Below are 144,179 nucleotides of genomic sequence, written 5' to 3'. Positions count from 1 at the left end.
CTCATACTTTTGTTCTGTTCATCTCACAATTTGTGGTTTTCTGGCAAATCAGTGAGAACTGAATTCACTAAATAATGATAACCCCTTAAGTTTCAGTCTTCCTATCTTTCAGGAAACACATGGTAACACAAAACACTTTATTTTAGCAACTTTCTAGGATTGTACAAGCAATATTTAAAATGTGGCCCTGGTTTGGGGCCTTTGCCCAATACATTTTGGCTTTTTCCAGATTTCTTGTGCTGCAAAGTTGAGAGATTTAGTTGAGTGTCAATGGATTTTACAAGGATCTGAGAGCTTCAGGAGAGGAGACGTTTAGTGATACTTATGCTAAGTTCTTTGCATTGTTAGTAGCACAACAGGCAGTATACTTGCTTTTGATGCAGAAGGCTTTGGGTTCTACTCCCATAGTATGCAGATGGATCGCTGATACTGTACTGTGTTGTACTTTAAAGAGAGTGGATGCTGCAGTCCTGTGAATGTCCTCCTTTGGTGGAGTTACTCCAAAACTATGAACCTGTCATCAATTTACTATTAATTCCCCATTGCAAAATTACTAGTTTATCATTTTTTAATGTAGCATAGGCAATTTATTCTTCAAGGGCAACAGGCACTTTATTTGTAGATGAAACAATGAAATATAAAGTTGTTTGCTAGCAGCAACCTCTTCATTAGTTACAGATCCTTTCAATGTGGAATTATTTAGATGACTTACTTCTGCAGAGACTTTGCATATATACTGATATAGGTGGATTGTAATGACAGAAGATTGAGTGGCCTTTTCTGCTTGAAATCTTCTGAAATGGGTAGTTTTTTCATTATTGGTTCATACATTTTGTGTCATTGCTTATTGGAATACTGTTCCAAACTACACATTTAAAACACATTCTAACAAGTGGTGCTGTATTATACAAGGAATATAATTTAATACAATCAGGTTAATATAACCAGGAAGGTGAATCAAAGAACGCAAACATGTATGCTTGCTTACAGGATGCAAGAGATCAAAGTAGGGAAAGAGACCAGTCACCAATGGAGTCCCCCAGAGTTCGGTGCTGAGACTTTCTCTGTTTGGCATATACATCTCAAAAGTAAAAGGAAATGTCAAAGGGCTTTGGCCAACTAAGTCTGAGATGACTGCAAACTAGGAGCAGTTATTGAATCCCCAAATGACTTAACCATCATGCAGGAAGGTTTGTCCCAAAACAATAACTGGTGCCAGAATCGTGAATTGAAATTAAATTCCAAGAAATACATTATCATATCCTTTGAGAAGTCATCTAATCCAGGGAACTGCCAAATTGACAATGCCCCCTGAGAACTGACCCAGTTGTTTGGCATTTGGGAACTTGGTGTGTACAGTACCCTACCATTTAACCAACATGTGCCCAGAGTCATAAGAAAGTCTTTCTATATTGCACAGCTTATAAACAAATTGTGACTAGTTCTAGAGATGTTATTGTCCCCCTTTACAAAGCCCTCAGTAGGTCAATCATTTTGTATAATGCCCACTTTGGCATGTATCTGTCCAGACCCATGCAACAAGTGTAATACCCACAGAGATACCTTGCTAAAGGGATACAAGTCCTAAACAATAGGTCTTGCATGGACCACATGAAAGATTTATCACTATACTCAGTATCCTACAGAGTGCTTAGAGGTGATGTGTCTGGCACACAAGGTATCCTCCAACCTAATACAGATGGACCTACTGAACATCAGCAAGTCAAATGGCATCAGAAATACTCAGTCCAGGTATCTAAACTGAATGTTGTGGAGAGGTGGATATATATCATAGAGGCTACCACTGTTCCATTCAAGTAAAACAAAACTCATCCCTGTCCATATTCAAATGCAGCTTGGATCTAAGGATGGGTAATAGAAAATGTACTCCAGGATTGTCCCTCGTGCCACCAATGTATAGAGGCAGTTCCTAAATGCTGCATCCCTTACATGGGTCCCATGAAATTATCTATGGTATGATCACATTTAATCTCACTAGGGCTAATATACAATTATCAGCCATGGGATAGGTAAAACCAATCAGAAAATGTTAATTCAAGCACCAAAAGGGAAATTGGTTAAGCTTAAAATGTCGTCCAGGTGAAGCTATGTTGTGCTAGTAAATAGTTTAAAAAAATTGACCTTTTTAGATCAGTAAGTGCCCCCTCCCCAGTCTTCAACAGCTTCCGGCACCTCTGTTAACATACTGCATTGGGCAGGCTCTGTGACAGAACAACTGCTGGAGGCAGAGTCAGTATCCACATGCCAGCAGAGCTGCAGCATCCTCTGGTGTTAATTGGGATTCCCTTCACAAGCTCGAAGTTTCAAAACTTTGAATTGAAAATGGTCAAGACCATAAGATTCATGTTTTGAAACTTCAAACGTTTTGAATGGGGATCGACATACAGAGCAGAACAGGAAATTTATTGTTTTCCTTACTGTAGTGTGATCTCAAAGTTGGTATATTTATTTAACAAGGGACGTGGGGATGCAGAGGTGCTTGGCCCCCTGCAAAAAGTTTTCTTTCTTTTTTTTTTAATTACAGTTTCAAAGTTTCATAACTTTGATCTTATGGTCTCAACCATTTGCACTTCGAAGTTTTGAAACTTTGAGTTGTAAAGTAGCTCCGTTAGTTCATGTGGCTCTGCCAAATCTGACTATAGCAGCACTACTTCAACTGCTCCATCAGTGAATGAGGTGTTTACACCCAGATGTGGTAGGCTGTGGTAGGCCATGGGGTCATGGTCCTGTACATAGCTGTGAACACAATTTATCCTGCTGACATCACTCACATTCAGGTAGCAAATCCATTTCAAACAGGGGATGTGGAAGTGGCAGTGCAACTCCTGCAAGAGGCATTTCTCATGGTTGGGAGTGATTACACTGAACATACACCTCTACCATGCATGGCTCACACATGTCCAACATGCCAGGACATATGCTATTACAGAGCTTGATGGTGTTTGTGCAGGCACACACACAAATTTCACCAAAAGTCCCCATACCAATACACACACATGCAAGCTAAGCAAACAGTAATGTTGATTGTGATACATCTCCTGTTATTGGCCCTGAGAAATTTTCTACGTTAATGAATATTGTGTTTCCTACTCAGAAACACACTCTCACTACTTTGGTGTCAGCCTTGGCGTCCTGCCTCCCCCCACCCTGTGCAAATGATAATGACGTGATGACTGTGCCATGCCCTTTGTTCATTTTTTTTTTTTGACTTAGGGTTACACATATGTCTGATGCATAGAGTGGATAACTAAGTGAGTCTTTCTCACAATGTTTTTGTACATGCTCATTTTGGAATGATTATTTCAGATAATATTGTAAGTCATGCATTTAAACCAGTGATATTGCATTCCTGCTTATTGAATTTGTGAAACTGTTGATATCATTGTCCTGTTGACTGGTTTATAATACAATAGGAAACTGACTTGATGCAGGTTATTGTGTACAATGCATAGCTATTCATTGCATATATCAGTTATATCAGCCAAAATGCTATTGTTGGATACCTCACGCCTCACACAGGTTCTGCTTCAGTACATTTATGACTAACAATTTACAGGTATATGAGTTACTTTTATCTCCTAACACATTTGTTTTCATACCATAGGTTCCACACTTACCTTGACATTGCTGCTGGTATGACTCATGTGTTTTGGGGCTGTCTAAGTCTGATGCTATCAGTAAATAGCCATTACAAAGGGAAGTTAAGTTTGTGGAAGTTGGCTGGCAAAGGGCGCCAATTTTACTATTTGTATGTGCTTATGTTGTTATGTGCATTCCTTAGCTGGCGAGTGTGTGTGTGCTATCTTTTGCCTCTTAGGTGGTGAGTGTGTGTGCTATCCATTGCTTCTTAGCTATGGTGAGGGCATATTGTGCATGCCTACATCTGCCAGCTCCCTCTGCAGCTGGAGATTTCCCTTCAGAATCCTTGTCTGTAGGTGCTCAAGGTGCTGGCCCTACCTGGGGTCCAGGAATGTGTTGTCCTGGCCATTGCTGTCCCTGTGCAGCTGTTTCCTCAAGATGATATTGTGCAATATGGCACAAACTGTGAAAATTTCTGTGCAGGTGCATTGGTCATACTGTTGGGCACCTCCAATATGTCCAGATAGTAGAAATGTGACCATCATTCCAAACATATGCTCTATGATGTTTCTAGTTTGAGTGTGGGCATCAGTGTATCCTTCTTCAGTGGGTTTTGTGCATTTCAGATTAGTGTCATGCACCATGGTTTCAGTGCATAGCCTGCATCACCCAGTAGATGGCCTTGTGGAACGTCATCCCTATCAAACCTTGTATAAAGCTGAGAGGTGTGCTATACATAAGTCATGGTAACTGCTTGGGTTACCTGCACAGACATTGAGGATGATCCTTCAGGCATTATAGACAACCTGGCAGTTGATTGAGTGGAACCATTTCTTGTTCATGTATTTCATTCCATGTTTACCAGGTGGGGCTTTTATTTATATGCGAGTGCAGTCTATGGGTCCCAAAATTTCAGGGAAGTGTGCTACAGCATAAAATACCTACCTTGTTCTTGATCTGTCCTCTGGGGTGTAGGGGAAATAGATGTACACCCTAGCATGTTCTAGCATAGCATAAATAATAAAAAACCAAGATTGAAGACAAACCACACTGGCAACTGTTCAAGTTGATTAGCGCTTTCGTTTACTGGCAAATTGTAAACTTCTTCAGATAAAACAGCCAACATATTACATTCTTTAAATAGTGTAATACATTATGATGTCATAATTATATAATTCAATTATTCAATAAAACACTTAATTTTTAAAGAAAGGAATACACATATAGAACCAAATAACTAAATGTTAACTACATATTGTTAAAAATTAATGCCCTTTATAAAATATAATGCATGTATATACATCAATACATGTACATAATACTACCAACTACCTGCAAAGTGCTTTTAATTTCAACAAACTTTTAATTGAAATCATTTCATTCAGCCCTGGTGGTGTATTTGCATCAAGCTTAAGCTGCCACAAAATTTCTTTCTCTTCCAGTTTTAGGCTAGATGGACCTCTCTCGGTGTTATAAACACAGTCAATAATCACAAACTGAAAGTTGTGACCAGGGTTATGTGTAACATGTCTAGCCAAAGCATTAAGGGATTCTGTTTATTAATAGCATAAATATGTTCACTAATCACGATTCTTGAAGCTTCTATCTGTTTTGCCCACATAAAATGATGTACAAAGGGCACAGATTCCCAAATAAATCACCCCTTTAGAATTGCAATTGAATTTATTATTGATATAAATCCTATGCTTCCTTATTTGGATGGAACCAGCAATTTTAATGTATTTACACCAAGAACAAGATTCGCATTTATACATACCACAATGGGGTTTATAAGTGGAATTACCCCCTTGTTCCAAAATCTCTTTCAGGTTCAAACCCTGTCTATAAGTAAATCTAGGTTCTGGTGCAACAATTTTGTTAATTTCAACATCATTAAGTAAGAAACACCAATTTTTCTCAAAAATGTGTTTCAGACTTCCTACCCCTTGAAAGAAAGTAGTAATGAAATTGGAAAGTAAACATTCGGGCCTTTTCTCCTGATTATATACTGGACCTGAATTATTTACTTCTAACCCTAGGTGTTCATTAAGACCTAATTCAACACTAGGGTTAGGTTTATTAGCAGATAAAAGAGGGAAAAAGTCACCATTAAATCTTTTCCTAGTGACTTCATCTATCAAACTATTCAATAATTTCTCCGAGTATTCTCTTTTCCTAAACATCCCTTTCAAAATTTCACATTCTTCATAGAATGACTTTTTCCCTCTTTTATCTGCTAATAAACCTAACCCTAGTGTTGAATTAGGTCTTAATGAACACCTAGGGTTAGAAGTAAATAATTCAGGTCCAGTATATAATCAGGAGAAAAGGCCCGAATGTTTACTTTCCAATTTCATTACTACTTTCTTTCAAGGGGTAGGAAGTCTGAAACACATTTTTGAGAAAAATTGGTGTTTCTTACTTAATGATGTTGAAATTAACAAAATTGTTGCACCAGAACCTAGATTTACTTATAGACGGGGTTTGAACCTGAAAGAGATTTTGGAACAAGGGGGTAATTCCACTTATAAACCCCACTGTGGTATGTATAAATGCGAATCTTGTTCTTGGTGTAAATACATTAAAATTGCTGGTTCCATCCAAATAAGGAAGCATAGGATTTATATCAATAATAAATTCAATTGCAATTTTAAAGGGATGATTTATTTGGGAATCTGTGCCCTTTGTACATCATTTTATGTGGGCAAAACAGATAGAAGCTTCAAGAATCGTATTCGTGAACATATTTATGCTATTAATAAACAGAATCCCCTTAATGCTTTGGCTAGACATGTTACACATAACCCTGGTCACAACTTTCAGTTTGTGATTATTGACTGTGTTTATAACACCGAGAGGGGAGTCCATCTAGCCTAAAACTGGAGAGAAAATTTTGTGGCAGCTTAAGCTTGATGCAAATACACCACCAGGGCTGAATGAAATGATTTCAATTAAAAGTTTGTTGAAATTAAAAGCACTTTGCAGGTAGTTGGTAGTATTATGTACATGTATTCATGTATATACATGCATTATATTTTATAAAGGGCATTAATTTTAACAATATGTAGTTAACATTTAGTTATTTGGTTCTATATGTGTATTCCTTTCTTTAAAAATTAAGTGTTTTATTGAATAATTGAATTATATAATTATGACATCATAATGTATTACACTATTTAAAGAATGTAATATGTTGGCTGTTTTATCTGAAGAAGTTTACAATTTGCCAGTAAACGAAAGCGCTAATCAACTTGAACAGTTGCCAGTGTGGTTTGTCTTCAATCTTGGTTTTTTATTAGTTGCTGATTCATTTTTTCTTTGTGGAGTTGTTTTTCATGGAAGGCATTTCCAGCACTGTTTCGCAGCTGTTATTTGATGATTCCTCAGCCTCAGAACCGCTACCTGCTTTGAATGACATGACATCTCCTAGTGTGCTTTTGGAGAGAACACAACTAACTAACAGCCCTAACAGTCAGGGTAGGCTCAAGGAAGGTATGAGCAATAACTTGGGAATTGTGACCAACATGACCAATATTGTTAATTCAAGCTCTGGAACTTCTAATGAGCCATCTGGAATGGGCAAGCTTACTGCCCTTTTGGAGCTGCTAACACAACGCGTTGACCGGTTATCGCATCAAGTTGCGACGAGCTTGGGCTATAGTGGCGTCAGCCCTGGCTCTCTGCAAGCACCGGGCAGTTCTTTGCGAGCGTCTAATGGAGCTCCATAGAATGTGACTCAATCGGGCCGTTTAACTACAACATTGCAAAATTTTAGTGATGCGGCCCGTTTACAGCAAGGGAATGCTGTTTCCTTTTCTTCTTCCAGTCGTGTCAACAAAAAAGGAACAACAAAAGACAATTCGGGGAACCCTGTACAAGTTAATACAACAGGTTTAAATATGGGCAACAATAACTTGGACAACTTGGACGACGAGAACTCGATGCGTCCTAATTCATCCCACCCGGTAGTAAGTACTATTCATGCTTTACCAAACTTGGACGATTGGTTAAAAGAACCTGACAATTTTGTTAATGCACAGCAGAATTCTTCTAATAATGGAAGAAATGAATGTGCTGTCTCGGACATTGATACTGGGGACATTTCTAGCAAGTTAAAAGTCTATGATGCAAAGTTATTTAAATATAAAAAGTTACAAATTGAAGTTCAATATTTAACTGAATGTTCTAAAAGGAAACAGGTACCTAAGGGGCTCCGACAATGGAAGTTTCCTATGGGTGTTATTATTAACTCTGCATTTTATAAAACTTTGACTTGTTTATTTGATAAGCATAGTATTGAATATATGGAGTGCCTGATTATTTATTATAATGAACAAATAGAGCTTTTGAAAAAGGAACTTGCAGAAATTGATAACCTTATAAGGAATGATCCTAATTTTCCCAGGTACAGATTTGACTTTTTAAGAATATTTTCCAGTATGGAAAATGTATTGGGGAAAATACAGGAAAATAAAAGAAAGAAACTTAAAAGAGATTATGAGGTTTATGAGAAGGGTTCACCCTACCCACCACCTCCACCAGTGGGGAACAATAGGTTAAAAATAAATACTAACGTGAACAATGTTGCATTTTGTGACAACGCAAATGAGGGTATTAGTAATAATTTAAATCAGAATGTTAACCCTACCCCAGCTATTAGGAGAAGCGAACGTATTGCTAGTAAATCTAGAAAACCATCTTTTAACAATCAAAATGATGACGCTGACTTCTTTGAGGGGGAGGGGGATTTTCAAATACCCTCGGGGACCATTCAGAAACAACAGCCTTATCAGAACAGGAATCAGGGACAGTGGAAGAAGAGGAAGAACAACAGGAGGAAACGTTAGGCCCTGAATTGTGTTTAGGTACTAACAATTTTCCTTCTGTTTTGTTTAATTCCACAGGGGATTTTAAAATCTTTAACTACTCTTCTTCTTTTTTACCTGAATTAGGTTTAATTGATATTTTGGCTAAAGGTTTGACATTTGTTCCTTCAACCCATTTTAAGGTGGAAAAAGCTTTGGTAGATTTAAAAATCTTTACAAGGAAGTTAAATCTAAACTCATTATTCAACAACCAGCATTCTGTAAATTCTGGTACAGAATTGAGGATACCAAGTGTATTTAACCCCATTTTGCATCCTACCTTGGCCTTGTTTGAAAAAGTTTGTGAGAATGACATCAGGAATTTAGCGGAAGCCCCTATGAAGCCCAAGGATATTAATTTAACTAGGGCAGAAAGGGATATTCTTGAAAGTTTGAAATTTACAGATGTCAGAATCATGAAACCGGACAAGGGAGGGGGTTTGGTTTTCATGGATAGAGATGACTACATCAGCAGTATGAATGAACTGCTCGAAACTTATTCCTACTTAGAAGTATCTCTGAATGAGATGAATGGGGCAATCCGTAAAGTTTCTGGTTTTGTTAGGGACTTATTTATAGATGGCCGCATTGACATGGATACCTTTAGATACTTGGATATTTCCTTTCCTTTAACCCCATGCTTGTTTGGATTACCCAAAATCCACAAAAATATTGAAAAGCCACCCTTTCGTCCTATCATTGATGGCCGTCAATCAATTACTTTTGGTTGTGCCAAATTCATTGACATCAAGTTGCAAAAGATTTTGAAAAGTGAACATCAAGTGTGTAAGGATTCATGGGCTTTTTTGAAAGCCATAAATGAGATACCCTTTGATAGTCAAAACAATTTCCTTACTATAGATGTCTGTGATTTGTACACATCCATACCCCATGATATTGGGTGTGATTGGGTTAGGAACTTTCTTATATACAAACAAGTTGAATATGAGGAAAGACAACATTATATACCTGCTGGATGTTGTATTGAAAAACAATTACTTCCTTTTTAATAAAAAGATTTATTTACAGAAGTCAGGGGTGGCGATGGGTTCACCGTGTGGGGCCACCTTTGCCAACATTGAAATGGCCTTTTGGGAGAACAAATTTCTATTCACCGACCCTGTTTACATCCAAAATGCTATCTGGTATACCAGATACCTGGATGATATTTTTATCTTATGGAGAGGTGATAGGACTTCAGTGGAATCTCTGCTTGAATCTGTAGTGAGTAAGACCGATTTTTTAAAGTTTACCTGGGAGTTTAGTTGTGATAACATTTCATTCCTGGATGTTTCTTTAAGGAAGGATCTGACTTCTAAGTATATTAAGTCTAGAATATTTAGAAAATCAACATATTCTAATTCCTTCCTTCATTTTTCAAGTTGCCACCCCTATCACCAAAAGAGGGGTATAGTGAAGGGGCAACTTGTAAGGGCATCCAGGATGACTAGCTTGGATTCTGATTTCTATGAAGAATGTGAAATTTTGAAAGGGATGTTTAGGAAAAGAGAATACCCGGAGAAATTATTGAATAGTTTGATAGATGAAGTCACTAGGAAAAGATTTAATGGTGACTTTTTCCCTCTTTTATCTGCTAATAAACCTAACCCTAGTGTTGAATTAGGTCTTAATGAACACCTAGGGTTAGAAGTAAATAATTCAGGTCCAGTATATAATCAGGAGAAAAGGCCCGAATGTTTACTTTCCAATTTCATTACTACTTTCTTTCAAGGGGTAGGAAGTCTGAAACACATTTTTGAGAAAAATTGGTGTTTCTTACTTAATGATGTTGAAATTAACAAAATTGTTGCACCAGTACCTAGATTTACTTATAGATGGGGTTTGAACCTGAAAGAGATTTTGGAACAAGGGGGTAATTCCACTTATAAACCCCATTGTGGTATGTATAAATGCGAATCTTGTTCTTGGTGTAAATACATTAAAATTGCTGGTTCCATCCAAATAAGGAAGCATAGGATTTATATCAATAATAAATTCAATTGCAATTCTAAAGGGGTGATTTATTTGGGAATCTGTGCCCTTTGTACATCATTTTATGTGGGCAAAACAGATAGAAGCTTCAAGAATCGTATTCGTGAACATATTTATGCTATTAATAAACAGAATCCCCTTAATGCTTTGGCTAGACATGTTACACATAACCCTGGTCACAACTTTCAGTTTGTGATTATTGACTGTGTTTATAACACCGAGAGGGGAGGTCCATCTAGCCTAAAACTGGAAGAGAAAGAAATTTTGTGGCAGCTTAAGCTTGATGCAAATACACCACCAGGGCTGAATGAAATGATTTAAATTAAAAGTTTGTTGAAATTAAAAGCACTTTGCAGGTAGTTGGTAGTATTATGTACATGTATTCATGTATATACATGCATTATATTTTATAAAGGGCATTAATTTTTAACAATATGTATTTAACATTTAGTTATTTGGTTCTATATGTGTATTCCTTTCTTTAAAAATTAAGTGTTTTATTGAATAATTGAATTATATAATTATGACATCATAATGTATTACACTATTTAAAGAATGTAATATGTTGGCTGTTTTATCTGAAGAAGTTTACAATTTGCCAGTAAACGAAAGCGCTAATCAACTTGAACAGTTGCCAGTGTGGTTTGTCTTCAATCTTGGTTTTTTATTAGTTGCTGATTCATTTTTTCTTTGTCTAGCATAGCATAAAGGCATTGGTTCAATATTCTGGAGGCTGAAGTCTGTGACACCCCTAGTATATCCCCTGTGAGTCTTTGGAATGTACCAGTAACTAATATCCTTAATGCTACACCTACCTTAGTATCCAATGGTCCATATTTTCCTCAATTTCCACTGGGTTTGAGGTGTGGTGGGAGAGGTTGCAGAGTTCCTGAATTGCTTCCTATCTAGTCTGTATCACTCAAATATTTCAATATCATGCAGTCCACATTATGTTAAACATGGTCTGAACATCAACACCCTTTTCTACTTTGCTAAGGTCTATCAGCAGCAGCATAGATTTGACACATACACATGCAAGAGAGCAGTGGCAGCCCCTAATGTGTTTTTTTCTAAGTGTGATGGTGCTTGTAGTCCAGTAGGTTTTGGACTTCATGGCAAAGAGCTACACCAAGTATACACAATTACTTTATAGCTTCCTGAATGGCTCCGCCATCTTGGACTGGTTAATTAGCATGTAGGTCAGCTAGTTATAATTTCATTAGCATACTCTGCAGTTTCCCTTTATTTTGCAGCTCTGCTCATAGTAGCCATTTAATGAATGCAAAATAGCAAAACAGCACTCTATCGTATGCACATTGCACTGAAACATGCACACAATAGCAGTACAAATTGTAGCCATTCATGAATCTGGGCTCTTACATATTTCCGCTGCTAGAGTGCAGAAATGTCATGCATTTTCTCCTCATTTAAGTAATGTTTTATATCATCTAGAATAAGCCAACATATGCATAGCACTTTCATAGTTTTCAGACCTCTGGATCTATTTGTGTCATTTAAAACTTAATGAACTTTGTTCGGTGTGAATATTATTGCAAGAGTCAATTGCAGTTTTGCCTTTTTTTCCATAGTTTTGTACACTGATTTTGTTACTTTCTTGAACTATTCTGAAATATTCATAATTTAAAAAAAATTAAACTGCAGCTGTGTCATCTTCTACATTAAATTTAACATAATAGTATATCTACATCACATAAACATGTAATCTACCCAGAAAAAACTCAGATATAAGTGACAAGTCTTGCAAAATATAATTATGGTGTAATCTACACAGTGTAGTCTTCTTTACTTTCAGTTACTGACTTAAAAATATTGAAGCATACAACATGAAATAATAACACAAATTGTAGGTTTACACCAGGAATATTCCAGCTACTGACTGTAAAGTTTTTCTCTTGTGGGGAATAAAGGAAATACTAGAAGGGATGTGAGTTGGAGGCATGTCTAACCTGATGTCAAACTGAGTGTAGAATTGTTATTGGACTTACGTACTAGTCATGCCCCCGGATTCATGAAGCTTGGCTCAAGGTCGGTGTAAGGCCTGCGCCGGCCGTGCGGCGTATATATGGTGTAGTAGCGCCATATGCATATTAATGAAGGTGCGCTGCCACCACATCCACGTGCATAGGACACGTGCGCGAGTGCATGGGGCGTTACTAAGCTGCGCCCGATGGCGTGTCAATGTCGGCTGTCGATGAGCAACCTAAACTGCTGAATATTATAGTCCGCCTGCAATAGTAATCGCACCTATCAGTGTCCGTGGATAATGAAACGTATGCAAAGCATGCAAGACAGTTCCCGGCCACAAAAAATGGAGAACCAAACAGAAATGCACGCAACACAATATGAGTTTCCGTCCATGGAACAAATGATATTTAAAATCGTGTGTCCGTAATGTACTGCACTGTAAGTAGGTATACCCAGTGGAAGTGAAGTGCATCATGTCATTGCGCCGCCAATACACACATCTAGCCCCATGGGCAGGGTCACCAGCAGTCCCACAGTGGTAGTGATAGTACACAGCTGGGCAGTTGTGGCTATAAAACAACCGTAAAGAAACCTGACAGTCCAAATTGTATACCAAACACACACAAACATATGTATATTAAAATGTGTTATACACATGAACAGGAATGTAACCGGCACATACACATAGGATGCTATATGCGGAACTGGGATATCCAAAAGCAGAACCCATGCATGCAAATGCAATACGCAACAACCCCTGTATAGCACAAACCTGCACCCATGTCCAAATGTCCACCAAATCCAGCTACCAGCCTTGCACATCCGTACACCTACACATAGCGAGTATTCCCCATATGTAGTAGGAAGTATCATCCTAGGCAGTGTCAGGATTGCAAATATGTATCCCACATTTGTAAACATCCCATCACAGTTACGTAAATCCAAATGCCTGCGCGTTCATGTTTCGGCCAAATGTGTGTACATCCCACTTGGGATAAGTAACCTGTTGAAACCTCAGAGTTGTTTACACGCCACGGTGTCTAGTACTGTACATATCTAGACAAAACATGTATGTGTAGTCACAGTACTGTTCAGTTTGTAGACAGACATGCAAAACATACTACGCAGGATGGAACAGCTGTCCACCATGCAGGTCTCCCCACTAGGGTTGCCACCCGTTCAGATGCCCAAGGTGGGACATCCGTTGTAGAAATGTGAGAATTTGCAGGATAAAACATACCCCCGGCCAGTGCAAAGGACAGAATTACACTTGTATGCCAAGATACAAGCTTATTTCATAGCATTTGAATAGCTTATGCTATCCCAAATAATAGTTATGAGTTCCAGATACAAAATACCTGTATCATGCAACTAGTAAAGAAAATAAGAAATATACTGTTGTCGTAAAATCACAGGACATTTGCCATGTCTTAGGTTTCATCGCAGGACACAACTGTCAAAAGTGGGACTTCCCCTCGCAAAGAGGAACAGGTGGTAACCCTACTCCCCACTGAATTATCGACAGTATATATTCAACTCAATCACATACCGACACCACCTCTCAACCTATTACAGCAACAAAATCTGGACAAAGCCTAAAAGGATGAGTGGACAAATAGGGACAGATGTAATTACTGCTCTCACAAACTTCAAAAGTTCACAGAACAATAGTATGTACATTAGCATGAAATGTTGTGAAGGATGTGGGATAGTCCCCGAGTATTACAGAGGTCCGTACATTTATACTGTAACAAACCTTCACATATGTTGACTGTACTACTGCATACCCATAGTTAATTCATAGTTAAGTCATGTGAAAAATAATAATCCTCGTATGAATGAATACAGGAAATAGTCAAATGTGAATGGGAACACCACTCACCAGGGATTATGTATTGTAACCACCCCCACCCATATTATGTATCGCCAACATTAAAAGCTGCTGATAGGTGCCCAAACACCTGTGTCTGTAAACACAGATAAAATATTTAAAATGGACAAACCCTGTCCATGTGCTTTGTCTGACATTTGAACATGGTCAGGGCAGTTCCGTTCACCAGGTGGACAAGCCTAAACCCAGATCACCACATGAACACCCTGACAATTAAAGACCTGTATGTGTCAGGACTATAAGCCTTGGGGTTCTGAATATCCCTGCAGTGATTAAATATGCAGCTTGGGTCCAGAGCAGTAGGGAATAGGGAATGTGTAACATGTAGTACCTCATTTTTCTCAGCAGGAAAATGGATGCCTGTGTCGTAAGTGAAGCGGTGAGGCATATGTTAATGTAGCTATGTACTATGGGTATGCATATAAATGAGTCAGAACACCAAAAGTATAGTGGTTACAGCATCCGGCCAATGTGAATGCAGTCCCGGTTCAACTACGACTACAGCACATATAATGTGAAAGTGTAATGACTGCGTCTGTGCTGTACAGACAGCTAAATATGTAAAGGTGAACGTGTGTTTCGCATACGTCCGTTAACCGGATTACAGATAATTTACTGGTACTGTCATAAGTAATAAAGCCCACGTAAGCACAAAGACTTAGTAAACATATGTAACCCTCAATAAGGATATGCATGTACACCTGCGCGTAACCCACAATAAGGAAATGCAAGTGCGCCTGTGCGTGTGTGATCCGCTCACAGCATAGTAAATGAATGCTGTTTCCCCCACGTTAGATATACATGGCTCAAACCTGTTAACCCCGTAAAGTATGAAACCGGACAAAGGCATGCAAACTACCGGTACAAATAGGGACAAACCCCAGATATGTGCCAGAACAAACATGGAAAGTGGATAGAATAACGGGTGTGTCAGTAGCATGGATTCCCTGAAGGGTATGCAGTCGTAACCTGAACTGCTTGCCAGTATTTCCCACCGTAAGTCTCAAATGAAATGCCACTACATTGCCAGATAGACACAAGGTTATGAAAAACACACCGAAGATAAAGAGGCAACCAGCTGTACACTCTGCGACAATCTGTACATTGGAAAGGTATGATATGGATATAGATGTATGTGTATACACATAATGCACAGACGTAAACCAAAGCAAGTTATGAAATGAGGATTGTACATGTATATATGTATACACAACAGACATATGTCCCATAGATATGACATATGTACATAAATAGGCCACGTTATAGCTAATATGGGTAGACAAACAGACATGCACGAAAGGTGACTAAACCGCTGCCTTCCAAACCATTGGCCAGAAAGTGACAGTCCAGAAAATTCTACACTTTAAACATGCATATAGGTGTCCATTGCAGGACCCCAAAAATTTATCCATACGTAGTGTCAACCAACATTGACGCAAAATAAGTGACCTCAGCAAATACGATATGGCTGTACATGCAACAGTAGCAGGTGCAAGGGTGATGACACATGTGTTGATAGAATGTATGACGTACAAACTGATATCCGGAGAGTGGGGAGTGCATATAAGTGTCTCCACACTTCAGTACCACTCACATTAAACATGTGTAATGGGTACTGTAGAGGGTTGTCAGGTATGGGAATCATGGGTATGCAGAAATGGGCCTAGGTGTTGTTTGGCAGAGATTTCGTAGGCCCGCCCCGTGGGAGTGATGTGGGTATAGCACACACCTATATTCTCAATAATGGGGCAAACCATCCACTGGATATTGCGTAAACCATTTTGGGAATATGTAGGGCCCTATATCAGTGTCATGTAGGCGATTATCATGGATGGACATGCATACGACCAAGATGGTAACCATAACTGGCAAACTGTCAGAATAAGACAGCTGCACTAAGGCATAGTGCATGAAATACAAATAGGGACTATATTAGATATACCCCAGACAAAGTCAGAACGTTGTGAGAATACTGGCATAGCCAGGAATATGAATGTTATGAGTGTTACTAATCATGTAATGGAAATGTCAGTCACTATTATCTAACTGCACAGTTCATAATGCCTTGCCAGCAATTTACCAGAAAGGCACATTACTATGACAAATGTAACAAGGGCAAAGGTCAAACATCAGGGTGTTTACCCATAATGTATACAGGTTAGGGGTATGAAGGTAACCTGTCCAAAATACATGTACAGAACTAGTGATACTAGGTGGACAGGTGAGAAGAAAGACATCAGGACAAATGAGAAAACATGTTCAAGTCATACGCATGTACTCTGACAAATGTGAATGACAACGTATACCCTGTGAATGTCAATATGGAAGGTTAATAGACACAAAAGTAATGTGTCCCTCAGGGTGTCATGCAGTGTCACTGTAACAATGTCTAGTCCCCCATACTCGTACTTGAGCTCTGTCACTGACGGAAAGCGCAAATACCGGCACACACATACGGTACATGATAGACTAATTAGTGTGGATAAGCAGCTGTTGGCCTGTGTGAGGAATACAACTCTCTGGGTGAGTGTGTCCTGCAATATAAATGTAATGGCATGTGGCCTGTGATGCCGCCATACAGTGTGTGTATTGGTGTCAGAAAGTTGATATCTTGTATCAGACACATACTCCGCAACTGTACAGATTTACGCAGAATGTGCAGAGTTCTGCCTCATATGTTTGATGTGTTCCACGTAACATCAGTACCATTCTGGCACATTCCTGATAACTGAAGTCATGAAATAATGACAAACATGTGATTAAGACACTAAATCCGTCAGAAAAGCCATACTAATGCAAAACCTATTATTGTGTCAACTATCTACGTTTGTAAGAGCAACATGTCAATACTGCCCCTATGTGTCCCACTATCAGATAAGGCCTTGTCCAGAAGTCTGCTCTAGGAGGTGGAGTGGTATGATCAGAAACAGATACATGTGTGAGGAAACAGCATTATCGACTGCAAGATAACGCAGAAGGTATGAAATGCGCTGCAGTAGGATGTACAGTACTGTCCGCAGGTATGTGCTGACATGTCAAATGACACAGCAGTCTACATGAAGTACCTATAGGGATGTCACCTTTAGAAATGATGATAGTGGGACATACCCACAGCCATGCACACAGCACAAATAGACATACACACAGCAAAACTAGGCCATGATACATGAAGCCTCCGGCGTGTATGAGTACAGTGAGAGTACAGCAAGGATAGATGTCTGCCAAGATATACAGCAAATGCCTGTAAGGGCATGTAACACCACCAGTAACACAGACGTTGCATGGACAATGTTGGGATTTGCAACATACCCCATTGGTATGTGAAAGTAATGCAAATATGCGACACATGAAACAGTCAGCTGTCCATGCAAGAGCAGAGTTATAGGCAGAAAATAGATTTTATATATATATATATATATATATATATATATATATATATAGAGAGAGAGAGAGAGATACAGACATACACACACAGACACACACACGTGGCAGGGCTGGGAATTGAACTTACACATTACTACCCTATCGCACTACAGCATGATGCATTTACAGAATGCGCTATCGAGATTACTAGACACAGCAGACCCACAGGCATTCTACTAGGTGCGTGTCAACATCCGCAAAGACAAAGACGTCAGCAGGATATATCCGTGGTGCGAACCGTATAAAAGCATAACCTGAGTCCCAGGCGGACGGGAGCATGCACACACACACACACCCACTTGGCAGGCCTGGGAATTGAGCTTACACCTAACTACCCTATCACACTACAGCATGACGCATTTACAGAACGAGCTACCGAGATTACTGAACACAGCACTCCCAGAGGCATACTTCTAGGTGGGTGACATCATCCGCAAAGGCAAAGACGCCGATAGGGAATGTATGTGTTGTGAGGCATGTAAAAGCATTACTGTGTCCCCAGGCAGCTGGAAACACACACACACACACACACACACTTGGCAGGGCCGGGAGTTGAACATACAACTAACTACCTTATCACACTACAGCATGACGCATTTACAGAACTCGCTACCGAGATTACTGAACACTGCACTCCCAGAGGCATACTTCTAGGTGGGTGACATCATCCGCAAAGGCAAAGACGCCGATAGGGAATGTATGTGTTGTGAGGCATGTAAAAGCATTACTGTGTCCCCAGGCAGCTGGAAACACACACACACACACACACTTGGCAGGGGCGGGAGTTGAACATACACCTAACAACCTTATCACACTACAGCATTACGCATTTACAAAACGCGCTACTGAGATTACTGAATACAGTACTCCCAGAGGCATACTTCTAGGTGGGTGACATCATCCGCAAAGGCAAAGACGCCGATAGGGAATGTATGTGTTGTGAGGCATGTAAAAGCATTACTGTGTCCCCAGGCAGCTGGAAACACACACACACACACACACACACACACACACACACACACACTTGGCAGGGCCAGGAGTTGAACATACACCTAATTACTTTATCACACTACAGCATGACGCATTTACAGAATGCGCTACCAAGATTACTGAGCACAGCACTCCCAGAGGCATACTTCTAGGTGGGTGACATCATCCGCAAAGGCAAAGACGCCGATAGGGAATGTATGTGTTGTGAGGCATGTAAAAGCATTACTGTGTCCCCAGGCAGCTGTAAACACACACACACACACACACACACACACACACACACACACACACACTTGGCAGGGCCGGGAGTTAAACATACACCTAACTACCTTATCACACTACAGCATTACGCATTTACAGAATGCTCTACCGAGATTACTGAACACAGCACTCCCAGAAGCATACATCTAGGTGGGTGACATCATCCACAAAGGCAAAGACGCTGATAGGGAATGTATGTGTTGTGAGGCATGTAAAAGCATTACTGTGTCCCCAGGCAGCTGGAAACACACACACACACACACACACACACACACACACACACACACACACACACTTGGCAGGGCCGGGAGTTGAACATACACCTAACTACCTTATCACACTACAGCATTATGCATTTACAGAACGCACTACCGAGATTACTGAACACAGCACTCCCAGAGGCATACTTCTAGGTGGGTGACATCATCCGCAAAGGCAAAGACACCGATAGGGAATGTATGTGTTGTGAGGCATGTAAAAGCATTACTGTGTCCCCAGGCAGCTGGAAACACACACACACACACACACACACACACACACACACACACACACACACACACACACACACACTTGGCAGGGCCGGGAGTTGAACATACACCTAACTACCTTATCACACTACAGCATTACACATTTACAGAACGCGCTACCAAGATTACTGAACACAGCACTCCCAGAGGCATACTTCTAGGTGGGTGACATCATCCGCAAAGGCAAAGACGCCGATAGGGAATGTATGTGTTGTGAGGCATGTAAAAGCATTACTGTGTCCCCAGGCAGCTGGAAACACACACACACACACACACTTGGCAGGGCCGGGAGTTGAACATACACCTAACTATCTTATCACACTACAGCATTACGCATTTACAGAACACGCTACCGAGATTACTGAACACAGCACTCCCAGAGGCATACTTCTAGGTGGGTGACATCATCCGCAAAGGCAAAGATGCCGATAGGGAATGTTTAGAGAGTGAGCAGTCTGAAAGCATATTACTGTCCCAAGGTAGACGTAGACAAACACAGCAGTGCTGTCATTGGGCCAACTAAATATCTACGGAGCACTACAACACTAAATAGATATGATATGCGCCACAGACAGTACAGCCTTCAAGACAGCAACCAGTGTGTTCAATGTAGGCATCCATCGTGACATCGAAAATGGACATCTGTTGCCTGGATGACCACCATGGCTATACAGGATATCAATGAGCATGCCCACATGCTCAGTATCACACGTATGTTTGGAATGTACTGTGTGTCCATCTACACAACGGCGTGCTGGGCATGCTCACACACTTAGCAGTTGCAAAGGGCCGTCTAGCATGCGCACGGAGTCTAATCACAGAAGGGCGCAGTGTGGAATGTACTGTGTGTCCATCTACACAACGGCATACTGGGCATGCTCACACACTTAGCAGTTGCAAAGGGCCATCCTGCATGCACACGGAGTCTAATCATGGAAGGGCGCAGTGTGGAATGTACTGTGTGTCCATCTACACAACGGCGTACTGGGCATGCTCACACACTTAATTGTTGCAAAGGGCCATCTTGCATGCAGATGGAGTGTAAACACGGAAGGTCTCAGATTGGACTGTACCATGTGTCCATCTACACAACTGTGTACATGGACTGTACTGTGTGTCCATCTACACAACAGCATACTGGGCATGCTCACACACTTAGCTGTTGCAAAGGCCTGTCGTGCATGCAGATGGAGTGTATACACAGAAGGGCACAGTACAGAAGGGCACAGGAAGGTATAACTGTCCTCACGCACAGGGCGGTCACACATGCAGCGACCTGTACACACAGCTGCCATCACAGCTGTCACAGGTGCAGGTCACACGTACACACTGCAGTGTACACTGTAGCTGTCAAGTCAGCACCATGTCGTCGGTGCAGCACTACACAGCCTTACAGTACCACAACACCATGTGACACATGACCACTGGGCTGTACAGAGGTGTACACCAGCTGTGCAGAGTACACATGTACCAACAGGGATCCAACAGGTGTTATGCATTGCAATGATACCAGTATACATGCACAGGTCGGCTCATGACATACCACGGCCCTTACACAGCTGTGACACCTGACTGTTGCTGTACACCAATGAACACACATCTGGATAGGTCATAAATGTGATTGTGTAGATGTGTGCATGGACTGCACACACAACACATACATACATAGCCTGTGATGTACCTCGTGCATAACAGTGGCCTAATCAATGCTACACACGCAAATGGAAGGTGGGCCCATGTCTGTTGAATGCCCACACTACAGGGGGTAGCAATGTTGACCGGGACACATACCCTTGTACTGATCGCCTGTGACACCAGTGATATCATACCACAGTCCATGTGTTATGTATGTCAACACACATGTCCAACAATAGCAATGCATACAAACATGGCAACAGGAGACACATGTGACATCTGTACTGTGCATGCAGCAACCATGCATGTGCAGTGGCCGATGTCCGTGCCATAGTTGCACCAACCTATAACATGCAGTCGCAATGCAGACCCCTCATTGACACCTGTATACGGTGACATACAAACAGCACATATGGAGGGATGTGTGTACATAACGTGGTGTACCACCTGTGTAGATGTATGTGTGCAGGGGTGGCTCACAGTTGTGTCACACACCATCCTATCATGCCATGTGCAAACAGTACGCTATGTCGCTGTTACGTGACAGTGCTGACATAATGCATACACAGCGGTCAGGTGTTACCAACTATATGTCACATGGCACCTGTAACACCTACAACCTCCCGTGTGCATATAGCAGCACATTTGCCAGATATAGCGTTGGTACACATAATGCAATCAATACCGCTGCATGGCTATCAAACGTGTCATCATATGGCAGGTGTATAATTCCCAGTACTGCCATGTGTGTCTGAATGTGTGACCATAGATGCCACATATCACAGGGAATATGTCCCAGTTGTTACACATCCTTGTACACTGTTGTAGAGATCTGTACATACGTCAGTGTGGGAAGCATGACGTCGGCCGGTGTGGTGCATCACACACGTCAGCTGTCCGTATACACATGTGTGGTCACCACAGTGTGTGTGTGTCTGTATGTATGTGTGGTGCTTGGTGTGAGGGTGTATGCTAATATATGGTGAGAAATGATCACTAACCCCACGTGGTGACTAACCCGTAATGGTGATGCATTGCACTACCCTGTTGATGCCATAGGTCCCAGCCATACTGGCTACCTGTGCATGTCTCATCTCTGTGACACGTCGTGTGGGTGCATAGTACTGTGAGGGTGATGACCACATAGGCAAGGGTCCCCACCTGCACACTATGGGGTGTGCGTTATAGTGGTGTACACCCTGTGAATGTGGCCATGTTCCTGTACTGTTACAGGGTCCTACTGCTGCACAGTGTGGCCTCCAGCTACCAAGTGTCACCTCACAACATCATTGGCCAGACCGCTGTGTACAACCCCTGCACCATGTCACCATACCTGTAATGTGTCCTGCTATGTATGTCACGTCTCTGTCCAGTGTAGCCTGTGGCACTGACCACATGCATCAGGTGCAGTATATGTGCGGACATCTGTGTCATGTTGGTGTTTCCAACAGTCAGGTTGAGGGTACTGGTAGCATGCTGATATTGCCAGACGTGCCTGTGAGCAATCCACAGTTACACGTGGGGGACTGCAAACACTGCTACCTGTAGGCACATGCAAGTACACCATAGGAGGGAACCAGGGTATCACAACCAACATGGTGCTACAGATGTAACCGAGACACATACCGTGAACACATCACAATGCATGCTGCACCTGCACTACATAGTATGACCGGTGGATGCCGACAGTACACAACCTATGTCACATACACATCTCTCAGTATACACACACAACCACTGCAACATACACATCCCTCACTATGCATACACAGGTAATATCACATACACATCTCAGTATTCACACACAACCACTGCAACATACACATCCCTCACTATGCATACACAGGTAATATTACATACACCTCTCACTATGCTGTTCACCCTGTGCATCAGAATATTTGTGCATAACCCTGCACCAATGGTGTGGATGACAGGGATGCAGCACAGGCTTCATCATATGCACAGGGTGATATGTTTGCCAGGGGCATAGGCTGCCCCAGTGGATAACATCATGTGTGTGTGTAAGGGCCAGTGAGTTGACTGGACATGTCTGTGCAGAATGCATGTGGATATTGTGGAGCCCTACAGTTGTGTTTGCTGTGTGCGTGTATGTGTGTACACAGTTCTGCCATTTGTGAGGCCTACATGGGGTATAATTGACAGCCCCAGATTGTACAGAGCAGGTTGTACAGCTCACTGTGTCCGTCCACGGCCACGTGACCTGTGCCTGCCTGGGGTTGCACGGGCACTACCAGGTGGAGGTACAGAGTGGCTACTGTCCGACGACACATGTCCGCTGGAACCGTGTCCCCACTGAGAACGTCCAGGGCCACGTCCACATGGCCTGCTGTGTCCTGGTGTTGACAGCGCAGCACCAGCTGCACTGCTACTGCTACCGGCACTATGGGAGCAGGCATGTGAGGTGGCACGCTCACATCGACCTACACTAGGTGGTGTTGCCAGCCTACGTCCACGTGGCCTACGCCTCACTCCTACCAGATGTTCCAGCACAGACAGCTCCCGCTCACGGATTGCCATGCCTCGGTCAAGGATTCCGACCATTTCACCTAATCGCCTATCCAGAACATTAGCAATCTGCTGTTGAGCATTTGCCAATGCCTGGATGTTGTCATTTAGGGTATGGATAGCAGCCCTCTGCAGCCTCTGCCCTTCTCTGTTCTGCCATTCAGCATGTGCCTGTGCCGCCATTACAGTCTGGAACATGTGTCTGGTGATACCAGCTGCTGCACTCTGTCCTGCAGGTGCATGTCTGCCAGAGGTCCTGCTATGAGCAGCACCAGCCACATGCCTGTGTGGCACATCTGCAGTCATTACACTGACACCATGGTGTGTAGACACACCTTCTGTAGCCACCACACGTTCCTGTTCCACGCTAACAGACGCTGACTGTCCTTCCTCTATGGCCACTGGTGATGCGGTATGTGTTGGCAGCAGAACTGTGTGCGGGAAGAGGGGACATAGCTGGGATGGTAACCATTGGCACAGATTCAGCCCCTGACAACCCTGCCTGTACCTCATGCATATGTTCATCACCGCTAGTATCTGTGGGGACACTAACATCAGATGGACCGCAGGAGGGTAACGCACCTACATCACCTGTGAATGCAAAGAAATACTGTAAAGTACAATAGACACAGACACACACACACACACACACACACACACACACACACACACACACACACACACACACACACACACACACACACACACACACACACACACACACACACACACACACAGACACACACACACACAAACACAGACACACACACAAACACAGACACACACACACAAACACACACACACACACACACCATGCATGTGATTTGTCAGATGGCATGCAGCATGCCTGCGATACAGCAGAGGGCATGCAGCTCAGACATTAATAGTGTTAGTAAGCATACCTCCCTGGGGTGCACACTACAGCAAGTAGGTGTCATATCAGTAGCCATGCAGTTCACACAATCATGGTAGTATGCATGCATCCCCGTGATACACCATGTGGCCCAGACAAGGATAACAGTACACATGGCTGATGTGACCTTGACATGTAATCTGCTGACATGTGCATTAACATGCATACATGTCTGACACAATGGTGTCCTGACACATGTACAGCATCATAATGGGCGTCACATTGCAGTGTTGTGTGTATGCCCTACAGATAGAATGCATGTTTAGCAAATGTGCATGAGCATGGGAGGGTAGTGTGAGCCGTCTACATTGCTATACAGTGTGAAGTACAGACACTGTGCCATTGCATGGCATCATGAGGCATCTATGTTGCTGTAGAATGCATAATATGTACACATTGCATAGCCTTAACTGCAACACAGTCGTGATGTTCAACAGATCGTATATGGTAGACTTCAGTGACACCTCCAGTAGCTGTGCACAGGCTTTTAGGTTGTCCAGTGTACCACATCAACTGTATAAGTGGTCAACTAAGGCTATAATTGGACCATGTGTGGACAATGTGCAACAGGGTGTATACACATCCCAAGTACTGTGTGGCTACATGTCTCTGGCCATCCCCCATGGCCATGTGTGCAATTGTGTGTGATGGGCATCTATCTCACATGTCTGTGTTGTCCCATATGACATACACCCATAGATGTCAGATATGTCACAATCCACAGGGTTATGCAGACAATGGGTTGTATGTTTGGTATGTGGGGTATAGGTCATGCGATAGTGTGACAATATTGCAGACAGAACACTACATGTCTGGGACATGTTAGGTGGCACATCACAATGTGTGCACCCAATGCAGGGGCATATGACACAATGGTGACACCTGTGGGCTGCCCATTACACAGCTCACTGTGTGGTACTGTGTGCGTACCACACATGTTGTTCCAATGCATACTACATATGCCTCCAGTGTAGAACACCTCCACTGTTGTATGCACAGCTGACCACACATGTCACAATGACAAGTACTGTGGTTTCAAGTTGGTGTATCATTACGTTTGTATATATTGCACATGGGTGGCCTGTGTGAATGATGGGTGGTGCGACCTGCATATCGTGACTGGAACAAACATCAGGTGTGCAAGTGTTAACTGGCCACATGGCAAATAGATCTACACTGTAACATGCCTGATACTGATGACAGTCTCACCTGCAATGGACTCATGTCTGTGCACGCCAGAGGTGCCTGTATAGAGGTGACACACCAGTATGAACATTATCCATGACTGTATGACAGCCACAGGTTGCACTGTGCATGTGAACACATTCACCTGTGTAATAGCATATAGTATGCACATGTGTGCATACACAACATAGCATACTGTAGTATGCAGCATGTGTGTCCACATACCTTGCATATGTTGTTACTTCACATAATGTACAGTGACACATGCAACTACATGGGATATAATAGCCATATGTGCAGTACTGACTTACCAGGCAACTCCAGGCTCATTGGTTGGGAGACACCCACCTCCACGATGGCAGCTAGTGTTTCTGGATGCTGTTCCCTCGGTGTCCCCAGACTGTCCAGTAGCTCCTCGGTGTGTGTGAGTAGGGGCTGGGTTGGTGGCCCACCACCTGTTCCACCTTGTTCCCTGGCTATTGCAGTGGCATGCTGTTTTGCATGTTGTATCAAGTCCATGCAGTGTCTGCGCACCTGCTGGTAGGTGTGGCTATGGCCACCCACATCGTTCACCCTCCTGCGTAGATCCTGCCACAGGTCATCCCACTGCTGGGCATGCTGTGGCACATGGCTGAACAACAAGTCATAGTTGTCATGGAGCTGTGGGATGAGGACATCATCCTCCTGGCGGGTGTTTGCTGGGAGGCTTGTACGGGGCATTATCTGTAAGACATAATGATGGTGACAGGTCACAGTTTCAGAGATGTACAGAGATACTGCTGCACATACATTTCTATGACATCTACTACATCTGCACAGTTATCTTTGCAAAGCATCATGACACTGACATGACTGACGTGTTTGTGTCACACATGTCACACCCATTATGCATTGGATATCATCACCATATATGTGTGTCACCTCATTACAGTGTTCATACTCCATGTAAATGCTGTCTTGCTGTGGGCATGTCTATTTGCCTGCACTTGTGTTCTTACCTATCTGCACATGCCTGGATGTGTCCACGGTACTACTGTTGACCTGGATGCTGTGTATATGTCACATATCAACACAGACACAGCTGTAATGGACTTGAGCAGTGACAATACACACATACGCATGGACACCTGTACATGCATGTGTTTTGCCATATACATCTACACAGCACTGTACAACTGTTCACCATCCTGCCATGGATCGCCTGTATTGCACATGTGATAGACATGGGACAATGGCTAGTCAGACGACATTCGCAGGGATGGTTATCAACCATAGCATGTGCGGGCATGGTTTCCAAGCTGTACAAGACAGCCATTGTGCCACCGCAAGGTGCATCAGTGCCACATTACTGATCCAGTCAGTTGATAGTACATCTACCATGTGGACATCTCACCATGTATGACTGGGATGATATGTGCAGCTTTGATGGACAGGGTTGCATGGTATGGCGGGAGTATGTCACATATATGGCACAGGGATCTGTCCAGCCTGTGGCGATCCTAGTATTAGGATGGTGGCTGTCCATGACATATGTCTTATAGATCAGGATATGGACATGTAGCATGTCCATCATCATGGTGTAGCAAATGTCCTTTGGCAAGGTAGACAGCATGCTGCATAGTGGAGGTGAGGATTGTGAAGGTTGGTATCGCACATCCATGCATAGCCATTACCCCTTAAAGGTGGTATGTGATCCAATATTGGTCACCACAGTGCTGTATATGCCTGTCCAGTGATCTCCGTGCTCATGGATGGCACCCTGACATGAAATGGGTACCTCATATGACTACCTAAGGGGCCTGGAGACATCACCATGTCAGGGGGTGCACTGCACAGCACCATCCCTTACACAGTGTCCATAATGTTGACCACAGCCTAGGTAGTAGTTTATGGGTACAGGGATGTTCACCTAGTGGTGACACTGCTGGTATCATCCATCAGACTGTGCACATATGTCACACACACCCACACAGCCCATTCTGTATGTTGTTCACAACACTGACACAGCTATACTGATAGGTCATGGCCATTCACAGCCTTACATACACAGATGCCTAACATTTGTCTGTGTGGTATGGGCTACAATGAGGGTGGGGTACAACACATTAACCCTGTTCTACTGTAGCTGGCACTGGTGTGCTGTGCACATGTCACTCTTGCACCTTTTGTAGTTGTGAGTCTGTCAACAGGCCACTGGTGGAACACTCCTGTGACATGCAAAGGTATTTGTAATCAAATATCCGTGCTGTCTTGTACATCTGTACTGCTAACATCTACAGTGCTAATGGTTCATGGACATGCACACCATACTCAGCAGGGTTATAGTGCGGTGCCACCCTAATTGACTGTCATCACCACTTGTGGGTTGATATTATCCAACACCCTATCTGTATTGTATGGTCATGCTAGGCACTTGTTCAGAACTTGTGAGCATGTCATGAGCTACTGATTACTATAGCACCCATTCCACACCATTTCCCACAGGTACACTGGCTGTCCTACACTTCCCAGCTTGCTTATGGTACAACAGCTATTGTACACACGTAACGCACATATCCTGTGGGACATGGTTGTATATACAGGCATGTCCAACTGTCACGTACCAGTGCTACTGCCTGTCTATATGAGGGATATGTCATACATGTGGCAATAGAGCAATTGTCTCATGTACACATTCAATGCTCACCTCCCAACATACGGCACTACAGCCTGTGGGGGATGCACTTCTGCAGCCGTGCTGGGGGCATAGCTCGCAGGTGTACCTCATTATGAGGAACATACCTCATATGGGGTTCTAAAAGGTGCATGTTCCTCAAGGTTCCACATTGGAAGGGTCTGTCACACATTCATTGTTGTAAATTGTTTACCTGCTAGCCATGGCTAAATAGATGGGAATCATATTAATTCATTAGAATATCTTTTTATACGTAAAACCAGCCTATTTTAGCCATCATATGCCCTTCCTAGTTGAAGCTGTTAGTAAGCCAGTTGTAAGTGTTCCACATTTTGCCCATTTGTCACACAGTATGAGGGCTAATGTTCCTCAGTTTGGGGACAGGAGGTTGACAGCTATGGCTGGGGGTAATGCTGTCACCAACCCTGACTGCACCTGACAGTCATTTGGGGATGTGTAACATTCGCAACACACCCCACCCATCACATAGTCTCACATGATCTACACCACTGGCCACACCTACGAGGACAACTTGTGCAGTATGTCTCCATACTCACTGTAGGCACCAGAGGTAGCCCCATCATGGAAGACAACATCACCAGCTTATAGCCCACAGACTCATGTGTGCCCATCACATACAGCCAATAGTGAGTTATAACATTCACAACACACCAGTCATAGATGACTCTGTAGGGAGTCACACTGCAGTTCCACACAGCAGGCTACACAAGGCGTTAGTCGCTTACATCTTGCTGTCGGGTAACTGCTTCTGCAACATAACCTATGCACCCATGCCACACCTCACCAGGTACGATATGACTGTCATTCTCCATGTTAGTGTGACTGCCCTGTGATGCCACTTCACAGACTATGTGTGCAGGGACATGCAATAGCTCACCAGTCTTATAGCCCTGAGGGTGTGGGGCAAGCCCTGGGGAACATTTTGCGTTCGTCCGGACACAATACCACTGTACAATGACTAACTGTGTCACTTCAACAGTTGCCTATGCTCCTATTGTCATTCCACAGGCATCTGGTATCTGTCCGCTATGACTGACCTGGTCAAACACAATGCTGTGCACAAATGACTTGCACCTGTCAGCCCTGGGAGTACAGCTCACATGTAAGGCACTTGCTGCTTCTATACTGCCTGTCTTGCACAGTTTCCAATAACTGTCACCAGCAGGGCGGTAACTGGCAGGCACAACATGTGACACAATGCTTGCATCTTCCTCTGTGGCGCATGCAGGCAAGGCACACCTTATAATGCACCACTCAAACATCTCTGCAGTGACTGGGACCTGCCTCTAGGCTCTGCAGAGCACACCTACAATGACAGGTTATAGACAGACCATACCTTTCAGGCACATACCTGGACCGGCACACCCACAGCTGAGGGGTTCCCATATCCCACTATGTTTTGCACACATCCTGGCAAGTTACTTAGCACAATGCATCAGAGGTGCTCCACGTGCAACTAACTTTGTCTGGGATCGCTATACACATTGTAACAAGCGACAGAGTCAACATTATACCCCATGGGTAACATACCTTCTATGTTGGTATAGTGGACAGTGGGCCTCAGACAGCTACTACTGATGTGTGACTGACACTACCCCACACTTCACTGGGATAGCCACTCATGTACTGACACATCCATGAGTCATACCCTCTGCTCTGCTGGGTCAACCCATACACACCACCTCCAAGACCTACATTACCCTTGGCATGAACACTACCACCATGTGACTGGTGTTACACACCTGGGGTTATTCCCTCATTGGTGGATTCTGAACATATGCTAATTGACCTTGTTAGCCACATCCCGGCAACACACCCATCACAGCATACACAGTACATGAGTACTACAACACCTACTACAGACGTCTGCTGACAGTGGTTGTTAACATCATGACACCCGTGCAGATGGACAATGCACATACAAATGCTGACACATACCCCAGTGCACTTCATTAGCATGTACACAACTGCATGGATCATGCTATTCCACACAGAGCCATGATGGTACACACCAGATAACAGATGCCACTCTGGTGGTCATGTTCCATGGACATATGATGTACAACAACAGGTGTAGGCTGTTGCACAGTGGTGTACATTCCCATGTGTGGGATGGCTCACTGGTCAGCTGTGGTGGGGCCACAGGGTCCCTCATCACATACTCCAAGACTAGCTACGTAAACATGACTGCCACACATTCCGGGGTGTACCACCAGGCATTATGGTGGTATATCAGTAGTCGATGGCAACACCCACATCTGCTGTCACATACAACAGTCACTCAGGGGCATTGCAGACCCAGGTGTTGTTGCCAACATGCTGGAGGATGGATTCAATGCTGACATTACACCCTCTCACTCACTACAGGGCTGCAATCCATACATGAACATTGTGGTGTCCCTGTGGTCACACCTACACAGTACTGACCTACACTCTATATGTCCTGGGACACTGGCCCCATGTCACCTTCCAACGTCCCAGGCTGTGATGTCCACCAACCTCTGAATTACATGTCTCCCCACTAGGCCACCATATTCAGTAATAGCCTTGTTTCAGACATTGTAGCCCCTGAATGGCACACAGCAGCATTTATCACACTACACACAGGTGGCACCACATTGCACGAGTGGGACTATAGTCCTACACACCTGACTGGACTGTTCTGCATGGCTATGGGGCACATCATCAAGGACGTCATTCACAGAGACATTGTTGTGCTCCCATCCTTTGCTGCCACCCAGGTTGGGCTTGTTAGGGCCAGAGCATGGCCCCTACACATGGTGGACTCCTTTCATACAGTTACCAGGGCAGTTGCTGATGGTACAGGAGTCCACACATCCTACATTGTCCTCTCATTGCCTTTCAGCACCATTTCCCATTCTGGTATTGACAACATACACATCCACCTGCACATCGTACCCTGTGTCTCAGGATGTTATGCTATGTGGCTCATGGACAGGACACACAGTGAGGCCAGCATATCATAGTACCTACTACATGTCAGGTACATTTGGCATACCACGGTCCTCAGTCATAGGGCCCCTCATGTTCAGTATATGCTTCCCTGCGGAACAGGCTAGCACATGGGACTTTCCCTGCCTAGCTTTCAAACCCCTGCATACCAAGCACCATGATTGCTCCACCAGCTGATACTGACTCCAACCATACGGGTGTCGCTGTGACAGATACATAATATGACTATCATGGCATCAAGCTGCATGACACAAGGTGCATGCACATCACCTTTGCATTACACCATTCACTCACTGACTATCACATGGATGGTAGTCCCCTACATACATATCACATTGTACATGTTTGCAGTACACACATATGTCGCACCCACTCCTGTGATTACCGTATTGCCACTGTGGCGTGGATATCCTTCTATGTGGCCACACCTATCTGTACTGGGTGTGTAGCTGGTACATAGGCACCCATTGTACCTCTGAACTCAAGACATCTACACACATTCAGGGGTACACCACCCCATTTAGGGTGTACCTTACACAACAGCTACAACTTTACATGCCACAACATTAACATGCCATGATGTTTACTGAGCTATGACAGTTTAAATATGCGGCTGCACTACGGACACCACATGTGTACACATTTGCATACTACATACTCAGGGGTGACCTCTGCTGATCAGACAGGGCCCATGTCCACAACATTATTAATGGATATACTCCTCATACGCGACATAAGCAGAGGCCACTGTGAGCAACATGCTCATGGATATGTGCACACACGCCACAATGAGTGGGATGTGCTTGTGGGTTACATTCCCAAACCGGACACTCACCATGCTTTGGAACATAAGTCCTATGTACATCACGCAGGGACACTCAGTAGCACTGTTCATGTGATACCTCCCTTGGTGGTTTGGAGACACATGTAGGCCTAGGATCACTGCAGTGGCTGTACTGTGCAGAGGTGCAGGTGACACCTGGCTCTGCTGTTCACAGGACACTACCCTAGAGAGGTATCACTAGTGTGAACACTGTAGTTGTGCTTACACATGGACTTGCCAGACTGCATAGTACCTCACTATGCACCTGTGAAGCTATTACATGTCCTTTGTGCATGGTTACTTGGTAGCCCTTCCATTTAGATTAGCTATCATGCTATTACTATGTCCCATACCTACAGGCCATATGTCTCCTGTTATTGTACATACCAATAGATGATACCTGTGGTATGCATGATATGCCTGTTATGCTGTGTAGAATATCTGTCATATCTACCTATAATACTATACATTACACATATTTCACATAGTATCCCATAATGCAAAGCATACTTGCACAGTGGGACCACCTTACATATGTCATTAACGTTATATGCCCATACACATGCGTGCTGTGACAGTATATCAACATATACTATCCCCTGCTATGGCACGTCCTTGTTGGACATACCCTACCACTGACGGCGGGTTGTATGGAATTGTTCTGTTTAACGCCCTCATGTAGCATCTCTTGTGGTGTCTGTGCTGTGTACCATGTGTCCCACTGCTGGACGCACAGTTTCTACAAGCGTTAGTATGCTCAGCAAGACATCAGTACATAAATACCTTTGCCCACTTTATGCATTGCGGACACGTTTAATTAATGCAAACCAGGCTATACATACAGTAAAACTAATTAATACAGATCATGCTATACATAACCTTACATATCGGGCATTCTACATACCTTGTTGTCCTTAAGGCATTTCGTTTCTATCTCTCTCACAGTGTTTCAACTGGTATTTGGTATGAGCATACAGTTTGAATGTCTGGCAAGTCATCCTTATATACGTCGATACCTGTAACATGTGGATTCATCCAGCCAATTGGTGTTCCTGAGTGACTAATTACATGCATATCAGCTGTGCAGCTACTCCATTTGCCAATTATACGGCAACAGTGGGGTATAATTGGATTCTCCACTTAGGCGTTACCTATTTGCTTTACCTTCGGGGAGACGGTCTGTATTGTGTTTTGTTATGTGTAACTGCAACTGCTATGCATGGAGACAAGTATAGTTTGGATTCATGTCCCCCATGGATTGTGTGTGACAGGTAGAGTATTTGGTTCAACATGTGGGTGTACCTGTCATCCCAACGTGTGATAATGGAGTATTGCAAACAAAACCTGTAACATGGCTGTTTGTTCCATTATACAACGCCTGCAATTTTGCATGACGCCTTTAATTCTGTCTCTCACATGGTATGTTGAGGGTTCTGCAGATGTAATTGACTGACTGGATGTTTGTGCTGCTATTACAGTCTGTATTGCTTTAGTTTCTAGTGTCGGCGATGTTGGTGGGTGTACGTAGCATATACAGGTTTGTGGGCCTTGCATTTCTACATAATCCGTATATATGTGTGTGGGCTCAATCCCTAATTAGAGAGCTAACAATTAGTAGACTTATGTTACGGGATTGTACGTTGGGCCATTGATAATTGGTTTCTATATCGTCTGCAGGTGAGCTTGCTACTTGTATACCTCCGTAATTGCAGCGATATATCAAGGGATATGTGTAAGTGACAGCTATCCCTTGTATTTGTGTCCCAGATATTTGCAGTCATTGTGGTTGTGTTGTTAAAAGAGCCTGTTTGCCATGGGTTGCCACCTTTTCATATGGTCATTGTTGGACACCTGCAGGACACACAGTGGTGTTTACAGGCCAACACGTAGCCACGGTCAGTACACAGGTTAGCACATACTTTTATCATCACTACATACCTATTGTTGTGTGACTTTGGCTACTTATATTGCATGTAACATTTACGTTTCTTACATACAGGCATAACTATTACATATGACTGTTACATTATATATGGGACATATTTATGTCCTACCATCTCGGACATTTGCCCTTTGTACTGTTTTATGTCTGGACACACCTGCCCAGGGTGGGGCTGTCCCTCCTACTGTGGGACAGGTAGTAGCCGTATGCCTACGGCTAGCTATACCCACACCTACCGTACTGATCTGCCTCTGACTTGCCACTAACAAACACATGTTGCGGACACACACACACATTACAGTCACACAGAGACACACACGGCACCCTCAACGCACACTTACACAGACTACGGCACTCACAGACACAGTTGAACACAGTACCTACGTGGACTGCGACACCGGCAGCAGTGACTAACTGTCCCTTCATATCATCATACTATTACTCGCGGATGTACTGTTCCGGTACTGTGTTCTATCGGTCTTTCAGCCTCGTGGTTACGCATGTCGGTATGTTACACATTCCATGGTTGGCGGTATCCTATTTATTTGTACCTCCAAGGTGTTATGAATGTTGTTGAACTATCTATTATATTTGCAGATATCGCTGAATCCATCTATATCACCATATATCCCTCTATTGCCCTTTCTATCTGTATTATATATATGCATATGTGTACATATATATATATATATATATATATATATATATATATATATATATATATATATATATATATATATATATATATATATATATATATATATATATATATATATCTGGCGGGGAACGTGACAGGCACACAGCACCACCATATGCTGTAAGGCTCATGTACTGTTCAGGTGTTGGCATTCCGTGATCCACTGGCTGTTGTGTTTACAATGTTTGAGGGCTGCCTATGTAGGAGTCACACATTGGGCCACCTATACATTACAATTTACAGGTGGTCATGTTTGTGTGCCATCCATTTTACTGTGTGTGCAGGTGGAGAGGTGTTAGTCCATAGGGGCCTACACTGTCAGAGTATGTGCTATACGTTCCCTCTTTGCCAAGGCATAGGCATATTGGGCACGCCTCCGTCTGCCTACTGGGGCTGGCACAGTGTGTTCATGGTCTGAATCCCTCTGTGCCTGTAATGGCCTTGGCAATTGCGGTGGGCTATGAGGGCCTTCACCATTTTGTCCCTGCTGCAGCTGCTTCCACAGGATCATATTATGTAGCATGGCACATACTATGATGATGTGGGCACACGTGCCTGGAGAGTACTGCAAGGCTCCACCAGATGTATCCAAGCACCAGAACCATGATTTCAGCATCCCGAACACATGCTCTATGATGATTCTGGTTTGTGCGTGTGCCTCATTATGGCATTCTTGCATGGCTGTGTGTGCATTTCTGATGGGAGTCATCATCCACGGCTCCAGTGCATAGCCAGCATCCCCCACGAGATGGCCATGTGGGATGTCCCTCCTGACAAATACCTGATACAGCTGTGAGGCATGCCAGATATGGGAGTCATGGTAGCTTCCAGGGCTGCCAGCACACACATCCATGATAATGCCCTGGGCATTGCACATGACCTGGCAGTTGATGGAGTGGAATCCTTTGCGGTTTATGTAGTGCCTACCCTGCTCACCGGGTGGTGACTTGATTTGTATGTGCGTGCAGTCTATCGCACCCAGTACCTCTGGGTATTGTGCCACACGGTGGAAGTGGTGCATATTGCTGGCCAACTCCTCCTGAGTTCTGGGAAAGTATATCTGCTCATTGGCATGTGGTAACATGGCATCCAGGAACTGGTGTAGTACCCTGGATGCTGATGCCTGTGAGATACCCATTATATCTCCAGTTGGCCTTTGAAAGGTACCTGTGGCCAGTATTCGCAGGCTTACACATACCTTCGTGTCCACTGGGATGGGTTCCCCTCTGTTGTTTCTGGTTCTCAGGCATGGCCGGCACAGCTCCACTGTTTGCTGTAAGATGCCCCTGTCCACCCTGTAATGCTCTACTATCTCCATGTAGTCCCTGGTAGGTTACTTTTGGTCTGAGCACTCTCCTTCTCCTCCGAGGCCTGCGGTGGTTGTTGGCATCATCCTCCACAACACCGTCAGTCTCTAACACATGCTGATGAATCACAGCTATGGCAGCTCCCAACATGTACATTTTAAAGTTTCCCATGTGTTTACACCTATGGTGCGGTGTTTGTAAATACACAGGTGTGTGTTGGGTGCTTTCACACTTTATACTATTGTGCTGTGAACACCGATGATGTCATAGGGCGTGTATGTACGATCATAGCTACAGGTTATCCTATGTGTTTTACTGCCGGAACTACTATTGTGATGCCTTTGGTGTTGAATTACATTTGCCTGCCGTGGATTACCTCTTGACCTTCCCTTTACATTTCTGCACGTTGCACTTACCATTTTCTGGCATGCATCCTGCAGCCTACTTTCATTTGTACTTTCCTGGACCCGGCGTATCTTGCATTGTGTGCTACTGCCGGTCTGCTGTTGGTTTGCTTTGCTCTGCTGTGTCAGGTCTCCTATCTTTGCAATCCAATTTCTCCCCTCCTTTCTTTGCATTCCAATGCCTCCCCTATCTTGTTTTGCAGGTTTCTGCAAGCAGACTTGTCAGCTGTCGTCGATTGGCCTTCGTGGGTTGATTGGTGTTGATTGCTTATTAGTACTCCAATTACCCTACTTCCGCATGTCCTTCTTTTCTTCCCCTGACCTTCCTGTTTCTGCTATTGTTTGCGGCGCGTGCGTCCGATTACTGGGTTTTGGGCACGTTTTCATCCTCGTACACATGCGCTTTTGGGCACCATGTGTGCTTTCAGCTAAACGATTCCTCCCCACCCCTGTCCTGCAGCTTTGCTTAGCAACAGACATGCCAGATTTGCAATGCTCCAATGTGCTTACTGCTACGGTGCACACCCCTCTGCTGATGTCATGTATCTCCTCTGAGCCACTCCTCGGTGTTATACTGCTGCGCCGTATGGTACAACCTTCATCCGGCGGGACATTTGCGATTCAGTATTATCTGCCTCATTTGCATGGCATTGACTACTAATTCATAGTTACCGCACCGAACACTATCGCAGGCCCTTAGCAACCCTTGCACCTTGGTTGTGGTGTTCCATGCCTACCATTGTGTATTATGCTGTAAACCTGATTTCTATTACGTTGCGATTTTATGACATTTTTATATTATTTCTTTATGTTACAGCTTCCGCACATGCCCTGCGGTTGTGCTGTGCGTTACTGTGGACATGACATTAAATGTTGTTATTTATGTGTTGTGCATCTTTTCTTATGCCATTGGCTGTGTATTTCACCATTGGCATATGTTAACGTTGTGATACCTGGGTCTGGCCCTCTTCCATAGCTCTGATGTTCTGTTTGGGAAAATGTAAACCGTGTTTTTTGGTTTACATTTCCGTGGGCTTACGCTATGCCTGCACCACTTCATGAATCGCTATATGCCTTCATTTGCATGGTGCGACACTGCACATGGGGTGATTAGCATACCTACGCCGGGGGCTGAGCAGTTCTGGCATACGCCGGTAGTGCACGTGGAATTGGATCGTACTTGAATCGCTCGGCGGCCATTTTTGGCATTATACCGCCTACGCTATGCCTGCACCTGGCGCAAGCTTCATGAATCCCGGGGATGGTTTTTCCTTAATTAAAATAATTTTCAAGCACAAGGATGTTCAAAAGTGTACATCATACCAAAGTACCTTGAGCCAAAGACTGATGATCAACTTTATAACCATAAAATTACCTATTCATGTTTAAAGTGCCTGTGCAATTTTTATACACACTCTTTGCTCCAAGCATATATCAACACATTAAACTAACATAATCATATTTAAAAGTGCCCGTGATTCAAAACGTGCTTTTAAAAGTTAGTTAAAACTCAGTGCAATATTATATGCATAACATAATGCAGTTAAACATAAGCAATGTTTTTCATCCCTTGAAGTCTTCTAGAAACTCCATGTTTTACTTCCTCTGTTCTATTTCAGTGGTGAGTTTCTTTTACTGCTTGAACTTTATAACCATGGCAACAGACCTGCGGTGATTCATTCTGGACACTAAGGTCACAGAAGTGCTAAGATGTGAATTGATCTGTTGGTGATAAGTTGGGTCATACTGCCAGAGAAATCAAAATATATATAGTGAGAGGGGCCTGCTAATGCCCATCAGATACTTTTCTTCTGGATAAGTCTGACCTGTTCAAAAGAGCTTCATATACCATGAGGGGGTAGTGATGTGGTGTCTCTATGCAGGCTCTCTAAATCCTTAGTAGTTGAACTAGTTGCAAGGAGCTGTAGCCAAAACATTGTTATTGTTATTGTTTGTCATGGTGACAATCCAAAGACCTACAGGTAGAAAGCAATGGTAAAAAAGCCGTCAAGTTTAAACAAATACACTTTCTATACAATACTAGGAGGTGAGGTTTCCAAATTTAACTGCTATGTGCTGACAGATTTGGAAGATAGAAGTTGCAGTAGGCACTGCAGTAAAGGTGAGGTATGGAAGCATTACAGGAGTTTTAATATCTCACACAGTGAAAACTCTTGCTTGGCTATTTTTTTTCTTGCAAAATTAGAAAAGAAGGCAGTGCTGCAGTTAGTGGAATTATGCGTCTCAGTATTCATGGAAAAATCAATGCAATGTTTCTGAAGAATAGATTTTGTAATCCACAAAATGAAGCAGCTTTTCAGGCAAAGCAATAATGCCCTGAGCAGGGCAAGCTTAGAAAATTGTGAAAAAAACCACAGATGGCTCAGCACACCTCAGTTCACTTTATTCCACAGAAACACAGCACATTAACGCTCCACCATACGTTTTCATTTTAAAAATCACTTCCTCAGATGTGGGCTGTTCAAACTACTAGTGCTTTTACACCATTCACTTAATTACATTGATTAGGTTAATGAATTAATTGAAAGGTTAATTTAGTTTAAAACCAAAAACCTTTCTTGTTGCATCTCTCTGTGTTGCCACAATTAAAACACATTTAATGTTACAATGTTTGATGAATAAATATGTAGAAATAAAAATATGTTTTAAATAAAAATCCTTAAAACACTTGACTACAAAGAATAAATTATAAAGTTAAAATACTATTAGAAACACATTTAGTAGGACTCAATGGTTAAAATTACCAACTTGAATGTTGTATCTTTCGGCTTTTCCCGGTTAGGGGTTGCCACAGCGGAACTCCGATCCGCTAATGATTGGGAGTAGATTTTTACGTACCGAGTTGCCAGCCCTGACGCACAAACTTCAACAAAGGTACGCCCATTTACGCGTCTCCACGCAGAAGATGCTTTAGCTGAGAATTGAACAGGACAACGTCTTACTGTGAGGCGACAACGCTACCGCAGCACCACCACAGCAGTTTTTGCTTTAAATGAACTTGATTCTCCATCTAGTGGATGAATCATGAAATTACAGGTATTATAAAAATTGCATTGTAAACCAAAGGCAAATTGTATAGCCTCACTCAGTTAAAAAAATATTAAAAACAGAAAAATAAGTTCAATACCTTTGATAAATGAGTGTAACACTTGTGTTCATAACATATTACAAACCCAACATTTTAATAAAAATACAAATACAAAAAAGCTTAAAGACCTACTGTAACTATTGGAAAACATAGGTAAAAACGTGATAAAATTCACATAAACTGCAAATGCATATCACAGTTTTGCTGCTCTCAGTTTTAATAATGGGGCTATGAAGATATGAGAGATATTTGAAGAATAAATTTTTTTTTATACCTAAGCTTCTGATTCTGGTGGAGTTGTATACATTCCTATTGATGGCATGATCAACTTGCTGTTACTGTATGGATATTGGATAGCTCATGGAAGGTTTCAGTAGGTTTTTATGTACTTCATGTGTTTTACACATGCACTATATGTGCACTAGATGTGATTGTGTTTTGTGGATTGACTCTGAGGGAGGCATGTAACAACAAACACCAGAATGTCTTCTTGGGAGAACTTTAATAATATGAGTTTCAGGACCACTGCTTTGTTGCAGAAGATACCTGTACCTGCAGAGTGACACCTGTGGTCATATTCATTTCAAAGGATGTATTGTTTTGCCAGTACTGTGTCTTGTCTACCCTCTTGATCATGATTTTTATGGGCAGGATATAAAGGTACAGCCATATTTGGGTACTGCATTATTTAAGAATGCAAAGGTTGCAGCTTTGTCATTTGAAGATGATGCTTTCCTTTTGCTCTCAAACAACTGAAGTCTTTATTATGCAGTGAAATGGTTTGCTGTTAACTCTGAAGTGGAAGAGATAAAAATGAGGGCTCTCTCTTGAAATGTCAGGACTGGGATGGCCAAATCCTGGAGCACAGAAAAACAGAACAAAAATACAGAAAAGCAATTGTCAGACATCGCTGTTCTCCTTTAATCCCTCGGCATTGGGAGCAAATCCGCATACCCCCCCACGTATATATGACAACTTCAAAACTGCCATACTTCAAAGAATAGTGAAAATGTATAAGAAATGATCATTTCAGACTTAGTATATTTAAGTCCAGATTTTCAGTCATTCAGTCTTAGATTTTCGGACTTGGCAATCCAAGGTCCAACATTTCAAATGGTTACCAAAAATAAGTGCTTCCATAATGAGTATGATGGTTCTAGCCAGCAAAAACAAGTAAGTATAACTGAGCACTTCTTATTGTTTTTCTATAACATTACTCACAGCTGCATTATTAGTTAACTAAACCTATTTGGCTTGTAAAGGGAAGATCTTTCAGTATTGTGACTTTCTTTGAAGAGGTAACAGCAGCACTTTGAAGAAGGACTGATGCTGTTTGTTTTAACTTTGTTAAGACAGTTGACAATATTTTACATAAGGTAATGACTGACAGGCTAAAAAATAAAAGCACTAAATGTAAATGTATACATAATTCAGTTTATAAAACACCAGCTAAGTGATAGGATGCAACAAGCCAAGGTTAGAGTCATATCTATCTGTATGGTTGTTACCAGTAGTGTCCCGTTTGGCTCTGTACTGGAGTCATTTATTTTTGGACTATTCTTCTCAGGTATAACAGTTGGAAATCCTTTCCACAAAAGCAAACATGCTACTGACTACCAACTGCATAGCATAATTCAGTCAATAAAAGATGTTATAGTTCTTTCAAGATGGTCTACAAACTCTAACTTAGTGTAGTGGAAATTACCTAATCTTTTATGTCAGTAAACGTAGAATCAAGAGACTTAGCAAAAAGAAAAAAAAGAAAGAAAACGTAAACCATGATTGCAAAATAAATGGTCAAATCTTCTAAAAATGATCCTATCATTAAAGCTCAGGAGACAATAATATATATGAATTAAACTTTGACCAGTGTGTACTGACCAAAGTATATTACATAGCCCATGAAATTCTAAACAGTACATGTGCTTCCAGGGACATCATTGTACTAATTTATGACTTGCTGAGCTGACCATTATTGAGACTCCAGGAACTGTTTTCTATTCGTTATTAAGAAGAATCCTATGGTCTATAAGTCCAACTTGGTTCTAATTGAAAGTCTATAGATGGAGCATTATACTAAGGGAGCTAATACTAGATCAGGGAGCCAATTACTAAAAATTAATAACAACTACAACATTAAAAAGTGATAGCTACATTACATAATGCCTTACAAGATTATGAAATAAGCTTTGCCTTTCAGTCAAAATAATCAGTTATTATCTTTCAAACATAAACCTGATACATATATGCAAAGAAGCAAATATCAATATGGCAGCTTTAGTAGTAAGTTTTTTTGAGGTAAGTAGATCAAAGTTTGACAAAATCTATGAATCTATTAGCTATTATAGCAGCTATAACAATAACATGTTTTATTTTTCCCTTTCATGCTCCTAGCTGATCAACAGCAGCTCAGTGTTTGGGGAAGAGCATTTTCTCCCATGGTAGACAGAGCAGCTTTAGAGCAGGTCCAGCAATACTACATACACACATTTATACATACATAAACACATACATACATACATACACACATATATACATTCATACATAAATGTATACATGCATGCATTCATATCTACATACATACATATGTACATTCATACATACATACATGCATACATACATACATAAATACATACTAGGAGAATTTCCTTCTTCGTGAAAGTTAGCAAGCACTCACAAATTATGCAAACAGAACAGTTAGGCAGATGAATACAAGGTCTACAAACTTTCACAATGAGAAGGCTATGTGGGGTAAAGGATGATCAGTTTCAGCATGGCACACTGAGAGAGCTGATGTTTATTGGCTTGGGACTTGGTGGGGATATAACTATTAGAGCTGAAGGATAACATGGTTAGTGAGCAATCTGCCACAGACAATGAAATATTTCCTGCTTTCAACTTTTTACATCTTGATTTTCCTTACCCACAGCACTGAACTCCAATCCAGTCCTTCTGCACCAGTCAGAACTGTATCTACCATTCTTCATTATGTCTGATAGCACTGCTCTTTGAAATGGGGAAAGGTTTGCAAAATAATCGTTATGTCTCTAGTAGCAGTTATCAAATGCCTATCCTGTAGTACTGTTAAATGAGCAAAAAAAATGTAAGGTGACCAGACAGTAGAGAAGCTTAGGTCTTTGAAGAGTGGTTGTGTCATGTTGTGTCATGCACTGACTTCCAAAATTTGATGCAAATATTAATATCAAGATATCAAGTAGTAAAATTTATTTTTCCATGTCTTCTTTTCCAAGTCTGTATGAAGCTATCCATACTAACATTTGGCCCAATGGGCAAACTACAGACTGTGTAACCATTACTGGCCATCGGGTCATCTTTCAACTACAGATGCTGTCATCTTTCTTGTAATTATTGTCACCTGCCATCAGATCTAGGATTAGTTCTGCCATCAGCAATTGTTGTAGAAAGTAGTTTATCAGAGTTAACAAGCAAGCAGCATTTTGCATGAACAGATCACTGAGTAATGGTCTTCTTGAAGTGATTAAAGAAAATTTTTCAGACTGACTGAATTCTGTCTCAATGTAAGTAGGGTTTGCAGTGTCTGATAATGCTGCAAATATTGTGAAAGCCCCAGGATCCACATTTGGTGAACTTAATTTTTGTTACACAGTCTGTACTTATTTTATTGATTCAAAATCAGTTCTTACAGCAGATGCAAATAAAGAACAGCGTTACTCTTCAAAAGATGAGTCACAAACTTCCTTCTAAGTGGAATTCTGCAAAATACAACATGAACCATTTTTGTGACATGAGTTTGAGAGATTTAATTATTAGCCCCAGTCATTGTCACCTGTGGCAGAGAATGACTAGAGTTCTTTCACCCTCAGAGGTTGCTACATCAGCAGTGAGAAGTAACATTAATGACTTTCTGACTATCTCAGTGAAACAAGTCCATCTGGAACACCTAGGGTCATACTTTGACGCAAAACTGTACTGCAGCATTAGCAGACAGACTTTTGAATACATTCAAAGATTGTGATGATATTTGATCTGTCTACAGAACTAAGTTTTGTGTCAGTGGTGCAACAGGTAACCCATTTGCTTTTGTGCTGGAAAATTAGAAGGCTGTGGGTTCTACTCCCACCTCAGGTGCATGGATTAACTTCCAGTGCTAACAAAGCAGTACTGCAGTCCTAAATGTGCCATCCTTCAGATGAGATATTAAACCAAGATCCCATCTGCTTGAGTTGGTGGTAGCTCAGGTGGATGTAAAAGACCCCATGGCACCTATTGAAAAGATGAGGGGACGTTCTCTGATGGCCTGAACAAATTTCCAGTATTAGTAGTATAAATAATCAGGTTTCCAATGAAAAGATGCCACAAGCCAAGTGCGACTAACCCAGTAAACAAAGGAAAAATAAGATTGAATTTTATAGAGAAATTCACATGATATCTTCCCACCATATGACTTAAAGAACATAACTTTAGTTTTAAAAAAGCGAGACATCAGAAAGTTGCTGCATGTATACTACAAAACTCTGCAATCCTGTGCAACACATTTTTCATTTATTTTTGCAGGAGCATAATATCACAGCAATGGGAGGCATTCTCTATAACATTTTGCTGTTTTTTGTTGCTGTAGATACTGCTGAGTAATCTACCACTTCTTGTAGGTCCATAGGTAAGTACCAGGCTAGTTGCCCTCATCAGCCATTTTAAGACCAACCAACTGCCCTTTTTGTGCTAGAAATAACCTATCCCATTTGGTTATAGATTAGCCTTACCTATCCTATGGTTGATAATTATATATTACCCCTAATGAAAATAATCAGGATCATACCATAGATAATTTGAGGGGGACACATGCACGGGATAAAGCATTTAGGAGCTGCATCTCTCCATTAGTAGTACGGGGACACTCCTGAAGTAAATTTCTGTTTCTCATCCATAGATCTAAGTTGTGTTTGAAAATAGAAAGGGATGAACTTTGTTTTATGTGAAAGCGGAGTCTATTACACAACAGTGGTATCCTCTGCAAAATATACATGTCCCTTCAAACTATTCAGTTGATGTTGCAGAACAGGTTTAGATCCCTAGATCAAGTATTTCTGATGATATTTGACTTGCTGATACATTTCTCTCTCTGCAATCCCACACTACAACTGCTGTTTCTACAGTGTATGACTATCACTGTTACAAACCTTTCTGGAATGTGATGACACAACTTATGGTTAATGTGTCAGCTGGAAATTTTCAGGAGACACTTGATATGCTTCTGGAAGTTCCTGCAACAAAATTAGCTAAATATTACATGACAGATGCTGACACACCATACATGTCCCTGCATTTTATAAGATACTGCTGTACTAAACTAAAAGCAATGTGACCATCCTTGTCCCTGATTTATGCACTGCATCTGCTGCCCACTTCAGAGGCCAGTGGTGCCTTTTTCCAGGGGAGACCAGAGGTGGTATTCATCCTAACTAGGCGTAAATTTGTCCAGGGGATCAAGGAACACCCCCTACTTGTCATTGTTGTGAGTGGGACCCATTTTGGAAGAGCACCTCCTGTTTTGTATTCCAGAGGCAAAGGCAGCCCAGAGAAACAGTGAGGCAGATGGAGAGAGAAAGAGATGATGGAGTAGTGAAAGAAATGAAGGAGAAAGCAAATATTGAGACCAAAGAATGTGTGCAGGATTCTGAGAAAATGTTTCAATGAAATCTTTTTGATGGCAATGACTCAGCAAATGATGGATGTATAATTACAACCCTCCATTTGGAAGGGTTGCAGGATGGTGGTGCAGAGTGAGCCAGAAAATGAAGGAGATGTTTTCTAGGGAGACATTATAGAGAAAATATAAAAAGAGGATATAATGCAGAAAAAGTAAAAGAAGGCAAAAGTGGTGTAGCAGAAAAGAAGGTAGAATAAAATAAAATGATAGTACTTGGTAAGGATTCAAAGTAAAGAAGACAAAGAAATGGGCAGGTATGAAGTGTGGAACAATTGAATAGAACGTGAGGTAAGAGCATTTGTTCTTATTAACAAAGAGACATTTAGTGACATTGTATTTGAGACTGTTTTTTTCAATGGGAAATTTTCTTGGAGAATATGAAAATAGAAAAACTGTTACCCATGGAATTTTTGTGTGATAAAAGCATTTAACAAGGAAACAAAAACGAAGATTCATGTACAATTTTGAACAGAAGTAGAAAGACTTTGAAAGGACATTTGAAATCTTTATGTAAAGAAGAACTTGAAATTGCAAAGGTTTATGACCTAAAGGGTTTATGGACTGGTGGCTGGGATTGTAATATTCTGTTAAAAATAACAAGAGAAAAACATTATACATATGCCGAGCATGATAAATGTTGAGGTGAGTGGGGGACAGCCCAAAACATGTTATTTTATTTTTATTTTTTTTCTGGAAAAGAAGGACATTTGATAAGTAAATGTGATAAAAGTAAATGTAATATCTGAGGGGAAATGGGACATGATTCAAAATATGTGAACTGAAATGTTTTAGTTGTAACAAACTTGGACATGTATACATGGGTTGCAAAGATGAAAATAAGAGTAAGGAAAAAGAAAGAGAAGAAAATAAGCAAAAAGTAGAAATAGAAGAAAAACTGGATGAAAAAATAATAAAGAGGATGTAGCAGAATTTCCTGTAATAAGTGATAAAGAAAATATAAACCAGGAGGTAGTAAAAGGGGAAAAATATAATTTTAAGGGTAAAAGCAGAAAAATTAAATTGAAAGGGATAAGTACAAAAGAAAAAAATGAAAGAAATGGATGAAAAAGAATGCATGAAGCTAAAGATCAGGGTCAGTATAATGGTTATGGTGTTTGACTCACAAACACATGGTACAGCGTTTGATTCTCACCTTTGAAAAGGAAACTGGTTAGGTATACAATGGTCTAGTAAAAAAGCTAGCCCTGTAATTAGGAAATTAGTGTATATTCATTAATTAAACTGAATTAATGTATAAGGAGAGTCTGTTTATTTTAAAGTTCAATACTATGTCCCCTATAGGACTAAATCTTGAATGCAATTGGAAGATGCTGATCGAGATTAATTGTTCTTAATTCAATTATTGATGTATAGTTTAGTATTTAAGTAGGTGTGTAGTTTGATGTTTTTATGTACTTCTTAAAGGCTTTGCCGAGGGGCTGGAAGTGTAATTAATGTTGTTGTCGATCTGCTGGTCCTGGCTGTTGTATTTTTTTAATTTTAGCTCTTTCGAGTGCGGTTGTTTATTTTGGTGTTTTCTATGGCCAGTGATCCATCTCTTGACATACCTAGAGTTTTTAGAGAGGACTTTAATGATGCTTCACAATGCACCCTGGATAAATATGAGGTCTAGAATTGCACTTTTTAATTGTACGAATGTACGTAGTAATGGAGTAAATGATGTTTCTAATTCTGATGCCTATATGGACAAACTGGAACAATACGTAGAACCGGGCAAGATAACCCATTTTTATTAGTGGGTGAACATGTACATTCTTTCTATCTGGTGAGTCTGGTGTTCTTTTTTCAAACTTGAACATTTGTTACATACAGAGACTGCCACCTATTTTAACATCTTAGGTTTACAACGTTATTTGGATTTGGACATTTCCCGAGAGGATTGAGAGCTTTCATGTCTCCTTCTACTCCTTTTAATATGTTGGATGAAACTGAAAAAAAAAATTTCTAAAAGGTGGCTTGCTACTGATCATTGTTGCCCTATGAAGTGTATAGCAATTGTATTTAGAACTTGATCAATTAAAAACAAACTAAAATCAAGGCTGACATTAAGTGCACGTATCAAGATCTTTCTAAACTTGTTAGTACTAGTAATTTAGATACACAAATTGCTTGTATGAATGACAAACTTAAAAACTATGAAAAGAAACTGAACATAAAACTATTAAACTCAAAGAGATCTGAGAGATTATGAAGGAGGAAGGGCATTCCTATGGCATAAGAAAGAGCGCCATCATCCTAAAGGTGGTCATACCACCTTAAATAAATATTCTAATTCATCCAAACGTGTGTCATTTGCGTCTGATGTATCTACAACTTCAGTTGGAGTGGAAGGTAATGGACACCATTTTCCTGCTTTGCCTGCTTCTCAGGATCCTGCTAGATTAAATAGAGAATTTCAAACAGAAGGCAGAAATGTGGAACATGTCATGAATGATGGGAAATGTAATCATTTTCAAATGGACCCGGCTTCACACAGGGATAATGCAAGGCAATATAAAAAAAATCCAAGTGGTACTGATTTATTTTCTTCTGATTCTGTTGTAGTTAATGTTTGAGTCTATGTTCTTACTGAAAGTCAAAGTAAAGTACTTAATTATGGACTCAAATTTATTCCAACAGTATTACCCCATCTACATGAATTGAAGTGTGATGTGTTTAGGCTATACCGTAAAATACATCTGGCACATTTTTTTGAATATAATAATAGCAACTGTGTTGAATTAAATGTTGATTCAGATATAAGTTCAGATGATAGATTTTTCTAATGCAATTTGGATGGCTATAATGGGCTCTATATCACATCATCACATGCATAAGTGTTTGAACGATGTAATATCAAACCAGGAAGTTCGAAATGCAAGAAGTCCGAATACAGAACAGTGATTTTTTTCCCAGGGAAAAAAAAAACTCTGTTCCAGTAAAAAAAAAAAAAAAAAAACACGTACACTTTAAACTTATACTAATGAGGGGGGATTCACCCCCACACCCCCCAATGTGAGGATCTTCGTCGCCCACACCCCTCCTACTTAAATATACAAACTCCGAGATCACACCATAGTGGAGGAAATAGCAAAGCTGTGAAAATGGCCCACCGATTTTTTTTCCCTGGGAAAAAAAATCAGTGTTCCACGGCTTCACTATTTTCACATTTCAGACATATGGGTTTGATATTACAATGTTCAAACACCTGTGCATTCGACGTCATAATTTATACCTATTATAATGATATAGTGAATGATAATGATTTTAAAGCTTATAGTTTGTTTAATACAGAAAATATTACCTATAAGAGTGAGTTTCTTCCTCCTTATAGGCATGATGGTATAAAAAAACTACGCAAATGTTGAATTATGCTGTGGAACATGAATTTGATCGATTTATGACAAATAGAAATTATATTGATTATAATCTTACTTTCTAAGAATGGTGTGAGTTACAAGTGCTAGCAAAAAATAAGAATATTGTCATAAAACTCTCTGACAAGGGAGGTAAAGTTGTTATTATGCATGTCCAACAAAATTATGCAAAGTGTATGAGCCATTTAAATGACAATGAGGTGTATAATATTAGTAATTTGAGAGAATATAAGCAAGCAATGTGTAATTTTAAAGTTCTGTTACATAAGGGCTATCACTTGGGGCATTTCACCAAAATGGATCTAGTAAGAACGTTTAATTGCAATAATAGTTATTTGGCAGTGTTTTATTCCCTTCCAAAAATCCATAAAGACATAATAAATCCCTCAGGCAGACGAATTGTATCGGCCAATGAATATTTTCTCTCTAATCTTGGCTTTTTGTTTCATGAAATATTATTAACTTATGTAGTAAAATTGCCTTGATATATTAGAGATCGCATGGATTTTTTAGGTAAATTATCTGATTTTGAGTGGTACGAAGATATATATTTCATAACAATAGATGTATGTAGTCTATATACTAATGTTAAACATAAATATGGATTGGAAGCAGTTCAATACTTTATAGGTGATAATCCCAAAGGTAGTTATATATTAGAATTGGTGGCTTTTTGCTTAGAATATAATTATTTTACATTTAATAATACAATCTTTCATCAATATCAGGGCATAGCCATGTGGGCATCATTTGCCCCCATGTATGCCAATCTTGTTATGGGCTTGTAAGAGTTGGTACATTTGTATCATGGAGAAGTTTTCATTAGACATGTAATTAGATATTACAGGTTTATTGATGATCTCATTTTTATTTGTAAGGGAGGCTTAACCCAAGTAAATTTGTTTGTAGAATGGTTACATCAAAACAGATTTGTTTTTTTTTTTTGTTTTAATGGTCTGCAGGTTGGTAGGGCTATTACTTTTTTAGATATAGCACTTACTATTAGTAATAATAGGCTAAACATGGCAGTTCATAGGAAATTTGCACTAGTTGCTATCCACCCCATACTATTTCCTCACTTCCTTATGGTGAATGTCTTAGAATTAGGAGATTGTGCAATAATACATTTGATTTTAATAAGGAAATTGATAGATTGTACTATATCTTTAATTCTAGGGGTATAATAGTGAAATTGTATGGACTGCTGTTGAAAAAGTTATTGAAGGTTATGAAGAGACTTCTATTAGCCATGGTCATTTTTTTATAATCATGAGACATTAAATATATATAGGTATAATAAAAATGTTAAAAGAAAAATATATTTTGTCTCTGCTTATGGAATATTTAGCCCTATACTTGTTGACTTGGTGAAATATCATTGGCAATATCTGTTTAAATATGATGATTTAGTTAAAAAGTTATGCCCATTTATAGGCATATCACATAAAAGAGGTAGAAATATTAGGGATATTTTAGTACATAATCATTTTATGTTTCCTATTATTAATTCTGTTTCTGAAATTAATATACCTTTGGGTACCTGTTCTTGTGGTCACTGTAATATTTGTACATATATTACTAGAACATTTGATGTTATTAATGGACATGCATTTTATCCATATGAAATAGTTAACTGTGAAACAGAAGGTGTTATTGTTCAGTCATCTGAATGTTGGAAAAGTGAAGTTTCGGGGGTGAAGCCAAGATGGCCAACTGATAGCAGTTTTTCAGAGCTCCATGAAACTAATATAAAAAACAGGAAATAACTTATTTTATTTTAACAAAAATACTTAGAATTGATAGATGAAAGTATAAACTATATTATTAGTAACTTTGGTGAACTTAAGATAGTTTTTTCCTGTCAAATTATAAAGGAGAATATATCATTTGTGGTGATGAGCACTTCAAAGACTTCTCATTTTGACATGGCTTTAAAAAAAGAAATATAGCTTGTGACATCTGCTCTATAAGAACTCTCAGTAAAAATGGATGATTTTAAGGAGAATTTACAAAACCTCAAGGAAAATTGTCAGAAACATACAGATTCTCTCAAGGAACTTATACAGCAGCATCAATCCAGAATAACACACTTAGAAACATCCCTGAATGATCTTGATGAAAGATTGAAGGAAGAAGAAAGCCAGAAATATTTTCTCATCAAACAAAACATTTGGCTTCTCAATATAGTGGATGACCTGGAAAACAGGGAGAGAAGGTCAAATATAAGGATTTTTGGCGTCCCTGAGAGAGTTGAAGGAGAAAATCTCATTTCTTTCCTGAATACCTGGATACCAGAGATTTTAGATTTAAAGGAGGGTCTGTCCTTTGGTATTGAAAGAGCTCATAGAGCTTTAGGAAAGCCAGTGTCAACATCCCCCTCTACTCCTCCCAGATCAATAGTCATAAAGTTTCTATCTTATTTGGACAAGGAGTTGGTCCGAAAATATGCCTAGAGGAAAAGTCCATTCAAATTTTATCAAAACCCAATTAAGTTTGATAATGACTATTCTACCACAGTTTGGGAACAGAGGAAAAAAGCTTGACCATTAATAAAACTGTTAAAGCAGAATAACATCAAAACTCAGCTTGTCTTTCCTGCCAGAATAAAAATTCTATATTAGAATGAAATTAGATCATTTAATGCCCTAGAGGAAGCCACTGCCTTTATTAAAAACAATAACAGTATTTCCTTACCTGAAAATATGGAATGGGCATCTGCATCTCTGAAAAGAGTTACTGATAAATCATCTTGGACTGATGTTAAAAAGAAAAAAAAACAAAAAAGTGAGTCAAAGATTGCTGTTCCCACTAAATCTCTCAAAGCATCCACTGCAACTGGACTTTAATTTGTTTTATACTTGCTAAATCTTCAAGTAAGGTATGTCATGACAATATTTTTCTTATTGCTTTTCTTTCTCTTTTTACTTTTTCATTTCTATACTTTTTTGTTCACATACAAATTAAATAACTGTTTATGCTTTTAGTATATTAGTATAATATTACTGGTTTATTGAGTGATATAACTGAACAGTAAGCTATCTTTGCTTTTATGACCTTAAGATAACATGCTTTATTTCAAATAATATATAGCCCTTTGCCCTGCTAAATGTTCTTTTGGGTTATTACACAGGCATAGTCACTGCTTAGATTATTTATAAAAACTGTTTTGGATACATGGGATAACAGGGCATATCTATGATTTAGTATATATTAACTAGTTTTTTTAATATAAGAGATATCCAAATACACTAAACACCAAAAGGCAACCACGGACTTGACAAAATTCCAGTATAAATATGTTAAAGTAAAAACAATGTAAACGTTTATTCTGCAAGCGCTTTCACATTTGCTTCCTCAGACCGTAAAACTTTTTCAAAGCACAAACACTTGTTTAAATAGTGGTCATGTGGTAAAAAATCAATTATTCAATTAACGTGACTTAAAAACACAGCATTATTTAAATGCATTTCCTAATATGTATATAGCATATAATATATGAATAACTTACATAGAATTTAAAATATTTATATCCAAACATTGCATTATTGTTATTCTGTTCATATTCAGCATATCGTTCCAGTGCAGCTGTGTTAAAAAGTTCTAGCTTCTTTCAAGCACACAATTGAAAAGCGAACTGCTACCTTAGCCCTTAGCACTAGAACTAATGCACATCAGTATCTAGCTGATAAAACCCATTCCAACAACTTTAACCAAAAATCAACCATGGTTAGTACAGCGAACAAGAAGGATCATACACAAATCATATACCATGCTTTAAGCACAATACAACTAAAACATCCATACAGCTAATGTGCATACAATCACCGGATGCATCCATACACAGATGTGAATGTAATATTTTACATAACAAATAAAATAAAACTAAAACGAAGAATTACTAAACTCTATACATCTAACTAATTATTCTAAATACTTAAATCTTGAAGTCGCTAAACAAATAATAATGAACTAGAATAACCATGTTATTGTCATAACACACTCATAAACTAACATCATATTATACCTTAACATATAATCAGATACTGTAAGGGATAGAAATACCAGGTATTAATATTCGCCTAATATAATTGAAGCTACTGAAAATTAGACATCCAAATATCTAGAAACGCTACACAATGGTCAAAATATATATTACGTATATAGAGCAAACAATTGATTAATGAAAAGTCTAATTTGTTAGATAAATATGAATTTAAAATGAAAATATGAACTATACACAAATTAACTGATGTATAGCATTGCTATAAAGGATTGATAATTCTTTGTATGACAAACAATACAGTCCATAATGGTGAGAACAAATAATATATGCCTATACATCATGTTTTAACTTGAAATATGCCTGTTGTTTCATGACTAAAATTATTCAGTGGCTAAATTATAAATATAGCCCCAATAATAAGTTGTTTTCATTAGTTATAGCGAATTGATCTTTTTCGAAGGATGGGCTTGATAGATGCTTTTTCGTTAAGGCCCTTACCTTTATCTGCCCTCAGTCTAAAAATCCAAGTTAGCTCTTTGTTTTCTGTAATATTTCTTGTATTGCCTTCTCTAATAGTTGGTTGATTTATATCAATCACCATGAATTTGAAAGAATGCTCAGTGCCACATGAGTGTACATGTTTCGCAAGGGCATTATTTAAATAGTTGATTCTAATAGCATACAAATGCTCTCTTATCCTCTCACGAAATGCCCTGTCAGTTTTTCCTATGTAGTGTGATGAGCAGTACTGACATATAACTAAGTACACTACGTGCATTGTATTACAACTGGCTGATACCTTAAAATGATAAATTTTGCCTGTATCAGGATGTACAAACCTGTTTGTTTCTTTGATATGCGCACAATAATTGCATTTTTGACATGCAGATGTCCCTAAATGACCTTCCTTCCTTAATGTATCTCCTTGATAACATAAAAGTCTTTTGAGATTAGGTTTATTTTTAAACTGATATCTGGGGTTTTCCCCTACTATATTTTTGAGATGTATATCTGTAGTTAGGATACGCCAGTGGTGTTGTATTATTCTCATAATATCTTGATTATCTTTAGTGTAATACAGGGGTATTTTCAGAGTGGATATTGCACTTTCTTTGTTACTTTGCTCAATTCTGGTGTCAGAATAATAAGGAGCAGCTCTGTTATATCTCAACAAATCCATATCCTGCAATCCTTGTTCTACTTCATGTGGGTGGTACCCATGCTTAATTAACTTATTTTTAAAGACATCTATTTCTTTTTTATACCCATCATGTGTGGCATTGAGGCGTGATATCCTCATGCCTTGTCCTTTAATGATATTCCTCAGGATTCATGAAGCTTGCGCCAGGCGCAGGCATAGCGTAGGCAGTATAACGCCAAATATGGCCGTCGAGCGATTCAGGTACGATCCAATTCCACGTGCACTACCGGCGTACACCAGAACTGCACAGCCCCCGGCTTAGGTATGCTAATCACCCGATGTGCAGTGTCGCACCATGCAAATGAAGGCATATAGCGATTCATGAAGTAGTGCAGGCGTAGCATAATCCCACGGAAATGTAAACCAAAAAACACGGTTTACATTTTCCCAAACAGAACATCGGAGCTATGGAAGAGGGCCAGACCCAGGTATCACAACGTTAACATATGCCAATGGCGAAATACACAGCCAATGGCATAAGAAAAGATGCACAACACGTAAATAACAACATTTAATGTCATGTCCACAGTAACGCACAGCACAACCGCAGGGTATGTGTGCGGAAGCTGTAACATAAAGAAATAATATAAAAATGTCATAAAATCGCAACGTAATAGAAATCAGGTTTACAGCATGATACAAAATGGTAGGCATGGAACACCACAACCAAGGTGCAAGGGTTGCTAAGGGCCTGCGATAGTGTTTGGCACGGTAACTATGAATTAGTAGTCAATGCCATGCAAATGAGGCAGATAATACTAAATCGCAAATGTCCCGCCGGATGAAGGTTGTACCATACGGCGCAGCGGTATAACACCGAGGAGTGGCTTAGAGGAGATACATGACATCAGCAGAGGGGTGTGCCACCATAGCAGTAAGCACATTGGAGCAATGCAAATCTGGCCTGTCCATTGCTAAGCAAAGCTGCAGGACAGGGGTGGGGAGGAAGGTATAGAATCGTTTAGCTGAGAGCACACATGGTGCCCAAAAGAGCATGTGTACGGGGATGAAAACGTACCCGAAACCCAGTAATCGGACGCACGCGCCACAAACAATAGCAGAAACAGGAAGGTCAGGGGAAGAAAAGAAGGAAATGCGGAAGTAGGGTAATTGGAGTACTAATGAGCAATCAACACCAATCAACCCACGAAGGCCAATCGACGGCAGCTGACAAGTCTGCTTGCAGAAACCTGCAAAACAGGATAGGGGAGGCATTGGAATGCAAAGAAAGGAGGCGAGGTATTGGATTGCAAAGATAGGAGACCTGACACAGCAGAGCAAAGCAAACCGACAGCAGACTGGCAGTAGCACACATAACGCAAGATACGCCAGGTCCAGGAAAGTACAAATGAAAGTAGGCTGCAGGATGCATGCCAGAAAATGGTAGGTGCAATGTGCAGAAATGTAAAGGGAAGGTCAAGAGGTAATCCACGGCAGGCAAATGTAATTCAACACCAAAGGCACCACAATAGTAGTTCCGCAGTAAAACACATAAGATACCCTGTAGCTACGATCGTACATACACACCCTATGACATCATCGGTGTTCACAGCACAATAGTATAAAGTGTGAAAGCACCCAACACACACCTGTGTATTTCCAAACACTGCACCATAGGTGTAAACACACGGGGAACTTTTAAAATGTACATGTTGGGAGCTGCCATAGCTGTGATTCATCAGCATGTGTTAGAGACTGACGGTGTTGTGGAGGATGATGCCGACAACCACCGCAGGCCTCGGAGGAGAAGGAGAATGTTCAGACCAAGGGTAACCTACCAGGGGCTACATGACCTGGAGATAGTCGAGCATTACAGGGTGGACAGGGACATCTTACAGCAAATAGTGGAGCTGTGCCGGCCACACCTGAGAACCAGAAACAACAGAGGGGAACCCGTCCCAGTGGACACGAAGGTATGTGTAAGTCTGCGAATACTGGCCACAGGTACCTTTCAAAGGCCAACTGGAGATATAATGGGTATCTCACAGGCATCAGCATCCAGGGTACTACACCAGTTCCTGGATGCCATGTTACCACATGCCAATGAGCAGTTATACTTCCCCAGAACTCAGGAGGAGTTGGCCAGCAATATGCGCCACTTCCACCGTGTGGCACACTACCCGGAGGTACTGGGTGCGATAGACTGCACGCACATACAAATCAAGTCACCACCCAGTGAGCATGGTAGGTGCTACATAAACCGCAAGGGATTCCACTCCATCAACTGCCAGGTTGTGTGCAATGCCCAGGGCATTATCATGGATGTGTGTGCTGGCAGCCCTGGAAGCTACCATGACTCCCATATCTGGCATGCCTCACAGCTGTATCAGGTATTTGTCATGGGGGACATCCCACATGGCCATCTTGTGGGGGATGCTGGCTATGCACTGGAGCCATGGATGATGACTCCCATCAGAAATGCACACACACCCATGCAAGAACGCCATAATGAGGCACACGCACAAACCAGAATCATCATAGAGTGTGTGTTCGGGATGCTGAAATCACGGTTCTGGTGCTTGGATACATCTGGTGGAGCCTTGCAGTACTCTCCAGGCATGTGTGCCCACATCATCATAGTATGTGCCATGCTACATAATATGATCCTGCGGAAGCAGCTGCAGCAGGGACAAAATGGTGAAGGCCCTCATAGTCCACCGCAATTGCCAAGGCCATTACAGGCACAGAGGGATTTAGACCATGAACACACTGTGCCAGCCCCAGTAGGCAGACAGAGGCGTGCCCAATATGCCTATGCCTTGGCAAAGAGGGAACGTATAGCACATACTCTGACAGTGTAGGCCCCTACAGACTGACACCTCTCCACCTGCACACACAGTAAAATGGATGGCACACAAACATGACCACCTGGAAATTGTAATGTATAGGTGGCCCAATGTGTGACTCCTACATAGGCAGCCCTCAAACATTGTAAACACAACAGCTAGTGGAACACGGAATGCCAACACCTGAACAGTACATGAGCCTTACAGCATATGGTGGTGCTGCGTGCCTGTCACGTTCCCGCCAGATATATATATATATATATATATATATATATATATATATATATATATATATCTATATATATATATATATATATATATATATATATATATATATATATATATATATATATATATATATATATATAGATATATATATATATGTACACATATGCATATATATAATACAGATAGTAAGGGCAATAGAGTGATATATGGTGATATAGATGGATTCAGCGATATCTGCAAATATAATAGATAGTTCAACAACATTCATAACACCTTGGAGGTACAAATAAATAGGATACCGCCAACCATGGAATGTGTAACATACCGACATGCGTAACCACGAGGCTGAAAGACCGATAGAACACAGTACCGGAACAGTACAGCCGCGAGTAATAGTATGATGATATGAAGGGACAGTTAGTCACCGCTGCCGGTGTTGCGGTCCACGTAGGTACTGTGTTCAACTGTGTCTGTGAGTGCCGTAGTCTGTGTAAGTGTGCATTGAGGGTGCCGTGCACGTCTCTGTGTGACTGTAATGTGTGTGTGTGTGTCCGCAAAATGTGTTTGTTAGTGCCAAGTCAGAGGCAGATCAGTACGGTAGGTGTGGGTATAGCTAGCTGTAGGCATACGGTTACTACCTGTCCCACAGTAGGAGGGACAGCCCCACCCTGGGCAGGTGTGTCCTGACATAAAACAGTACAAAGGGCAAATGTCCAAGATGGTAGGACATTAATATGTCCCATATATAATGTAACAGTCATATTTAATAGTTATGCCTGTATGTAAGAAATGTAAATGTTACATGCAATATGATAAGTAGCCCAAATCACACAACAATAGGTATGTATTGAGGATAAAAGTATGTGCTAACCTGTGTAATGACCGTGGCTATGTGTTGGCCTGTAAACACCGCTGTGTGTCCCGCAAGTGTCCAACAATGACCATATGAAAAGGTGGCAACAAATGGCAAACAGGCTCTTTTACCAACACAACCACAATGACTGCAAATATCTGGGACAGAAATACAAGGGATAGCTGCCACTAAAACATATCCCTTGATATATCGCTGCAATTACGGAGGTATACAAGTAGCAAGCTCACCTGCAGACGATATAGAAACCAATTATCAACGGCCCAACGTACAATCCCGTAACATAAGTCTACTAATTGTTAGCTCTCTAATTAGGGACGGAGCCCACACACATATATACGGATTATGTAGAAATGCAAGGCCCACAAACCTGTATATGCTACGTACACCCACCGACATCCCCCACACTAGAAACTAAAGCAATACGGACTGTAATAGCAGCACAAACATCCAGTCAGTCAATTACATCTGCAGAACGCTCAACATACCGTGTGAGAGACACAATTAAAGGTGTCATGCAAAATTGCAGGCGTTGTATAATGGAACAAACAGCCATGTTACAGGTTTTGTTTGCAATACTCTGTTATCAGACGATGGGATGACAGGTACACCCACATGTTGAACCAAATACTCTACCTGTCACACACAATCCACGGGGGACATGAATCCAAAGTATACTTGTCTCCATGCATAGCAGTTGCAATTACACATAACAAAACACAATACAGACCGTCTCCCCGAAGGTAGGGCAAATAGGCAACGCCCAAGTGGAGAATCCAATTATACCCCACTGTTGCTGCGTAATTGGCGAATGGAGTAGCTGCACAGCTGATATGCAAGTAATTAGTCACTCAGGAACACCAATTGGCGGGATGAATCCACATGTTACAGGTATCAACGTATATAAGGATGACTTGCCAGACATTCAAACCGTATGCTCATACCAAATACCAGTTGAAACACTGTGAGAGAGATAGAAACGAAACACCGTAACGATAACAAGGTATGTAGAACGCCCGATATGTAAGGTTATGTATAGCATGATCTGTATTAATTAGTTTTACTGTAGGTATAGCCTGGTTTGCATTAATTAAACGTGTCTGCAATGCATAAAGTGGGGAAAGGTATTTATGTAGTGATGTCTTGCTGAGCATACTAACGCTTGTAGAAACTGTGCGTCCAGTAGTGGGACACAAGGTACACAGCACAGACACCACAAGGGATGCTACATGAGGGCGTTAAACAGAACAATTCCATACAACCCGCCATCAGTGGTAAGGAATGTCCAACAAGGACGTGCCATAGCAGGGGATAGTATATGTTGATATACTGTCACAGCACGCATGTGTATGGGCATATAACGTTAATGACATATCTATGGTGGTCCCGCTGTGCAAGTATGCTTTGCATTATGGGATACTATGTGAAATATGTGTAATGTATAGTATTATAGGTAGATATGACAGATATTCTACACAGCATAACAGGCATATCATGCATACCCCAGGTATCGTCAATTGGTATGTACAATAACAGGATACATATGGCTTGTAGGCATGGGACATTGTAATAGCATGATAGCTAATCTAAATGGAAGGGCTACCAAGTAACCATGCACAAAGGACATGTAATAGCTTCACAGGTGCATAGTGGGGTACTATGCAGTCTGGCAAGTCCATGTGTAAGCACAACTACAGTGTTCACACTAGTGACACCTCTCTAGGGTAGTGTCCTGTGAACAGCAGAGCCATGTGTCACCTGCACCTCTGCACAGTACAGCCACTGCAGTGATCCCAGGCGTACATGTGTCTCCCAACCACCAAGGGAGGTATCACATGAACAGTGCTACCGAGTGTCCCTGCGTGATGTACATAGGACTTATGTTCCAAAGCATGGTGAGTGTCCAGTTTGGGAATGTAACCCACAAGCACATCCCACTCATTGTGGCGTGTGTGCACATATCCATTAGCATGTTGCTCACAGTGGCCTCTGCTTATGTCGCGTATGAGGAGTATATTCATGAATAATGTTGTGGATGTGGGCCCTGTCTGATCAGCAGAGGTCACCCCTGAGTATGTAGTATGCAAATGTGTACAGATGTGGTGTCCGTAGTGCAGCCGCATATTTAAACTGTCGGAGCTCAGTAAATGTCATGGCGTGTTAATGTTGTGGCATGTAAAGCTGTAGCTGTTATGTAAGATACACCCTAAATGGGGTGGTGTACCCTTGAATGTGTGTAGATGTCTTGAGTTCAGAGGTACAATGGGTGCCTATGTACCAGCTACACACCCAGTACAGATAGATGTGGCCACGTAGAAGGATATCCACGCCACAGTGGCAATACGGTAACCACAGGAGTGGGTGCGACATATGTGTGTACTGCAAACATGTACAATGTGATATGTATGTAGGGGACTACCATCCATGTGATAGTCAGTGAGTGAATGGTGTAATGCAAAGGTGATGTGCATGCACCTTGTGTCATGCAGCTTGATGCCATGATAGTCATATTATGTATCTGTCACAGCGACACCCATATGGATGGAGTCAGTATCAGCTGGTGGAGCAATCATGGCACTTTGTATGCAGGGGTTTGAAAGCTAGGCAGGGAAAGTCCCCTGTGCTAGCCTGTTCCGCAGGGAAGCATATACTGAACATGAGGGGCCCTATGACTGAGGACTGTGGTATGCCAAATGTACCTGCCATGTACTATGGTATGCTGGCTTCACTGTGTGCCCTGTCCATGAGCCACATAGCATAACATCCTGAGACACAGGGTACGATGTGCAGGTGGACGTGTATGTTGTCAATACCAGAATGGGGAATGGTGCTGAAAGGCAATGAGAGGACAATGTAGGATGTGTGGACTCCCGTACCATCAGCAACTGCCCTGGTAACTGTATGAAAGGAGTCCACCATGTGTAGGGGCCATGCTCTGGCCCTAACAAGCCCAACCCAGGTGGCAGCAAAGGACGGGAGCCCAACAATGTCTCTGTGAATGACGTCCTTGATGATGTGCCCCATAGCCATGCAGAACAGTCCAGTCAGGTGTGTAGGACTATAGTCCCACTTGTGCATTGTGGTGCCACCTGTGTGTAGTGTGATAAATGCTGCTGTGTGCCATTCAGGGGCTACAATGTCTGAAACAAGGCTGTTACTGAATATGGTGGCCTAGTGGGGAGACATGTGATTCAGAGGTTGGTGGACATCACAGCCTGGGACGTTGGAAGGTGACATGGGGCCAGTGTCCCAGGACATATAGAGTGTAGGTCAGTACTGTGTAGGTGTGACCACAGGGACACCACAATGTTCATGTATGGATTGTGGCCCTGTAGTGAGTGAGAGGGTGTAATGTTAGCATTGAATCCATCCTCCAGCATGTTGCCAACATCACCTGGGTCTGTAATGTTCCTGAGTGACTGTTGTATGTGACAGCAGATGTGGGTGTTGCCATCGACTACTGACATACCACCATAATGCCTGGTGGTACACCCGGAATGTGTGGCAGTCATGTTTATGTAGCTAGTCTTGGAGTATGTGATGAGGGACCCTGTGGCCCCACCACTGACCAGTGAGCCACCCACACATGGGAATGTACACCACTGTGCAACAGCCTACACCTATTGTTGTACATCATATGTCCATGGAACATGACCACCAGAGTGGCGTCTGTTATCCGGTGTGTACCATCATGGCTCTGTGTGGAATAGCATGATCCATGCAGTTGTGTACATGCTAATGAAGTGCACTGGGGTATGTGTCAGCATTTGTATGTGCATTGTCCATCCGCACGGTTGTCATGACGTTAACAACCGCTGTCAGCAGACGTCTGTAGTAGGTGTTGTAGTACTCATGTACTGTGTATGCTGTGATGGGTGTGGTGCCGGGATGTGGCTAACAAGGTTGATTAGCATATGTTCGGAATCCACCAATGAGAGGATAACCCCAGGTGTAACACCAGTCACATGGTGGTAGTGTTCATGCCAAGGTTAATGTAGGTCTTGGAGGTGGTGTGTATGGGTTGATCCAGCAGAAAGGAGGTTATGACTCATGGATGTGTCGGTACATGAGTGGCTATCCTAGTGAAGTGTGGGGTAGTGTGAGTCACACATCAGTAGTAGCTGTCTGAGGCCTACTGTCCAATATACCAACAAAGAAGGTATGTTAACCGTGGGGTATGATGTTGACTCTGTAGCTTGTTACAATGTGTATAGTGGTCCTGGACACAGTTAGTTGCACATGGAGCACCTCTGATGCATTGTGCTAAGTAACTTGCCAGGATGTGTGCAAAACATAGTGGGATATGGGAACCCCTCAGCTGTGGGTGTGCTGGTCCAGGTATGTGTCTGAAAGGTATGGTCTGTCTATAACCTGTCATCGCAGGTGTGCTCTGCAGAGCCTAGAGGCAGGTTCCAGTCACTGCAGAGATGTTTGAGTAGTGCATTATAAGGTGTGCCTTGCCTGCGTGCATCACAGAGGAAGATGCAAGCATTGTGTCACATGACCCCATGTCGTGCCTGCCAGTTCCCATCCTGCCGGTGACAGTTATTGGAAACTGTGCAAGACAGGCAGTATAGAAGCAGAAAGAGCCTTACATGTGTGCTGTACTCCCAGGGCTGACAGGTGCAAGTCATCTGTGCCACAGCATTGTGTTTGACCAGGTCAGTCAAAGCGGACAGATAACAGATGCCGGTGGAATGACTATAGGAGCATAGGCAACTGTTGAAGTGACACAGTCGGTCATTGTACAGTGGTATCATGTCCAGACTAATGCATAATGCTCCCAAGGGCTTGGCCCACACCCTCAGGGTTATAAGACTGGTGAGCTATTGCATGTCCCTGCACACGTAGTCTGTGAAGTGGCATCACAGGGCAGTCACACTAACATGGAGAATGACAGTCACATCGTACCTGGTGAGGTGTGGCATGGGTGCATAGGTTATGTTGCAGAAGTAATTACCCGACAGCAAGATGTAAGCCTGCTGTGTGAACTGCAGTGTGACTCCCTACAGAGTCATCTATGACTGGTGTGTTGTGAATGTTATAACTCCCTATTGGCTGTATGTGATGGGCACACATGAGTCTGTGGGCTATAAGCTGGTGATGTCCATGATGGGGACTACCTCTGGTGCCTATAGTGAGTATGGAGACGTACTGCACAAGTGGTCCTCGTAGGTGTGGCCAGTGGTGTAGATCATGTGAGATTATGTGATGGGTGGGGTGTGTTGCGAATGTTACACATCCCCAAATGACTGTCAGGTGCAGTCAGGGTTGGTGACAGCATTACCCCCAGCCATAGCTGTCAACCTCCTGTCCTCAAAATGAGGAACATTAGCCCTCATGCTGTGTGACAAATGGGCAAAACGTGGAACACTTACAACTGGCTTACTAACAGCTTCAACTAGGAAGGGCATATGATGGCCAAAATAGGCTGGTTTTACGTATAAAAAAGATATTCTAATGAATTAATATGATTCCCATTTATTTAGCCATGGCTAGCAGGTAAACAATTCCCAACAATGAATGTGTGTCAGACCCTTTCAATGTGGAACCTTGAGGAATATGCACCTTTTAGAACCCCAAATGAGGCACGTTCCTTGTAATGAGGTACACTTGAGAGCTATGTCCCCAGCACGGCTGCAGAAGTGCATCCCCCACAGGCTGTAGTGTCGTATGTTGGGAGGTGAGCATTGAATGTGTACATGAGACAATTGCTCTATTGCCACATGTACGACATATCCCTCATATAGACAGGCAGTAGCACTGGTACATGACAGTTGGACATGCCTGTATATACAACCATGTCCCACAGGATATGTGCGTTACATGTGCACAACAGCTGTTGTACCATAAGCAAGCTGGGAAGTGTAGGACAGCCAGTGTACCTGTGGGAAATGGTGTGGAATGGGTGCTATAGTAATCAGTAGCTCATGACATGCTCACAAGTTCTGAACAAGTGCCTAGCATGACCATACAATGCAGATAGGGTGCTGGATAATATCAACCCACAAGTGGTGATGACAGTCATTTTGGGCGGGCACCGCGCTATAACCCTGCTGAGTATGGTGTGCATGTCCATGAACCATTAGCACTGTAGATGTTAGCAGTACAGATGTACAAGACAGCACGGATATTTGATTACAAATACCTTTGCATGTCACAGGAGTGTTCCACCAGTGGCCTGTTGACAGACTCACAACTACAAAAGGTGCAAGAGTGGCATGTGCACATCACACCAGTGCCAGCTACAGTAGAACAGGGTTAATGTGTTGTACCCCACCCTCATTGTAGCCCATACCACACAGACAAATGTTAGGCATCTGTGTATGTAAGGCTGTGAATGGCCATGACTTATCGGTATAGCTGTGTCAGTGTTGTGAACAACATACAGAATGGGCTGTGTAGGTGAGGTGTGTGACATATGTGCACAGTCTGATGAATGATACCAGCATTATCACCGCTAGTTGAACATCCCTGTACCCATAAACTACTACCTAGGCTGTTGTCAACATTATGGACACTGTGTAAGGGATGGTGCTGTGCAGTGCACCCCCTGATTTGGTGACATCTCCAGGCCCCTTAGGTAGTCATATGAGGTACCCATGTCATGTCAGGGTGCCATCCATGAGCACGGAGATCACTGGACAGGCATATACAGCACTGTGGTGACCAATATTGGATCACATACCACCTTTGAGGGGTAATGGCTATGCATGGATGTGCGATACCAGCCTTCACAATCCTCACCTCCACTATGCAGCATGCTGTCTACCTTGCAGAAAGACATTTGCTACACCATGATGATGGACATGCTACATGTCCATATCCTGATCTATAAGACATATGTCATGGACAGCCACCGTCCTAATACTAGGATCGCCACAGGCTGGACAGATCCCTGTGCCATATATGTGACATACTCCCGCCATACCATGCAACCCTGTCCATCAAAGCTGCACATGTCATCCCAGTCATACATGGTGTGATGGCTGCATGGTAGATGTACTATCAACTGACTGGATCAGTAATGTGGCACTGATGCACCTTGCGGTGGCATAATGGTTGTCTGTTACAGCTTGGAAACAATGCCTGCACATGCTATGGTTGATAACCATCCCTGCGAATGTCGTCTGACTAGCCATTGTCCCATGTCTATCACATGTGCAATACAGGCGATCCATGGCAGGATGTTGAAAAGTTGTACAGTGCTGTGTAGATGTATATGGCAAAACACATGCATGTACAGGTGTCCATGTGTATGTGTGCATTGTCACTCCTCAAGTCCATTACGGCTGTGTCTGTGTTGATATGTGACATATACACAGCATCCTGGTCAACAGCAGTACCGTGGACACATCCAGGCATGTGCAGATAGGTAAGAACACAAGTGCAGGCAAATAGACATGCCCACAGCAAGACAGCATTTACATGGAGTATGAACACTGTAATGAGGTGACACACATATATGGTGATGATATCCAATGCATAATGGGTGTGACATATGTGTGACACAAACACGTCAGTCGTGTCAGTGTCATGATGCTTTGCAAAGATAACTGTGCAGATGTAGTAGATGTCATAGAAATGTATGTGCAGCAGTATCTCTGTACATCTCTGAAACTGTGACCTGTCACCATCATTATGTCTTACAGATAATGCCCCGTACACGCCTCCCAGCATACACCCGCCAGGTGGATGATGTCCTCATCCCACAGCTCTATGACAACTATGACTTGTTGTTCAGCCATGTGCCACAGCATGCCCAGCAGCGGGATGACCTGTGGCAGGATCTACACAGGAGGGTGAACAATGTGGGTGGCCATAACCGCACCTACCAGCAGGTGCGCAGACACTGCACGGACTTGATACGACATGCAAAACAGCGTGCCACTGCAATCGCCAGGGAACAAGGTGGAACAGGTGGTGGGCCACCAACCCAGCCCCCACTCACACACACACCGAGGAGCTACTGGCCAGTCTGGGGACACCCAGGGAACAGCATCCAGAAACACTAGCTGCCATCTTGGAGGTGGGTGTCTCCTAACCAAGGAGCCTGGAATTGCCTGGTAAGTCAGTACTGCACATATGGCTATTATAACCCATGTAGTTGCATGTGTCACTGTACATTATATAAAGTAACAACATATGCAAGGTATGTGGACACACATGCTGCATACTACAGTATGCTACGTTGTGTATGCACACATGTGCATACTATATGCTATTACGCAGGTGAATGTGTTCACATGCACAGTGCAACCTGTGGCTGTCATACAGTCATGGATAATGTTCATACTGGTGTGTCACCCATATACAGGTACCTCTGGTGTGCCGCACAGACATGAGTCCGTTGCAGGTGAGACTGTCATCAGTATCAGGCATGTTACAGTGTAGATCTATTTGCCATGTGGCCAGTTAACACTTGCACACCTGATGTTTGTTCCAGTCACAATATGCAGGTCGCACCACCCTTCATTCACACAGGCCACCCATGTGCAATATATAGAAACGTAATGATACACAGACTTGAAACCACAGTACTTGTCATTGCAACATGTGTGGTCAGCTGTGCATACAATGGTGGAGTGTTCTACAATGGAGGCATATGTAGTATGCATTGGAACAACATGTGTGGTACGCACACAGTACCACACAGTGAGCTGTGATATGGGCAGCCCACAGGTGTCACCATTGTGTCATATGCCCCTGCATTGGGTGCACACATTGTGATGTGCCACCTGACATGTCCCAGACATGTAGAGTTCTGTCTGCAATATTGTCACACTATCGCATGACCTATACCCCACATACCAAACATACAACCCGTTGTCTGCATAGCCCTGTGGATTGTGACATATCTGACATCTATGGGTGTATGTCATATGGGACAACACAGACATGTGAGATAGATGGCCATCACACACAATTGGCCAACACATGTGCACACATGGCCATGGGGGAAGGCCAGAGACATGTAGCCACACAGTACATGGGATGTGTATACACCCTGTTGCACATTGTCCACACATGGTCCAATTATAGCCTTAGTTGACCGACCGATTATACAGTTGATGTGGTACACTGGACAACCTAAAAGCCTGTGCACAGCTACTGGAGGTGTCACTGAAGTCTACCATATACGATCTGTTGAACATCACAACTGTGTTGCAGTTATGGCTATGCAATGTGTACATATTATGCATTCTACAGCAACATAGATGCCTCATGATGCCATGCAATGGCACAGTGTCTGTACTTCACACTGTATAGCAATGTAGATGGCTCACACTACCCTCCCATGCTCATGCACATTTGCTAAACATGCATTCTATCTGTAGGGCATACACACAACACTGCAATGTGAAGCCCATTATGATGCTGTACATGTGTCAGGACACCATTGTGTCAGACATGTATGCATGTTAATGCACATGTCAGCAGATTACATGTCAAGGTCACGTCAGCCATGTGTACTGTTATCCTGTTCTGGGCCACATGGTGTATCATGGGGATGCATGCATACTACCATGATTGTGTGAACTGCATGGCTACTGATATGACACCTGCTTGCTGTAGTGTGCACCCCAGGGAGGTATGCTTACTAACACTATTAATGTCTGAGCTGCATGCCCTCTGCTGTATCGCAGGCATGCTGCATGCCATCTGACAAGTCACATGCATGGTGTGTCTGTGTGTGTCTGTGTTTGTGTGTGTGTGTCTGTGTGTGTGTGTCTGTGTGTGTGTGTGTGTGTGTGTGTGTGTGTGTGTGTGTGTGTGTGTGTGTGTGTGTGTGTGTGTGTGTATCTGTGTGTGTGTGTCTGTGTTTGTGTGTGGGTCTGTGTGTGTCTGTATTTGTGTGTGTGTGTTTGTGTGTCTGTGTGTGTCTGTGTTTCTGTGTCTGTGTGTGTGTGTGTCTGTGTGTGTCTGTGTGTGTGTGTGTGTGTGTCTGTGTGTGTCTGTGTGTGTGTCTGTGTTTGTGTGTGTGTGTCTGTGTGTGTGTGTCTGTGTGTGTGTGTGTGTGTGTTTCTGTGTCTGTGTGTTTCTGTCTCTGTGTGTGTCTGTGTTTGTGTGTCTGTGTTTCTGTGTTTGTGTGTGTGTGTGTGTGTGTGTGTGTGTGTGTGTGTGTGTGTGTGTGTGTGTCTGTGTTTGTGTGTGTGCCTTTGTGTGAGTCTGTGTGTGTGTGTGTGTGTGTGTGTGTGTGTGTGTGTGTGTGTGTGTGTCTGTGTTTGTGTGTGTGTTTGTGTGTGTGTGTTTGTGTGTGTCTGTGTGTGTCTGTGTGTGTGTCTGTGTGTGTGTCTGTGTCTATTGTACTTTACAGTATTTCTTTGCATTAACAGGTGATGTAGGTGCGTTACCCTCCTGCGGTCCATCTGATGTTAGTGTCCCCACAGATACTAGCGGTGATGAACATATGCATGAGGTACAGGCAGGGTTGTCAGGGGCTGAATCTGTGCCAATGGTTACCATCCCAGCTATGTCCCCCTCTTCCCCGCACACAGTTCTGCTGCCAACACATACCGCATCACCAGTGGACATAGAGGAAGGACAGTCAGCGTCTGTTAGCGTGGAACAGGAACGTGTGGTGGCTACAGAAGGTGTGTCTACACACCATGGTGTCAGTGTAATGACTGCAGATGTGCCACACAGGCATGTGGCTGGTGCTGCTCGTAGGAGGACCTCTGGCAGACATGCACCTGCAGGACACAGCCCAGCAGCTGGTATCACCAGACGCATGTTCCAGACTGTAATGGCGGCACAGGCACATGCTGAATGGCAGAATAGAGAAGGGCAGAGGCTGCAGAGGGCTGCTATCTATACCCTAAATGACAACATCCAGGCATTGGTAAATGCTCAACAGCAGATTGCTAATGTTCTGGATAGGCGATTAGGTGAAATGGTCGGAATCCTTGCCCGAGGCATGGCAATTCGCGAGCGGGAGCTGTCTGTGCTGGAACATCTGGTAGGAGTGAGGCGTAGGCCACGTGGATGTAGGCCAGCAACACCACCTAGTGTAGGTCGACGTGAGCTTGTCACCTCACATGCCCGCTCCCATAGCGCCGGTAGCAGTAGCAGTGCAGCTGGTGCTGCACTGTCAACACCAGGACACAGCAGGCCACATGGACGTGGCCCTGGACATTCTCAGTGGGGACACGGTTCCAGCGGACATGTGTCATCGGACAATAGCCACTCTGTACCTCCTCCTGGTAGTGCCCGTGCAACCCCAGGCAGGCACAGGTCACATGGCCGTGGACGGACACAGTGAGCTGTACAACCTGCTCTGTACAATCTGGGGCTGTCAATTATACCCTGTGTAGGCCTCACAAATGGCAGAACTGTGTACACACATACACGCACACAGCAAACACAACTGTAGGGCTCCACAACATCCACATGCATTCTGAACAGACATGGCCAATCAACTCACCGGACCTTACACACACACATGATGTTATCCATTGGTGCAGCCTATGCCCCTGGCAAACATATCATCCTGCGCATATGATGAAGCCTGTGCCACATCCCTGTCATCCACACCATCGGTGCAGGGTTATGCACAAATATTCTGATGCACAGGGTGAACAGCATAGTGAGAGGTGTATGTAATATTACCTGTGTATGCATAGTGAGGGATGTGTATGTTGCAGTGGTTGTGTGTGAATACTGAGAGATGTGTATGTGACATAGGTTGTGTACTGTCGACATGCACCGGTCATACCATGTAGTGCAGGTGCAGCATGCATTGTGATGTGTTCACGGTATGTGTCTCGGTTACATCTGCAGCACCATGTTGGTTGTGATACCCTGGTTCCCTCCTATGGTGTACTTGCATGTGCCTACAGGTAGCAGTGTTTGCAGTCCCCCACGTGTAACTGTGGATTGGTCACAGGCACGTCTGGCAATATCAGCATGCTACAGGTACCCTCAACCTGACTGTTGGAAACACCAACATGACACAGATGTCTGCACATATACTGCACCTGATGCATGTGGTCAGTGCCACAGGCTACACTGGACAGAGACGTGACATACATAGCAGGACACATTACAGGTATGGTGACATGGTGCAGGGGTTGTGCACAGCGGTCTGGCCAATGATGTTGTGAGGTGACACTTGGTAGCTGGAGGCCACACTGTGAAGCAGTAGGACCCTGTAACAGTACGGGAACATGGCCACATTCACGGGGTGTACACCACTATAACGCACACCCCATAGTGTGCAGGTGGGGACCCTTGCCTATGTGGTCATCACCCTCACAGTACTATGCACCCACACCACGTGTCACAGAGAGGGAACATGCACAGGTAGCCAGTATGGCTGGGACCTATGGCATCAACAGGGTAGTGCAATGCATCACCATTACGGGTTAGTCACCATGTGGGGTTAGTGATCATTTCTCACCGTATATTAGCATACACCCTCACACCAAGCACCACATACATACAGACACACACACACTGTGGTGACCACACATGTGTATACGAACAGCCGACGTTTGTGATGCACCACACCGGCTGACGTCATGCTTCCCACACTGATGTATGTACAGATCTCTACAACGGTGTACAAGGATGTGTAACAACTGGGACATATTCCCTGCGATATGTGGCATCTATGGTCACACATTCAGACACACATGGCAGTACTGGGAATTATACACCTACCATATGATGACACGTTTGATAGCCATGCAGCGGTATTGATTGCATTATGTGTACCAACGCTATATCTGGCAATGTACTGCTATATGCACACGGGAGGTTGTAGGTGTTACAGGTGCCATGTGACATATAGTTGGTAACACCTGACCGCTGTGTATGCATTATGTCAGCACTGTCACGTAACAGCAACATAGCGTACTGTTTGCACATGGCATGATAGGATGGTGTGTGACACAACTGTGAGCCACCCCCTGCACACATACATCTACACAGGTGGTACACCACATTATGTACACACATCCCTCCATATGTGCTGTTTGTATGTCACCGTATACAGGTGTCAATGATGGGTCTGCATTGCGACTGCATGTCGTAGGTTGGTGCAACTATGGTACGGACATCGGCCACTGCACATGCATGGTTGCTGCATGCACAGTACAGATGTCACATGTGTCTCCTGTTGCCATATTTGTATGCATTGCTATTGTTGGACATGTGTGTTGACATACATAACACATGGACTGTGGTATGATATCACTGGTGTCACAGGCGACCAGTACAAGGGTATGTGTCCCAGTCAACATTGCTACCCCCTGTAGTGTGAGCATTCAACAGACATGGGCCCACCTTCCATTCATGTGTGTAGCATTGATTAGGCCAGTGTTATGCACGAGGTACATCACAGGCTATGTATGTATGTGTTGTTTGTGCAGTCCATGCACACATCCACACAATCACATGTATGACATATCCAGATGTGTGTTCATTGGTGTACAGCAACAGTCAGGTGTCACAGCTGTGTAAGGGCCGTGGTATGTCTTGAGCTGACCTGTTCATGTATACTGGTATCATTGCAATGCATAACACCTGTTGGATCCCTGTTGGTACATGTGTACTCTGCACAGCTGGTGTACACCTCTGTACAGCCCAGTGGTCATGTGTCACATGGTGTTGTGGAACTGTAAGGCTGTGTAGTGCTGCACCGACGACATGGTGCTGACTTGACAGCTACAGTGTACACTGCAGTGTGTACATGTGTGACCAGCACCTGTGACAGCTGTGATGGCAGCTGTGTGTGTACAGGTCACTGCATGTGTGACTGCCCTGTGCGTGAGGACAATTATACCTTACTGTGCCCTTCTGTACTGTTCCCTTCTGTGTGTACACTCCATCTGCATGCATGACAGGCCTTTGCAACAGCTAAGTGTGTGAGCATGCCCAGTATGCTGTTGTGTAGATGGACACACAGTACAGTCCATGTACACAGTTGTGTAGATGGACACATGGTACAGTCCAATCTGAGACCTTCTGTGTTTACACTCCATCTGCATGCAAGACGGCCCTTTGCAACAGCTAAGTGTGTGAGCATGCCCAGTATGCTGTTGTGTAGATGGACACACAGTACAGTCCATGTATGCAGTTGTGTAGATGGACACACGGTACATTCCACACTGCTCCCTTCCGTGATTAGACTCTGTGTGCATACAAGATGGCCCTTTGCAACTGCTAAGTGTGTGAGCATGCCCAGTACGCCGTTGTGTAGATGGACACACAGTACATTCCACACTGCGCCCCTCCGTGATTAGACTCCATGTGCATGCAAGATGGCCCTTTGCAACTGCTAAGTGTGTGAGCATGCCCAGTACGCCGTTGTGTAGATGGACACACAGTACATTCCACACTGCGCCCTTCCGTGATTAGACTCCGTGTGCATGCAAGATGGCCCTTTGCAACTGCTAAGTGTGTGAGCATGCCCAGTACGCCGTTGTGTAGATGGACACACAGTACATTCCACACTGCGCCCTTCTGTGATTAGACTCCGTGTGCATGCAAGATGGCCCTTTGCAACTGCTACCGTGTGCATGCAAGATGGCCCTTTGCAACTGCTAAGTCTGTGAGCATGCCCAGTACACCGTTGTGTAGATGGACACACAGTACATTCCACACTGCACCCTACCGTGATTAGACTCCGTGTGCATGCAAGATGGCCCTTTGCAACTGCTAAGTGTGTGAGCATGCCTAGTACGCCGTTGTGTAGATGGACACACAGTACATTCCACACTGCGCCCTTCCGTGATTAGACTCCGTGTGCATGCAAGATGGCCCTTTGCAACTGCTAAGTGTGTGAGCATGCCCAATACGCCTTTGTGTAGATGGACACACAGTACATTCCACACTGCTCCCTTCCGTGATTAGACTCCGTGTGCATGCAAGATGGCCCTTTGCAACTGCTAAGTGTGTGAGGATGCCCAGTACGCCATTGTGTAGATGGACACACAGTACATTCCAAACAGGCATGTGATACTAAGTGTGTGGGCATGGCCATTGACATCCTGTATAGCCATGGTGGTCATCCAGGCAACAGATGTCCATTTTCAATGTCACGATGGATGCCTACATTGAACACACTGGTTGCTGTCTCAAAGGGTGTACTGTCTGTGGTGCATCCCGTATCTGTTTAGTGTTGCAGTGCTCCATAGATATTTAGTTGGCCCGATGACAGCACTGCCATGTTTGTCTATGTCTACCTTGGGACAGTAATATGCTTTTAGACTGCTCACTCTCTAAACATTCCCCATCGGCATCTTTGCCTTTGTGGATGATGTCACCCACCTAGAAGTATGCCTCTGGGAGTGCTGTGTTCAGTAATCTTGGTAGCGCGTTCTGTAAATGCATAATGCTGTAGTGTGATAAGGTAGTTAGGTGTATGTTCAACTCCCGGCCCTGCCAAGTGTGTGTGTGTGTGTGTGTGTGTGTGTGTGTGTGTGTGTGTGTGTGTGTGTGTGTGTGTGTGTGTGTGTGTATGTGTGTGTGTGTGTTTGTGTGTGTGTGTGTGTGTGTGTGTGTTTCCAGCTGCCTGGGGACACAGTAATGCTTTTAGATGCCTCACAACACATACATTCCCTATTGGCATCTTTGCCTTTGCGGATGATGTCACCCACCTAGAAGTATGCCTCTGGGAGTGCTGTGTTCAGTAATCTCGGTAGCGAGTTCTGTAAATGCATAATGCTGTAGTGTGATAAGGTAGTTAGGTGTATGTTCAACTCCCGGCCCTGCCAAGTGTGTGTGTGTGTGTGTGTGTGTGTGTGTGTGTGTGTGTGTGTGTGTGTGTGTGTGTTTCCAGCTGCCAGGGGACACAGTAATGCTTTTAGATGCCTCACAACACATACATTCCCTATCGGCGTCTTTGCCTTTGCGGAAGATGTCACCCACCTAGAAGTATGCCTCTGGGAGTGCTGTGTTCAGTAATCTCGGTAGTAAATTCTGTAAATGCGTAATGCTGTAGTGTGATAAGGTAGTTAGGTGTATGTTCAACTCCCAGCCCTGCCAAGTGTGTGTGTGTGTGTGTGTGTGTGTATATATATATATATATATATATATATATATATATATATATATATATATATTTTTGTAATATGTATGTGGATATTAGCACTATTGCATGTGCTGCATTATCTGTACATGTTCACCTTGGATGTATCTGAATCTGCTATGGCTCTGTGATAGTGCACATACTGTGTGCTGTAGTGATCCTGGGTTATAGTTGTGTAGTGACCAGTTATTTTGTTGCTGGGTATTACAAGGGACATTGAAAACAATGATAGTACAGCACCTTTAAACGGTCATGTGCACATCTCAGCAGCAGTCAGCAGTGGTTATTACTTTGGAGGATGAGTATGGCTCATATAACTATGTATTAAATGACAATACTATGCAAATCAGGTTAACATTACTGACACCCGTTTATCCACAGGTTGTGATACAGATCCCAAGAATGTATGTTTATACATTGCCAGGTGCAGGACTGGAATATGGTTGAATGCATGGAGGGGTGTCCATGGCCAGGAATGGCGATCTGTACAGCCTGGCAGGTACAGTCTGTGACTGTCCCACAACCTCCAGTATATGGCTGACACATGCTGAAACAGTGTACATGCAGAGACGCACATAAAACAAACAGCTAGGGATAACACATACACACACACATTGCATCAACATTGGGCCATGCAAAACCTGTTGTCCCTCACACACACACAAATGCATACATGTTGATTGGCTGGTTCAATGACAGGCTCTGGAAAATAAACTACATACCCTGTGCATATGATGACACCTGTGCACCTCTTGTAATGTGTAACATTGATGCAGGTACAGACTAACATGGTGCTGATGCACAGGGTGGCTTCATAGCACTGTAATAATATTACAATGTTGTTAACACAAAGTGTGATTTCCTTCTAGGTGTATGAAAGCAGGTATGATACATTACAGCTATGATCATCAATGTAGTATAGTGTACAGCACTGTTAATTCTGAAGATGTATTATCCATCCATGTGCCATTTGACTGACGTGTGTAGTATTGGCAGCATGTGTTTCTGAGTGTGCAGTACATGTGTGATGTGTGTAGTACAGATTTTCATGTATTTATATGTGAACATGGTGAAGGTGCACTGTCTGCATGTACATGTATAGTGGACACATTGGAATGGTGACATGCCCTGTATTACACACTGTTAACACTTCATAGTTTCTATTGGTGGCCAGTATGCATTATACTACGCATATTGTTGTACTTGTCTACACATGTGTGATTGCTATGGTTTTACACGGTGCTCTGGGTGATACTGTTACTATCTGTGATTGTTTTGCATTATGGTAGTAGACACGACCTCAACAGTCTGAATAACCAATTGTTATATGATATCTTCACAACTGACCCACACATGTAGTACACACAGTAGCATGTGGATCCTACATGTACTATACTATACCAGTACGCACTGGTATTGACTGCCACACATTGCTGGGACCATTACTGTTTGACATATAGCCATGTTAGTTACAAGCAAAGACAATAGGGATATTCCTGTCCACATCTGGGAATTCATACTGTGGCCTAGAATGCATTCTGCACATGACACAGTTATTCTACACAAGGGTATCATACAGACAGATACGTGTTATCCAACCCATGCTGTAAACCTATAAGGCTAAAAAGATTCAGTTATCCACATTTACTACACATACTTTACCAACAGTAACACATAGGTATTACACCCCAATATGTATAATGGGTAACAATGTGTACATATAGATAAGTGCTATGTCATTTGTCATTTGATATTTGCATTTACAATGGTATTTTGAAGTACATCACTGTATCACATATGCAATGAGAGTTATGCATGCATATCCTCCAAGGTGGTTGTACAACTATGATGAATGTCCATTATTGACATACTTTGCTGTGTTTGAACTGTTCTGCAGTAATACACATACATGAACAGTCACTCACACTATGTATATATACTGTCATGTGTGTGTGTGTGTGTGTGTGTGTGTGTGTGTGTGTGTGTGTGTGTGTGTGTGTGTGTGACACAGATGACCTAGGCCACAGACAATTCTGGTACATGTAGTTGACAAGTGCTTTAATGCTCCACCAGATGTGTCCAGGCACCAGAAATGTGACTTGAGCGACACAAACACATGCTAGAGTAAAGTTTCTGTATGTGTGTGTGCCTCATTATGGCATTCCTGTTCATGTGTATGTGCATTTCTGATGGGTGTCATCAGCCACAGTTGAACTGCACATCCAGCATCCCCCACTAGGTGACCATGAGGGTTGTCCCCATTGCCAAATGTTTTGTACAGCTGTGTCAGATGCCACATATCGGAAGTATTGCAGCTTCCAGGGCATCCAGCACACACATTCATTATTATGGGCTGGCCATCACACACAAACTGCCACTTCATGGAGGGGAAGCCCTTGTGGATGATGTAGGCCCTACCACACTCACTGGCTGGTGCTTTGATGCATATGTGCGTGCAGTGTATTGCACACAGTACTTAGGGTATTCCACTATTGTGTTGAAAAGACACATATTGCTGCCCAATACCTTACGGGAATTGGGGATATATACATCATCAGTGACATGTGCTGACATGGCATTCATGAACTGGTGCAGTACCCTAGATGCTGATGTTTGTAAAATCCACATCATATCACCAGTTGATCTCTGGGAGGTACATGTTGCTGGTATCCTTAGGGAAACACATACCTTGGTTTCCACTGGGATAGGTTTACCTCTGATGGTTCTGTGTGTGAGACATGGCCTGCACAGCTCCACAATCTTCTGCAGGAGGTCTCTGTCCACTCTATAGTGCTCTACTATCTCCAGCTCATGTAGCCCCTGGTAGGTTACCCTGTGCCTGCACACTCCTCTCTGTCTACTCACTGTGTGTTGCTGAGCAGCATTCACATTGGCACAACCCTCCACATGTTGCATATGTTGATATATAATAGCAATGGCAGCCCCTAACATTATGTTGTCTCAGTTAAGCTTTTACAGTTTTCACTTCTCTTAGTATACTACAGTGTTGCAGTGTGTCTGAGGAAAACATGGTGGAATGCTGTTTGTAGAGTTGTACCTGCTGTGCTGTGCTGGCCTACTGTACTGGCTGTGTAATATACTCAGTCTGATTGTTTTCACCTGCTAGCTGTGGTAGTTCTCCTTGGTTAACTTACTGCTATTTGTTTACCTTCCTTTTCACTGTTTGTGTCCACAGTGAGCGGCGCCGCGCATAGGAGCACAGTGAAGTGCACATCCGCTTCCACGTGCGCACACAGGCTTATACATGCATACAAACACTTACACTGGCTTACACAACATTACACGGGCTTCAACAATCTTACAGTAGCTTACTCATTCTTCAACCCGCGCACACAGGCAGACACACATGCACACATGCTTACTAGGCCTTACAGGCTTGCACGGGTGCAAGCACACTTCACCAGGTTTGCAAGGAACTTCAGTGATATCCATGGCGTACACCGTCAGTTTACTGACTTTACCTAGGATAAATTATAACATGCCTCTTCCACTGATGAGTCACTGACAGCAAACATGTGACACACTGCTCCAATAAGATTACAGTGTTTTATACATACACACTCATGATGTCACCTATCTTCTACGCTGATAGTCCCCTTAACCTACTCTTACACTGTAGAGGCTTGGCCCCTATGGCATGACAAATTGTGCTTCATTATCCTCAGCCTCAATTGCATAGGATTGCCTACTAATGCTTGGTTACATCTCTGAGAGTGCGCTTCCACACATAGCAACCACTACTCAGTAGCCATGTTGTCTTCAGCTTGCCATTCACCTGCATGATGAACTAACTTTTAACTGATATTACAATTTGTATGTATATTTTACATATTTGTCTTGTTTTGTATGCACAGCGCGTACTCGGCGCTGCCACGCTTAAACACCGGAGATCGGGGAGGACAACTAGAGTTTTATTAATTTCCAATGGAAAAACATGCCACTGGCCTTATATTTGGCCATTGACATGCTTCTTCAACTAAATCCATCCTTTATTTGCAGATGACATTGCTCCGTTTAGCTACTTGCAGAACGTTACTCGGTTAACATCCGTGTACATTTCTGCACATAACTCTACTCTTGCACGGACAGCTTACTGTTTCATGTATCGCATATTTTACATAATTTGCATAGCTTTCACCTACAAATGGGGTAATTTGCATATCCTAACATTGTCCGTTAACGTTGTTTAAGGGGCTGTGTTACGCCCTACAGGATATTGCTGAATAGCTCAGCAGACATCTTGCCTTGCTCTACTCTTACTCTACTCGTACACACCGACCAAAGCTTCATGAATCCTGGCCTAAGCTTTGCTGTGTACTAATATGTCTATTTGTGGAGTAAGCATGGCTGTAGGTATGTTTTGACCTGCTACGTCTGTCATTTCTACAGAGCAGCTCCCACTTTCATCATTTGTAGAGGTGACAGCCCTATAGCAACTATATGTACAGCTGTGAAATTTGACAAGTCCACACATACCTGCGGTCAATACTAAACTGACTACTTCAGCACTTTTCATACCTTCAGATTTGTCTTGTAGTGGTATAGTCGATAATACTGTTTCCTATAACATGTATCTGTTTCTGATACAAGATATGTCATTTTATTACACCACTACACACAATATATGATGAAATCACAGGCCAGATGCCATTACATTCCTTTTGTAGGACACACACGCCCAGAGTGTTGTGTTCCTCGCAGAAGCCAACAGGTGCTAATCAAAACATATTCTGCTATCATCTACTTTATGTGTTCGCCGGTATTTGCGCTTTCCGTCAGTGGCAGAACTCACATGCGAGTGTGGGAGACTGAACACTGTATCGGGGACACTGCATAGCACCCTGAGGGACACATTTATGTTGTTTCTATTAACCTTCCACATTGACTATCACAAGGCATAAGTATTCATCCAAATTTATCGTGGTACATGCTTTTGACTTATACATGTTTTGTCATTTGTCATCATGTCTTTCTTCACACCTGTCCACCTAATCTCACTAGTTCTGTACGTTTATTTAGGTCAGGGTTACCTTCATACCTCTCAACTGTACACATTTTGGGTAAATGTCCCGAAAGTAGACTTCTGATTTTGTTCCTTTTTCAATAATATTGTTCCTTTCTGGTAATATAGTGGCAAGTCATTAGGGACTGTGGGGTTAGCCAATAATGACAGACATTTGTAGTTTACAATTAATAACCCTCAAAACATTCATACTAATGAATGATCCATTATTCTATCAATGTTCTGACTTTGTAAGAGGAATATTTGAAATATTCCCTATTTGTACTTATTTTAAAATGCCTTTGTCCAGATGTCTTATTCTGATTGAGAGGTATGGTTACCATCTTAATCGTACGCATGTACGTCCATGATAATCGCTTACACGACACTAATATAACTCCCTACGTCTTCCCCCAATAGTTTACACAATATCCAGTAGATGGGTTCTTCATTTTTGGAAGTTAGAGGCGTCTGCTATACCCACATAGGAATATTAATCACTCCCATGGGGTGGACCTCATAAATCTGTGCCAACCAACACCTAGGCACCTAGGCCCATTATTTTATACCCATGATTCCCAGACCTGACACCCCTCCACAGTAGTCATAACACATATTTAATGTGAGCGATAATAGAGTATGATGACACTTCTAAGCACTATCCACTCTCCGCATGTCGGGACATATGTCATACATTCTGTCAACCCATGTGTTATTACACTTGCACAAGCTACTGTTGCATGTACAGCTATATTGTAGTTGCGGATGACATGTCTTTGAAGCAATCATTACAGGACAGTGCGTGTATAGATTCACAATTTTTGGGGTCCTGCAAAGGACACCTATATCCATGTTTAAAGAGTAGGACTTGCAGATCTAGCACACTGATACTTTCTGGACAATAGTTTTGAGAGCAGCAGTGTATTTACCTTAATTGCATGTCTGTATGTCGATCCATACTAGCTATGGTGTAACCTATTTATGTACATGTGTTATATGTACGAGGACATTTGTTTATATGTTTGTTAGGTATATATCAATTAATGTTGTATGTGTTTGTATATATATATATATATATATATATATATATATATATATATATATATATATATATATATATATATATATATGTCTGTACATTCTTTATTTCATATATTTATTTAGTTTAAGTCTGTGGATATATATCTATACACAAATGTATATATCCATATACGGACATTACGTGTAGAAACCAGCATTCATTTGCTATGCTGTGAGCAGATTACACACGCACAGGCGCACTTGCATTTCCTTATTGTGGGTTACACGCAGGCGCACATGCATATCCTTATTGTGGGTTACATATGTTTACTAAGTCTTTGTGCTTACGTGGGCTTTATTACTTGTGATAGTACCAGTAAAATATCTGTAATCCGGTTAACGGACATATGCGAAACACACGTTCACCTTTACATATTTAAATGTCTGTACAGCACAGACGCATTCATTACACTTTAACATTATATGTGCTGTAGTTGTAGTTGAACCAGGACTGCATTCACGTTGGCCGGATGCTGTAACCACTATACTTTTGATGTTCTGACTCATTTATATGCATACCCATAGTACATAGCTACATTAACATATGCCTCACCGCTTCACGTACGATACAGGCATCCATTCTCCTGCTGGGAAAAATGCAGTACTACATATTATACATTCCCTATTCCCTACTGCTCTGGACCCAAGCTGCATATTTAATCACTGCAGGGATATTCAGAACCCCCAAGGCTTATAGTCCTGACACATACAAGTCTTTAATTGTCATGGTGTTCATGTGGTGATCTGGGTTTAGGCTTGTCCGCCTGGTGAACGGAACTGCCCTGACCATGTTCAAATGTCAGACAAAGCACATGGACAGAGTTTGTCCATTTTAAACATTTTATCTCTGTTTACAGACACAGGTGTTTGGGCACCTGTCAGCAGCTTATAATGTTGGCAATACATAATATGAGTGGGGGTAGTTACAATACATAATCCACGGTGAGTGGTGTTCCCATTCACATTATTTTACCTGTGTTTACAGACACAGGTGTTTGGGCACCTGTCAGCAGCTTATAATGTTGGCAATACATAATATAGGTGGGGGTGGTTACAGTACATAATCCACGGTGAGAGGTGTTCCCATTCACATTTGACTATTTCCTGTATTCATTCGTACGAGGATTATTATTTTGGACATGAATTAACTATGAATTAACTACAGGTATGCAGTAGTACAGTAAACATATGTGAAGGTTTGTTACAGTAAAAATGTACGGACCTCTGTAATACTCAGGGACTACCCCACATCCTTCACAACATTTCATGCTAATGTACATACTATTATTCTTTGAACTTTCGAAGTTTGTGAGAGCAGTATTTACATCTGTCCCTATTTGTCCACCCATCATTTTAGGCTTTGTCCAGATTTTGTTGCTGTAATAGGTTGAGAGGTGGTGTTGGTATGTGATTGTGTTGAATATATACTGTCGATAATTCAGTGGGGAGTAGGGTTACCACCTCTTCCTCTTTGCGAGGGGAAGTCCCACTTTGGACAGTTGTGTCCTGCGACGAAACCTAACACATGGCAAATGTCCTGTGATTTTCAGACAAAGGTATATTTCTTATTTTCTTTAATAGTTGCATGATACAGGTATTTTGTATCTGAAACACATAACTATTATTTGGGATAGCATAAGCAATTTAAATGCTATGAAATAAGCTTTTATCTTGGCAAACAAGTGTAATTCTGTCCTTTGCACTGGCCGGGGGTATGTTTTATCCTCCAAATTCTCACATTTCTACAAAAGATGTCCCACCTTGGGCATCTGCACAGGTGGCAACCCTAGTGGGGAGACCTGCATGGTGGACAGGTGTTCCATCCTGCGTAGTATGTTTTGCATGTCTGTCTAGAAACTGAACAGTAACGTGACTACACATACATGTTTTGTCCAGATGTGTACAGTACTAGACACCGTGGCGTGTAAACAACTCTGATGTTTCAACAGGTTACTTATCCCACACGGGATGTACACACATTTTGCCAGAACATGAACGCACGGGCATTTGGATTTACGTAACTGTGATGGGATGTTTACAAATGTGGGATACATATTTGCAATCCTGACACTGCCTAGGATGATGCTTCCTACTACATATGGGGAATACTCGCTATGTGTAGGTGTACGGCTGCGCAAGGTTGGTAGCTGGATTTGGTGGACATTCGGACATGGGTGCGGGTTATGTGCTATACAGGGGTTGTTGCGTATTGCATTTGCATGCATGGGTTCTGCATTTGGATGTCCCGGTTCCGCATATAGCATCCTATGTGCATGTGCCGGTTACGTTCCTGTTCATGTGTATAGCACATTTTAATATTCATATGTTTGTGTGAGTTTGGTATACAATTTGGACTGTCAGGTTTCTTTACGGTTGTTATATGGCCACAACTGCCCAGCTGTGTACTATCACTACCACTGTGGGACTGCTGGTGACCCTGCCCATGGGGCTAGACGTGTGTATTGGCAGCGCGCTGACATGATGCGCTTCACTTCCACTGGGTATAACTACTTACAGTGCAGTACATTACGGACACATGATTTTAAATATCATTTGTTCCATGGACGGAAACTCATATCGTGTTGCGTGCATTTCTGTTTGGTTCTCAATTTTGTGTGGTCAGGAACTGTCTTGCATGCTTTGCATACGTTTCATTATCCACGGACACTGATAGGTGCGATTACTATTGCAGGCAGACTATAATATTCAGCAGTTTAGGTTGCTCATCGACAGCCGATATTGACACACCTCCGGGCGCAGCTTAGTAACGCCCCATGCACTCATGCACGTGTCCTATGCATGTGGATGTGGTGGCAGCGCACCTTCATTAATATGCATATGGCGCTACTACACCATATATATGCCGCACGGCTAGTGCAGGCCTTACACCGGCCTTGCGCCGAGCTTCATGAATCCGGGGGATTGTCAAAAATGTTTTGAGGGTGCATACTGCATCTGTGTAAGAACGTATTTTTATAGCATTTCTTTCTATATACCCCTGTATTTATTGATGTACACATTACTCTTTCAACAAAAACATCCAAAAACTCAATTTGATGGATTGAGTTGTTGGATGTAAACTTTAGACAAGTTGTCATGTTATTCATCTTATGTATGCAGTCATGTAAGCTGCATTCATTACCTTTCCAAAGAATGAAGATATTGTCCACAAAATGACGATAGAACACAACATGTGTCTTAAACCAGGGTTTCGCAGAGTTCTTCTTCTTCCAGAGTGCTAAAAACATGTTGGCGTAGCTATTGGCACAAGAAGTGCCCATAGCTATGCCATCATGTTGTATATAAACAACCTTCTCAAATACAAATATGTTGTTTTCAAGTATAGTTTCAAGGAATAAACAAATAAGGTCAATCCTAGATATACAATATTCACTATGTTTCATAAGGTATTTCTTAATATAGTCAATACCTAGGTCATTAGGGATCATTGTAAATAATGACTGTACATCCAAGGTTACAAATATCATGTCCATTGTCATTAGATTAGTGCTATTATAGGTATATAAATCCATCAAAAAATGTTTTGTGTCTCTGAGTATAGCCTCATTGTTGTTTAAAATAAGTTTTAGCTGTTTTTCCACATACAAAAAAATGGCTCCGTACTCCAACCCCTTCCTGAGACAATAGGTCTCATGGGAGGGTGGTAGGCATTTTTGTGTATTTTTGGTATGCCTTGTATTAACAGTATGGTGGGATTTTCAACCTTCAGAAACTCAGCTAGATCATTAGTAATAACATTTTCCTTTAATAAGTCATTTATGGTTTTGGATATGGTAGATTTAATCCTGTCCATCTCACTTTTATTAATGATTGTTGTGTATCATTAAGCATATCTATCATTATCTTGCTATAATCAGACCTATCCATGATGACTAGTGGACCTCCTTTGTCCGTTGGTCTGAATACAATTTCAGTGTCATTTCATAAACTTTGTAGAGCTTTCCTTTCATTATAATTTAAATTATTTTTATATTTATTATGTGTATGCTTCCCTTCATCAAACAGTGCATATATGCATTCTTCAACCAAATTGTAAAAAGCTTCTACAAGTGAATGGTTGTTGGGTTGTTTAGGAGTTAATTAAGGACAAATATGTATTATGCAATATTTCTAAAAATCTATGTTAACATCTTTTGGGAATGACACACACTCACTATGTGCTAACACCCAATTCTCATGAAGTTTTTATTTAGTGGGAGTTTGTCATGATAAGATTTATTCATAGGGCAAGTAAATACAAATGCTAAATGATCCTTTGATTTGTTCTGCCATTTTGAAGTTTTTATTTGAACTAATACAGATGACATGCTTAGATATTTTGGGTAATCATTTAGATTGTTAATAAAGCTAATGTTTCCTTAGTCTATTAAGCACTAAATTCAGATTATATATATCCTAATATGTCTCTTGCTTCCTTAGTGAATAATTACTGTATAACTATTTAATGTTTCTAATAATAGTGTATGTAACTCATCTCTAAAACCTAACTGGAATTAATATTTGATTAGTTGTTTATCACTACTATTTTTCTCTTAATTTATAATATATTCTCCATTTTTTACTTTGTTTTCATGGGCTGAAACCAACAAACGTTGATGGTTGGGATAGGTAGTCTAGCAGATTTAGTTTTGTTTGCTAGACTAGGAATGTATTCCATTCCATGTATAGGCTGTATTAAAGTTTATATCAGAGTGAAATATGTTAATTTTTTGTTATTTAACTGTTTTTCTAGTTTTGAAATGCCTGACACAATTGTTTTAATTTTATTTTTCATGGGAAAAGTTATTTGGATTGAGATAAATATAAATACAACAATTGATGTTCTATTGTCTATTCAGAAAGTGTATTACGTATACAGGATTCTATTAATACAAGTTCCTTTATTATTTACCTTTAAAGAATTCTGATATGGATTTAACTTTGATATCCTTAAATACTAATGGCTTAAACAACCCATATAAGAGAGCCAACCTACTAAGGTATCTTAAATTAAACAAGGCTCAAGTAGTTTTTCTCCAAGAGACACACTTTAAAATTAGTGACACATGTATGTGGGACCCTAAGGAATACACAATACTGTATTTATTTATTTATTTATTTATTTATTTATTTTACATTTATTTTACATTTGTTGACTGGGCTAGTCTAACTGGATATATGTCCATTTTCAGTAGAGGCCCGGGGAGAAAAGCTCCAAACTAACCACAGTAAAAACAAAGGTTAAAGATTACATTAAAAATAAACTAACAAAATAGTAAGTAACTAGGTAGTAGTTTACAATAAAATAGTAAATAGTTATATCAAATACATTGTATTGTATATAAAATGACAAAGAACAGAAATTAGGACATGATCTTCAGAGGAGTAAAATACTTAAATGTTACAGTAGTTTTACAGTTCACTCTTTCATTCATGCTAAACAATATTGTCTAGTTTTGAGTAGAAACTGGGAAGTGGTAGAACAGGGGTGAAATTCTAGTCAAGGTTACTGCAAGGGCATAACCAGTGTGTTCTAATGAATAATTTTAGTTTTTGTTTGAAGAGGGATAGGGAAGGAAGTAATGTAAGTTCACTAGGTAGAAGGTTCCAGTTTTTGCCAGCTGTGTTTGAACATTTCTCAATTGTCTTATAAAAATAAGACCAGAGGAGTAACAATTCTATGGAAAAAGACTTTCTTAAATTCCCAAATCATTTAGAAACATGTAGATAATGATGGACTCATGGCCTTAGCTTAATAACAGAATTTGGCCCCTGGTTAATTTATACTGGTTCCCGGGTATGGGGGTTGGACTTGCTAAGAAACACAGACTTTATTATAACTACTTCTAAAGATAATATTATACTAGGAGGTGATTTCAATTGTACCACAGATATTACAGAAACTACCAATAGGAAATCTCCTAGACTATCGTCCTCAGCCAAACAGTTAAAAAATGGACAGAAATGTTTAAATTAAAAGGTACCTTTAATGTTTTGGGACCAAATTCTTTACTATTCTCACACCAGTACTATAGATATGGTACCCAAACTAGAATAGATAAAATTTATATCTCACAAGATCTTTATTCTAAAATCTTGAATTTTTCAATACAACCTTGTCCCTTTTCAGATCATAATTCCCTGTTAACAATACACTTGGAATTCAGTCAATTAGTTATTACTTCAAGGATTCCTTCATATATCACAAAAATTAAAGACTTTAAATCTTGGATAACTTCTGAACTTCAGCTTTTCTTAGAGATTAATTATAAACCTGAAGCAAACACAATTATGGTTTGGGATTCTCCTAAGGCCTATCTATATGGGAAAACCATTAGCTGGTACAAAAATAAAATTAAAGAATGGGACTCAGAGTTACAGCAACTCCAAAATCAAATATTATCTCTTAAACCTAATAAAAACATAATTGATACAGATAATAAGAAGAAAATAGAAGAAGCAGATGAGAAATACAATGACATATTATCCCATAAAGCTAATTTAGTTATGGAAAAACTGAAATTAAATACTTATGCTACATCTCCTAAGCGTCTTCATAACCTATGAAAGTTAAGATACAATCAAAAATTAATAACATTGATAGTACCATTCATGAAGGGATAAGGAAAAAAGTCTCGGACATCGGGGACATTCTGGAGGCTTTTAATTATCATTATGCAGAGCATCATAAATATAAAATAAGTGCAAATGAATGTGAGAAGTTAGAGAATATAGTTCTCAACATAACAAGAATTTCTGAGGAACTTAAGTTAGAGCTACAAAAACCTATTTCTCAAAAGGAAATTATAGATGGGATTAATGGAAGTAAGTCTAATAAAGCACCTGGAATAGATGGCTTAATTATCAAAATTTATAGATTGCTCCCTTCTTCTATAATCTCTCATACATAAAACCTTTCTTGAAGTTCAAACATTAGCAAATATTCCTCCTTCTTGGAGGTATTCTCTAAATTCCCCTATATTAAAAAAGAATAAGGACCCTAATCATTGCAACTCATGTAGATCAATTTCTTTGTTGAATAATGATTATAAACTATTTATGTCAATTATGGTCAATAGACTGAAAATACCCATATCTAAAATAATTAATGAAGACCAAACTGGTTTTATACATAACAGGCATACTCAGGATAATATTAAAAGAGTATTAACTCTGACAGATTACCTCAATAGAGGAAACCATGAAGCACTGATCATAGGTTTAGATATTCAAAAGGCCTTTGACTCCTTGAATTGGGGATATTTATTTAAAGTCTTACAGTTATTTGATTTTTCCCCCTTTTTATAACAATGTTGTTGTTTGTCTTTTTGTCTTTTCCCAGTTAGGGGTCCCACAGTGGAACTCCAGTCCACTAATGATTGGCAGTAGATTTTTATGGTGCCGAGTGGTCAGCCCGATGCCCAACCTTCAGCAAAGGTACGCCCATTCACGCATGTATTTCGGAGGTCACTCGACCGCTGGGGAGGACATGCAGACTCCACACAGAAGGCACTCCAGCCAAGAATTGAACAGGAGAACCTCTTGTTGTGAGCAGGGGTATAGCTAGGATTTTCAAATTTGTACTCATAGCTCTCAAACTGATACCCCCCCCAGCCAAGCTACGGCCACTCTCGTAATTCACAGTTTGCTCTTTTAGTGTCAATGAAGAGGCATTCGCTGTAATGCCTCTTCAGTAATATATTATAAATTCACTCAAACTCGGTTCCTTGAATTGAAAATTAACCTGAAATGTCAGTTCTTTGAAAAATGCAGCATGGTAGTTGGGGTAGAGAATTTATGCTTTTGTTTTCTGTAACTAAGGTACAGGTTTTGAGCTTGAGTAAATTACTAACCAACTGCTACCCATAACTAGGATGTTTCATTCACACACACACCCCTACCTACCTCTTAGTGCAAGAAATATAGACAAAGCCTAAAATAAACAGGCACAGATATTAAATAATGCTCTCGTGAACTTAGAAAGTTGCTAGAACAGGATTTGTGCTAGTATGAGAAAGTTGCTAGTATAACAGGATTTGTGCTAGTATGAATTTTTCTAAAGGACATGAAGTCTGAAACTCAAATGTCTGTCATTATTTAGCAAAGTTAGCCTTCAATGATTTTCTAGAAAATCACAAAATTTATGAGGAACAGACAAAAAATATGGGGCAAAAATTTGGACATTCTGCAAAATTTGGACAGTTGAGAGGTATGCTACCTACCTACCTAACACACACACACACACACACACACACACACACACACACACACACACACACACACACACACACACACACACACCTACCTCTCAACCTCTTAGAGCAACAAACCCATAAATAAAACTGAGGCAAAGGCCCAAAAATAAGGACATTTTTTTAAATATTGGTCTTATAAACTTAGAAAGATAATAGAATAGTAGTAGGTCTTGCATTAGTACGAATTTTCTGAAAGGTATGAAATCTGAAACTCAAATGTCTGCCATTATTTTCTAACTTCAGTCTTTAACAATTTTCCACTAATTTGCCAGAAAACCGCAATTTTATGAAAAAACGGACCAAAAATGTGATGCAAAAATATAAAATTGCCAGTCAATACAGCTGAGAACCTGTCAAAGAAGGGACACCATTTTAATATGAGCACAGTTAACTTAGAGCAGCTGACAAAATTATAGAATCTACATGCATTTCTGAAATAAAAGTAATGTATAACTCTGATCATTACAGTTATTTATAAAAGTAAACCCTCCACGTTTTCTCCAAAATTGCTATTTTGCGGAGAGATTATTAGGGGGTGAGCAACATTTTGAGCCAAAATTGGGGACAGTTGAGAGGTTTGGATATTCCTAATTCTATAAAGCAATTTATTTGCACATACCTCTCAACCTCTTAATGCAGGAAATCTGGACAAGGCCAAATATATTGGGGGAACATACAAACAGTACTAAAAACTGACCTTGTATAAACTTAAGACAGTTGATAGAATATCAGGTCTTGCTTTAGCATGCATTTTTCTGAAGATTATGACATCTAAAACTTACGTTGGTTATTATTTAGTGACTTCATTCCTAAATGATTTGCCAGAAAAGTTTTATTTTGTATTTTACAGCACGAACACCAATAAATATCTGCTAAACAAAGCAATGCAGTCTCACAATGAAACTAGACTTAGCATTAAAACTTCCCTGCCCTTGAAACTCACATTCATTGAAACAGCATTGAAACACACATTCAAAGAAAATACATTTTGCCAGTGGCAGATAAAAATTAACTTTGGGCTGTTTTCAAATCATAGGCCCCTTGCACATGAAACATACATGTGTTCTTTGATACTCCTTCCATCATAAAAGTCTACTCAAACTTCTACAGTCCACCAGTATCAGTAAATATGCACAATCTCTGAACTAGTAAAAGCCATCTACATAATTCCACATTAGAGAAATCTGTAACTAATGAAGAGGCTGCTGCTAACAAACAACTTTATATTTCATGGTTTCATCAACAAATAATGTGCCTGTTGCCCATGAGGAATAAATTGCCTATGTTGCATTAAAAACAATGATACGCTAGTAATATTGCAATAGGGAATGGATGGCAAACTGATAACAAGTTCATAGTTACTACTAGATATCTTTGCCAAAACAGACTACAGCATCCACCCCCCCCCTTTACAACACAGTACAGTATCAGCAATGCATCTACCTACTGTGGGAGAAGAAACCACAGCCTTCTGCATCAAAAGCAAGTACACTACCTGTTGTGCTATTAATAGTACAAGCAGACTCAGCATAAGCAGCACTAAACTTAAGTTCCCCTGCAGCTCTCAGCTCCTTGGAAAATGTCAACACTCAGCTGTATCTCTGAACTTTGCAGCACAAGAAATCTGGAAAAAGCCAACATTTATTGGGGGGGGGGACAAAAGCCGAAAAAACAGGGACACATTTTAAACATTGCTTGTATAATTTTGGAAAGTTACTAGAATAAAATGCTGTGTTATCACCATGCATGTCTTGAACCCAGAACCATATGCACTATAGTCAGTGCAACATACTACTATGCTAAATCAGCAGTTTGAAAAATAGGAAGACAAGCTTAATGGCTATCATTTAGATAGCTCTCAACCTCTTAGCACAAAAAACCTGGACAAACAAAGCCAATAATGAGGGAATACAAATTCAGTTCTCACTTCACCCCTTAGCACAAAAAACCTGGATAAACAACAAAAACAATAATGGGAGAAATACAACTTCAGTTCTCACCATAGCTCACAACCATTAGAAAAGCAAATCTAAACAAAGTTCAGAAATGGTGATGGTTAGGAACTTTAGGCACTTCTTACCCTGAAGCAAAGGTACAGGGTTTGAGCCTGAATACCTACACACAGCAGGTATATTATGTGGGGGGCATTTTCACACACACACACACACTACAATAATCTCTTTGCTCAAACCATTTGCGATTGTTTCCATACAATTGCATACAATAATCTGTTCATTCAAACTACACTGATTGCCTTCCAACTCAGTGATAATCCATTTGCAATTGTTTCCTGCTAGCCAGACACACACACAATTGCCTACAATAATCTGTTCATTCAAACTACATTGATTGCCTTCCAACTCAGTGATAATCCACTTGCGATTGTTTCCCGCTAGCTGGATACACACACAATTGCCTACAATAATCTGTTTGTTGCTTACACATACTTACTTCAATCGTGGATTGATTGCCACACACCCCTCTTCCAACTACAATATCCACACATGATTGCTTGCAGTGATAGTGATAATCCACACATTTACATCAATTGTGGATTGATTGCCTTCCATTTGTGAACGCTCTTGCTTGCCTTCCAAACTACATTGATTGCCTTCCAACTCAATGATAAATCATTTGAGATTGTTTCCCACTTGCAGCCAGCCGGACATGATGTGAGCTCACTTTCGACTGGCTGGTATCCTCCTTAAAGGAGCCAACACCCTTTAAAAAGGAAGAAATATGTACGTACATTTTTTTTTTCAAAAAAGCTACCCCCCTTCTAAAAAAGTTGTACTGAAATCATTACAGTGCATATGCCTCCCGACATCCCTGGTGTGAGGCAACAATGCTACCACTGTGAAAATAATCTAGCATATGTCAAATTATGTCCCTTTACTTCCAAAGCAATCCAAATCGCTAGAGGTACTAGACAAGGATGTCCCATGTCCCCTATCCTATTTGCTCTGGCCATAGAAATACTTGCCATTATATATGACCAATATATTTCTAAAATAATGATGTTTGCTGATGATGTCTTACTTACCTTATCCAACTCTAAGGAAGTGTTAGGTGAAGTGGATATAGTAACAACAAATTTCCAAAAAAATCTCAGGACTCTCCTTTAACAAATCTAAATCAAAATATTTATTATTAAATTAAAAAAGAACATAAGTTAATCATATTATTGGAAACCAAGTTTCAACTCTAGACTATTTAGGAATAGTCCTAAGCAAGACTATAGAGGAAACCTTACAGCTTAACTATGCCAAAACCATAGACTTAATCAAGACATTAATAAGAAAATGGAATAATTTGTTTATAACAGTTGATGATAGGTTACAACTGATAAAAATGATTTTGTTACCTAAAATATTATATATAGCACAAGCACTTATACTTCCACCAGGAAAGAAAATCCTTAAAGAAATCACTTCAGCTCTGATGAAATTCCTGTGGTACCCCAAAAGAAATAGAGTGCCATATTCTCATTATATCAGAAAATGGGAACAAGGGGGGTTAAAATTCCCAGAGGTTGAAACTTATATAAAGGCATCCATAATTAAAATAGTGATGACTTGGGAAATCTTAGATACTCTTCCATTTGGAAACAGTTGCACTCCATTATACTAATGAATGAAAATTGTTTATCAAAGAATGCTTTGGTAACTGACCAAGATAACAAGATTATGGCACTACTTAAGTTTAAATTTACAGTATAGTACAACAAAATTAACAAAACTAACACTAATAAACAATATTTTTGATGTGTTTAGAAAATCCATTAAAACAAATTTAGATATAAAACTGTGGCATACATTTTTAATACCATTTACTATTACAAGGGATTTCCCTGATAAAACACCTAGAGAGATTTTTGGTTTATGGGAAAATAATAACCTATTTTGTTGGCTGCAATGTATTGAAAACCAACAAGTTTTGAACACACAAAGTATATTGTCAACTTATGGCCTATCCCCTAATGACTGGTTGGTTCTTCAGAGTGTCACAGCATACATACCAAAAATTATAAACTGGATTTTTGGAATTCTATATAATAATATCAATGTTAAGAATGAATTATCATACCTATATAATACTTTAATTGTCTATAAGACAGCTCCTAAAGATTCTTACTGGCAATATCTAACTAAAGGGTTTCAAGTATCATTATCAATGGAAGATAAAACAAACATTTTATATTCAGTTAAACTAACTTCATACTCACAATTCTGGAGGATTTTTCATTGGAAATTTCTGCACAGATCCTTTTTGACACCTGAGAAGCTCTTAAAAAATGAACCCTTCGAACAGCAAGTTATGCAGGAGATGTCATCTCTCCACTAATGCTGACTGGTCTCATATTTTTTATGACTGTACTAATATTAAACCATATTAGAATGAGATTAACAAATTTCTTCACGCTATCTATACTGATATATTTCTTTTGACAAAGTCTTTAATTTTATTGAATGCTGTTAACAGTAATAATATGAAGAAAGATGACCTGTATTTGTTGTGGGCAATGTTAGCAATAGCCAAAAAATGTATAACTAGAAGAATGAACTCTAATGTAGCACCCACAATGGAGGAATTCCTATCATCACTGAAGAAATGCATACTAATGGAGAAAAGAACTAAAGAGTTAAGAACTTTTCCTAAGCCATTGGTTAATATTCCATGGAGGAAAGTTTTGAATTTGATTGATACCCTACAGATGGAACCAAACTCTTCCTAACTATCATACTTTATATATTAACTCGAAAGACAACAACAACATTTAACTACAAATGTTTTTATCGAATCCTTTTTGTTAAGCTGAATGTAAATAAATAGTTATTGAATGTTATGAATGTATTAAATTATTGTGTTATTTCATCAAAATAAAAATCATTTGAGTAAAAAAAAAAAAACTAAAAGTGAAGTTTCAGTTAATTGAAACTTTGACTTTTTCTTCTCAGTAATCTAAAAGTTGGTCTACTGTTATTACGATAATGTCAAGTAGACTCATATATATATATATATATATATATATATAGAGAGAGAGAGAGAGAGAGAGAGAGTTTACTGTTTACTATTGGCATTCCAAATCTGCTTCAGTCAGCCATTTAGAATGTCATCCCAAAATGCTGACTCTGTAATGCCGAAAAGTAAACCAAGGTGAAAATGAATACATTGACAACCATGGTTCGATGTATTCAACATAGCAGGAGGTGACATCACTCACCTCCTTCTATGCACATTAACTTACCATTAGACTCTAAAGGCAATGGTACATTAATTCTGCTATTTTGCAGGGCTATGCACCCCTGCAGCCCCCATGTGGGAGGCTGTGCCCCCCACCCTCTGCACATTAAATATATCAACTCTGAGATCACACTACAGTGAGGAAATGGGCTAATTCCCTGTTTCTCACTGAACTGCAATCTCCCTGCACAATGTTGAACTGAAATACTCAAACTATACTACCTGTTCGCTCTAGTGTAGTCAATATATTTTGGTTCGACATTTTGCTGACTTGAAAATTGCAATTCAAGCACATGCCAGTCAACCAATTCAGTTTCATAGTTTTCAGTGTAAACCTATATATATATATATATATATATATATATATATATATGTGTGTGTGTGTGTATATCTATATATCTATATATATATATATATATATATATATATATATATATATATATATGGGATAGTGGCTACTTTTTTCCTAGAACAGACAAATCAGGGGGAGCAGAGAGCCTATTTCATTTCAGCACATTTGAATAGTTTTTGTATTTATACCCTGCTACCTTAATCAAATTAATATTCAGGATTGAGCTTTCACTAATAAGTTCCCAGTGTTTTCTCAAAGTTACAGGAAGAATGCGTCCATTCTTCTTCCAATAGGATATGCATGCAAATATCTTCAGTCGTAGGAAAAGCTGATACTTTTAGCATTGACATATTTATTAGCAAAGTGAGATTATTGACTAAAGATTATATTGCTAATCTTTTGTAAAATAAACCCAGATTTAATTAATAGCTTACGTATCTAGAATCAAAAGTTTCAGAAAAGAAGAGAGCACTGTAAAATGACCTAAAGATTTATCAATGAAAATAATAGACCTATAAAAAATTCTTACATTTTTGGGCTAATGACCTCATTATCATGATTCATAATGAAGTGTTGTTTTACAGGAGACGCATAATAAATAATTTAACAGTGCATGAAGTCAGTAAAAATCTGTAAGATTCATAAGTATAAGACCCCTTTTTGCACTAAGATTTAAATATTTTAAGAGTCATGCCTAAATTATTGTTTTGTTATGGAAAACTGACAACTATTTTAATTACAAACTTAAAAAAATCTCAAGGAGATTATGAGACTGAATTTTTGCAAAAATAAAAGAACTTTGGAAAAGTATTAATTTAATAAATGGAGGACCTTTGCAAAAGATCGAATATCAGTTTGTTCCAGGTTTCCAGATTTGTTTTGACTTTGCTCATAGCTAGACAAATAAACAAATGTCCTCTTCATATTTAACACTGAGGCAACATATTTTTTGCAATGAAATATTCGTAGAAGAGGCAAAGGAGGATGTTATTTTTTATTTTTGAGTTGCTGTGTGGATGCAGAGCATTTTTTTTAGATTTGAGTTTATTAGTGGATGCTTTACTATAATCTGCTATTACTTCTAACACTATGGACATAGTATTGTTAATAGAATCTCAATGGATAAAGAAATAATATTAATCAAAGAGTTGGCAGACCTTAATACATTAATTGTTGGATTGCTATGTATACTTCCAAATAACAGTACCAATGAAAGAATAAAGAGGTAAGGTGACAGAGTAGACCCTTGCCTTGTACCAGTTTCATTTCTAATAATGATCTGAGAGTTAACCATAAACAGAGTGGCAAATTGATACTAAAGCATAGGGGACTTTGATGCCCTGAATGCACTGCTTATGAAATTTAAATTCATTTAATACCCTTACATGAAAAGGCACAGGCACCTGTTCAAATGCATTGTTAGTATTCAGCATGAACATTCCTTGATGCATAAGCCTGTTGGTATGAATAATTAATTCTAACGTAATATTGTTGTCTTGTGCTTGACTGGTTTCCATAAAATCAACTGGAATCTTGAAATTACTAGATGTGCTACTGCATTGAATCTTCTATCTTAAAGTTGTAAATAATTTATTTGTAACTAAAATAATAAGAGAGAAAGAATGTTAAATTTTCATAAGAATGGCTTTTAAATGAAAATAGCCATGGACTGATTTAATTATTAATTAGAAATACCATTAGACTTGATACAAATAAACAATTTCAAGAATATAGGGGCTAGCTTGTGCTTAATTTTTATAGAAAGGAGCATCAAAGCCATCATGTCCAGCAGCCATATCTGGTGTGAGAATAGAAATTATGTCATGGAATGAGTGTATGGAGAAATCTCTGATTGATGCTAGAAGAAGAGAAGTAGGAATAAAACATCTAGAAAGTTCATAATATCCTATGAACTAATATGTTGCTTAGGTGAAGTGCAGATGCCAATGTATGTATTATAAAAAGCTGAGAGACTAATTTAAGGTTGACATACCCAATTCTCATTTATTGAAATGATATTATTTGAGACATGGTTCATGTTGAACAAACTGGCCAATAGTTTGGATGGGGAAGCAGCCCACTCCGTTTATTTGGCTCAGCCTATGATTCAGAAAGAGACTCACTAGATGCATGTAAAGCCTTGAACTGTTGCTGTATTCAGTCAAAGCATTATACCAATTTTGGTTGAATATATTTTTTCAAATTGTTATCTAATGTAGAAATTGGATTTTCTAAGTCTACAAAATATTTACATTTGCTCTTCTTCATATATGTAGCTTTGTTAATAGTATCCATTAAATATAACTTGAATGCTACCCATCACGTCACAAAATATGTTATCATAATACTCCAAAATGAGCTTAAATTAACAAAGTAATTTGTTCATTTTTCTGGGGTTCTTCCAAAGATTAAGTTTTGGTCTCCATTTGGGAAAATGGAGCTCTGAGAACAATTACCAAATTCATATCAATTAGCCAATTATCAGAAAATGATTGGGCTTCTTTTAAATATGTAAGGCCATTTTATGTAATATTTTGGAAACAAGAGGCAAATCTTTCATAAACAAGGTCTTGCTATTGACTGAAAACTGTGGTTCTTCCCAAAAAGGAGTAATTTATGATATATATCAAAAATTTCACAAGTACTCATAAAGTCATGCAACAATCGAGTATTAGTTTATTGTGTATAGTTAAGTTCCCAATTTGTTCAGATGTGATTATAATGCTAGATTTCAATCACCCCTAGCAGTATATCATGATTATCAAACAAGAGACTGTTATAAAACAGATCTTTGAAAAAGTTAGCTCCATCAGACCATTGTGCATGCATTGATGTTAAATTTATGGGACAATATATTAATAGACTATTATATTCAACAATAATTAATCTACCTTTTTTATTTCATTTTGCCTGTCCCACATGAAAAGGAAAAATCTATTTTCTAATTGAAATAGCTACACCTGAATTATTTACAGCTTTGCTCACAGCAAAGATATGTGCAATCAATCTCCTCTCTAGAGCATAAAATGATTATGGGGACAGGTGTCTAATGTACAGACAAAATATCTAATATCAAAATATGTTCACCTTAAATACATGCCAAAAATGTTTTTTTTTTTTTTTTTTTGCATTTATTGCTCACCTGTAAACCTCACATATACTGAGATGAGATAGTAATAAAAATTGAGAAAATAAGAGCAGCAACCTGGAGATTTATCCTGACGTAATGCACTTCCATTGTCTGAAAGTACTCACATGAAACTTAAACAAACATCTGTTCTCACACATATTATATTCATATGCTGCTTCAACCCATCATGAAGAAATCCAACACTTCAGTGAAAAATCAGGCACATAGTTTCTTAAGATTCTTAGCCCCCCCCAAAGACCTAATGCTACAACCACTAGCTGAGGCAACCTGAAGACAAGAAAATTCAGCTAATAAGTCTAGAAGCGTCCTCTATTCAAAGGATATAAATACCAAACTAAAGTATTTATGGTGGTGTTTGAATGTTAGCAGAAATGGTCAGTTTCTCTTGATCCTAATACATCACAACTCCTCTCTGTAGCCAGAGTACATAGGAAAAACTATGTGCTCTAGTATATATATTGAATGCACATACATCAACACTGATTCACATTTACACACATAGCTAAAACTCTAGCTGTTTTAAAGTTAGAGAAATACTTTCAAATAACATATGAGTTTATGTTACCAATGCAATTGTGTCTCACAGCTGGTATTATATGAGCATAACAAATTGCAAATAATAATCTGTAGTATTCAATATACCCATAAAGAAAGGCACATGGGCATAATGTCATTCATGATCTAATTCAAACATGTTACTCTATATGTAGAAAACCTGCATTTTTAGGAGGAAAAGACATCAAATCCTTAAGGTAATCAACGGCCGTGTCCTCACCTTATTCCCTTTACTGCTTGTATTTTACAAAAAAGGGGTAGCTCACATTACTACTACTATTATGTATTCATATCACTACTTGAATATGTAACTGAGTCACTCCTCCAACCCCCTCCCTCGGCACCCCAGACTATCATTCAGTGAAAAAGAACTAAGAGTTACCTTTTCTGCTACTATTAATATATTTTTAATTTACTTTACCTAAGGGTCAAAGCAGCCAGTTAGAGCTAGAGTTGCTTTAAACCCAGATATAATTAAAATTAAACCATAACAGATAACGTAAGAAAAAAACATCCTTCAGTATCCTGATTTACATTCAACAATTTCTAGTTAGTGCAGTCATAATAATCATCACAAAGCATCTAAGTAAATGCAGTCCAGACATGAAATGAATCATCTCCAGATTTGTAGTAGCTTCATAATATATGTCACAAAACCAGATCCATCAGTATTTCCGGTTTTGGATACAGCATCGGTCAAAGCTGGGGCTTCAGGCTTAATAGAGTTTTCTCCTCTTCCAGCCCCAGTACAGCACTTTTCTTTTAGAGGGTCTCACAGACACCCAATAAGCCAGCAAGAGGGAAGAACCATGAGAGGATGTAGACACACACCATGACAAGGATGGTGAGCAATATGTAGACTTGGTGTATGACATCTCCAGGTATGTTTTTACAGCAGATGAACTCAATGTTTTAAACAAGGGTTTTTCATTAATACTTAATACTATATTTAATACTAATACTTAATCTATAACAACACATAGCTGACCTGCACTCAGATATTTATTCAGAGATATGGCCAAATCCCCCACTGTAAATCCAGTCTAATAACATTACTGCATAAGCAGATAGAAACAATTAACCATTAAGTCCATAAGACCAAAAGTTTCCAAAGACAGAACTTCATTAAAGCAAGAAAATTATAGCCATTTTCTTAGGGCAGGAAGACACTTAAACAAACAATTGTTCCATTAAATATCACCAAATACAAAATCCATGCAGCAAAAAGCATGGATGCTCAAACTGTCCAGTGCAGCAATGCCTTCCTCTAAATTTCCATGATAATGATGTCCAAACACTGCATTACTAAGTGGAGAAAAAATATTTTACAACACTGAAATACTACTAACTATATTATCTTAGATCTCTTAATGATTTACTAAGTGAGACAAAAAAAAAGAAAAAAAAAGAAAGAAAAAATGTATGCTCATCATTACAGCTAAACAGGAGTACAAACTGTCCAGGTGGTCAGCACTGATGGAAAATTAATTAATTTCTAGTATTTAATGGCATCATTTGAAAATGCATGCCATGTCCTTTTAAAATAATATCAATGTAGAATACTAAAATGTAAAAAAATACATGACCGTTGTATAAGAGGTTAAAAGTTTACAGAACTATTTCTGGATATTAAAGTGAAAGAACACACAAGTGAACACACAAAATAATTTAAAACAGCCACACAATGTTACACAAAATGAATACTGTATAACAGCAATATACCTATGACTGGTTTAAAATACAGTTAAGGGAAAAATGTTCATTAAGTCTACTTTCCTCCTAAGTTTTTGTTTGTATTCAGCACCTTTTACATGGCTAATGACACTATTCTTAACTGACCATATATCACATCTAACATTTGACATTTAAAACACTGTATGAGCAACATGCATTTTCTCAAAATACTCAAAGATGGAATCCTGTCCAAAAGAGACAGTGGTGGACTCACTGGTGTCATTTCTGTCTACCTAAAAGAGGCCCTCAATAATCTCAGCCATATCTTGTTGCTTGATATGTTTGCTCATAGATTTTGGTAATAGGTCAGTTTGCTGGTTCATGAACTACCATGAACTATCATCATAACAAACAGGCATTCTTCAGTAGCAGTTGAGAGGACTCACTCTTAACATTTGTGGATACGGGTGGGGGGGCCATCCCCGAGTTCAATATTAGGATTTCTATTCACAATATTTAACTGTACCTTCTACTCCATTTAACATCATTTCTACTCTTTAGCCTGCATTGGTGGCAGAAAGGGATAATTCCCTGTGTAAGCTGTGGTGACACCAGTTCAAATAGCAGCTTGTTTGCCTGATGGCATAGGCAGGAAGGATGGACATGCCCATCTTGAGGTGAAGGAGGTGTTCACACTTAGGGTACTTTCACAAGGTTAAAGTTCTCTGGTGAGTATCAGAGAAACAACTGCGTATTACTGTCTGGTGGCTGAATTAAGCACAGATTCATAAAAAAGTACTGGGAAATTAGTCTGTAGACTATAGCAAGCCTAGCCAAAGAAGCCTCACTGAGGGCAAAGATAGACCAAGGGAGAATTTGAAACTGCCCATTCAAGGGTGCTACTCTGCTTGCTCTATATTGGAAGATTGTTCCAAAGTTTAGGACACGGGATATGAATCTATTATGCCAACATGTTTGTTGATGAAGGTTTAGTTCCTTTAACTGTGTATTTGTTTTGTGAAAGAATAGGAGGTCAAAGGGCATTGGATTTTTCATAGCTCAAAAGACTATGCACAGATATCCACGGAGGAGTGTGTAAGAAAATGCATACAGAGAGAGGGCTGACAGTCTGTCCTGATTAATAAGATTTTTAAGACCACTGATATTTTAGTTATGAATCTCAGAGGTCTCCCGAGTGATATATTTAGACAATTACATGACAAAAGGTGCATTATATTCAATAATAGATTTGATGAGATATAAGTAAGGGAGAATTAAGACTTAATTGGATTTAGTTGAGATCCGTTTTGAAATTAGATGAGCCGCATAGAAGGTGTTCTGAGCTATGGTGGAGACATGGGGTAAATATTAAGGAATAATCTAAAAGAGTGCATATATGCCTTACAACACTATCTGATTTGGGGATTGTGTCACTTATGTGGTTTGGAAAAATGTTGTGTTTACTAAATGAACTATGCTACATTTCTTCACATTTAATTTCAGATCGTCTTTGTACCAAATGTTAATGTGGTCTACCCCATGCTGGAGCAATTATGACTCAGTAGGAGACAGAAGAACAACACACAATTTATAGTCATCAGCAAACTTAGATACTATAGTTCAGGAGTATTGTCCTGGAGGTCTGTAAATAGCTACCAAATGAGAGAGGGCCTAACACTGAGCTCTGTGGTATACCACTGGTAATGTTTTTCCTTTCAGAGCTGGCATCTGTGACTCTGACCAGAAGTGTTCTATCAAACAGCCAGTCAACTATTCATCTAGCAACATAAGGGGTTGCATTTAGATTTATGAGGCTGTCAATAATGTGTGAATGAGGACTGGTGTGAAATACCTTGGCTAGTTCAAGATATGCTGTATGTACTGCATAATCACTATCCACTACTTCAGTTATATTTTCAAATAAACTAATGAAGTTACAGAGGCTGGACTTTCTTTTGAAAAAGCTGAAATGATGAGGATCCAGGTTTAAAAGATTTTCAATGTCCATATTAATGAGGTCTGATAATATGCTATATAGCTTTACATATAAGGCTATTGAGACTAATAGATCTATAGTTACCAGAGTCCATTAACTTTCTCACCCACACTTGTGTAATGGCATTAAAATGGCTGAGTTTCATGCGAGTTCCAGCATGTAGCTCATGAGACATTTCCTTGTCAGGTACATCACCAAAACCAAAAGCCTGCAGCAGCACTTTGCCGTAGAGCAGTACAGCTGAAAAGCACAGCCGCTGCAGCTGTACACTATGAAAGAAATGTTTTAAATTGCATCAGTTCATAGAGACAGCTACCCAGCTGTATTCCTATAGAGACAGCCGCACTGGATGTGTTATACATTCCTTATTTTCATTCCAGACATGCATTTATTTTATTATTTATTTATTTATTTTATTGCCAGGCATTCTGAAAATTAAATAAATAATAAAACAAATGCATTCCTTGAATGAAAATAAGGAATGTGTAACACATCTAGCAAGGCTGTCTCTGTTAGAATATACCCAGGTAGCTGTCTCTAGGGATCGCCATGATTTAAAACATTTCTTTTCATAGTGTACAGCTGCAGTAGTTGTGCTTTTCAGCTTTACTGCTCTTCAGTAAAGTGTTGCTACAGCCTTTTGGTTTTGGTGATGTACCCATTTCATGCTTTGGAAATGTAGCCAGTGGATATGCTTAGATTAAAGATGTTAAGTTGGGGATCACATAGGCCATATTTGGGACTAGTAGTCAGGCAACATAGCATGTTGTCCTGCTGATGTCAGCCCTTTGTGGAAGTGGGAGGTGGTTCAATACTGATGTCCACTGTATGCCTCACTCTCAGGATATTACTGGGTGTGTGCAGGTGCCAAGAAGGAAAGGGGGGAAAAAATCAGTCCCTCACCATTAGTATAAGGCTTCCCTGGGAACCTTGATCTCCTTGCTGGACCTGGACTGAAGCTGTAGTAAGCCTGGGGAAGATGGGAGGATTTACTGGCTACCAAAGTGAGGCATTAGCAACAGCTGATGATCAGCTGTGAGGAAGCCAAAATAGCTCCAAAAGAGATCTTCACCCTTTGCTGAAAACATATGATCTTGTTTTCTGGTATGGTTCTTTAACTCCAGATATTTGCTACACTTGGATCTTAATATGTTGATGATATGCCAGCTGCAGACTACTACCATTAAAATTAAAGTTCAGAAACATTTAGTCCATAGTATTAAACAAAATAATGTGAACAGCAAATAAACACAGGAAGGAGGCAATTCAGAGGCATAAGTGGTAATCAAATAACTGCATAATGGTAAGCAAAGGAAAGCTGACATGCAAATGAGGCTCAACAAATATATAAATGATGACAAGAAACATTACAGAGTGAAACAGAGATATATAAAGTATGTGATGTGTGTCATGGCGTTCATCCATCTCGACTACTGAGAATCTTCAGTGTACAGGAGCAAGAGTACTAATAAAGTGTTATTGATATTAAAGCTATTTGAACAACACTTATGGGGGCCACTTTCATTGCCAGTATTTGTGATGTTGTGCACAATTACTTTCCATGGTACAGAGGGCCCACAAGCAATTAACACACCATTCATTCATGGCCAGGACATTGTTAATTGCTATTGTGTGGTTCATAGACTATGCAAGAGTAAATGTGTTGCTCACACATGCAAGCAAGGAGTACATATGAACTGCTCATCTGTGTGGTAAAAAGGGTATATGCAGCATTAACCTTCCTTGCTGCAGGGACCTTTCAGCATCCCACATGGGATATGCTAGGAATTTTGCATACATTAGCCTCACAGATTGTACATCAGTTCCTTGATGTGATGGTGCAGCATGTGTAGGAGCTTAATTGGTTTCTGAGGACAGCAGAAGAAAGACCCGACACTATGTAGGCATTTTACAGAGTAGCTCATTATTCCAAGGTCCTGGAAGCCATTAGCCAGAAGGACTTCCACTTCTTCAGATGCCAGATGTATCATATACTATGTGACTCTAAGTCCCACATCTGGCACATATGTGACTTCTACCAACACTTTATGTTGGCAAACTTACCACAGGGTTTATTTATATATATATATATATATATATATATATATATATATATATATATATATATATATATATATATATATATATATATATATATATATATATATATATATATATATATATATATATATATATATATATATATATATAAGGATTCCATGCAAGTAGGCAGTAGGCCTCATATAGCAGTGTCCACTGTTATGTTTTCTGTGTGATACTGGTTATACACTGATACCATGGATGATGTCCTCTATTTGAAACTCTCAGACCATAGTTAAGATGGCTTACGACAATGCACATTTGCAAATCTGGAACATTGTAAAACATGTGTTTGGACTCCTGAAGGGATGGTTCCACTGCTGGGATAGATTTGACATTGCGCTGTAGTATGCTCCTCTAACCTGCAGTCAAATATTCATGGTGTCTGTGCATTGCTACATACCATGATAATATGCAGATAAAGGCAGCATCATGGTTACCTCACTGTACTGTCCTAGAGACTTGTTGCATAAATGGCTAAGGAGTCAGCCGCAGACAGACTGCTGTGCCTCTGTAAGGCAGAGGCAGCTGTAGTACAATGTGGCACTGACAAAACAGTGCTATTTGTTCCACATCTATGGGCCATAACAAGGACAACACAGAATAAAATTGATACATGCAACATCTTGCCAAGGCTATGCAGTAAACTTCACTATCAGACTACATTCTGCATCACACATTATCTTATCCTCACAGGGTAGAGGGTGAACAGGGCAGAGTCATCATTTATATAGGTGGCAACACACTATCCTATGATTATGGATCCCGGTAGACATATGCAATACTCAATCAGTTGGGTGACAGGTTGAGGGGAGCAAGGAATCACACCATTCAGTGGAGAAGTAAAGCTGCCGTGTCTTTGGTCATGTGTAATGTACTGACCTGCTGTTTTGAGGTTTAATGTGTTATGCACTATGGACAATTTGGCACTTTAGTAGCATGTACAGGAACCCAGGTGTTGTGTCTCATGTTGGGAGCCAAAAGCTGTATGATGTCCACAACCTGGATGATAGCCACAGATAGCCATGATTCACTATTGGCTGATTGAGAATAGTGGCTGCATAGAACTGCCTCACCATGAGTAGGTGAGCTGGTAAAGCATACAAGGAATGGAGCCCCAGTAGTGAAGTGAACCACAACTAGGAGACTAGAAGACCACTGGGGCCAAAAATGTCACTTACCACTGGAAATAATGCTACTGTGAGCCTCTGGAACAGTGTGTGTCATCTGTGTATGGATGGCTTGTGACCAACACCCCTTGTTTCCAGACGCTCCTATTGCTAGCATGGCCACATGCCACAAAAGTGTTGTATGCCACTATATAGGCCATGCGCCATACTTGCCAACTCTACTGTGATGTGTTTAGCAGCTGTCTCAGAATGGATCACTATCCAACACATCTGCTGATTGATGCCAAATGGTGTATATGTGTAAGGGAAGAAAAACTTGAAGTAGTGGTGGTGATGCCAACCAACATGTTTGTTCCCACCAGTATGTGCACACCCATCAGAGGTAATGCAGATGACTGATATTGTCTGTTGTGGTGATTCATTGTAAAGCTTAGTTGAGGCTCACAGTAGCATAATGTTCAGTAATAAGTAATGGTGAGACCATAAGACTTGTTTTATTTATTTGTTTATTTGTTAACTGAGGTAGAACACTGATCCTTATCGACCATTGTTAAGTATAGTCCATCCCTCCTCCATCATATCATATCTGAGGGATTGGTGTGACCCCTCCATTCAGAGTTTTTCTGACAGTGCAACTGCATCATCTGACTGTGCCATGTGCACATTGCCTCATCATCATAAGCCCCAGATGATCTGCTGACATCAGGCATGTGATATCCTATCATGCTACTCCCTCAAGGTGACTATCATGCCTTTTTGCCTTGTTCCTTGCCACAGATTCCCCACATAGCAAGCCATGTAGCTGCTATGCCCTTGTGGTGCATTCCCTGTCACATTCACACCTACAACTGGACATGTAACTGTCATGCCTTTGTGCTGTGTTCCTTCACCTACATCTACTGGTTTCTCTTATCCCTGTTTCTGACACCCACCATCAGTGTCCAGTACAGTGCAAAGGTGCATTAGTAGACATCTCATCTCCCTTCTGTATGCCTATATAAAAGTGCAATGTCTTATTCAGTGAAATTGTGATTCCTGATTTACTCTCTTAACTCAGTCTTCTGCAAGATGGTGACTTTATATCACACTTAAACTGGTCTGTCTGCACAACAGTTAATTTAATGAAGGAAGACAGCATAATTGTCTCTGAATTGCTACCATAACCCATTACTCTAACACCCAAACAATGCTAGACTGCATTCCTCCGCACATACTTTTCAACTATTCCTGATCATGCAGAATGGTCCTGATTTTGCCCTCATATTTTTGCACTGTCTCTTATAAAATGTTTGACTTCTGGTAAATTATTAAGGATTACAGTCAGAAGTACCAGACATTAGAGTTTCATACTTCTTATTGGTCAGAAAATGTAGGTTGATGCAAAACCTGTTGTTCTGTTAACTTTTTAAGTGACTTAAATGACTTAAAGAACTACTTAAAATTGGCCCCTGATTTTTGGGCTTCCCCCTCCATTATTTTTATCTTTGTCCCTGACTCCTGAGCAAATGTTCCATGCTCATCCTGGTGCTAATGAGACATTTATTTAGTGGGAAAGTCTGACTTGGAACAAAGCCGATTTTAAGCAGAGGCCCAAGGAGAAACACTCCAGACATATGTCTTTGTAACATGGGAGGAAACTGGAGGAAACCCACATGGACGACATGCAGACTCTACTTAGAAGGCACCCCAGCCAAGAATCAAACCACAGAACCTCTTGCTGTGAGGTGACAATGCAACCACAGCACCACTGCACTGTCCTAACATGACATGAGTACATGGCATGAGACATGACACGTGTACACTATGCTCATGCCAATTACATGTTAATTTCATAACACTGACTCTGCACCAGGTACATTTTTTGCTGAGGCACAATTACTGCCCCATGACACACTTCATTTGATAGTCTTATGTGTAGCCATAGTCCTCAATTGGGTCTGTTGAGTGGATGTGGCTTCATCAGGTGAATGGTTAAGCCAGGCACCTGCATGGCATGACAGAGAGGCCAGGATTTTCCTTAACCTCTTCCACAAAGACTTTGAGGAACATCTGCTAGGCTATTATTGTGGCCAATACTATCAATAAAGGAAAGTAACCAGGGAAAAACCTTATGTTGTGCCAATGAAAATAAATGAACAACAACGGAAGTCTGCACAGGAACCACAGACAATCAAAGATCATTTATTATAATCCAACAAGCTTTAAGCTTTCACACACACGTTTTATCAAGTTGAATGAATAAAAACTTTTTATACATAAGTTTAACTACCCTTTAAAATCAAATGATAAAGGCATTTTAGCAATGTTCACAGGCTAACAAGTTCATTAAGTACTGGATATTCACTAGCTCTCAAAATATTAATCCATCTTTTTCAAGGTGTTAATGTCACCACCCCGCACTCTTTTATATACTATATTCAGTACTAGAAAACTTAAAATATTGTTCTTCACTTGTTTTACTAATATGCTTATATAGGGCATTTCTACTAATCTCCCTTCTGGAATCTGGTATGTGGTCTCCCATCCTCTCTAACTTTCTATTTGTCTTCCCAATATAAAAAAGGGACATTTCTTATATGTAGCAATATAAATTATATTATTTGTGTCACAATTAGCATACTAATCACATTTATATGAGCTGACAGAAAAATCACACAAATATGCTTACAAGTGAGAAAAGCTCTAGTAGTCACAGTCATAAAGCTCATGTTGATAGTATGCGGTAGATTATTAAAAGAAACAGGCCCAAACATGTGGCAGCAACTGTAACTCTTGCAGCACTCACTGGTAAACCTCAGAACATTCTACAAACCACACAGTCTCAGTGAAGCGTAAGAGTGAGTCAGCAAACTAAAAGCATGGGCACCAACCTAGTTTCATTGCCAACTGTTGTAACTGTGGTTCATAGGTGTGTACTAGGCTAATGGCCCTGGAGCCTTTACAAGCCTAGCCCATAGGACTACCCTGGCATCGTGCCACCCGACCTTAGTTCCCAGTGCCTAGGTCGAGTAGAGTCACTGGAGTAATTCCCAGGGTAAATTTTCTATTTCCCATCCACTCATGAAGATTTCTGTTGAAGAGGGCCAGTGAGGTGCTTTGTTTGACATGTATGGGAAGTCTCTTCCATAGCATTGGCAGTTTCTGGGTTATGAACCTGTCCCTCCAGCATGTCCTGTTTATTGTGGTAATGAGATTGAGGTCTCTGGAGCATATGGTGCAGAGGGATTGGGATTTCTTTAGATGTAGCATTTCTAACAGAGCTGGGTCAGACATGGCTTTGTAAGTCAAGCAGAGATCGCCTCGAAGTAGGCGACATGAGACAGAGAATAGTTGGAGTTTTTTTAATCTGAACATATAGAACAAATGTTTAAGGCCTAGGATCCTCTTTGTAAGGTACTTTTGTGACCTCTTTAGTTTTTGCAGGTGTATAGTGAGGTACATGCCAAATGGGGCATTGTACTCGCTGACTGGCCTAATGAGGGAAGAGTAGAGAGGAGACAATGACCTCTTTCTTCGGGTCTATATTACAACAACGAACGTTTAAATGTTTGAATCTGTAAAGGTCGACCTTTACAGATCGAACAGTTAAACATTTGAAGTTGTAAAAAATTAAATTAAAAAACAAAACAAATAGAAGGAAAGGGTTATAGCGGGGGGGGGGCAAGCCCCCCTGCACCCCCCACACCCCCTGCTACTTAAATATACCAACTCCGAGATCGCACTTCAGTGAACTACAGTGCAGAAATGAGAAATTTTCCATTCCCTACACTGTAGCGTGATCTTGGAGTTGGTATATTTAAGTGGGGGGGTGCGGGGGTACAGCCCCCCATGTGGGGGTGCAGGGGGGCTTGCCCCCCCTCTTAAACCCTTAGTTTTTTATTTTGATGTATGATTTTTTTTTAAATTTTTAAATAAATTTGAACGCTTAACTGTTCGATCTCTAAAGGTCGACCTTTAGAGATTCAGACATTTAAGCATTTGTAGATCTAATATAGACCCCTTTCTTCCTGGATGCAAAACCCTTAGTAATGAGATGTGCCACATAGAAGGACTTACTGACCACAATGGCAATGTGGTGGTCAAAAGAGAGGTTGCTGTCAACCTGTGTTCCCAGATCTCTTATAACGCCTTCTGTGTTCAGTGGACTACCATCGATGTGGTAATTCATGGGAACTGGGTTTTTCCCAAAGGGGATGATGACACATTTTTTGGCATTGAGCTTAAGGCCATGGTTCTAACACCAGTTGGTCTCAATGAGGCCTTTCTGTAGGATGTCAACATCACTTGGGAAGTTAATAATAGCTCCCAACTTGCAATCACCTGCAAACTTTGTCAGCCAGAGTCCTTTTGTTTTGGCATGGACTTCAGAGAAGTAGATACCAAACAGGAGAAGACCCAGGACTGAACCCTGTGGGACTCCCTCATGGCAGGTTGGCTGTCTGACTTGGAGTCAGCTACTTTCACACTGTGGGTTCTATCTGTGTGCCACTTTGCAACCCATCTAATGATATAGGGGTTGATGCCTAGCTTAGTGAGTTTTTCTATGATTTCTGAGTGGAAATTGGTATAAAAGGCCTTGGCCAGATCAAGGTAGGCTGTATGAACCACCTTGTCTTCATCCATAGCTCTGGTGACTGACTCAAAGAAGTTGACCAGGTTGATCAGGCATGATCTACCCTTCACAAAACCAAACTGTGTGGGATCCAGAGTTTGGAGATTCCTTATATCCATGTTTATTAGGTCCATGATGATGCGTTCCATAGCTTTGCATATCAGACTCATCAGGCTAGTGAGGCAATAATTCCCAGGGTCTGTAATTGCTTCTCCTTTGTGGAGAGGGATGTCTGTAGCAGTGTGCCATTTGGTAGGGACAAATCCTGAGGTAAGGCTGTGATTGAACAGGGCACACAGGTGAGGTGCCAGTTCACTCTGTAGCTCATGCAGAACACAGACAGGGATCTTGTCAGCTCCCATAGAAACTGTATTCTTGACCTTAGGCAGTGCTGTTTTAACCTGTGCAGCAGTAATATTGGGTGCCTGGCAATCTACTGGTATTGTAATTGGTCCTTTGGGGAGGAGCGGGGTAAACTTGGCATTGAATCTGTCGGCCAGTATACTGGCAATATCTGTTGGCTCGGTATAGGAGGTACCATTGTGCAGTAGCTCAGAGCAAATTTGGGAATTGCCATGGAGATTCTTTACATAACTATAGAAGGCCTTGTGGTTGTCTTTACTATCTGCTGCAATTCTGTTTTCATAGCTAGCTTTACAGGATTTGATGAGGGATCTCAGCTTTTTGTTGAGGCTGATAACGAAGTTTTTCCAGTCTTGGGACTTCACCTTATTCTGTATCAGTTTCCTCCTTCTGTTGTAGAGTTTGTTTATGGCAGGGAACCACCAGATTGGCTTCCTTTTTTGGAGAAGAGTGTTTTGTTTGTATTGGGTATGGCGAGATCCATGCATTTGTGTACATGTTCGTACAGTGCATTGGTGTATGATTCAGCAGTCATGCAACTATTTTCCATTTGCATGGGTGCCTTGAAGTTAGCCACCTGTTTTTAGGAGCCTAAAGTTAGCTTTGGAGAAGTTTTTCATGGTGGTTACCTTTGTGGGGGTGGGGGGATGAGGGGGATGTGGATTTCCAAGGTGATTAGTTTGTGGTTAGATCTAACGAGGGAGGAGTTGACTATTGGTGTAGAGCAACAATCGCCCATGTTAGTAATGATCAAGTCAAGGATGTTGCTACCTCTAGTAGGGGTAAGAATAAGCTGGTCCAGGGCATTCAAATTAATGAATTCCAGGAAACGTTGGGCAAGTATATTGGTACATGAGTAGTTTTCCCAGTTAATGGAGGGGTAGTTGAAGTCACCCTGTATGAGAGTGTTAGGATGGACCTTAATATTCTCCAGGGTGATTAGGAATGTGGAGTGTGAGTCTTGGGACATGGTTGGGGGCCTGTAGCATGCTATGACCTGACTCGCTGTCTTACCCAATGTTAGCTGCAACTGAAGTATATCTGATGTGTTATGTTGGGCTACCAGTCTGGAGGTGTGTGCATCCTTTATGAATATGGAAACACCACCGCCTTTGGAGCTTCAGTCCAAGTTCTGGGGCAGAAAGATGTGGAATGTGTTATAGCCTAGTAGTGCAGGGGTGCTTTCTGCTGCTTTGAACCAGATATCTGTTACACCACAAATGTCGATGTTCTCCATTTTAAGGAGTGCTTTGAGCAAGTGCATTTTAAGATTTAGACTTCTAGCATTGGGAAGCATGTCCCTCAGATTGCATTTGTTTGTAGCTGTTATGGTGGTAATTTGGTCTTTGGAACACCACCTAAAAAAGGCACTATAGGGGTGGCAAGAGTCTTGGCCAGTGTCTGGAAGCCCAGGGGTGACAGATACAGGCCATCTCTGGCAAAGTATCGAGGTCTGTCAATCATGTCATCCCAGACAGACAGATACAGGATCCCCTTAGAATGACACCAGAAACTTAGCCAATTGTTGAAGTCAATAATTTTCTGCTTGTACTGTGGTATCATTCTGGGTGATGGTAGGATGCTGCTCAGGGCCAGGGTCATACCCACCTGGGCTACATAATCCGAGAGCTCCTCCATCTCTCTTTTCATGTAGTCCAGGGAGGTACATCTCAGGCATTCACACCCACATGTACAATGACAGAGTCATATTTGTACCTGTTGTTGAGGGACTTCAGTGCATGCATTATGTGGTGGATCCTGGCATCTGACAGGCAACTGACTGTTACTTTCTTCTTATTCAGCCTAGTGAGTGGGACATCAGTGTGCCTCAATATCGGGTCATCTATGACTAGTGTGTTGGGCATGCTGTTTTGCCTTATGGGCTTTGGTTGAGTGGCACACTGTTTAGGAGAGATATGTATCTTGTGATTAGTGTTTTGTTGTGGTGGTTGAGTGCGTTTCTGCCTTGGAGGTCTCTGCTGTTTGGGTAGATTTTTATTGAGAGCCACCATGAACGTGGGTGTGTGATATGTGTTTTTATGTGAAGGCAGTGCTGGTGTGTGTTTTGAAGGGCTATGTGTTCCACGTTGTGTGATGCAAGTGTTGACCTTCTCCTCTTCACCAGCTATTCCAGTTTTGGCTGGAGAGTGTGTGGCTTCAAATTTGGATATATAAGTGCATCTCTTACAAGTCTGAGTGTTGGGAGGTAAAAGGAGAGGGTTATCAGTGTACATGAGGCAGTTGCTACATTGCCTCAGGATGCCCAAGTTCACCAGGTTAATAGGAGAAAGCACATGGTGGAAGCCATGAATCTAAAAGGGAAAAGTGTTTAGCTTTTGGTCAATAATGCCACAAATGTAATAAATGGAATAATTTCAAAAGATTTTGTAAGTCAAAAGAACCACGTTATTTTATCAAAAGGGAACATTTTAAGAAACAAGTTAATCAAGTTAGACAGTGGCAATTCTAATCTTCATGTTGACGGTGTGTCAGTGCTTCATTAAATGGTCAATGAAGTAGATTTCAGGGCAAAGAATGAAGTAATTTGTACTGTTTGGATAAATGGCTAACCAATAGATTTCAAAGTTGATACAGGCACCAAGTGCAATGTTATGTTAGCAGAAACATTTGCCAGAGTACGTAAAGGTGAAAGGCTAGATTTGGCAAGATGTGTGAAACTTGTTGCTTATAGGGGTAAAGAAATTCAAACTGAAGGCTCAGTATGTTTTCATGTTATTCTGCTGGAAAAAGCTATGACTTATTATTTTATGTGATCAAGAGGCACATTCAGTCATTATTAGGGCTCAGAGACAGTTTGAAAATGAGACTGCTTTCATTTAATAAGGAAGTCCACCAAGTTAACTTAAAAGACCACTACTCTAATTTGTCCAGCACATTTTTTCTACCTATGCTGATCTTTTCCAAGACAAACTAGGCAAACTTCCAGTTGTGTACTCCATGAAGTTAGCCCCAGAGGTCAGTTCTGTTATAAGGCCAGCACGTAAAGTTCCAATAGCCATGCAGGACAGAGTCAAAGTTGAGTTAGATAAAAGGTCCAACAAGATCTGATTTGTCCAGTAGAAACTCCAACTGAATGGGCATCTTCCATGGTGGTAGCTCATAAGAAAGGCTCAGATGACATCACAATATGTATTGATCCATGAGATTTGAACAAACTGCTAAAAAACACCTCATCATCAAATGCGCATAATTGGAAAGTCACAGCCTTGATGCCAAATGCCACTATGTTTTCTGTGTTTGATGATAGAGTTCATTTTGGCAAATACAGCTTGACAAAAAAATCATCATTGCTTACTACTTTAAGACTCTGTTTGGCAGGTACAGATTTTTGAGAATGCCATTTGGAATAAATTTTGCAAGTGAAGTCTTTCAGCATACAGTGGAGCAAATTTTTTGTGGTATCCTTGTGCTATCATAGTTGATGACATACTGGTAGGAGGGATCCTGATGGACAGATGAAAAGTCAGCAAGCAAAGGAGCATAATAGTGCTGAAATTAAATTCATCCTCAAGTCTTGTTTAGTACCTTCACGAGGTGGACCCTGTTTTTCCCAAAATCTCACCAAGGCGATACTGATATATAGACTGTATTTATATAGCATATATCATGGACAGAAGTAAATCAAAACTGAAAAAAGATAACTGGGGGCACAAGACCCAGGATAAAAAAGTGCCCAATCCTGGTAGGTGCACTGGTGCCAGGACTGGAGAAAATGACAATGTAGAATCCTCAAAATGCAGAAGTATTCCTACAATGGGGCCAGGCTCAGGAGGAGGATGCCCCGCCCCCCTGTTGTAGATGGAAGCAGCAGTCCACAAAAAGGACAAAAATTGATTGGCCAAAAAAGAGCCATAAAGATGATACAGTGGACTATTGAGGATAAGAAAGAAATTATGTATTGTTATTATTATGCAAGAAGCCCAGAATTTCCGGATACAAGATATAGAAAATGATTAGAGAAATTAGAGGAAAGAAAAACACTTTCACAGGAAAAACTGTCAGAAGCTTCAGATAAAAATTTGCGTTCATTAATACAACAGATTTTTGAAAAACAGTATATAGATCAAGAAACTTTGATCTCTTTAGAAAAAGAAGCCTTTGAGGAAGTGGAAAAATATAAACAACAACACTTAGAGGTATTTGAAAAAGCTAAAAATGAGATATGGACATGGGAAAGAAAGAGAGATTTGATATGGTGCAATATTTATGCAAAGAAGAAAGCTAAGTCAACTAATTTAGAGAAAGTCTCAAAAGTATTTGAAGAGAAATACAGGCAAAGGCATCCAGGTATGGAACATTTCACAATAAAAAGATTAATAACACAAAAACATAATGTAGAAAAGATGATTAGTAAAGTAAAGATTAAAGAAATAGAAGCTGAAGTTATGCAGTGCCTGCAAAGTGAAGGATTTAATGTAGAAGGTCTAAGACAGACTACATCACAGTATGCTGGAGTATGTCCCCAGAATAAGGAAAAACAAGAAGACCAGGAGACATGTGAAGAAGAAATATGGACAGGGGAAAGGAAAAGAGATTTAATATTGTGTAATATTTATGCAAAGGAGAAAGCAAGACTAACCAATACAAAAAGAGCAGCACCAAAGATGTTTGAAGAAAAATATAGGCAAAGGAATCTGGATATGGAAAACTTTACAATACAAAAAATAAGAAGACTAAGAGGAAAAGTAAATAAAGAGATGAGTAATAAAGAAGTCAAAGAAATATAAATTGAAGTAATGGAACAGCTGCAAAGAGAAGGATTCAGTGTAGAAAATCAAATGCAGAAAGCATCACAACAGGATAGAGCAATGGACATCCAAATTAAGGGAAAACCAGTGGAACAGGAAGTAACTGGTCAGGTGCCATATCAAGATATTTTGGAGCCTTCCACAAGAAACCAGTATAAACATTCATTTGAAGCTAGACAGCAAGGAAAGGAACAGGAAACTGTTGAAACTCTGATGCAGTCAATGTTGAGGTGTGATAGGCCAGTGAGTTCCCGTATGACAGATCAACAGAAGACACAGGATGAAATTGAAGAGAATGTGTCACAGGAAGATGCTATAGAACTTTCTATAGAATGCCCACAGGAAATGGAAAATAAGGGATGTACCCTCAGTATGGAAGAAAAGAAGTTAAGAGAAGAGTTGCTTGATTTAATAGACAAAGACAGATGCATCAAGATCAATGAGAGAAATAGACTGCAGAAGATTAATAAAACCCCAAAAGTCAGAAGCTTGTTAAAACAAATGAACACAGTAATTAGGACTGTCCATAGAGACCCATGCAAAATAACAGAAGTAAACAGAATATATTACTGCACTGCTAAATTAATAACTGATAAAGTTCTACCACAGGAACATAGGGTAGGTAGGGAAAAGAGGGGGCAACAACGAATACCATCATGGAAATATCGAATAGAGAATACTATAAAGCAGCTAAGACAAGAAGTATCACTGTTAGAAGATTATAGAAGAGGGAACAGATCAATAAAATATTAAGAAAGATAGTTGTGATAAAAGCAATGCATGGTATTAGAACAGACCAGGATCTATTATGCACTATGGGAGATAAAAAACTAAAAATTACAAAACAGGCGGAAAGACTTAGAAGATACAAAGATATATATAAGGGAAAACGCAAAATAAACAAAATATTGATGACCCAAAAAGGTTTTATAGAGAACTGGGAAATAAGGTAAAAGGAATAGATAGACTGCCAAAAAAAGAAGTAGATACATTTTGGAGAAGTATCTATGAAGATCCTGTGGAACATAACAAAGATGCTAAATGGATAGAAGAAGTAAAAGAGAGAATAAGAAGTTTAAAGGTACAGGATATGAAATGGGATGAAATAACAACTAGAGAGATTGAAATAAAGTTGAGAAAAGCCTCTAACTGGAAAATCCCAGGCCCAGATGCAGTACCTAACTTTTGGCTTAAAGTATTAACTTCTTTGCACGATGATTTAGCCATGAGTAAGAACTATTTATATATGCACCCTGAACACACACCACACTGGTTAACAACAGGAAAAACAATGCTCTTACTAAAGAGTGAACCTGCATGCTACCCTAAAAATTATAGACCAATAACTTGTCTTCCGACAACATACAAACTATACACGGGAATTGATGCTGACAGAGTTTATAATCATTTAGAAGAAAACTCCATTATGGCAGTAGAACAAAAGGGCAATAAAAGAAAGTCATATGGCACAAAGGAACATTTGTTGTTAGACAAAGTTATAGTAGAGAATTGTAAGAAGGGGAAGAACCTACGTATGGCATGGATTGACTACAAAAAAGCATTTGATAGTATCCCACATTTATGGATAAAGGAGTGCTTAAAATGTATAAGATACACGCTGCACTGATTGATTACATTACAGTAACCATGAAATAGTGGCAGACCACTTTGCAATTAAGCCATGATAAAGGACAAATTATTATCCCAGGGATAAAAATTAAAAGGGGGATATTCCAGGGCGACTCTCTGTCAGCCTTGTTATTCTGCCTCGCCATTAACCCATTAAGTTGCTTACTTAACAGCCTAGGCCATGGCTACAATTTGGCTTCTAGAAAACAACAAAGTCTAATGACTTCTCATCTTCTCTTTGTCGATGATTTAAAACTGTACAGCTCATCAGATGAGGAACTGAAAGCACAGCTGCAGGTTGTCAAAACTTTTTCAGATGATATCGGAATGTCATTTGGTCTTGATAAATGTGCAAAAGCAACCTTTAAAAAAAGAAAATTGCAGCACCAGGAAAACATCAGTATGGGACAAGAATGTGATATAAAAGAACTTGAGCAAGAGGGGGTGTATAAATACATTGGAATTGATGAAGGATCAGCAATAAAACATAAACAAATGCAAATAAGGCTTAGTAAGGAGTACTTTAGAAGACTTAAATTAATCCTGAAAACAGCATTGACACCTAGGAACAAGATCCAAGCTATAAATCAATTTGCTCTTCCTGTCCTAACTTATAGTTTTGGAGTGATTGACTGGCCCCAAAAAGTGTTGGATAGATTGGATATCAAAACAAGAAGGATGCTTCATGCTCACCAAATAGTTTATAAAAAATCAGTGTATACCAAGATTATATATCCCCCGTACTGAAGGAGGGATGGGCCTCCTTGAAATTGATTACATGTATAGATCTGCAATCATGGGACTCCACACATATCTGCTGACCTCACAAGATCCAAATGTGGTGAAAGTTTTGATACATGAGGAGAATAAATCTAAGATGACATCTCTGTTTAATTTAGCAGAAGCATATCGACGTCAGGAATGGAAATCAGACCAGAAGTGGATAAAAACCAGACAGCAACTGAATGTGCTAAAAGAGAAAAGAAAGAATATAAGGTGAAGGATCAAATGAGAAAGCAAGAAATGTGGAAAAAAACATAAATATAGTTGCAAGTATAAAAAACTTCTGGAAGAGCCTCATGTTGATCAAGAATGAACACAGGAATGGTTAAGGAGAGGTGAATTTACATCAAGAAATGAAAGGTTAATATTGGCAGCCCAAGATAGTGGGCTACATACACACTGGTTTACTACGTCCATTGAACATGTGGGAGAAACAGACAAATGTAGGTTTTGTGGAATCGAGTTGGAAACATTTACACACCTTATTGCTGGTTGCAATGCTCTAATGGCAGAGGGACTGTATACTGAAAGGCATAATAATGTGGCAAGATTGTTACACTGGAGATTGTGCAAACATTATGGTATTGAAGTGGCTGAAAAACATTGGAAACATGAGCCACAGAGAATCATAGAGAATGATGAAGTTTACATCACATGGGATCACCCAATACCAACAGTTCAAAAGATAGATGCTAGAAAACCGGACATAGTGATCCAAGAAAAGAAGACAAAAGTAGCATTGATCATTGAAATTGCCATACCTAGTGACTATAGTGTCTTGTGTACAGAGAGACACAAAGTCATAAAATACCTTGATCTGCAGGCAGAAACAAGAGCCATGTGGAAGAAAGATACCCAGACAGTTCCAATAGTAATAGGAGCAACTGGTCTTATAAAAAATAATTTACAATCATATTTAGATATGCTACCAATTCATATAATACCATATGAACTGCAGAAGGAGTCATTGCTGGGCACATTGTGGGATTGTGGGTACTGCGAAGAGCACTTTTGGCTAACATCATAGAGTGAAATAATGCTAATTTCATGAACTTTAATCGTACTCTGACTTAGGAATGGGGTCCATTCCCGTCATGGTATTAGAAACCCAAAAGACTTGTAGAAATCAAAAAAAGTAGGAGGTTGTGATGAAGCAGGACATGACAGAAACCTCAGAAAAGTTCTAGAAAATGCACGTCAAGTGAATCTTAAGCTCAATCCACACAAATGCAAATTCAGGCTACAAGATTATACTTATGTTGATCATTTATTTACAAGTACAAGCTTACAACCAGACCGTTCAAAGCAAACAGCTATTCTTGAGATGCCAGCTACAGACAATGTTCAAGCCCTGCAAAGTTTTCTTGGCATGGTCAACTACTTAGGCAAGTACATTCCAGACTTGAGCCAACTAGCAGCACCACTCAGGGAACTAACATGTAAATATGTATCCTGGTCTTGGTTAGAGAACAACAAAGAGCATTCGATGTCCTGAAACAGAATTGCAAGCCCACCAACTCTCAGATACTATGATGTTCACAAACCAGTCACACTTTCCTGTGATGCTTCAAAATTTGGTCTTGGTGTGGTCATTCTACAAGAGGATCAACCTGTTGCCTATGCATCGAGAGCTCTTACCCAAACTGAAATGCAGTATGCCCGAATCGAGAAAGAGTTTTTAGCAATTGTGTTTGCATGTTCTAAGTTCCATGGTTATGTTTATGGTAGACTTGTTTAGATAAAAACAGACCACCAACCATTAGTCACTATGTTGAGAAAGCCAATGCTTTCAGCTTCAGCTAGACTGCAACGTATGAAGCTGTGATTGCAAAAGTTCAATTTCAATCTTGTCTACAAGAAAAGCAAACTTCTTTATCTTGTTGATACATTACCCAGATCAATCAGAAACACCACAGAATAGCATGAGAATGAGAATCTTGATTTTGAAGTCATGGAAGTGAGAACTTTTTCTTCCATAAATCTTTCTTCACAACCTAAGAGATCACACAGCTACAGATCCAGTTTTACAGAAGCTCAACCACTTTATCAATCAAGGATGGCTGTCAAAGCAATCTACTGTATCTCAAGAAGTGCAGCCTTATTTTCCATACAGAGATGAGATTTTGTTTGACAAAGGTACCATTATGAAGTTCTGAAAGTAATTATTCCAAAGTCCTTGCAACCAGAGTATATTACTATTTTGCATCATGGTCACCCAGGAACCAATTCTACCAAAAGAAGGGCAAGAGGACTCATATTTTGGCCTTTTATGACACAAGACATTGAGACAGCATTTTTATTTTGTTCAGTGTGTAATAGTACAAAGCCACATCAACAGAAGGAACCACTTCAGCTTAACCAGATTCCAGAACTACCTTGGTTGACAGTATCCACTGATATCTTTGAGTGGAATGATCAATATTATTTGGTGTCAGTAGACTCTTACTACAACTGGTTCAAGATTGACATACTTCCTAACCTAGCTAGCATCCAGTACAGTCATCACTAAGATGAAGCATCGTTTTGCTGTTCATGGAAGTCCACACAAAGTTATTTCTGACAATGGCATGCAGTTTACAGTTTACAAGCCAACAGTTCAAAAGGTTTGCTGAAGAATAGGACTTTACTCATGTCACAAATATCCAGAGTACCTGCAGTCAAATGTACAAAACAGTTACTAGAGAAGTCAAAATGATATAATACTGATGTTTTTCTGAATCTCTTGAATCTCAGAAATATTTCTCATGATAAACATCTTGGTTCACCTGGTCAGAGACTTCTGTCAAGACAAACCAGAACCACATTACCAAACAGTAGTCAATTGTTGGTTCCATGTGTCAAAAACAACAGATCAGTGAATGCCAATCTGTTGAAAAACTGCCTTTCACAGAAGTCCTACTACAATAAGACCAGTCAACCGCTCAATCCATTACGACAGGGAGAAGTGGTAAGGATGCAAATGTCCAGAAGTTATGATCTGATTGGTGTTGTGAAGACTATTAGCCCAGAGCTGAGATCGTACATTGTGGAATCAGAAGGAGCAACTTTTAGGTGGAATCGGAAGCATTTTAGACCAGTTTCTGAGCCTATACCACAGCAGATAGCCTGTGAGAAAGACTCTTTAGCTCAGAGTGAGTTGTCTGGTGCTCCAATTCCAGAGGAAGTGCCAGAGGACATTCCTGTTCCTGTGATGAATCCAGATGTTCCTGATATGAGTTGTGCACTGCAGACTGTCCCTGTTGCTAAATTTGGTCCCAACTGTTATGTTACAAGCTCTGGTCAAATCTCTAAACCTTTCAGCAGATATGAAGCAACCTGGACATGAACATTGTGTTTTGTTTCCAATGTATATAGTAATGCATGTCTATCTCTTACATTGTTTTGCATAAAAGGCAATATTTTTAAGAGTGAGACTATAGATAATATAGATCAGTATGTGTATGTATACCTTTAAGAAGCTATCCAAGGGCTGGGACAAGTGTATAAATACTGAACACGATCGAGCCTGACTGCCATTTTATAGCTACCTCTTGAGATGTAAGCATGTATGTTTGTAAGCTCTGTTTATTAACCAGTTTCTTCATATTTACAGAAGCTGCTATCCATCCTGATGTGTTTGTATATATTAAAGCATCTGAATGAAACCCCAAGCCTTTTGGTTTCATGTATTAGAGACAAATGAGCGACAGTCCATTTTGGTCACATACTACTTTGTGGTTCTAAGTTTGGTGGAGAGGGCTAAAATTCAAGGAAATTTACACAGCCCTTTCAGGCAATCTATATTCTAGTGTCTTTGTCTTGCCTTGATGCCAGTAATACCATCAAGAAGGCTTTTGCTCTGATACTAAAATTATTATATGATTATGTGAATATGCTGAAGAATATTTGTAAAAAGATTTCTTTCTTAATTCACAATTGCTATGCCATTGCTAATTTCCATATTTTTTACAAAGTTTCACCCAAACATGTAACATATTATTTCAAATTATTTATATCTGTATCTTAATTTAAAACATCTAATCAACTAGACACGTCTGATTTATTTTACAATAGAATGTTCTGGAATCTGTATCTAATCTTTTTATGGGGGAGGGGGTTCAATTGTTACTCCAGACACGCATGTTATCTCGCATGTTATACCTAGTGTTTTCTATGGTAGCACATGTTTGCCACATGCTTAGTGTGCTTTATCACTGCTTCATTATAGAACATGATTTATTTTACTAAATTGTCATCCTCTACAAAAAAAAAAACACTTACAAGGCAGTTATATTGATTTTTTTTATTTACATATTTAGATTTGCAGATTAAAGAGTCATGATTCATTTAATGTGTAACGTTACTGAAAGAATGAGAATGTTGTTGTATCTTTCGGCTTTTCCCGGTTAGGGGTCGCCACAGCGGAACTCCGGTCTGCTAATGATTGGTAGATTGATTTTTACATGCCGAGTTACCAACCCTGACACACAACCTTCAACGAAGGTAAGCCCATTCATGCATGTCTCCACACAGAAGATGCTTTAGCTGAGAATCGAACAGGACAACGTCTTACTGTGAGGCGACAACGCTACCACACCACCACCACCGCAGCTTACTGAAAGAATGAGAATAAGCGATAGAATGAGAATAAGCAATTAAATTGTTTGAAAAGAAATATACAATTTGAAGGCAGATTTGCTGTGATACAGTATTTTGTAGACAGCATCCTTAAAGCAAATGTTTATTCTAGCTCATAAAAGTAGCTGTCATCAGGACTTATAAAGAGAAACTATGCCATAGTGTGAGAGTTACACCAAGGTAAAAACATGTGCCATGCCACTCCATATGCAAATGTATTACTGATTAGCATGGTAAGGAACTGGTACAAAGATACAAAAATGCCATAGACTGATCTACAACTGTAAACTAAAAACACTTGTTAATGTTTTGTAGCATTAGTTCATTCTATCCAGAACAGTAATAAAGCTAAATAATTTGATAGCAATCTGAAAGCATCCTCTACGTTGTATTTCCAGAAAGTTGAGAAAAGCTCTAACTGGAAAACCCCAGGCCCAGATGCAGTACCTAACTTTTGGCTTAAAGTATTAACTTCTTTGCACGATGATTTAGCCATGAGTAAGAACTATTTATATATGCACCCTGAACACACACCACACTGGTTAACAACAGGAAAAACAATGCTCTTACTTAAGAGTGAACCTGCATGCTACCCTAAAAATTATAGACCAATAACTTGTCTTCCAACAATATACAAACTATACATGGGAATTGATGCTGACAGAGTTTATAGTCATTTAGAAGAAAACTCTATTATGGCATTTGAACAAAAGGGCAATAAAAGAAATTCATATGGAACAAAGGACCATTTGTTGTTAAACAAAGTTATAGTAGAGAATTGTAAGAAGGGGAAGAACCTAAGTATGGCATGGAATGACTACAAAAAAGCATTTGATAGTATCCCACATTTATGGATAAAAGAGTGCTTAAAAATGTATAAGATACACCCTACACTGATTGATTACATTACAGTAACCATGAAACAGTGGCAGACCACTTTGCAATTAAGCCATGATAAAGGACAAATTATTATCCCAGGGATAAAAATTAAAAGGGGGATATTCCAGGGCGACTCTCTGTCAGCCTTGTTATTCTGCCTCGCCATTAATCCATTAAGCTGCTTACTTAACAGCCTAGGCCATGGCTACAATTTGGCTTCTAGAAAACAACAAAGTCTAATGACTTCTCATCTTCTCTTTGTCGATGATTTAAAACTGTACAGCTCATCAGATGAGGAACTGAAAGCACAGCTGCAGGTTGTCAAAACTTTTTCAGATGATATCGGAATGTCATTTGGTCTTGATAAATGTGCAAAAGCAACCTTTAAAAAAAGAAAATTGCAGCACCAGGAAAACATCAGTATGGGACAAGAATGTGATATAAAAGAACTTGAGCAAGAGGGGGTGTATAAATACATTGGAATTGATGAAGGATCAGCAATAAAACATAAACAAATGCAAATAAGGCTTAGTAAGGAGTACTTTAGAAGACTTAAATTAATCCTGAAAACAACATTGACACCTAGGAACAAGATCCAAGCTATAAATCAATTTGCTCTTCCTGTCCTAACTTATAGTTTTGGAGTGAATGACTGGCCCCAAAAAGTGTTGGATAGATTGGATATCAAAACAAGAAGGATGCTTCATGCTCACCAAATGATTTAGAAAAAAATCAGTGTATACCAAGATTATATATCCCCCGTTCTGAAGGAGGGATAGGCCTCCTTGAAATTGATTACATGTACAGATCTGCAATTGTGGGACTCCACACATATCTATTGACCTCACAAGATCCAAATGTAGTGAAAGTTTTGATACATGAGGAGAATAAATCTAAGATGGCATCTCTGCTTAATTTAGCAGAAGCATATCGACGTCAAGCAGGAATGGAAATCAAACCAGAAGTGGATAAAAACCAGACAGCAACTGAATGTGCCAAAAAAGAAAAGAAAAAATATAAGGTAAAGGACCAGGAGAGAAGGCAAGAAATGTGGAAAAAACATAAATATAGTTGCAAGTATAAAAAACTTCTGGAAGAGCCTCATGTTGATCAAGAATGAACACAGGAATGGTTAAGGAGAGGTGAATTTACATCAAGAAATGAAAGGCTAATATTGGCAGCCCAAGATAGTGGGCTACGTACATGCTGGTTTACTAAGTCCATTGAACATGTGGGAGAAACAGACATATGTAGGTTTTGTGGAACCGAGTTGGAAACATTTGCACACCTTATTGCTGGTTGCAATGCTCTAATGGCAGAGGGACTGTATACAGAAAGGCATAATAATGTGGCAAGATTGTTACACTGGAGATTGTGCAAACATTATGGTATTGAAGTGGCTGAAAAACATTGGAAACATGAGCCAGAGAATCATAGAAAATGATGAAGTTTACATCACATGGGATCATCCAATACCAACATCCCAAAAGATAGATGCTAGAAAACCGGACATAGTGATCCAAGAAAAGAAGACAAAAGTAGCATTGATCATTGAAATTTCCACACCTAGTGACTATAGTGTCTTGCGTAAAGAGAGACACAAAGTCATAAAATACCTTGATCTGCAGGCAGAAACGAGAGCCATGTGGAAGAAAGATACCCAGACAGTTCCAATAGTAGTAGGAGCAACTGGTCTTATAAAAAATAATTTACAATCATATTTAGATATGTTACCAATTCATGTAATACCATATGAATTGCAGAAGGAGTCATTGCTGGGCACATTGTGGGTACTGCGAAAAGCACTTTTGGCTAACATCAAAGAGTGAAATAATACTAATTTCATGAACTTTAATCATACTCTGACTTAGGAATGGGGTCCATTCCCGTCATGGTATTAGAAACCCAAAAGACTTGGAGAAATCAAAAAAAGTAGGATGTTGTGATGAAGCAGGACATGACAGAAACCTCAGAAACGTTCTAGAAAGGGCACGTCAAGTGAATCTTAAGCTCAATCCACACAAATGCAAATTCAGGCTACAAGATTTTACTTATGTTGGTCATTTATTTACAAGTACAAGCTTACAACCAGACCATTCAAAGCAAACAGCTATTCTTGAGATGCCAGCTCCACACAATGTTCAAGCCCTGCAATGTTTTCTTGGCATGGTCAACTACTTAAGCAAGTACATTCCAGACTTGAGCCAACTAGCAGCACCACTCAGGTAACTAACATGTAAAGATGTATCCTGGTCTTGGTTAGAGAAGAACAAAGAGCATTCGATGTCCTGAAACAGAATTGTAAGCCCACCAACTCTCAGATACTATGATGTTCACAAACCAGTCACACTTTCCTGTGATGCTTCAAAATTTGGTATTGGTGTAGTCATTCTACAAGAGGATCAGCCTGTTGCCTATGCATCAAGAACTCTTACCCAAACTGAAATGCAGTATGTCCGAATCGAGAAAGAGTTTTTAGCAATTGTGTTTGCATGTTCTAAGTTCCATGGTTATGTTTATGGTAGACTTATTTAGATAAAAACAGACCACCAACCATTAGTCACTATCTTGAGAAAGCCAATGCTTTCAGCTTCAGCTAGACTGTAACGTATGAAGCTGTGATTGCAAAAGTGCAATTTCAATCTTGTCTACAAGAAAGGCAAACTTCTTTATCTTGCTGATACATTATCCAGATCAATCAGAAACACCACAGAATAGCATGAGAATGAGAATCTTGATTTTGAAGTCATGGAAGTGAGAAATCTTTCTTCCATAAATCTTTCTTCACGACCTAAGAGATCACACAGCTACAGTTCCAGTTTTACAGAAGCTCAACCACTTTATCACTCAAGGATGGCCGTCAAAGCAATCTACTGTATCTCAAGAAGTGCAGCCTTATTTTCCATACAGAGATGAGATTTTGTCTGACAAAGGTACCATTATGAAGTTCTGAAAGTAATTGTTCCAAAGTCCTTGCAACCAGATTACATTACTATTTTGCATCATGGTCACCCAGGAACCGAATCTACCAAAAGAAGGGCAAGAGGACTCGTATTTTGGCCTTCTATGTCACAAGACATTGAGAAAGCACTTTCATCTTGTCCCATGTGTAATAGTACAAAGCCACATCAACAGAAGGAACCACTTCAGCTTAACCAGATTCCAGAACTACCTTGGTCGACAGTAGCCACTGATATCTTTGAGTGGAATGGTCAATATTATTTGGTGTCAGTAGACTCTTACTACAACTGGTTCGAGATTGACATACTTCCTAACCTAGCTAGCATCCAGTACAGTCATCACTAAGATGAAGCATCATTTTGCTGTTCATGGAAGTCCACACAAAGTTATTTCTGACAATGGCATGCAGTTTACAGTTTACAAGCCAACAGTTCGAAAGGTTTGCTGAAGAATGGGACTTTACTCATGTCACAAGTATCCAGAGTACCTGCATTCAAATGTACAAAACAGTTACTAGAGAAGTCAAAATGAGATAATACTGATGTTTTTTTGAATCTCTTGAATCTCAGAAATAGTCCTCATGATAAACATCTTGGTTCACCTGGTCTGAAACTTCTGTCAAGACAAACCAGAACCACATTACCAAACAGTAGTCAATTGTTGGTTCCATGTGTCAAAAACAACAGATCAGTGAATGCCAATCTGTTGAAGAACTGCCTTTCACAGAAGTCCTACTACAATAAGACCAGTAAACCACTCAATCCATTACGACAGGGAGAAGTGGTAAGGATGCAAATGTCCAGAGGTTATGATCTGATTGGTGTTGTGAAGACTATTAGTCCAGAGCTGAGATTGTACATTGTGGAATCAGAAGGAGCAACTTTTAGGTGGAATCGGAAGCATTTGAGACCAGTTTCTGAGCCTATACCACAGCAGATAGCCTGTGAGAAGGACTCTTTAGCTCAGAGTGAGTTGTCTGGTGCTCCAATTCCAGAGGAAGTTCCAGAGGACATTCCTGTTCCTGTGATGAATCCAGATGTTCCTGATATGAGTTGTGCACTGCAGACTGTCCCTGTTGCTAAATTTGGTCCCAACTGTTACGTTACAAGATATGGTCAAATCTCTAAACCTTTCAGCAGATATGAAGCAACCTGGACATGAACATTGTGTTTTGTTTCCAATGTATATAATAACGCATGTCTATCTCTAACATTGTTTTGCATAAAAGGCAATATTTTTAAGAGTGAGAATATAGATCAGTATGTGTATGTATACCTTTAAGAAGCTATCCAAGGGCTTGTACAAGTGTATAAATACTGAACACGTGCGAGCCTGACTGTCATTTTATAGCTACCTTTTGAGATGTAAGCATGTATGTTTGTAAGCTCTGTTTATTAACCAGTTTCTTCATATTTACAGAAGCTGCTATCCATCCTGGTGTGTTTGTATATATTAAAGCATCTGAATGAAACCCCAAGCCTTTTGGTTTCATGTATTAGAGACAAATGAGTGACAGTCCATTTTGGTCACATACTACTTTGTGGTTCTAAGTTTGGTGGAGAGGGCTAAAATTCAAGGAAATTTACACAGCCCTTTCAGGCAATCTATACTCTAGTGTCTTTGTCTTGCCTTGATGCCAGTAATACCATCAAGTAGGCTTTTGCTCTGATACTAAAACTATTATATGATTATGTGAATATGCTGAAGAATATTTGTGACAAGATTTCTTTCTTAATTCACAATTGCTATGTCATTGCTAATTTCCATATTTTTTACAACGTTTCACACAAACATGTAACATATTATTTCAAATTATTTATATCTGTATCATAATTTAAAACATCTAATGAACTAGACACATCTGATTTATTTTACAATAGAATGTTCTGGAATCTGTATCTAATCTTTTTATGGGGGAGGGGGGTTCAATTGTTACTCCAGACACACATGTTATCTCGCATGTTATACCTAGTGTTTTCTATGGTAGCACGTTTGCCACATGTTTAGTGTGCTTTATCACTGCTTCATTATAGAACATGATTTATTTTACTAAACTGTCATCCTCTACAAAAAAAAAAAAACACTTACAAGGCAGTTATATTGATTTTTTTTATTTACGTATTTAGATTTGCAGATTGAAGAGTCATGATTCATTTAATGTGTAACATTACTGAAAGAATGAGAATGTTGTTGTATCTTTCAACTTTTCCTGGTTAGGGGTCACCACAGCGGAACTCCGGTCCGCTAATGATTGGTAGATTGATTTTTATGTGCCAAGTTACCAACCCTGACGCACAACCTTCAACGAAGGTACGCCCATTCACGCATGTCTCCACACAGAAGACGCTTTAGCTGTGAATCGAACAGGACAACGTTTTACTGTGAGGTGACAACGCTACCGCAGCACCACCACCGCAGCTTACTGAAAGAATGAGAATAAGCGATAGAATGAGAATAAGCGATTAAATTGTTTGAAAAGAAATATACAATTTGAAGGCAGATTTGCTGTGATATAATATTTTGTTGACAGCATCCTTAAAGCAAATGTTTATTCTAGCTCATAAAAGTAGCTGTCATCAGGACTTATAAAGAGAAACTACACCATAGTGTGAGAGTTACACCAAGGTAAAAACATGTGCCATGCCACTCCATATGCAAATGTATTACTGATTAGCATGGTAAGGAACTGGTACAAAGATACAAAGATGCCATAGACTGACCTACAACTGTAAACTAAAAACACTTGTTAATGTTTTGTAGCATTAGTTAATTCTACCCGGAACAGTAATAAAGCTAAATAATTTGATAGCAATCTGAAAACATCCTCTACGTTGTATTTCCAGTTAAATGTGGAATGATTAAGTTCTTAAAGACATCAACATGTTTCTAATTAGAGAGCTAAATAGCTATCAGTATAAAAACATAGTTGGGTATAAACTAATAAGTGTAAGAATGTGGCCATTGTCCTGAAGATGAATGAATATTCTATCATGGAGAAAGTATACTTCATTAAAAGCAGCGACTTGCTAGAGAGTTGTATCCAATAAAACACCAAGGTAAGGGGGATTTCTACAACTTGCTTGTAAAGATGTAACAAAGGTAAAAGATCTGGGACAGAAAGAAACCAAAGGTTTCTTTAAATAAGCTTCAGGCCCAAGAAAAAAGTAGGTGCTAGAAAACTATGCCTAAGTGTACAACAGAGCTTCTAAGTGTGCTGCAGTATTATACTAATGACTGGATCTTATTCTTTACATTAACACATATGTTGTGAGTTGCATAACAGTAAAGGTAAGTTCACTTTGCAAGGTGGAAGCATACAGCCCCTTTTCTGGCCTTCTTCCACATATGGTAAATCATGAAAACAGTTTAGAGCTATCAAAGAAAATGACATGATGCTTGGCCTCATAAAAAAGCAGGCATGAAATATGGATGGGAAGAAAAACAAGCTCATAAACAGGTTGGAAAGGGTAGCTACACAATGAATATATGCAATTGGTAACTACACAATGGGTATTTTAGATGTTTCTTTCTGTTAGGTTACTGGAGAATAAAAACTATGGCTTTCCTTTAAGTGGAATACATAGCTTTAGGAGGTATAAGCAGTTCTTTTGTTATCTTAAGAGGAAGAGTGCCTATATTCATTTCTTGACTGGAGATAAATAATGAAACCCCAGGAGACAGACAATCTAGATAGGTATGACACCATGGAGGTACTGAGCTGGCAGCCTATGGTTATATTATTACAATCAATCTCTCCAAAAGTCAGTTTATTAAGGTCTGTCAGTGAAGATTAAGTTAGGTGTTAACCTATAGTAATCTGGAAGATTAACATGCCTGTGTTATCTGGAAATATTAATTCTATGTATTAAAAAACACTAAAATTTCACCAGTAGATATCAACTGTTACACATCCCCTTGCAAGAACAAAAAAGAATCTCAGTGGTGCAAATTGCTATGTGTAATCAAATGTTTACCTATTTATAAATTAATTGTATAAATAAGGCACTTAATACTTTTTTATAATTCCCTTCTCCTTGTTCAGGAATCTCTTTAGTCAGTGAAAAATAAGATTCAGCAGTATTCATTATGTTTGGCTTATTGCAAAACTTAAAATATAAATGAAAGTTAGATAGAAAATGTGTCACCTGTGGAATGTCATTAGCGACCCTTCTTTCTTGTCAAAAATTAACAGTTTAAGACAAGATACCAAAATCAATATTAAGTTGCCTCACAACTTGAGCTTTTGTTACTCTAGATATAAACTGATGCTTCCCTGTTTGTATTTACTACTATTTGGTTTTAGGAATTACCAATCAGTTATTCCATTTTGGGACTATTTGAACAGCAATTTTATCAAGAATATTATTTTCATTTTAAACTTGAGTGACAATAATATTTACTGAGACATTTGGAAAATATATTTGTTCCAGAGAAAATACACCAAGGACCGCCAGAATGCTGCAGATAATACAACACAGAAACTCCAAGACAATACACCAGAAACCACCAGAATGCTGCCGATAGTACACCAGAGAAACTTTCAAGAAAATACACCAAGAACCACCAGAAAGCTAAGTTTCTGTGGTGCATTATCTGCAGCATTCTGGTGGTTCTTGATATATATTCTTGTATGCAGAATCTGTATTCTGTATTTCAGGATGTTTGCTCCAGAGTCACACACTTTAATAAGAAATTTTCCACCTTGGTAAAATATTATACAACATCTTTGTTCACCTTTCAAAAAATATCGTACTTGGTCACTATCACCATTTTGTTAAAAACGTGTGTGGGAGGTCTTTACACTTATGGGTATGTTCACAAAACAGTTTTCTATATAGAGCATTTATCGGTGTTACTCTTGGAAATCTGCTACTGTCCATCAATTAAATTTAATTGCTTTTATCATTACTTTGCTTTCTTCCTTTATGCATATATCTTGTTAACTATGTATACAATAATTTCAGGTTCTAATCTTAATATCACTGCGCTGGTAGGTGATATTAAATGTGCAGTGCCTGCATTTGTGTAAGCAACTGAAGATTGCATCACCTCTGGGATTTGTCTTTTCTCAAAATAATGAAATCTCAAAGTTGGTATACATAAGCAGATGGTGGTCACACATGGGGGGTACATGGTGAATTTCCCCCTCAACAAAGTTAATTTTGGTGTCTTTATAATCATGACTGTTGGTTGCAGCTGAATGATTCCAAAAGACCGTGATCTATGCCGTGTGAAACAATGACAGTTTGATGGTACCTACATTAGAAAGACGTTCTTGTTGTATTATGCTTGCAATGTTAGAGCATTTTTGAATAAAGAAAATTTTCAGAATAGCCAAATCTATCTACCCTGGAAAATTCTTCTACAACGTCTTCTGAAATTATTCCAAACTGGAGGTTAAAAAACTACCAGATTAAACAAAACATAGAAGTTTTTAAGAAACTCCTCTAATAATATATCTGATACTGATTCAGTGTTCTTTTTGAATTACCACTACTGTGTATGTTTTCTGAAAACTGGTAGCTACAAATATGGATTTCCTAATAAACTTTACCCAACCCTTTTAGTAAAACTGACTGAAAACATGGCAGACTTTCTCATTTATAGTTACAGTTTTCCCTCTGCTCTTGAGTTATACCATTAAGAAAATAATACTGCTGTTAATGTCACACTTCCCAAAGTCTCTTACACAACTATACAAGAGCATTAGAGGACAAATGCCAGTATATGCCTTTTAGTTAAAATACAAGAGAAATGCCTTTATAAAAATATTAACTTTAATTCAGGAAAGTAAGATCTCCGTTTATCATCATGATTTGCAACCTAGTTATAACATTATTACTGTCCCTTTTCAAACATTAAACCATATATTAAAAAAATGGCTGGAGGTCATTTAACAAAAACTATTATTGCCTGTTTGAAAACAACATTTGCCTTCGCAGATTACCACTCGATTCTTCAAAAACTCTGTTATGAAACCATACATTTGTTCCTTAAATATCTCTCTAACTATTCCATTCAGTTCTCTTTTATAAAGCTCTTTCCTCTTCATGTGTTCTTCAGTGCAGACTTTCATAGGGTCCATATGTGGCCAGATCATTTTTCCTTTTTCATAAACACCTTCCCAGGGGATTTATTTTCTTTCAGCATGATTCCCTCTACCATTGGACTCCTTCCTCAGAAAGGCAGTGGCAAATTCTAAAACTTATAAACTAACATTCAGATTTTCATTTTTTCCAGGTCTGAAGAAAATAATTCATAGTTAACATTGCTAAAGCCAAATCTGAGATTTTTGGAATGACACAGAGCCTGGCATCTTGTGCATCCCTAATAGTGTTTGACCTTCCTACTAATTTAATCTCACACATAGATGTTTACAAATATCTTTGAGTAAATCTGGATCCTATATTCTCCATTCATAAACTCACAGATTTGTTAATCCATAAAGTCATTAACCAACTGAAACTACCATACCACCTGACTAATTTGTTCATTCCTGAGCCACGAGTTGTTTGTTAAAATGTATTAATTCTCAGACTTGAACAAAGTCTTCACTTCTTTCTTGTAAGTGCAATTCTTTGTTGACTAAAAATGGTCTGATTAAAATAAGCAGGTAAAATTGTATTGTAGGATTAGGAACACACAGCTGTCTCCTACTCTGTTCCACAAACACCCTTTTAGTAACTGAAATATCCACTTGTATCTTTGTTGTACTGCTGCACAAACTGACTTTTACACACATCCCTGTCTACTAGCAGTTACCTCACACCATTGTCTGCTTTGCACTCAGAATTCTGGCTTGCTTAATCTGTTCTAACCCACCTATCAACACACTACCACAGGAAGAGCTTGAGCTGGTTGGAATGCTCTTCCTCCAGTCTGTAGAAACCTTCCTAGTCTCTATTCTCTTTAAAATGGCCTGGTGGATTACCTGCCTGAAAACTCAGTTTATGAGTGTTTCCTTTCTACCTCCAAACTTGCATACTGCCTTTTGCCCTTCCCTATCTTCCCCTATTCTGATTGTCAGTATATTCCTCTAGCCCTTTTTCTTTCTCCTGCTATCACTTCTGTCCTTTTATAAAATTAATTAATATGCTTTATACCAACTGTAACTGTAATTAACTAATCTACTTAAGTAAACATTTATATAATGCGATTATGGTCAATAATAAAATATTATTCCTAAAGTAATCATGATAATAAATAGAAATTCTTAGACTGATGTGACAAGGAAAAAGGGGTTAAAATATAATGCTTTTAAATGATCCTTCTGAAGACATGCGTCTGGAGCATTTCTCCCCAGACCTCCACTAAAAGTAGGCTCTGTAGAGCCTAGTCGGATTTTCCCGGTCAACAAATTAAAAATAAATAAATAAATTATACATGGTAATACATTCGGAAACAAGGAGAGGCTCTATGCTAAAAAATACAGTGATGTATTTAATTGTTTGCTGGTGTTATGTTTTTGACTCTTGAAAGGCCTTTTTGGCCAAGGCGCTGGAGCTTATATTGGTTTTTGTACATTTTATATTAAAGTTTGGATCTTTCAATGGCCTTGTACGTTATTTTACACCATTCTGTCTGTGTTGTTTTGCAACCAATAAAATCCCCTTACATAATTAAAATATTTTAAAAAACTGTGGGTCCATAATTGTTTATATAAAACTATCCATCTAAAATAGCCTAAATACACTATATTAGACATCCAGTCTTTTTAACTTTAAAATGGGAGCTATAGAACATGCATCGTTTAAACCAGAGGGACTTGTGGCATTCAAACATAATTGCCACTTTAATTCATTTTTATCAAGATGTTTGTTCACTATATAACCCCTGGTATCAAAAACAACCTGCTCCACAACAGTAAACCTGAAACCATGAGTAGGATGCTGTGCTATATGCCTATAAAGGGCATCCATCGCTTACACTTCTTAATATCTAATAAATGTTCATGTATTCTTTCTTTAAATTTTCCAGAGGTTTTGCCCATGTAAAATGCTGGGCATAAATCACAGCAAGCAATATATACAACATTTTTTGAATCACATGTGAAATGCCCTTCAATGTTTATAATGCCCCTCCAATATGTATATGTTCACCAACCAATATACTAACACATTGTGAACATTGGCCACATTTTTTCATGCCTTGTTTCCTATTTAAATAGGTCTCAGTCCATTCCAGTAATTATTGATTGACTTGTCCTTTTTATGTACAATATGGAGCTATTCCCTATTTTTTATACATGTTTGGATCAAAAGAAAATATAACCCAGTTATTTTTGAGACATTCAAAAATGGCCATACTATCTAAACTGTGAGTGGTAATAAATGACATATTCCTTTTTGTCTTGAAGTATATGGGTTTGGGTACTAATGACCACCTCCCCAATATTAACTACATCGGCTTGTAATGGGGAACTGTGTCCACAAATGATAGGTTTATAAAAACCCTAATCTCTCTTAATTATAACCTCTTGCTTAATTGCATCTAAAAATGTGGTAGGATGATCCCTCCTCTTGAGCATGTGCATAATATTCTCACATTCCTCTAAAATGCAGGTATGTCCTTGAAAAAGTGGGCTTACGGTAAATATTGGCAAACAAGCCCTTATGTTCAAAGTTCTTAGTAATTTCCACATCCAAGAAATACAGTTTTCTTTGTTGAAGGACCAGGAAAACTTTAAAAATGTGATGATACTATTAATATAATTAAAACATTCAAACAATGTCATTTCTGAGTCAGTCCACAAAATAATCTATCATCCAAAAACCTGGTATAAAAGGTCTGACAATGTCTATAATCACTGGTAAAATAAATTCTTTCTCCCAGTAAGCCATGACCAAAGTGGCATAGCCAGGGGCTCAAGCTGCCCTCGTGGCTATGTCAGCAACTTGTTTAAAGTGCTCCTTCAAAAAATAAAAAAATGTAGTGAGAGCCTTCTCCATAAGTACATAGTGTTGACTCATCCACTATCCAACTTGCTAAGGTCCAACAACATGTTCTTAAACCACAATATGGGGAATAACAGAAAAAAGGTCATTCATATCAATAGTGACAAAAATGCTATTTTCATCAAATTTCACAGTATTCAGCTTTTCAAAAATCCCATAAATCTCTACAGACTTGTGGGATGCTTTCAACTCACTCTTTTATCATATATGCACTTTGCAATGACATGTATTTTAGATCTCTTTGCATCTACAATTGACCTGAGGGGAGACTCTACTAAATTTTTGTGGACCTTTGGGATGCCAAAAATACCTGCTATAACTGGTATATCTTTGTTCAAAAATTCATAATCCCATTGATCAAGTTGGCCTTGCATCGACATGTCATACAATGCTTCAGTTTTAGCATAAGTAATAAAAATGTAATTTCTAGTAACTTCTAAATAAGTGTCAGACAATAACAAAGAGATTGGGGGAATTCAGTAAAGCCTACACATTTTTTTGCCACGTAGGCATCGCGCCATGCTGCCAAGATGGGCACAAACCTTTTTAGATTCATTAAGCACTGTTGAGTGGCATGCATGAGGGTGCTAACATGGAAACTTCCATGGCATGCAAATCACCTCATAAGCAGCTGCATTTCATGCAAATGAGGCAGGTAGAGGAATCCAGCAAGCAGATAGGCAGCTCTGCAGACCTCATGTCAGTGTTCTTAGTATACACAGAAAAATTCTTTGTACAGGAATGTAGACAGAGAAAAGGGCCTGTGAAAATGTAGGTAGATAGACAGAAATGGCGTAGTACACACATACATGAGCAAAACTATCCTCTTCGTGTTCCAAAAGTTACAGTAAATATAAATTATTTTTATTTAATAATCTTAGCATGTTTGTGCGATATGCCGCAGTGTTCAGACATGCCTTATTAAAAAAAAACTGAAAAAATCAAATATTAATATCATGAAACAGAAATGTATTACAGGACCCTGTGTGCAGTGTCTGCAATGGTACACTGGTGCTGTTGCTAATGTAGAAGGACTTCGAAGCGTCTAGCATCCATGTTGTGAAAATGGATTTCTATGCAAATGAGATGGAGATACTAAATAACTTACTGGGGCAACCGTGTCCGCATTTCCCCTCCATGTAGGCAGAGAACCTTGTTAGTGTCCACAGAGGAGGTAGCTGACATCAACAGAGGGTGTGTCTGTCAAATAATTTCTAAGCTGATTGGAGCTTAGCTGTGCCCATTTGCACTGCATACCACCATGCTGAACATTGAAGCCTTGGAGAGTGTGTGCACTGACTTCTAAGCTTTGTTTACATACGGGGCATGTGTTTACACGTTTGCATGGTGTGCTACTGTGCTGAGCATGGAAATCTGGAGATGGTGTGCACTGACTGCTGACCAGTGTTTACCAATGGGCGTGCATTTGTGCAGTACGCCACAGTGCTCAGAGTATCTAAAAGGCCAATTATGTATTAACTAGTGTTGATCTTTGCTTAACTTGAACTGGGGCCATTAAATGATGCCAATGATATATTAGGCAGGTGCACTGCATCATAGGTAGCCAGTCATGCAGTCTGCACCTACAGTAGAGCACTATAAAGTATGCATGCACTCTATAATCTGATTTCCCCCCATATTCTGCACGATTGGAGTACAGACTTGGGTATTTTAACTGAAAAAATGCTAAGGGCTGCTGCAGGTCTACCATATTTGTATGTGTTGGATGCAGACATCAGTGCTGCTGCTTCTGACAATAGGCCTAGGCAGAGAAGAAGGAGAGTGTTCAGGCCCAAGGTAACCTTCCAGGAGCTACATGAGTTGGAGATTGTAGAGTGCTACATGGTGGATAGAGACATACTACAAGAGCTCACTGAACTCTGCTGCCCTCAAATCAGGCACCGAGCCAACAGAGGGGAACCCATCCCAGTGGAAATAAAGGTATGTGTAGTCCTTAAGATAATAGCCACAGGTCCCTTCCAAAGACCAACTGGGGACATGATGGGGGTCTCACAGGCATCAGCATCCAGGGTACTCCACCAGTTACTGGATGCCATGCTACAACATGCCAGTAAGCACATTTCTTTTCCTCTCACCCTTGAGGTGAGGGCCAGCAATATGCAACTCTTCTACCATGTATCACACTAACCTGAGGTACTGGGTGCCATAGATTTCACCCATCTACACATCAAGACACCACCCAGTGAGGAGAGTAGAATCTATGTCAACTGCAAGAGGTACCACTCCATCAACTGCTGGTCATGTGCAATGCCCTGGGGATTATCATGCATGTGTGTGCTGGCAGCCCTGGCAGCTTCCATAACTGCCATATCTGGCATGCATCACAGATGTACCAGATGTCTGCAAGGGGGGACATTCCACATGGCCATTTAGTCAGGGATGCTGGCTACACACTGGAACCATGGATGATGAAACCCATCAGAAATGCACACACCCACTGAGGAATGCCATAATGAGATACATGCACAAGCTAGGAACATCATAGAATGTGTATTTGGGTTGCTGAAGTCATGGTTCCAGTGCCTCGATATATGTGGTGGAGCCCTGCAGTACTCTCCAGCCACATGTGCACATATGTTCACAGTATGTGCCATGCTACACAATATGATCCTGTGGAAGCAGCTGCAGCAGGATCAGCATAGGGAAGGGATGCACAGCTTACCACCAGTTCCTAGGTCACCACAGCCAAATTCACAGGAGGACTTGGAGGAGGAGGACTTGATGATGTCCCTGTAGGCAGACACAGGCATGCTGAGTATGCCCTAGCATTGGCTAAGAGACAAGGTATAGCACATACACTGACAACCTAGGCCCCAGGGACTGACACCTTACTCCCACTCACACACATATAATAAAATAGCTGATACTAGGCAGCCCACACAACTTATCCCTAGCCATGTATTGACTGTGTACCACTTGCATCACACAGAGTCAGCCCTGAACTACAGTTCTGTCAACTGCTGCATTCTCAAGGTAAGTCTCTAACCTAAACACTAATTGTAAGGATTACTATAATAAGGTATCATATGTATGGATCTGCTGCTGTTATGCAAGAAAATGTAATGTGCTATTTGGTCAGAGTTAACACCCACATGGGACAACTGACACCCAGTCCAATAGTGTGGGTTCCTTAATATTCACTAGGCCTCATAGTTGGAATATTCACGACATCAGGCAAGGGAGATGTTAAACATTGGGCACACATGATATTTGGACTACTGTCTACCCATGCTGATCATGTGCTGTTGTTCCCCCATCTCCAACACAGTGGTGTACCTATGTAACTGCTTTAATAGAAAATCAGCTATGGTATAGCAGTGGACCAGGAAATCTCATACACTGCGCACACATTCTATGTCTTTCTTCACAGAGGAAAACAATGTAAATATGTATGCTGTTGATTGTGTGATGGATGACCTCTCTCTGTCTAGTGAATTGTGTGGCTCAATGGACTAGAAAAGCTAGCATGGGTGATGGTATGGATGGTTCTAATCAGGAATTACTCACTTTTGCATGTGAGGGAGTAGTATGCTCATGGTTTCACAAAATGCCTTACCTCCCAACCTCTCAGTAAAAGAATCTGGACAAAGCCAGAAAGATTTGGGGGACAAAGGCCCAAACAAAGCAACAGAGTTTAAATATTGGTCACATAAACCTTGCTGGAAGTAAAGGTGTTGCAGTAGTACATATATTCTGATGGATATAAAGCCTGACACACAATTATCTGTCTGTAGTTAATAGTACGTATTGATGTCAGCATTCAATAAAGCACCAGAAAACCACAAATGTGTGAGGAACAGACCAAACATATGAGGCAAAACTCTGGACATTCTGTGAAAATCAGGGCAGTTGAGAGGCATGCAGAGTGTCAGTCTGCTGGTGGTGTAACATTACCAACCACAGTCACATATTTAGTACAGCAGACAGCTGGGCAATGCTGTGGACATTTTGAGTGAAGTGCAGTACTGCAGAAACTGGAGCGGATGTTAATGTTTGTAACATACAAAATCCTGGACTGTAATACAGGTAGGTGTGGCCTGGAGTCACATTATAAGTACTGGCAGTCCCACTGGGCATGCCTGTACACTTAGTAAAACTCAGCACAATTCTGTTGGTCCTTCATTAAAATGACCTATTATGTATAAATGTCTATACATACAGACATATATGTATACATATCCATCTGTCAGTATCTCTCTCTCACATGCATAGCATATATATCACTATGTAGTGTCAAAGATATATATTTATATAATATATATATATATATATATATATATATATATAAAATGATACACAGACTCCCACCATACATCTACAGAACAAATATACATATCACACAAACACACACACAGTTGCATTTATATATACATTCCTGTTATATACAGAAATATGTGTGTGGATGTTGGCATTGTCTGACATACCCTAATAATGGTAAGTAAACTGCACTATCACGCAGTCATAATGTTTCTCAAATGATCCAAACTAAAGGCACAGCAGTACATAATCCACTTACCTACAGAACCCTATGCCTGCTGGATGTCACCACGTAGACAGACACAGTTGAGCAGGTGGTGTAATGTATAATGGTGTCAACATGCATACTGTATGGACAGGGCACATTGTCCATGCCACAGTGTCACCTATCTAACTGCAAGCAGCCACATATGGCCATACTGGTAACTATACACACATAGCTAGGATAACATCAGTTATCTCACTGCTAGGATACTAGATGCAGATAACAGTACAAACCAATATCACTCTGAAAGCCACAGATGCTTTTCAACACAAGCTTAGTTTGTGTAATTACAAGTACTGTGCCTGAAATCACATATGCAACAGACTTAACCTGTGGCACCTGCGATAACTACTATGATCTGTAGTGTACAAGCGTACATAGCTAGGGGGTTCTAATCTCAGTGCAGCCCACTTGGTGTGTGTGTGTGTGTGTGTGTGTGTGTGTGTGTGTGTGTGTGTGTGTGTGTGTGTGTGTGTGTGTGTGTGTGTGTGTGTCTGTGTCTGTATATATATATATATATATATATATATATATATATATATATGTGTGTGTGTGTGTGTGTGTGTGTGTGTGTGTGTGTGTGTGTATAGATATAGATATATATATATATATATATATATATATATATATATATATATATATATATTAAAATATGGATCTACCTGAGAAGATCGAAATCTCACAACACCGACAACCATATGGCCGACACCATATGACCGACAGCTGAAATCTCGATGTCGGAAGAAGACCATAAAAAGGAAAAAAAAAATCCCATTTCAACTGCTAAAAGGGGTGCTATGCCCCGCTGCACCCCATGGGGGATCCGCCCCCCACAGCCCCCGTAACTTAAATATACCAACTACGACATCGCACTACAGTGCAGGAATGGAAATCTTTCCATTCTGCACTATAGTGAGATGCCAGTTCCGCATTGTCGGCATTCCAAATGTCGGTCACATGGTGTCGGCCATATGGCTGTCAACATTCTGGACTGTCGGCAATGTCAGGTATCCCTATAAATATATATATATATATATATATATATATATATATATATATATATACACACACACACCCCTGCAAAACAACAGACATGCCCTCAGGGGCTATCCAGCAGCAATAGTTATGTACTTTTTGGGTCCGTAACTTGCTGCTGGTTTCTACACTGCCCTATTTTACAAGGCCTGATGATGTCAGCCACATTAAGACTACCAGATGAGAGTATAGTAGCAAGACTTAAGCAGTGGCACAGAAAATAAATGCTGTGATTTACAATGTGTAATATTAGATTGGCAGGCATTCTAATCTAACTCCAGCCCACTTGTTGCATGTGTGTATGTGTGCACATGTGTGCGTGTGTGTGTTTGTGTGCATGCGTGTACCCTTGCAAAACAATGGATATGCCCTCATGGGATATCCACCTGCAACTGTTATGCATTGGTTCGGCACGTAACTTGCTGCTGGCTTCCACACTGCCCAGTTCTACAAGGCCTAATGATGTCAGCCACCTTAAGACTACAAGCCATAACTGTAGTAGTAAGACATAAGCTATGGTGTGTGCGATAAATGCTGTGATCCTAATGTGTAATATTAGGCATACATATGATAGCCTATGTAAAATAGACATAGGTAGGGTTTTGCATCATTTTATTTGTAGCAGCTGATGTGCCCCCCCAAATGACAGACCACAACAAGGCTTGCTTATATCAACAAGCATTATATGTTCTAAACTGATAGTACTAGCAGACATGAGTTGTGCTGCATGCATCGGGTACTGTGATCTGTAGTGTGCACCACTACATAGCTAAGTGTTCTAATCTACATACAGCCAACTTGCAGTGTGTGTGTGTCTTGGCATGTCCTGTATGCAGTGAGTGGAATTGGTGTAAGCCTAAATCTGGCCATATTTGTCTGTGAGGCTGTTACAGCAGTATACATCATGTTATGGGGCCATAGCACATGTGAAATTAACTAGCATAATGGCCATGCAGCCTTCACAATCAGAGACATCTGTATACCCCTCAGTACGCGACAAGCACATATTGCCCCAGTCCAAAAGGGACTCAGGCAGATGATGTGTGTTGAGATGATGACCACCCAGCCAATCAAACAGATACCATGTGTTGAGCTGCACTGAGGTGCTCTGTGTGTCATTAGGCAGGGTCTGTTTCAAGGGTGCATTTACATCTGCTAGACAAATGTCTCACACAAGCATGTAGTGCTAACATCACATAGTAGGAAAACATCCATCTACTATGCTGTCTACAGATAGGCAGCATATGCACTCCAGCAAGGTCACACCTTACCCTGTAGCAGACCTTATCACAACTTATAAATGCATGAGTACGCTGACCACCACCATTGTCCGTAGTACACTGTCATACAGATGTGAATCTATGGAGCCATGCACGTATACTGCTGTACCTTGCTGAAGGCATATTTCTGCTGTGCTGCCATGCCATGCTTTTGTCGCTTCACTTGCGCTGTGCGTCCATAGGTTATCCCCTCAGACTCCAGCAACAGAAACATACACAGGTCTGTGACATAAGTGTAACAATACTGCCAGTACAGCATCATACAACATAAGGTCCACAAAAGTATGTTGCATACTCATGATACATGCCATACAGTGTGTGCTGCTGACCACTACAACTGGTATGCAAAACAATATTGCATTACACAAGTACATGTCAAATAATATGGTCATCCTGTGCATCAGACACATAGCTTCATTCCCCTACATTGATGGGAAGGATGAGAGGGATGTGGCACATGTATCATCACTTGCACAGGGTGATGTGTATGGGTGCTGGAGGCCTATGATGGCCCAAATGGTTGACAGCATGTGTGTGAGTCAGGAAGGGAGTGGGTTAGATGGGACATGGAGAGGTGCCTTGTGTGTCTGTAGGTGACGTGCATGTGACAGTGGTATGTGAGTGTATGCATGTACACAGTCAAGCTCAGTGCTAGCCCTTCACATGTGTATTTTGGACAGCTGTGGACTGTACATGGTAGAGTTGACAGTTCACCATCTTTGGCCCTGAACACAGGAACTTGTTCAGCTAGGAGTGGCACTAGCACCACCATGCCCAAGGTCAGACATGATGCAAGTTTTTGATGGTGACTCCTGTCTGCTGGGACTGTGTCCCTCACGGGACCACCCAGGACCAAGTACCCATGGTCTGCCACATTGTGGTGTGGACAGCACACTCCTCTCTATAGCACTGGATGTGCTGCCACTACTGGAGCGTAACTGTGCATGGCCGCATGGATTCAAAGCAGATGGTGTTGCTGACCTATGTCCACAGGTCCAACACCCAATTCTAACCACACGTTCCAATACAGACAATGTGCGGCCCAAGACAGAAGCTGTCTCAACCTACCATCTGTCCACTGCATCAGTGAACTGATCCATGGTGTCCTCAATGCGGTGGAGGCAGTCACGGATGTCAGACTGTGCTGCATCCATAACCTTAAGCATACATCTGGTGCTCCATTCAGAATGTGTGTGTCTATATTAGCTGAGCAAAATCTGAATTGTGCAAATCCAGTTTGAGCAACACCTAAAGTATGAAAACCACATATTTCGAAAGTGTAAAAAATAAAACTACCAGACGAAAACTGTCACTAACTGTTTTATGCAGGAGGGCAAGCCCCCCTGCACCCCCCACACTCCTGCTACTTAAATATGCCAACTCAGAGATCATACTCCATTGAAGTAAAGGCAAGAATTCCCTATGGCGATCTCCATTCATTCCTGCGATATTTCAGATATCCGAGCTTTAGGTGTCGCTCAAACTAGATTCGCACAATTCAGTTTTTGTTCAGCTAATATAGACCCATAATGTGCCTGTTTCACCATGATGGCCCAAAACATGTGCCGAGTGGCCCATGATGTGACACCTACTGCCACTACTGGAGCATAACTGTGCACAGCCACATGGATTCTCAGCAGATGGTGTTGCTGACCTATGTAGACAGGTCCGACGCCCAACTCCAACCACACATTCCAGCACAGGCAATGTGGTGGACAAACAGGAGTTCTATGAGCACTCCTGTCAGTCCACCTGTGTGGGACCTCACCAGCTCTCTGGCTATGGCCAGTGTCTACCCTCACTGATGCCATAGTTGCCACACCAGCCTGTTCAATGTCTCAACCCTCTGATTACCCATATATGAGGCCTGCAGGGGCTGGGTATATGTGGGCATACTGACTGTGTGTGGTGACAATGGGGGCAGAAGAGGGATGTCAACCCCTGGGACAGATTCAGCCCTCGACAACCCCACCTGCCCCTCAATGTGGCCACCATCATCATCATCAGTGTCCGAAGAGACACTGACATCAGGTGGTGTGGTGAGAGTCTGCAACTCCCCCCCCCCCCGGTCACCTGTGGAAACCAAGACAAAAGCAGTACATTACTACCTTCACTATTATGTGTGGAAAATCCACAAAGAGTCATAATAATGAGGATCCACAACCACACTACCACTCTCACATCCTCTCATCTTTGCTTCCATGCACAACAGACTTCCTGAGAGCAACATACACATTCGACTCAAGGCCTTTATAACAAGCATGTCAGGTCAGTCATGTGACACTTGCCCAGTACAATGTACCTTTTAGTTATGCAATATGACACTATACCTGATAATACAGCACATAAAATCCAGTACACCTATGATAGCAAATATATACAAAGACAAGTTTCAATGCCTAAGGTATGTACCATCAACCTTTCAGTATGTACAAGGCATGTCGGATTAATTGCATCATGTACACAAGGAGGCCTATTGCTCTGAACTATAACTGCAAAAGTGTTTCTGCTCATTCAACTACACTCCTGTGATTACCCACTCTAGGAAACTGTTCCAGACTGGAACATACAAACATTCTACTCTGGTTATACATGATATTCCCTGCACATAGGTTATTGTCCTCGCCCTTATGCTTAATAGCACATGTATGTTCTATAACAGAACAGTATCAAGCTTATCAAAAGCAGGACCATGGCCTTGGATAACTCTTGATGGACCTGTAAAAAGGGGAGGGTGAGGTAATTTCAGTACCTCCGCATGTTGCATTACAACAAGGTAATACCTGCATATATCTCACATGTACAGTAGCTACTGCTTTACTTGATGTATTGCTGACATTTTGAGTATGAGTGTGCAAATGAGCTAACTCCCCACAGCACAAAGACCTGACACCCACTTAAAGGTATGTGCAGCTTGACAGAATGACTGCTGCAGTATTACAATGGTGATCACAGTAAGCTTACCTGCACGCTCCTCTGCTGTGGACACTGTGGCACCCACCTCCACAATGTATGCTGTGATGGATGCCTGGGAGATGTCATATGTCGCTAGGTTCACCAGGAATTCCTCAGTGGCTGTGAGTAGTTGTTCCATTGCAGGCCCTCCACCAGTGATGGCATGATCCTTGGCTACATCAGCTTTCCTTCATTGTGTATCTTTCACCACGTCCATAGCATGGTGTAGAACCTGCCCATATATCCTGTTCTGATGGCTAGTCTCATTCACATCCCAGACAAGGTCTGCCCACAATGCAGCATGCTG

Source organism: Protopterus annectens, chromosome 2.part1, assembly GCF_019279795.1.
Source record: "Protopterus annectens isolate FY-2018-M chromosome 2.part1, PAN1.0, whole genome shotgun sequence".
NCBI classification, from domain to species: Eukaryota; Metazoa; Chordata; order Ceratodontiformes; family Protopteridae; genus Protopterus; species Protopterus annectens.
Note: the sequence above shows the minus strand (reverse complement) of the source record.